Genomic DNA, 144179 nt, shown 5'->3' on the forward strand with positions numbered 1-144179 from the left:
ATGTGGGGACTTTTGACATGTCTGGTTCATTTATGATACCACTGTTGTTTTGTTTTTCATCTTTTAACCACTCAGTTATAAGTGATGGTCTCTTTCCAATCCTTCAGACAATAAAGCAATTATTTATCCTCTTCATCCCCTTATCTTTATGCAAAGTGCTCCAGCAGTCAGCCCGCTGCCTAGAGTGAAGATAGGAATCCCTGCCTGCCTGGACTCTGATTCCCCCAAACACATGTGGGCTCAGTGGGGTGATAACAGAGGAGTGTCAAAATGTGCTCTCTTCATGTTAGATCTCCGCCGATGTCTAATCGCTTTCCCATTTATTTTCTCAACTTGGCTCCATTCCTGATTTCAGCAAAGTTGTGCTTAGTGTACAAGCACAATTTTTCCCATTCCTAGGTCATATTTGGATCTGTCTGTGTCTACCTGCCTAGTAGGGGTTTTCTCACCAGGTCTTTTAGATGCGTAATGAGGATTCTTTGCCAGAACATCTGGTAACACTGAGAAGTGGTCCTTGCAATACAGATTACTGGCAATTCAAACAGGTGACTGCGCAAGGCAGTGTTATTAGGGAGCAACAGGTATTTCAAAGAAATGAGAACTCTTGGACATTGTAATTCTCCTCTTATGCTGCATCTTCAGTTGTATGTAGTTTTATTTTATTTTTTTCCTTTAACTAGGCAAGTCAGTTAAGAACACATTCTTATTTACAATGACAGCCTACCCCGGCCAAACCTGGACGACGCTGGGCTGCCCTATGGGACCTCCAATCACAGCCGGATGTGATACAGCCTGGATTTGAACCAGGGACTGTAGTGACGCCTCTTGCACTGAGGTGCAATGCCTTATACCGGTGCGCCACTCGGGAAATAGACTCCATTTAGTTCAGTCATAGGGGACAAATTAAACATACAGGTTTATGTAAATCCTTTGTGTTCTACGCTCTTAGAAAAATAGGGTTCCTTGGCTGTCTCCATGATGTGGAAACAATGTTGATTGATTCAACCATTGCTATTTTAACAAAATTGTGCGTGTTGACTTTTCTTCTGAGTTTCAACGTGTGTGTGTGTGTGTGTGTGCTGTAGATATCAACAAGAAAATTGCATGCAACGTCCTCCTCCCTTGATAGTGGATGTTACATTGGACATGACACTATTGTGTGCTATTGTGTAGCACCATGGGTTTTATTTTCACATTATTTTCACCACATTACATGGCTCCGTCGTGTACAGGCACTGAACTACAGATATTGATGTCATTAATATTAAGATGACCACTGTGGTTTTCTAAGGGTTGCTGGTGTGCAGTACGTGTTTGGCGTAAACAGTCTTCTGAACATGATCTTCCAGAGGACAGCACACAGACAGCTTTTAGTCCATTTGTGAACACATTTATGGTATACAGTGCCTTCGGAAAGTATTCATACCCCTTGACGTAGTCCTCATTTTGTTGTTACAGCCTGAATTCAAAATATTTTCTCACCCATCTACACACAATACCCCATAATGACAGTGTGAAAACACGTTTTTGCAAATGTATTGAAAATGAAACAAACATCTAATTTACATAAGTATTCACCCGATCCAAAGTGTAATTAATAACCACCATGCTCTAAGGGATACCTAGTGTCTGCTTTTTTTTTATCCCATCTACCAATAGGTGCCCTTCTTTGCGAGGCATTGGAAAACCTGCCTGGTCTTCGTGTTTGAAATTCACTGCTCGACTGAGGGACCTTACAGTTATCTGTATGTGGGGTACAGAGATGAGGTACTTATTTTTTTAATGTTAAACACTTATTGCACATGAACATATGATGGGACTTAAGCAAATGTTTACTCCTGAATCTAGTTGGACTTGCTATAACAAAAGGGTTTGAACGCTTGACTCAAGACATTTCAGCTTTTCATTTGTAAAAATGTCTAAAAACAATTCACTTTAAAATGATGGGGTATTGTGTGAAGTTCAGTGACCAAAAAAAGATCTAAAACGTAATACATTTCAAATTCAGCCTGTAACACAACATGTGGAAAAAGTCTAGGAGTGAATACTTCAAGGCACTGTACAACTCCATGCCTACATTTGACTAGGGAACTCAGGGAGATCCACTACAGTGATCAGACATAGGCCTACACAATGTATTGACCTTTGGTAGCGTTTTAGACCAGATACATTTTTATTAACACTTACATGTTTAACATTACATTTGGAAATAGTTGTTATACATAGTCCCCTGTGAAGAAAATACAAGGAACAATCAGCATTATGTTTTGAAAACCTTACAGAAAACAAGACATGTCTAATAATAACGTTTTAATAGTATGTTTGGACAAATCACCGCAATCTTATCTCAAGAGAAAACATCCTGTTATGCTCTGGGAATGTATCAAATCTGGTTAATGTGTTCCGTTTGATAAACAGCATACCGAGCATGACCAATGCAAATGAGTATGTATACCGCGTCTGTTCAAACTGCGTGTGTAATGCGCTCTTGGAGTTTCATTTGCAAGTCTTCAGGAGAACGTTAGTTCCCACCGTTCAGCAGTGATGATTGGAAATTCTTCACCACCACCTGACCATGGAACAATATATTTAGTTCAGTTTCAGTAATTCATCACCAGCTCTTGGACGCGTTTTTGCTTTTCCACCATGGACGGACGTGTATTCTGGAATCGGACCTCTCAAATTCTTCTCAATGGGTCTTGGGACAATGAGTGCAATGACCATGATCTGATTTATTATCATTTTGTCCATCTAACAGAGACCACTATTTTGCCTTCTCTCATTGGAATCCTCTGTTCAACGGGGCTTGTAGGAAATATTCTGGTCTTGGTGACTATCCTAAGGTATGTATCACCGCATTCCACTGGGCACACAGTTGAATCGAAGTTGTTTCAACATCATTTCTCAACATATTGTGATGCGGAATTAGTGGATTTGAAGAAAGTTAACCATGTAATTTCAACTAACGTAAACATTGCAATTAAGTTAAAACTTCAACTTAAATTGACAACCTGACAGACGGGTTCATACAGCAGTCTAATTTCAAGATGATCGTCAGAACCATGTATATGTTGAAATTGCATTCAATTCCATAGATCTTATATTGAATGGTTGAAAATTATGTTGAATTTTATACTTGATTACACATGTTATGTGACCTTGTTTGAATGTTGATAGTAAAATTGTATGTTTGAATCAATGTAATTGTTTTAACATACCATCAACCTAGAGTAAAGAGGCCTATTGAAATAAAATGTGAAGCCATAGTCCAACGATTCCTGCCTGAACAGTGGCTCCTACTCTTAGGAGGAGTAAATACACTTCAGCGAGATCATCTCCCTTAAAATGTTAATTGGTAGCGTTCACGATTCAATAGGTCTACAAATGAATCATCGATATGCTGGATTCACATATCCATCTAAACCATAAAGCAAAGTCAAAGAAACGCACTAAAACAAATAAAACTTGAAATGCACCTAAAGTAGTTTGATTTAGCCCAATTCTTCAACTTTGCTTGATGACGTGATGTCACGTTCCTCGTATTCTCCCTCATCGGAAGATATGTCGAAATCACTTGATGACCAATACGCAGCAGGTTGACTGTTCCACATCATATTTATTATAGATGGAAACGACAAAACAAAATAAACACGCAAAGGAGAAAGGTGACAGTTTCACAGGAGAAACGAAACCCAGTGCAAAATACAATTACCCACAAATACCAAACACAAACACACCCCACTATATGGGACTCTCAATCAAAGGCAGATAGACAACACCTGCCTTCAACTGAGAGTCCCAACCCCAATTAACCAAACATAGACATACACCTACACATAGAAAACCTAACCTAGAACCTAACCCAACACTCACAACCCCACTGTACCATAACCAAACATAACTCTGCCACGTCCTGACCAAATATAATACAAAAATACCTAAGTATATGGTCAGGACGTGACACGTGAATCCATCATAATTTTGTAGACTACATTTTTTGTTTTAAATCAACCAACTATCCCTTATATAAAAATACAATATCCAAAAGGTGAAAGTGTATTATTCATATAATGAATTTGTCAGGGCAGGACTGAGTTTGGGGAACCCTGGTCCACGCAAATGAGTATGGAAGTGTAACCGTTGTGTGTGGTTGATTGAGACTATAGACATGGACTTTGGAGATTGTCGTGGAAAATTGTCTTAAGAACATAATACTCTTACAAGAACTTGTGAATTCAATATAGACTTTAATACAGAGTAGCAAAGCCGAGCCCTTCCATGGAAGGACCCTACCACACACGCAACAGAGCCGAGCCCCTCCATGAAAAAGACTAAATTCTCATATTACAGAGTTCTTTTTTTTATATGATTCTGTCTTTGCATAACGTATAGAGTCTCCTCCCTCTATATGAAAATAGCTTCCCTTGACCGTTCTTTACCATTCTCTCTCCATATCAGTTGCTGCTTGTTAACGCCCACATCTGACAGCTGTATAGATTATAATGCTAGCAGGGCCTCCTCATGTGGTACAAAAATAATACATGCAGTGTATGCTCATCCTTTCCTCTGTACTTCTTTGTCTGGCTATCTTGAGTATTTGGGGCCCTTTCTGCATAACTCAAGTCTGGTTGTCAGGTCGCTATGCCTCCCACCGTGGCCTGTTGCTCTATCAGAACCGGATGTCTTCTTCTCCTCCTATAGCCAAAATATTCATGTTCTTTCCCTTTCAGCACATCTGCTTATCTCCCACATAAATCCCTCCTCTGGGACTAATTAGTCCCACGCTAAAATAATATCTAAATACAAGCAACAAGGATGGAAGCAGAATGATACACACACAGAATAATGAACATTAGAACGACATGTGAAATAAGATATAGACATAAACTGGACCAAACATCTCCAATCCAATAACATAGACAAGAGTAAAAGACCCAGTCAACCTTAGAAATGAAAATTAAAACACACTTAATAAACCAATATATTATGATGAAGCAATGAGCATGTAGAACATAGCCTTGCCTGAGGTTATCTCAGTTATATAAAACATAAAGAAAATAAGAAAACCCTTATAAAGTCATTCTAAATACGACACTTAAACAAGATCCTTCCTTGCAGACACCTCTGTAACAACAGTGAAATCACAAATGAAAACACCTGCTTAAGGACTAAGGATATGATCCATGGACACTTGTAACCGGAATTTCCCCATTTTTACCCACAAGTTTAAGTATCCAAAATTCAGAAGTTCTAACTTAATTTATCCCTTGTCAAAAGGTAGAAAGGAAATAGACAATACACTCCATAGTAAATGATTACCAGGTTATACATATTGCATCAGTCTAGTTTTCAATCAAGCACATAATAATCAGGAGCTTTACTAAAACAGGAAACCCTTGAACACCATAATCATTCCTTTATCATCCAATTTACTAACTCCTGCAGTTTCTAACACCCAAATAGTTTAACAATTAACTGTAGTGTTTCTCACATCTATCCCATTATCTCCATAGCTGTAGAAACATTCATATCTACTTTTTACCATAGTAAACCTATCATTATGAGGACCATTTCATTCAGTTCAAGTCATATGTTGCACATTCATGTTTTTTCAACATATTTTTGTTTAATTCACTTCTACCTTTAGTGCTACCTAATGCCAAGCTGCATTCTATGTTACACAAAAGTATGTAGTATTTTCTCTGAATACATTGAACATTTTCCACCTAACACATTCTTCAAAAGATGCAAGTTCATGTACTATTAAAAGATCAGACAAAGGTGATTTGCTACACAAATTGCAATTGTCCATCCCACGTTTAGCTGTTGTGTACTAATCTCTAGTGGGAGGTGATTTTACAATTTCTTCTAGGTTTGTCGCTGTTGCTGTCAAGGCCATTCTACCGTTCTTCATCTGTCCTGTTTCACTGTCTGTTAGGAAGACCATGTGAGGACAGAAAGTCTCCTTTCCATTCTCCTGTCGTTGTTTCTCCGTCCCCTTGGCCAGCACCTCTGTCAAGGGTAGATATGTCATCAGGAGCAACAGGCATGTCACTCCTCCCCATCCCTGGACTCTCTGGATATTCAGGAGAGAGTGTCTGTTTGCTGTTGGAAGTTGCTCCTCGGTCCACCTCCTCTTCGGCTCCTGTCTGGCTCCTGCCTGGCTCCTGCCTTTCCTCTGCTCCTTCATGGCCTGGTGGTTGTCCCCTCCTTCCCGACGGGACTTTGGTACAGTGGTTTAGATGGTACCACGTGTTGCTTCCTTTCACCTGGACAGCAGTTAACGTTGTTCGAGCCACCTTGTAGGGACCCTCCCTCCTTGGCTCATTCCTTTCTTCCAGAACACTCGGATCTGGTCTCTTGGATCACCAGACGTGGAACCTCTGGTCCTGGTTCAGGTTTCTGCCTTCTTTCTATGAGGCATTCAAACTTAGAGACTTATGGCCTCTGTTTTATGATTACACCATACATCCACTTATTTCCATCACTCATCATACACCAACTAACATTCCAGCTGAAGCTGGCGACTCCTCTCCTTCTGGTTCCTAAGCACCTGGAAAGTGAAAAACAAAAACACAACAGTATCGACAATGTGATATGTTATGCACAAATATATTCATGAAAACCGAAATCTGAGACCATGACAATTCCCACTCTCTCTTCACCTGACTCTATGCCTCCAGGATACTTTTCTGCTGGAATCCACAAAAATAAAAGCACTAAAAAGCTTCCTCATGCTTTCACCCAGTCTTCCCCTTTCGGCCCCAGGTTCAGAGAGGTGTTCCCAAATCATGTCATTTTCACTTTGTTTCCCATCTGCTCCATTTCACCCGATAGGCATATCCCTAATCAACATTATATCTTATCTTCTTAATTCAACACTGTATATGCTTTCGCATTATTGCCTTCAACATGTTGTTTAGAGCACAATTACCCTAACATCTGTCCTTTTTCATATGATGCATTAACCAATAAAATAAGTAGCTCCCAAACCCAACAACTGTATGTCTACAGTCGAATCTAGTCTCTCTCGCTCTCTCCGCGTTCTCTGTCATGGTGTTTTCAAGCTCACCCATTGTTCAGCTGGACCTTACTTCTTGTGAGAATTATGCGCCCACCGAAGAGAGACATGATGATCTTTACCACTGCAGGTGCTGTAAGAAGTATACCCCCAGCCTGGTGTATCTTGATGTACACTCAATCTCCAGAATTCAGCCCATGCCCTTGGTTATTTCTGGCTTCTTGTGTGCTGCTTTTTCTCCTGATGACATACACACTAACACATGGGTTATTTCCTGACAACAAGATCACTACTTTGTAATATTTAAATAACAGCCCTATATAAACATTCTGTCTCAAATACCTGGCCTCCTGCCACAGATATACTTATACATAATGATAGCCAAATTATGGTCCCTACAGCAACTGCTGTTAGAATAACATGTAATCAGTCAAGTGTCTTCCAGTTGGAATATCCAACCTCTTAACTCCAAGTCATAACTCTTAAACGTTTACCATAGTGTTCAAACATTTCACCACTGTCACTTTTACTCTTACCATAATCTAGGTATGTGTAATGTTCAATTTACTCAGAATTGTCCCTATGTTGTGCATCCCTATATTTTACACAGCCAGCTGTCCTTTCTCTTCTGTGAGTTATCTTCCTCTAATAATATACATAGTCTCTAGAAATAACACCCCTCTACTACCATAACCTTCATTTATGAGCCCCCTCAGATCCCCAATGTAGTCACAGTTCTTCTAACTTCTAACCCATAACACATCATTTCCTACTTCTAATTTCCTTCCACCGTTTGATACATACCAAAACATTCTCAAATCAATTTGAGTCAATTTATATCATTCCCTCCTCAGGAACAATAAACACACTTATGTTCCTTAAAACAAAAAAATAAATTCACCAGACAAGAAAGGAGAAAAATAAATTACAATAACTGCTTATTTGTAATAAGTGACCACTACTCATAATGTAACTAAACCTGGGGAAAGCGTCCATCCGTTACGTTCTATGCCCATGTTATGTTGGTCTCCTCCTTCATCCTTGTGTGTATCGCAAAACAGATGTTTTGACATGATAGCTCAGCTGAAACGAACACAACTAAGCACGGGACATAGAGGTAAGCATCTGGATGATAGACTTGTTCTCACTGAAGTGCATTACCCCTCACAACAGTAGGAGTCACTGTTCAGGCAGGAATCGTTGGATTGTGACTTGACATTTTGTTTCAATTTACCTCCATTTAGATTGATAGCATGACGTTGAAACAATGACGTTGATTCAAACATGTAATTTTACTATCAACATTTAACCAAGGTCAAATAAAATGTTTAGTAAAATATAAAATAACAATTTCAACCACCAAATAAGATTATATATACACTGCTCAAAAAAATAAAGGGAACACTTAAACAACACAATGTAACTCCAAGTCAATCACACTTCTGTGAAATCAAACTGTCCACTTAGGAAGCAACACTGATTGACAATAAATTTCACATGCTGTTGTGCAAATAGAATAGACAACAGGTGGAAATTATAGGCAATTAGCAAGACACCCCCAATAAAGGAGTGGTTCTGCAGGTGGTGACCACAGACCACTTCTCAGTTCCTATGCTTCCTGGCTGATGTTTTGGTCACTTTTGAATGCTGGCGGTGCTTTCACTCTAGTGGTAGCATGAGACGGAGTCTACAACCCACACAAGTGGCTCAGGTAGTGCAGCTCATCCAGGATGGCACATCAATGCGAGCTGGGGCAAGAAGGTTTGCTGTGTCTGTCAGCGTAGTGTCCAGAGCATGGAGGCGCTACCAGGAGACAGGCCAGTACATCAGGAGATATGGAGGAGGCCGTAGGAGGGCAACAACCCAGCAGCAGGACCGCTACCTCTGACTTTGTGCAAGGAGGAGCAGGAGGAGCACTGCCAGAGCCCTGCAAAATGACCTCCAGCAGGCCACAAATGTGCATGTGTCTGCTCAAACGGTCAGAAACAGACTCCATGAGGGTGGTATGAGGGCCCGACGTCCACAGGTGGGGATTGTGCTTACAGCCCAACACCGTGCAGGACGTTTGGCATTTGCCAGAGAACACCAAGATTGGCAAATTCGCCACTGGCGCCCTGTGCTCTTCACAGATGAAAGCAGGTTCACACTGAGCACGTGACAGACGTGACAGAGTCTGGAGACGCCGTGGAGAATGTTCTGCTGCCTGCAACATCCTCCAGCATGACCGGTTTGGCGTTGGGTCAGTCATGGTGTGGGGTGGCATTTCTTTGGGGGGCCGCACAGCCCTCCATGTGCTCGCCAGAGGTAGCCTGACTGCCATTAGGTACCGAGATGAGATCCTCAGACCCCTTGTGAGACCATATGCTGGTGCGGTTGGCCCTGGGTTCCTCCTAATGCAAGACAATGCTAGACCTCATGTGGCTGGAGTGTGTCAGCAGTTCCTGCAAGAGGAAGGCATTGATGCTATGGACTGGCCCGACCGTTCCCCAGACCTGAATCCAATTGAGCACATCTGGGACATCATGTCTCGCTCCATCCACCAACGCCACGTTGCACCACAGACTGTCCAGGAGTTGGCGGATGCTTTAGTCCAGGTCTGGGAGGAGATCCCTCAGGAGACCATCCGCCACCTCATCAGGAGCATGCCCAGGCGTTGTAGGGAGGTCATACAGGCACGTGGAGGCCACACACACTACTGAGCCTCATTTTGACTTGTTTTAAGGACATTACATCAAAGTTGGATCAGCCTGTAGTGTGGTTTTCCACTTTCATTTTGAGTGTGACTCCAATTCCAGACCTCCATGGGTTGATAAATTGGATTTCCATTGATTATTTTTGTGTGATTTTGTTGTCAGCACATTCAACTATGTAAAGAAAAAAGTATTTAATAAGATTATTTCTTTCAATCAGATCTAGGATGTGTTGTTTAAGTGTTCCATTTATTTTTTTGAGCAGTGTATATATATATATATATATATATATATATATATATATATATATATGAAAACCAAATATTAGTTACATTTCTACGTGGAAACGTTAAACTAAATGAAATAGTTCTGAAGATTGTTGGAATTAGATTGACTTAAGCTGAACAGGTTGTTACATCAATGTATTTAAGTTGAAACTTTACCTTAATTTCAATGTTTACAACACTGGTTGAAATTAGATGAACAGTAGTGGTTGATGACGTTTTTCAAATCCAACGTATTTTCCACGTTGATTCCACTACACAATACGTTAACAAATTACATTAATTTCAACCTGTGTGTGCCTAGTGGGATATGTTCAGACAACGCCAACACTTTTTATGCAAAAGTTAAGCAGATGGATTTACAAAATGTTATAAATGGTTTAGATGACTAATGAATTTCCTTTCTAGAAACATTCTAAAATGTGTAGTGTCTGTTCGAAATTAAATATTTAATTCAATAAAAATGAGGGGGTTTGTCAGTCAATCTAATGTGTGTGTAGATTAAATAAATGGATTAACTGTGTGGATTATGTGAAGGCATATTTTCTCAACCGCTGTGGCCGACCACCCTATAGCTCAGGGATGGGCAACTCCAGTCCTCGACGGCCTGATTGGTGGCAAACTTTCCCCCCAGCCCTAAAGCTAACACACCTGTATAAACGAATCAAAAATATAAAAAATGCAATAGTATCAATGATTTTACTGAGTTACAGTTCATTAACCCCTATTCTATGGATTTCACATGAGAGGGAATACAGATATGCATCTGTAGGGCACTTATACCTTTAAAAAGAGGATCAGAAAACCAGTCAGAACCTGGTTGGACCACCATTTGCTTGATGCAGAGCGACATCTCCTTTGCATAGATTTATTTTAATAGATTTTTATAGGGTGTAGATCAGCTTTAATATAGCTGATGGATTGTGGCGTCCATCAATGTAATTGTCTGCATTTCCAATCACCATATTTTTTTGTAAATGTGTACAGTTGAAGTTGGAAGTTTACATACATTTAAACTCAGTTTCACAATTCCTGACATTTAATCCTAGTACAAATTCCCTGTTTTAGGTCAGTTAGGATCACCACTTTATTTTAAGAATGTGAAATGTCAGAATAATAGTAGAGTGATTTCAGCTTTTTTTCTTTCATCACATTCCCAGTGGGTCTGAAATTTACATACATACTAATTGAGTGTTTGGTAGCATTGCCATTCAATTGTTTAACTTGGGTCAAACATTTCGGGTAGTCTTCCAGAAGCTTCCCACAATAAGTTGGGTGAATTTTGGCCCATTCCTCCTGACAGAGCTGGTGTAACTCAGTCAGGTTTGTAGGACTCCTTGCTCGCACACGCATTTTCAGTTCTGCCCACAAATTTTCTATAGGACTGAGGTCAGGGCTTTGTGATGGCAACTCCAATACCTTGACTTTGTTGTCCTTAAGCCATTTTGCCACAACTTTGGAAGTATGCTTGGGGTTTAACCTCCTGACTGATATCTTGAGATGTTGCTTCAATATATCCACATAATTTTCCTGCCTCATGATGCCATCTATTTTGTGAAGTGCATCAGTCCCTCCTGCACCCCACAACATGATGCTGCCACCCCCGTGCTTCACGGTTGGGATGGTGTTCTTCAGCTGGCAAGCATCCCCCTTTTTCCTCCAAACATAACGATGGTCATTATGGCCAAACAGTTCTATTTTTGTTTCATCAGACCAGAGGACATTTCTCCAAAAAGCACGATCTTTGTCCCCATGTGCAGTTGCAAACCGTAGTCTGGCTTTTTTTTAATGGCGGTTTTTGTAGCGGTGGTTTCTTCCTTGCTGAACGGCCTTTCAGGTTATTTCGATATAGGACTCGTTTTACTCTGGATATAGATACTTTTGTACCTGTTTCCTCCAGCATCTTCACAAGGTCCTTTGCTGTTGTTCTGGGATTGATTTGCACTTTTTGCACCAAAGTACGTTCATTTCTAGGACACAGAACATGTCTCCTTCCTGAGTGGTATGACGGCTGCATGGTCCCATGGTGTTTATTCTTGCGTACTATTGTTTGTACAGATGAACGTGGCATTTGGAAATTGCTCCCAAGGATGAACCATTTTTTTCTGAGGTCTTGGCTGATTTCTTTTGATTTTCCCATGATGTCAAGCAAAGAGGCACTGAGTTTGAAGGTAGGCCTTGAAATACAGCCACACCTCCAATTGACTCAAATTATGTCAATTAGCCTATCAGAAGCTTCTAAAGCTTATATCATTTTCTGGAATTTTCCAAGCTGTTTAAAGGCACAGTCAACTTCGTGTACGTAAACTTCTGACCCACTGGAATTGTGATACAGTGAATTAATCTGTCTGTAAACAATTGTTGGAAATATTACTTGTGTCATGCACAAATTAGATGTCCTAACCGACTTGCCAAAACTATACTTAACAAGAAATATGTGTGGAGTGGTTGAAAAATGAGTTTTAATGACTCCAACCTAAGTGTATATAAAATATTTATTTGCCTTTATTATTTTCCCCTAACCCTACCACCCCTCCCCTAATTGGAGTAAACTAATGGACAACTCTTAGGCTTCTTCTTCCAGCTTATTCATACATTTTACAGACACAGTATATTTGACAAGTTATCCTTTGTTTTTAGTCCTGTCCTTCAGCTTCCCTCAACTCTTCCCATCCATCTCTGAAGACCCTCCAGCTTTTATTTCTATTTGCAATATATTTTTCCAACTGTGCGGTTACAGAAGTTCTGAACCTTTCTATTCTCATAGTTTCTACATATTGTAAATTAAAGAAACATTGTCATTGATCGATTGACTACGACTTTTTATATTACCCAGCAGTGCTATTTTGAGAACCTGCGACCAAAAATAAGCTGCATATGGAGAGTACGAAACAAATGATCTGATGATTATGTGTCACGTCCTGACCTTAGAAAGCTGTTATTTTCTATGGTAGAGTAGGTCAGGGCATGACAGGGGGGTTTTCTAGTTTAGTTTTTCTATGTTGTCGGGTTCTAGTTTTGTATTTCTACGTTGGGTTTTGTTTGGGATGATCTCCAATTAGAGGCAGCTGGTCCTCGTAGTCTCTAATTGGAGATCATACTTAAGTAGGGTTTTTTTTACACCTGGGTTTGTGGGAGATTGTTTTTGAGTACGTGTATGTTTACTCTGTGTCACGGTTTGTTGTTTTTGTTATTCAGTTTATTTATATGTATGGCATAGTTTCACAGTGTAAATAAAATGTGGAACAACACACATGCTGCACTTTGGTCTACTTCCTACGACCACCGTGACATTATGACTCTTTGCAGCAAAATCTGCAGAGCTGGGATGGTTGCGTCACCCATTGATTATCTAATTTCTAATGGTTGCAACATTTTTTGTTGAAAAACTGTTTTGAATATCAGTAAATAAACCATGTGCCATGGAAATCTCTTCAACTATTTTCCTATCTATATGGCACAGCTGTCCATTCTTTGGTCCTTAAATGAAACTATCAGTTCTTCAATGCAGGGCCGACAGACAAGTTTTTAACTTTCCCTTCCACTTACATTTTTGCGGTAATTAGTTTAATTTTGAGTAGAGCATACATTTCCATATACGTTTGTTAGCTGCATGTGTGACATAACACCACCAGTCCTATTTATGATATCATTAACAAAAGGTTATACCTTTTAACTTAAAAAAAAATAAAAACATTTTTTTTGATCGATTAGTATATTTGAGTTCTGGTGGATTAAACTGAAATTGTAACCCACTTTCTATAGCTTGTTTTAAAAATAGCTTTATTTTGCAGATTTCATTTAAGAAGTGCGGTTTGGCGGGGCATGTTTCGGAGGACGCATGACTCGATCTTCGCCTCTCCCAAGTCCATTGGGGAGTATTTTTTTATGTTAGGGGGTAGATCAGCTTTAATATTGCAGATTGTAGTTTGTAATCACTAACAATCCCCATATATATTTCTTTGCAAATATAAATGCATATTTGGATTTCTAGCCCCTTGATATTGTTGGATCTGATTTTAATAGCCAACATTTCGATGGCCATAATAAATAGATTTGCTGATAGTGGACAACCTTGTTTTACTCAACAGTTTAATACTTTGAGAAGTTGCCATTATTTACTATTTTACACCTAGGGTTACTATACATAACTTTAACCCATTGTTTAAGAGATTCTCCAAAATTGAAATATTCCAGGCATTTAAATATAAATTCCAGTTGTACTTTAAACTTTTGGTGCCAGCGAAGATGACATAAGAAAGTATTCAAGGCGACTTGCTTGATTGAGCCTCTGCCATGGATATCTCACTCACTAGGTCAGGATATTTAAGCCTCCATAAAGCCACTAGTTCCAATATATCCATGATTTTACCGCTTTTACTTTGCTCTGCGGTCCAACACATCCCAAACCATCTCAATTGGGTTGAGGTCGGGTGATTGTGGAGGTCAGGTCATCTGATGTAACACTCCATCACTCTCCTTCTTGGTCAAATAGCCCTTACACAGCCTGAGGTGTGTTTTGGGTCATTGTCCTGTTGAAAAACAAATGATAGTCCCACTAAGCACAAACCAGATGGGGTGGCATATCGCTGCAGAATCCTGTGGTAGCCATGTTGGTTAAGTGTGCCTTGAATTCTAAATAAATCACAGACTGTCATCAGCAAGCACACCCACACCACCTCCTCCATGCTTTACGGTGGGAACCACAAATGCGGAGATCAGTAGTTCACCTACTCGGCATCGCACAAAGACAGTGGTTGGAAACAGATTTCCACCAGAAATGTCCATTGCTCGTGTTTCTTGGCTCTTCTTATTGGTGTCCTTTGGTATGGTTTCTTTGCAGCAATTCGACCATGAAGGCCAGATTCACGCAGTCTCCTCTGAACAGTTGACGTTGAGATGGGTCTGTTACTTGAACATTTTTGGGCTGCAATTAGAGGTGTAATCTAACCCTGCTATCACTCAACCCTATCCAGGGCCCGCTCGATCAAGAAGCAAGCCCACAGGCTTTGACTATAGACTCAAATACAAAATGTTGCGATGCACAAGGTAAACCACATCACAATAGCCAATTCCACTCAAACGCCAATAAGTCGATCTGTTTTCAGCATGAACACAAATGACACATCACGTTGTTGAACAAACACTACACTGAAAATCGCTACCTGGAAACAGTTCTGGAGGACTGTTTAACCCATAAGCTAAATGAGTCTGGCTTGACAATATCGCTCATATTTCAATCGTTGTTAAATTACCTCAAAGGATTGTGAACCCAGCTAACCGTCAGTCAAAAGCAGAACGATGCAAAACTAAACTTCGAGGTTTCACTCTGACTACCTCGCCTCTCACAATGTGATTCATGCTGAAACGACACTTCCAAAACATATAGCTTGTTCACCCTGTGTATGTTATCAGACTCGAAACTGAACACCTGCTACTCGGAGCAGACTTGATGGATCATTTGATCCCACTGATGGATTGGAAAAACAAATGGTGGTCACAAGTAACCGTGCCATCTCTACTGACTACGCTGTCTTCTCTTAACACTGGCTACAACACAGTCATCCACAAGGATTATCTGTCAAAAGGACACCTTGGGAAAAAGAGGTTGCGACACCTCTTGGTGCAGAATCTGACATAGATATTACGATATCTCATCACATTTTATCAACAAACCTGAGAATATTATTTTCATGATTTCGAGCCAGAACTCTGAGTGAGCAACTTCCCTTCTCAGAGTCATGCAATATTGTAGCTAAGATTAACTTTACTTGTCCTTCAGACACTTCCGCAAGCACCGCGGCCAAAACAAAGCATCAACGTTCAGAGTGGACACTGCTTCCGATGATACATTTTTGGCTTTGAGGGGGACAGAAACCCTGTACAATGAAACTAACGGTATCAGTCCCTCCACTGATCCGGTGACTCCAACTGGTGAAACACTGTGCGATGTCACCGAAAGATATCCTTGTCTCAGTTTGCAGGTACTGAAACGGTTACCACACACAGACGCTGTGGTGAATGGCAGGCCAAGACAGCCACTGAGCTTTTTGAAGCACAAACACCAGGAGATTTGGTTGAAAGGTTACGGCCAATCTACTAACAAAGCTGCTTGCTGACACCTCGTACAAAGGGCACAAACATTTTGTTTGCACCTCGGACACCAACCACTGGTGGGTGGGTCCCGAGACACAAAGGGGGAATGGGGTGCAACACTGTACGAGGCCGCCCGATCAGGAAACAAATCAAGTTGTAAACGTCGCCACGAGAACAGAGGGGAGCGGACAAGCCCCTCAATGGATTGTTTGGTCCCACTGATGGATTGGGGATAACCGTAGAATACATCTGAGATATCACTCTGGTAGATGTCTAGGGTATGATAATTTCTCATTCATACCTATTTTTGTGCCAGCAAGTCTTTTGCCCAGGCTTTTGCCCATTATTTTATCTTTAAGAAAATATATAATTTGGCAACGATTGTGCACTCGTATCGCTGTCCTCTATCTGAAATTGTGTACACATTCGAGTTTGATTTTGTTGACAGTGTCGCCTAGTTTCTGTAGCGGTTAAAGATGGAATTCTTTCACTACACTTTCAGGATCTTCACCCTCATTTTCTATGATACCAGTAAGTACTAGAAGGCTTCTCTCAGAAACATGTTCTCCTTTTTAAGTTCGTTAACATCCGTTTCAATAGTATTGCCTGTACCTTTTAGCTTATTTGTTTCCTTCTCCATTGTCACAGCTTTTTTGTCACTCATTCCTAGCCTCGCCTTCATATCCTTTACTTACAAGTGAAAATAATAAATCATCTGGGTCTGTCGCGGAATCTTGTAGTCTCTCTTGATGTTTGGTTCGCAATTTTTTCCCTGGATCCTCTCCGACATCTTTTCGCCTTGACTGCGTTCGTAATATTTATCAATACATTTCTCTAGCCTTATATATGTTTTTTGGGGCTATTATCCAGCTTGAATGTTATTACCTACAAGTAAATAGATCAGTGTAGTGCTACTATTTAGTCAGTTTTAGAGATTGAATATTGCGCTCTCTTCTGTCCTTTCTAGAATTACCAATCAAGAGATTGAGGTCAGCTGATACCTCAATGGGTGACATGTCTGGTGAGTATGCAGGCCATGGAAGAACTGGGACATTTTCAGCTTCAAGAAATTGTGTACAGATTCTTGCAACATTGGGCCATGCACTATAATGTTGAAACATTAGCTGATGGCGGCGGATGAATGAACGACAATAGGCCTTAGGATCTCATCACGGTATCTCTGTGCATTCAAATTGACGTCGATAAAATGCAATTGTGTTCATTGTCTGTCGCTTATGCCTGCCCATACCGTGACCCCAACGCCACCATGGGGCACTCTGGTCACAACGTTGACATCAGCAAACCACCCACATGACACCATACATGCCGTCTGCCCGGTACAATTGAAACCAGGAGTCATCCGTGAAGAGCACACTTCTGCCATTGGCCATCGAAGGTGAGCATTGTCCACTGAAGTTTGTTACGATGCCGAACTGCAATCAGGTCAAGACTCTAGTGAGGACAACAAGCACACAGATTAGCTTCCCTAAGACGCTTTCTGACAGTTTGTGCAGAAATTCTTAATTGTGCAAACCCACAGTTTCATCAGCTCTCTGGGTGACTGGTTTCAGATAATCCCGCAGGTGAAAAAGCCAGATGTGGAGGTCCTGGGCTGGCGTGATTACATGTCATCTGCGGTTGTGAGGCCGGTTGGATGTACTGCCAAATTCTCTAAAATGATGCTGATGTTATGCAGCCTGGTATCAGACTCGGCATAACATAGTACATTTAAATCCAGGACACTCAAATTAGTATGATATGTTACGTTGGTATGGTTACATAAGATAGAGGGTTATAACACAAACGTCTAGCAACCCAAAGGTTGTGAGTTCAAATCTCAATATGGGCAACTTAAATATTTTAGCAACTTTTCACTACTTTTTAGCTACCTTGCAAATACTTAGCATGTTAGCTAACCCTTCCCCTAACCTTAACCCTTTGTTAACCCTACCCCTAACCTTAACCTTACTCCGAAACTTAACTGTAACCCCTAGCCTAGCTAAAATTAGCCATCTAGCTAACATTAGCAAACTAGCCAGAATTTCTAACATATACGTTTAGCAAATTCTAAAATAATGTACATTTTGCAAATTCGTAACATATAATCAAAATTGTAATTCGTAACATATCATACGAAATGGGTGATGGACATCCACAAATGAATACATACCATGTGAAACGTAACATATCATACTAAATGGAGTGTCTCGGATATCTGTACAGAATAATATGAAATTCTCTGAGACCAGGTTGCATTATGGTAGAGAAATTCACTTTCAATTGTCTGGCAACAGCTCTGGTGGACTGCAGTCAGCATGCCAATTGCACACTCCCTCAAAACTTAAAACATCTGTGGCATTGTGTTGTTTGACAAAACTGCACATTTTAGTGGCCTTTCATTGTCCTCACCTGTATAATGATCATGCTGTTTAATCAGATTATTGATATGCCACACCTGTCAGGTGGATGGATTATCTTTGCAAAAGGAGAAATGCTCATTAAAAGGGAATTAAACAAATTTGTGCCCAAAATATGAGAGAAATATGCTTTTTGTGTGTATGGAAAATTTCTTGGATATTTTATTTCAGCACATGAAGCATTGTACCAACACTTTACCTGTTGTGTTTGTAGTTTTGTTCAGTATAACTGCATTCTAAACTGAAGACCATGATTAGTTGATTATTGGAGTCAGGTGTGTTAGCTGGGGCAAAAGTGTGTCACCAATCAGGCCCACGGGGCCTGGAGTTGCCCTTCCCGGCTTACAGCTACAGAAAGTCAGAGATATGGGACTCAGTGGAAAGTGACAGTAGTAACATGGAACAATCAAACATTAAAGGCATTCTCCGGGGGATTTCACTCCACCGTACTGTACGTGTACCACTGCAGCACAAATTGGATGTGTTCTCACTGTATTTGCTCCTTGTTAAATAAAGGTTAAATAAAATAAAAGTTGGTGTCAGCAGGTCCTTTAGGTCAGTGTTTCCCAACTCCAGTCCTCGAGTACCCATAACAGTACACATTTCTGTTGTAGCCCCGGACCAGCACACCTGATTCAAATGGTCAACTAATCACCAAGCCTTCAATGTGTTGAATCAGGTGAGTTTGTCCAGGTCTCCAACAAAAATGTGTGCTGTTGGGGTTCTCAAGGACTGGAGTTTGGAAACACTGCTTAAGGTGGAACAATTTACTTGAAAAGCAATCCTAAAGATCCCATTACCAGGCTATGTGTACACTGATTGTAGATGTCCTTTCCATTTCCATACAGAGTCAGTAAAATCAGTTAGTAAAATCAAATGCAGTGCATCATGGGATGTTCCCATGTGGGGAACCAAAGGGTAGAGTGAGGACCTCAGGCCACATGATAAAATAAGCTGAAAGGTGATGGTCAGGAGCCACTAGAGGACAGATGGCACAATTATTACTCTTTTGATAACTTTATTTTAAATCTTGCTCCACTGGGGTTTGTTAACTATAAAATAAAGGTTGTGAAGGAATCATCTCAAAACACAGCCCTACAATGTGACCTTATGCATTAACCAGATTGGAGTTCCTTACTTCAACTTCTTAAGGGCAGCGCTGCCTTGAGAACATAAACTAATGCAATTAGCTATGTTTAGGAAAGAAATGTGATTAGTTGAGTTTAGGCAAGTAATTCCAATTGGTTGAGGTTGGGTTAGGGGTTGGGCTAAGATTACATAAGACATTTGATTGGTTAAGTGTACTGTCGGGTTGGGTTGCGAACAAGCATGCTTGTGTATGAAAATGTGAATGTTAATTGCATCCTCCACCACCACCAACCTACCTACCATTCTTTCTGCCCTTTGAGGCAGAACGGCCCTCAAAACAAAATTGAACAAGCACAGATTGTTGCTTTGTTTGTCAGATGTGATAAGTATGCCGTAGTTATGAAGTCCACTATTGTTCGTTCTGAATGTATTTAACACAGAGTACAGACAGTGTTAAGATGTGTGTTACTTTACAGGACCACAAAGAAGACCGTTCCAGACATATACATCTGTAACCTGGCCGTGGCTGATGTGGTCCACGTGACGGTCATGCCCTTCCTGATCCACCAGTGGGCGCGGGAGGGGCACTGGGTGTTTGGCAGCGCCCTCTGCACCATCATCACCTCCCTGGACAACTGCAATCAGGTGGCCTGTGCAGCCGTCATGACCGCTGTCAGCCTGGACAGGTGAGCAATATGATATTGGAGTCAGTTTGCCTTGTGCTCTATTGCCGGTTGGCAATACCCGGTTGGCAATAGAGCACAGCTTGAGACCGCCACATAAAAACACTAAAATTACAATTAAGTAATCAATTTCTGTCCTAAGCCCTGATCTTCACATTTTCATATTTGGAACATGTCCTTGCATGCCATGCACTGAGTATGTAATCAGACACTTCATTAGATTCTGATCATAATTGGGGAGTTGACTTTGCCAAGCTGTTGAAGGTTAAGTGTCTCAGTAGTGGAAACAGGTGTGAAGTCAGTTCAAATTAAAGTTTATTGGTCGCGTACACAGATTTGCAGATGTTATCGCAGGTGCAGTGAAATGCTTATGTTTCAACCATGCAGTAATATCTAGCAATAAAATATCCAAAAATAAAATAAAATTCTAAACAAGAAATTAAGAAATCAGAACGAGCAATGTCAGAGACCAAAATATAAATAAACTCAGCAAAAAAAGAAACGTCCCTTTTTCAGGACCCTGTCTTTCAAAGATAATTTGTAAAAATCTGAATAACTTCACAGATCTTCATTGTAAAGGGTTTAAACACTGTTTCCCCATGCTTGTTCAATGAGCCAAAAACAATAATGAACACGCACCTGTGGAACGGTCGTTAAGACACTAACAGCTTACAGACGGCAATTAAGGTCACAGATATGAAACTTAGGACACTAAAGAGGCCTTTCTACTGACTCTGAAAAACACCAAAGAAAGATGCCCAGGGTCCCTGCTCATCTGCGTGAACGTGCCTTAGGCATGCTGCAAGGAGGCATGAGGACTGCAGATGTGGCCAGGGCAATAAATTGCAATGTCCGGACTGTGAGACCTCTAAGACAGCACTACAGGGAGACAGGATGGACAGCTGATCATTCACGCAGTAGCAGACCACGTGTAACAACACCTGCACAGGATCGGTACATCCGAACATCACACCTGCAGGACAGGTACAGGATGGAAACAACAACTGCCCGAGTTACACCAGGAACGCACAATCCCTCCATCAGTGCTCAGACTGTCCGCAATAGGCTGAGAGAGGCTGGACTGAGGGCTTGTAGTACTGTTGTAAGGCAGGTCCTCACCAGACATCACCGGCAACAACGTCGCCTATGGGCACAAACCCACCGTTGCTGGACCAGACAGGACTGGCAAAAAGTGCTCTTCACTGACGAGTCGTGGTTTGGTCTCAACAGAGGTGATGGTCGGATTCGCGTTTATCGTTGAAGGAATGAGCGTTACACCGAGGCCTGTACTCTGGAGTGGAATCGATTTGGAGGTGGAGGGTCCGTCATGGTCTGGGGCGGTGTGTCACAGCATCATCGGACTGAGCTTTTTGTCATTGCAGGCAATTTCAACGCTGTGCGTTACAGGGAAGACATCCTCCTTCCTCATGTGGTACCCTTCCTGCAGGCTCATCTTGACATGACCCTCCAGCATGACAATGCTTCCAGCCATACTGCTCGTTCTGTGCATGATTTTCTGCAAGACAGGAATGTCAGTCTTCTGCCATGGCCAGCGAAGAGCCCGGATCTCAATCCCATTGAGCACCTCTGGGACCTGTTGGATCGGAGGGTGAGGGGCTAGGGCCATTCCCCCCCCAGAAATGTCCGGGAACTTGCAGGTGCCTTGGTGGAAGAGTGGGGTAATATCTCACAGCAAGAACTGGCAAATCTGGTGCAGTCCATGGGGAGGAAATGCACTGCAGTACTTAATGCAGCTGGTGGTCACACTGACCCCCCCCCCCCTTTGTTCAGGGACACATTATTCCATTTCTGTTAGTCACATGTCTGTGGAACTTGTTCAGTTTGTCTCAGTTGTTGAATCTTGTTATGTTCATTCAAATATTTACACATGTTAAGTTTGCTGAAAATAAACGTAGTTGACAGAGAGGATGTTTCTTTCTTTGCTGAGTTTATATATCAGCCTATTCATTCAGCCTATTGAGTCCACTGGTCCCACTCACATATAACTACCCTACGCCTTGAGGTCTTTCTACTCTCTCCAGATGAAATCTTGCGACTAGTGAGGTCCAAAATGGCCAGAGTCGCTCCCCTCCTCAAGAAACAAACACTTGACCCCTCTGACGAAAAAATTATAGGCTGGTATCCCTTCTTTCTTTTTTTTCCAAAACAGTTGAGCGTGCTTTCTCTGACCAACCCTCTTACTGTCTCTCTCAGAACAATCTTCTTTACCCTATCCAGTCAGGCGTCAAGACATTCAACTGAGACTGCTCTTCTGTGTCACGGAGACTGCCAATCCAATCCAAACACTGCCAATCCTGACTCTCTCTCCTCTGTTCTCATCCTCCTAGATCTATCCGCTGCCTTCGACACTGTGAACCATGGGCCCGTGGGGCTCAGTTGTTAGAGCATGGCACTTGCAACGCCAGGGTTGTGGGTTTGATTCTCACGGAGGATCAGTACAAATGAAAATGTATGCATTCACTACTGTAAGTCGCTCTGGATAAGAGCGTTTGCTTAATGACTAAAATATAAAATGTAAACATATTCCTCTTCTCCACCATCTCAGGCGTTGCACACTCTTGGATTGTATCCTGGCAGGCTGCTCCTACCAGGTGACGTGGAGAAGATCTGTGCCTGCATCACGTACTCTTACTACTGGTGTCCTTCAGGGCACGGTTCTAGGCCCTGTCCTCTTCTCTCTATACACCAAGTCACTTGGGCTCTGTCATATCCTCTGCAATTATAAAAGGCTGTCATTGTACAGAAGAATTTGTTCTTAACTGGCTTGCCTAGTTAAATAACGGTTAAATAAAAATCCTCACAGGGTCTCTCCTATCATTGCTCTGCGGATGACACTCAGGTAGCGACACACATCTCTGCGTGCCAGGAAGATATCTCAGCTAGGTTGTCGGCCACCACCTCAACCTCGACAAGACAGACCTGCTCTTCCTCCCGGGGAGGGCCTGCTCACTCCAAGGCCTCTCCATCATGGTTGACTCCACAGTGTACCCCTTCCCGGAGGGCAAAGAACCTTGGTATGACCCTGGATAGCACTCTGTCATTCTCTGCAAACATCAAAGCAGTGACTCACTCCTTCAGGTTCATGCTCTACAACATCTGTAGAATCCGATCCTTCCTCACATGATTAGTGGCGCAGGTCCTAATACAGGCCCTTTTTATCTCCCATCTGGACTACTGCAATTCGCTGTTGGCTAGGATCTCCGCTCATGCCATCAAACCCCGGCAACTTATTCAGAATGCCGCAGCACGCCTATTGTTCAATCTTCCCAAGTTCTCCCATGTCACCCCACTCCTCCGCACACTCCACTGGCTTCCCGTCAAAGCTCACATCCACTACAAGACCATGGTACTTGCCTACGGAGCAGAAAGAGGAACTGCCCCTCCCTGCCTTCAGACTCTGCTCAAACCCTACACCCCAACCCGAGAACTCACGTTCTGCCACCACTGGTCTTTTGGCACTCCCACCCACACAAGAGGGCAGCTCCCGCTCAGCCCAATCAAAGCTCTTCTTTGTCATGGCACCCCAATAGTGGAACTAGCTTCCCCCTGAAGCTAGGACAGAAGAGTCCGAAAACCTCTTCAAAGGCTGTCTTAAATAATCCCACAGTACCGCACCACACACCCCATCCTCACCCACCCCGCCTTTTGTAAACTAACACCCTACCAGCACTAACTTTGTTGATAGCTACTTCAAATGTGGATGGGGCGTGTTCTCTGTTGTCTCCTGTAGTCCACGATCAGCTCCTTCGTTTTGTTGACATTGATTGAGAGGTTATTTTCCTGGCACTACTCTGCCTGGGCTCTCACCTCCTACCTCTTGGCTGTCTCATTGTTGTTGGTAATCAGGCCTACCACTGTTGTGTTGTCTGCAAACTTGATGATTTGAATTGGAGACGTGCATAGCCATGCAGTCATGGGTCAACAGGGAGTACAGAAGGGGACTGAGCATGCACTCCTGTGGGGCCCACGTGTTGAGGGTCAGCATGGTGTAGGTGCTGTTGCCTACCTTCACCACCTGGGGTCGGCCCGTCAGGAAGTTTAGGACCCAGTTGCACAGGGAGGGGTTCAGACCCAGGGTCCTGTGCTTAGTGATGATCTTGGAAGGCACTATGGTGTTGAAGGCTGAGCATTCTCACATAGATATCCCCCCAAACCCTCTTTTACACTGCAGCTACTCTCTGTTTATCATATATGCATAGTCACTTTAACTATACATTCATGTACATACTACCTCAATTGGCCCGACCAACCAGTGCCCCGCACATTGGCTAACCGGGCTATCTGCATTGTGTCCCGCCACCCACCCCCCGCAATCCCTCTTTTACGCTACTGCTACTCTCTGTTTATCATATATACATAGTCAATTTTACCACATCTATCTACATGTACATACTACCTCAATCAGCCTGACTAACTGGTGCCTCTATATAGCCTCGCTACTGTTATAGCCTCGCTACTGTATATAGCCTCGCTACTGTTATTTTTCACTGTCTTTTTACTGTTGTTTTTATTTCTTTACTTACCTATTGTTCGCCTAATACCTTTTTTGCACTGTTATAGCCTATAGATAAGCATTTCACTGTAAGGTCTACACCTGTTGTATTCGGCGCACGTGACAAATAAAGTTTGAATTGATTTATTCCTCTTGTCCAGGTGGGATTGGGCAGTGCAATGGTGATCGCGTCATTCGTGAATCTGTTTGGGCGTTATGCAAACTGTGGTGGGTTCAGGTGTTGGTGAAGGTGATATGAAGGGTGCCGTCTTCTGTGTCCTGACACTCTTTGTGGTCACCAAAGATCCCATTGCATTATCGCAGTCCTTCTCAAATAGTGGGGCGCGCCCCCCTGGGGGGGCTCGGAGCGATGCCAGGGGGGGCGCGTGTGACCCCGGGGAACATGCTTTTTTTGCCGCATGGAGTAGGTTTTTTTTGCACCGAACAAGAGCACAGAGCAGGAGATATGAAGTGCAAATAACAAACCCTTAAGAGACACCATAGAAAAGTATTTAACAGGGATGAAAAGAAAGGCGGAGAGAGACAGGGATAATGAGACAAACGTAAGTCTCCCGAAAGCTAAGACGAGGAAATATGACGAAGCCTATGTAGCGCTTGGCTTCACTGTGACTACGGTGGGAGACGAGGAAAGACCGGTATGTTTACTGTGTCTAAAAATGTTGGCAGCGGACAGCATGAAGCCAAATAAATTAAGGCGTCACTTAAAGACATTACACCCCAATCACGCTGATAAGCCGCTTGAGTTTTTTCAGCAAAAACGTGCCGAATATTGCCAACAATCATCCCGCTTTGTGAATGCTTCTTCAGTAAACCAGCGAGCACTGTTAGCATCATATAAGGTGGCGTACCAAATTGCTCAGTGCAACAAAAAAAACACTCCATAGCAGAGGAGCTGATACTGCCTGCAGAATTAGACATGGTCTCTGTCATGCTGGATGACGCAAGTGCTGCAAAAATAAAAACTATCCCTCTGTCCAATGACACTGTCGCCAGACGTATAAATGACATAGCTAACGATCTTAAAGAACAGCTGGTAGATAAACTCAAAGACAAACGTTTTGCCTTACAGTTCGATGAAGCAACAAACAAACAAACAGCAACAAAGACTGTTTGTTTATCGCTTATGTACGTTTTGACATGACAAACTCCCTGTGTGAGGATCTACTTTTTTGTAAATATGTCAGAGACAGAGCCACAGCTGAAGAGCTATTCAAATGCTGGACTGCTTCCTGACTGAGAATGGGCTAAAGTGGGAGAACTGCATTGGTGTTTGCAGTGATGGTGCACAGACCATGGCAGGGATGAGAAAAGAACTTCGGGCACATCAAGAAGGCCTCACCTAATGCTGAGTGGAGACACTGTGTTATACACAGAGAAGCACTGGCATCAAGGCACCTTTCCTCTGAATTAAGTGAGGTTATGACTGACATTGTAGGTGTAGTCAATTTTATAAAGACCAGACCACTAAAAACAAGAGTCTTCTCTGCTATCTGTGAGGAGATGGGAGCTGAACATCAAGCTGTGCTGTTTCACAGTGAAGCAAGGTGGCTGTCACGTGGAAAAGTCTTGCCCCGAGTTTTTGAGCTCAGAGAGCAGATAAGAATGTTTTCGGAGCAGGAGCACAAGTATGACCTCGCAGAAGAATGTAGTGATGAGAACTTCCTGGCAAAACTGGCCTACCTGAGTGACATATTTGGAAAGCTAAATGAACTAAATCTACAGCTTCAAGGGAAAGATAAACACCTCCCTCAGGTCACAGACAAGATCAGCTCTTTCACTCGAAAGCTTGCAATGTGTGGCAGGCGACTTGATGAAGGAAATACTGATTCATTCGAGAACCTGCATGAATTTGTTGACACTACTGACTATGATGCCACCTCAGTGATTCCATATATTAAGGAGCATATTTCATCACTGATGGAATTCTTTAAAAAGTACTTCCCTGAAAACAGTTCCCAATATGACTGGGCGAGAGATCCTTTCAATGCACCAGCTCCAACTGGTTTCAGCTCTGCAGAGGAGGATCAGTTCATTGATATGACGTCTGACTCCACATTGAGACTGAGGTTCACATCACAGACACTGAGTGAATTCTGGCTGAGTGTAGAGAGGCAGTAAGGCCATGGGCATTCTTCTTCCTTTTGCAACATCTTATCTTTGTGAGACTGGCTTCTCTGCTGTTGCTGCACTGAAGACCAAGTACAGGTCCCAGCTAAACATTGAGCAGGAGCTGAGAGTTGCAGTATCATGCTTCAAACCCCGCTTCGAAAAGCTGTGCTCTGCAAAATGTGCTCATTGTAGCCATTAATCCTGACTTCCTCATTTTGATAAAAAAAAATCAGCACAAATTGTTTTATTCATTTTTGTTTTATAGTTCAAAGTGTTTCATATATTGTGCTCCTGAGTTAATGTTGCTGATCAATTTGAATTTATTATTATTTATTGATTATATTTAATTGAATTTTTCAGTATCAAATGGTCTAAAAAAAAATTACAGTTTAAAACCTCTTACATCTAGATGTTCCGCTAGCGGAACGCCTCACCAATATCCAATGGTAGAGCGTGGCGCAAATTACAAACACCTCAAAAATCCCAAAACATCAATTTTTCAAACATATTACTATTTTACACCATTTTAAAGACAAGACTCTCCTTTATCTAACCACATTGTCCGATTTCAAAAAGGCTTTACAACGAAAGCAAAACATTAGACTATGTCAGGAGAGTACCCAGCCAGAAATAATCAGACACCCATTTTTCAAGCTAGCATATAATGTCACAAAAACCAAAACCACAGCTAAATGCAGCACTAACCTTTGATGATCTTCATCAGATGACACTCCTAGGGCATTATGTTATACAATACATGCATGTTTTGTTCAATCAAGTTCATATTTATATCAAAAAACAGCTTTTTACATTAGCATGTTTTGTTCAGAACTAGCATACCCACCGAAAACTTCTGGTGAATTTACTAAATTACTCACAATAAACATTCACAAAAAACATAACAATTATTTTAAGAATTATAGATACAGAACTCCTTTATGCAATCGCGGTGTCCGATTTTAAAATAGCTTTTCGGTGAAAGCACATTTTGCAATATTCTGAGTAGATGTCACGTCCTGACCAGCAGAGGGTGTTTTTGTGTTGTTTTTGGTCAGGACGTGGCAGAGTATGTCTGTGTATGTGTGTTCTGGGTGTTGTGTTTCTAGGTGGGTCTGTGTGGCTCCCGTTCAGGGACAGCTGGTTATCGTTGTTCCTGATTGGGAGTCATATAATTAGGAGTATGTTTGTCACTCGGGTTTGTGGGTGGTTGACTTAACACTGCTGTTCGTAAGTATTAGCCTGTTAGCCTGTCACTTTATTTAATTCGTGTTTATTTTGTTTTTTCATGTTCATCACATTTAATAAATATGATGTGGAGCACGCAACCCGCTGCGTATTGGTCGTACAGTGATTTTGAAATATCTTCAGACGAAGGAGAAAACTATGACAGAACCACCCACCAAAACAAGACCAAGCAGCGGAAGAAGGAGAGGAGGAACGCTGAGAAAATGGACTTTGATATGGACAATAGTGAGAAATGGACCTGGGAGGAGATCTTGGAGGGAAAAGGCTCATACACTTGGGAGGAGATCCAGGCTGGGAAGGATCGCCTTCCATGGGTACAGGTGGAAAGAGAGAGGGAAGAACGGCGAAAGGCTGGTGAGGACTGGGAACGCTACAGGGGTACACGACTGGCGAGGAAGCCGGAGAGGCACACCCAAGAAATGTTTTGGGGGGGGCACACGGGTAGTTTGGCTAGGCCTAGGAAGAGCCATAAGCCAGCTACCCGTGAGTACATGGAGGAGCGTATGGAGTGGAGGGCGCCGTGTTTCGCTGAGGTGCGCACTCTCGCCCATACGCACGCACAGTCCGGTGCGCGCCATTCCAGCCCCTCACAGATGCCGTGCTAGAGTGGGCATCCAGCCTGGTAGGAGGATGCCTGCGCAGCGCGTCTGGTCGCCGGTACGCCTCCTAGGACCAGGCTACCCTACTCCCGCTCTATGCACGGCAACCATCAGTTCCCTGCACAGCCCAGTTCGCCCTGCACCAGCAACCCGCTCGTACAGGGCTGTTAGTTCCATCCAGCCAGGACGGGTTGTGCAGGCGGTGCGGTCATGGCCACCTGTGCGCCTCCATGGCCCAGTCTGTCCGGTTCCCGCCTCTCGTGCTATCCCGGAAGTGAGTACCTCCAGTCTGGCACGACCAGTACCAGCAACCCGCTCGTACAGGGCTGTTAGTTCCATCCAGCCAGGACGGGTTGTGCAGGCGGTGCGGTCATGGCCACCTGTGCGCCTCCATGGCCCAGTCTGTCCGGTTCCCGCCTCTCGTGCTATCCCGGAAGTGAGTACCTCCAGTCTGGCACGACCAGTACCAGCAACCCGGACCAAGCTTCCCATTAGTCGGCCTAGTCCTGTTCAGCCTGTTCCCGCTCCTCGCACGAGTCCTGGGGTGCGTGTATCCAGCCTGGTACCTTCTCTACCAGCCCCACGCATCAGGCGTCCAGTGCGTCAGCCCAGCCTCGAGAGCTCGGCACCAGTGTGCAGTCCAGAGTATCCGGCACCAGTGTGCAGTCCAGAGTATCCGGCACCAGTGTGCAGTCCAGAGTATCCGGCACCAGTGTGCAGTCCAGAGTATGCGGCACCAGTGTGCAGTCCAGAGTATCCGGCACCAGTGTGCAGTCTAGAGTATCCGGCAGCAGTGTGCAGTCCAGAGTATCCGGCAGCAGTGTGCAGTCCAGAGTATCCGGCAGCAGTGTGCAGTCCAGAGTATCCGGCAGCAGTGTGCAGTCCAGAGTATCCGGCAGCAGTGTGCAGTCCAGAGTATCCGGCAGCAGTGTGCAGTCCAGAGTATCCGGCAGCAGTGTGCAGTCCAGAGTATCCGGCAGCAGTGTGCAGTCCAGAGTATCCGGCAGCAGTGTGCAGTCCAGAGTATCCGGCAGCAGTGTGCAGTCCAGAGTATCCGGCAGCAGTGTGCAGTCCAGAGTATCCGGCAGCAGTGTGCAGTCCAGAGTATCCGGCAGCAGTGTGCAGTCCAGAGTATCCGGCAGCAGTGTGCAGTCCAGAGTATCCGGCAGCAGTGTGCAGTCCAGAGTATCCGGCAACAGTGTCTAGTCCGGAACCGAGGGAGTCTGCCTGCGACCCGGAACCGAGGGAGTCTGCCTGCGACCCGGAACCGAGGGAGTCTGCCTGCGACCCGGAACCGAAGGGGTCTGCCTGCGACCCGGACCCCAATGAGTCTGCCTGCGACCCGGAACCGAAGGAGTCTGCCTGCGACCCGGAACCGAAGGAGTCTGCCTGCGACCCGGAACCGAGGGAATCTGCCTGCGACCCGGAACCGGGTGAGTCTGCCTGCGACCCGGAACCGGGTGAGTCTGCCTGCGACCCGGAACCGGGTGAGTCTGCCTGCGACCCGGAACCGGGTGAGTCTGCCTGCGACCCGGAAATAAATATAATTAACTGTGAACTAAAAGAATCTGCCTATGACCCAGAACCCAATGAGTCTGCCTATAGCGTTAACCGGAGGGAGTATGTCTACGACCTGGAATGGAAAGAGTCTGCCCATGAGCCACAACGGAGTGAGTCTGTCTACGACCCGGACCCCAATGAGTCTGCTTACAACCTGGAGGGCAGGAGGCCGGAAACAGAGCCACCTCCAGGATAGGTGGGTTGGAGAGGGGGGGTGTAGCACAGTGCCGTCGTTGACGGCAGCCACCCTCCCTTCCCTCCCTTGTTGTTTAGGGGGGTATTTCTATTTGTTGTGGTTTTGGGGGACTTTGTGGTTTCTTTTTTTAGGTGCATTCGGGGTATGCACCCTTTACTGGGGGGGGGTACTGTCACGTCCTGACCAGCAGAGGGTGTTGTTGTGTAGTTTTTGGTCAGGACGTGGCAGAGTATTTCTGTGTATGTGTGTTCTGGGTGTTGTGTTTCTAGGTGGGTCTGTGTGGCTCCCGATCAGGGACAGCTGGTTATCGTTGTTCCTGATTGGGAGTCATATAATTAGGAGTATGTTTGTCACTTGGGTTTGTGGGTGGTTGAGTTAACACTGCTGTTCGTTTGTAAGTATTAGCCTGTTAGCCTGTCACTTTATTTCATTCGTGTTTATTTTGTTTTTTCGTGTTCATCACATTTAATAAATATGATGTGGAGCACGCAACCCGCTGCGTATTGGTCGTACAGTGATTTTGAAATATCTTCAGACGAAGGAGAAAACTATGACAGTAGATAGCCCGGCAATCATGGCTAGCGCGTATCGTGACAAAAAATGTCAAAATATTCCATTACCGTACTTCGAAGCATGTGAAACGCTGTTTAAAATCAATTTTTATGCGATTTTTCTCGTAAAATAGCGATAATATTCCAACCGGGAGACGTTGTATCCGTTCAAACACTGAAAGTTGAAAATGGAGTCGTCACATGCACGCGCACGCCAGTGTCATTGTTCTCAGAACGACCACTTTCCAAAACCCCTACTGTTTTTCGGCCAGGGACTGCAGAGTTATCATTCAATGTTCTGGCGCCTTCTGAGAGCCTATGGGAGCCTTAGAAAATTTCACGTTACAGCAGAGATCCTCTATTTTCGATAAAGAGGCTACAGAAGGCCAAGAAATGGTCAGACAGGGCACTTCCCATATAGAATCTTCTCAGGTTTTGGCCTGCCATATGAGTTCTGTTATACTCACAGACACCATTCAAACAGTTTTAGAAACTTTAGGGTGTTTTCTATCCAAATCAAATAATTATATGCATATTCTAGTTTCTGGGCAGGAGTAATATCCAGATGAAATTGGGTACGTTTTTTATCCGGACGTGAAAATACTGCCCCCTATCCTAAACAGGTTAATAAAGTTATTCTTTGTTGTAAGTTGATCTATATTTCTTTTTTTGTTTTTTTGTTTTCTTTACTGTTAATAAGGATACAATGTTACGCAGAGGTGTACTTATAACAATTTTATAGACAAATTATACTATTTACAGTCGCGGCGGAGAGTTGGGGGGCGCGAAATGTTTACTTCTTCATGGGGGGGGGCGCAACAGAAAATAATTGAGAAGCACTGCATTATCGGAAGAGTACGGGTGTTAACCCCGGTGTCCTGGCTAAATTTCCAATCTGACCCTCATACCATCATGGCCACCTAATCATCTCCAGCTCCTAATTGGCTCATTCCCTCTCCCCCCTATAGGTTTTCCCCAGGTTGTTACCGTAAATGAGAATGTGTTCTCAGTCAATTTACCTGTAAATATATACATACATACATACATACATACATACATACATACATACATACATACATACATACATACATACATACGGTTGAAGTCGGAAGTTTACATACACTTAGGTTGGAGTCATTAACTTGTTTTTCAACCACTCCACAAATTTCTTGTCAACAAACTATAGTTTTGGCAAGTCGGTTAGGACATCTACTTTGTGCATGACACAATACATTTTTCCAACAATTGTTTACAGACAGATTATTTAACTTAAAATTCACTCTATCCGAATTCCAGTGGGTCAGAAGTTTACATACACTAAGTTGACTGTGCCTTTAAAGAGCTTGGAAAATTCAAGAAAATGATGTCATGGCTTTAGAAGCTTTTGATAGGCTAATCGACATCCTTTGAGTTAATTGGAGGTGTACCTGTGGATGTATTTCAAGGCCTACCTTCAAAACTCAAGCAAAAAGGCACTGACATCATGGGGAAATCAGAAAAAATCAGCCCAAAAGAATTGTAGACCTCCACAAGTCTGGTTGATCCTTGGGAGCAATTTCCAAACGCCTGAAGGTACCACGTTCATCTGTACAAACAATAGTACGCAAGAATAAACACCATGGGACCACGCAGCCGACATACCGCTCAGGAAGGAGATGCGTTCTGTCTCCTAGAGATGAACATACTTTGGTGCAAAAAGTGCAAATCAATCCCAGAACAACAGCAAAGGACCTTGTGAAGATGCTGGAGGAAATGGGTAAAAAAGTATATATATCCACAGTAAAACGAGTCCTAAATCGACATAACCTGAAAGGCCGCTCATCAAGAACCAAGCCACTGCTCCAAAACCGCCATAAAAAAGCCAGACTACGGTTTGCAACTGCACATGGGGACAAAGATCGTACTTTTTGGAGAAATGTCCTCTGGTCTGATGTAACAAAAATAGAACTGTTTGGCCATAATGACCATCGTTATGTTTGAAGGAAAAGGGGGAGTCTTGCAAGCAGAGGAACACCATGCCAACCGTGAAGCACGGGGGTGGCTTTGCTGCAGGAGGGACTGGTGCACTTCACAAAATACATGGCATCATGAGGAGGAAAATTACGTGGATATCTTGAAGCAACATCTCAAGACATCAGTCAGGAAGTTAAAGGTAGGTCGCAAATGGGTCTTCCAAATGGACAATGACCCCAAGCATACTTCCAAAGCTGCTGCAAAATGGCTTAAGGACAACAAAGTCAAGGTATTGGAGTGGCCGTCACAAAGCCCTGACCTCAACCCTATAGAAAATATGTGGGCAAAACTGAAAAAGCATGTGCGAGCAAGGAGGCTTACAAACCTGACTCAGTTACACCAGCTCAGTCAGAAGGAATGGGCCAAAATTCCCCCAACTTATTGTGGGAAGCTTGTGGAAGGCTACCCAAAACGTTTGACCCAAGTTGAACAATTTAAAGGCAATGCTACCAAATATCAATTGAGTGTATGTAAACTTCTGACCCACTGGGAATGTGATGAAAGAAATAAAAGCTGAAATAATTCTATCTCTACAATTATTCTGACATTTCACATTCTTAAAATGAAGTAGTGATCCTAACTGACCTAAGACAGGGAATTTTTACTAGGATTAAATGTCAGGAATTGTGAAAAACTGAGTTTAAATGTATTTGGCTAAGGTGTATGTAAACCTCCGACTTCAACTGTATATGCAGTTGTGGCCAAAAGTTGAGAATTACACAAATATACATTTTCACAAAGTCTGCTGCCTCAGTGTCTTTAGATATTTTTGTCAGATGCTACAATGGAATACTAAAGTATAATTACAAGCATTTCATAAGTGTCAAAGGCTTTTATTGACAATTACATGAAGTTGATGCAGAGCGTCAATATTTGCAGTGTTGCCCCTTCTTTTTCAAGACCTCTGCAATCCGCCCTGGCATGCTGTCAATTAACTTCTGGGCCACATCCTGACTGATGGCAGCCCATTCTTGCATAATCAATGCTTGGAGTTTGTCAGAATTTGTGGGTTTTTGTTTGTCCACCCGCCTCTTGAGGATTGACCGCAAGTTCTCAATGGGATTAAGGTCTGGGGAGTTTCCTGGCCATGGACCCAAAATATTGATGTTTTGTTCCCCGAGCCACTTAGTTATCACTTTTGCCCTATGGCAAGGTGCTCCATCATGCTGGAAAAGGCATTGTTCGTCACCAAACTGTTCCTGGATGGTTGGGAGAAGTTGCTCTCAGAGGATGTGTTGGTATCATTCTTTATTCGTGGCTGTGTTCTTAGGCAAAATTGTGAGTGAGTCCACTCCCTTGGCTGAGAAGCAACCCCACACATGAATGGTCTCAGGATGCTTTACTGTTGTCATGACACAGGACTGATGGTAGCGCTCACCTTGTCTTCTCCGGACAAGCTTTTTTCCGGATGCCCCAAACAATCGGAAAGGGGATTCATCAGAGAAAATGACTTTACCCCAGTCCTAAGCAGTCCAATCCATGTACCTTTTGCAGAATATCAGTCTGTCCCTGATGTTTTTCCTGGAGAGAAGTGGCTTCTTTGCTGCCCTTCTTGACACTAGGCCATCCTCCAAAAGGCTTCGCCTCACTGTGCGTGCAGAGGCACTCACACCTGCCTGCTGCCATTCCTGAGCAAGCTCTGTACTGGTGGTTCCCCGATCCCGCAGCTGAATCAACTTTAGGAGACGGTCCTGGCGCTTGCTGGACTTTCTTGGGTGGCCTGAAGCCTTCTTCACAACAATTGAACCGCTCTCCTTGAAGTTCTTGATGATCTGATAAATGGTTGATTTAGGTGCAATCTTACTGGCAGCAATATCCTTGCCTGTGAAGCCCTTTTTGTGCAAAGCAATGATGAGGGCACGTGTTTCCTTGCAGGTAACCATGGTTGACAGAGGAAGAACAATGATTCCAAGCACCACCCTCCTTTTGAAGCTTCCAGTCTGTTATTCGAACTCAATCAGCATGACAGAGTGATCTCCAGCCTTGTCCTCGTCAACACTCACACCTGTGTTAACGAGAGAATCACTGACATGATGTCAGCTGGTCCTTTTGTGGCAGGGCTGAAATGCAGAGGAAATGTTTTTGGGGGATTCAGTTCATTTGCATGGCAAAGAGGGACTTTGCAATTAATTGCAATTCATCTGATCACTCTTCATAACTTTCTGGAGTATATGCAAATTGCCATCATACAAACTGAGGCGGCAGACTATGTGAAAATTAATATTTGTGTCATTCTCAACTTTTGGCCACAACTGTACACACACATATATATATATATATATATATATATATATATATATATATATACTACTATTCAAACGTTTGGGGTCACTTAGAAATGTCCTTGTTTTTGAAAAAGCACATTCTTTTGTTTATTTAAAATAACATCAAATTGATCAGAAATACAGTGTAGACATTGTTAATGTTGTAAATGACTATTGTAGCTGGAAACAGCAGATTTTTTATGGAATATCTAAATAGGAGTACAGAGGCCCATTATCAGCAACCATCACTCCTGTGTTCCAATGGCACGTTGTGTTAGCTAATCCAAGTTTGTCATTTTAAAAGGCTAATTGATCATTAGAAAACCATTTTGCAATTATGTTAGCACAGCTGAAAACTGTTGTCCTGATTAAAGAAGCAATAAAACTGGCCTTCTTTAGACTAGTTGAGTATCTGGAGCATTAGCATTTGTGGGTTCGATTACAGGCTCAAAATGATCAGAAACAAAGACCTTTCTTCTGAAACTCGTCAGTCTATTCTTGTTCTGAGAATTGAACGTTATTCCATGCGAGAAATTACCAAGTAACTGAATATCTCGTACAACGCTGTGTACTCCTGCCTTCACAGAACAGCGCAACCTGAATAGAAAGAGGAGTGGGAGGTCCCGGTGCACAACTGAGCAAGAGGACAAGTACATTAGAGTGTCTAGTTTGAGAAACAGATGCCTCACAAGTCCTCAACTGGCAGCTTCATTAAATAGTCAACATTGAAGAGGCGACTCCGGGATGCTGGCCTTCTAGGCAGAGTTGTCGGTAGTGTGTGTTCTTTTGCCCATCTTAATCTTTTCTTTTTATAGGCCAGTCTGAGATATGGCTTGTTCTTTGCATCTCTGTCTAGAAGGCCAGCATTCCAGAGTCGCATCTTCACTGTTGACGTTGAAACTGGTGTTTTGTGGGTATTATTTAATTAAGCTGCCAGTTGAAGACTTGGATGAAACAATGAATTTGGCATTACTGCTATTTGCCAATAGAAACACATTGAATAACAGATTCACTACATGGGACAACAGATAGTCCCCAAATAAATCTAATGGAAGTTTGTTCTGAAGTGTCTGAGAGATATAAAAAAGATCAGTCTATTATCCCCTTATTTTATGCCCTAAACTATTTCCAGTTTTCTAAAGCAATGTGGGACATAAGACTGGAATAGGGAGAGATCGAATATGTCCATAAACTCTCCATCCAGCTGGTCTGCACATGTTCTGAGGAAGCGGCTTGGGATGCCGTCTGGGCCAGCAACCTTGCAAAGGGTTAACGCGCTTGAATGTCTTACGCCGGCCACTGAGATCGGGAACACACACTCCTTGTGAGCGGCGACGGCCCATGTCGGCGGCTCAGTGATCTTCGCCCGCCGTGCCCACGTGTGGCGGCTCAATGGGCGAAGAAGGGGTTTTGCTTGTCCAAGAGTGAAGGTGCTGGCTTTCCATTTATAATCCATGATTGTCTGGAGTCCCTGCAACGTGCGTCTCGTGTCTGCAATGTGCGTCTTTGTCCCTGTACTGTCGTTTTGCCTCTGATTGCCTTACGGAGATCGTAGCTGGTTTGTTTGTACACGTCCATGTTCCCAGTCACTTTGCTATAGTGAAATGTGGTGGTTTGCGTTTTCAGTTTTGCATGAATGCTACCATCTATCCACAGGTTTTTGGTTTGGATAAGTTCTAATCATCACAGTAGGAACAACAACCTCTACACACTTCCTAATAAATCGAGTCAGTGTATATGTCGATACTATTCCCAGAGGTGACCCAGAACATGTTCCTGTCCATGTGATCAAAACAGTCTTGAAGAATAGATTCCGATTGGTCAGACCAACTTTGAACAGTCCTTACCATGGCTGCTTTCAGTTTCAGTTTCCGTCTACAGCCGGGGAGGAGCAGGATGTAGGCGTGATCTGATTTGCTGAAGGGAGGGTGGGGCAGGGTCTTGTATCCGTCCCGGAAGGGAGAGTAACAATGGTTAGTTTAGTACAGTATTGTTCCTAACATTTCCTTTCACAGGAGTTGAAGTGTGAAAGGTTTTTAAAGGAAAACTCCACCCAAAAAAACGATATTTTGGTATTTGCTTTGTTAGTCCATTGTTGATATAGTCCCAAAATTTAACTTTGAAAATTCAGGAATACCGCCGGTATTTCTGTATTTTGATATAATGGATGGTCAGTCCTTGCATCCATAGTTCTGTCTTTGAATTTGAGAGTGGTTACATTTCTCCAGCCCCAAACCCTCAGCTTTTTACTGAAACAGGGGTGGGGTGAACGCTTTGTTATTGTTTCTACTGTTGATTGCCGCTTTAACGTCGATGATCAAAAAAATCAGATTTGTTTAATATTTGCATATGTTGTAGCTTAGACCCTACCTTATATCATCTGAGGTTTTTGTGTTGTGCCCGCCATCAGTTGAGACAAAACATGCTCTTGAATACAGTGTGGGTGTCATTTCAATCATAGAAATAGAATTCATAGAATGGACCTATCCCTTCAGACCACTGCAATTTAGCTGGTATACCATTGAAATGGTATTAAAATTGTAACTTTTAAATACTACCACAAAGATGCCTGCCATTCATTTGGATTGTAAGCATCTCTCACCACACAACCATTGATTCAAAATATACGTGTATTGTGAAATGTAATGAGAACATTGGTTTAATCACCAAAACACAACATAATGATATCTTTTCAATTTAGTTGTTTTACCTACCAGTTAATCCAATAGCAAACAATGCAAGATACGGGGGGTGTAGGTTGATCTATGGGTGGAAGGGGAGAGAGGGGCAGATGTGTTTGTTTTGGTGGTGTGTGGTGAGTGAATGATTGCATCCCACATCTGTTGACAATAATGTAGAATTTCCACTGCCAGCCCCTTATAGGTAACAATCCCTCGTAGAAGTGATTATATTATTACACATATTATTTTGTGAGAATAAATTAAGATATGCAAGATGTTTTAATATATATCTGACCTGTATCTTCCGCCCGTGGTTTGTCGTGCTTGTGCTTCGTTAGCATTTCACTACGACTCCGTGTGCATTAATATATTGTGGCTCTTGCCACAAACTGTAATTTACCTTACACAACTTGCCGACTGGCTTGTTCTATGTGTGTTGTGAATTGCTTTAATATGCTGTTCTCTGTTAATTATCTTGTAGGGTTTTTTCTTGTTCTTTCCCCTGCAGAGTGTGAGTATCGTGGGAAACTATGTTGAGACATTAACTTTGGGGTTCCTTAACGGGCGTTACTTCATATGGTGCTGTTTTTACTGCTTGGATTTTAACTTACGACACCAATCGCATAGGGGGCAGTATTGTCACTTTCGGATGAAATACGTGCCCATATTAAACTGCCTCCTACTCAAACTCAGAAGCTAGGATATGCATATTATTAGTAGATTTGGATAGAAAACACTCTGAAGTTTCTAAAACTGTTTGAATGATGTCTGTGAGTATAACGTAACTCATATGGCAGGCAAAAACCTGAGAGAAATCCTACCAGAAAGTGGAAATCTGATGCGTGGAATCTTTCCAAGTCATTGCCTATCGAACACACAGTGACTAAGGATTCATTTTGCACTTCCTAAGGCTTCCACTAGATGTCAACAGTCTTTAGAAAGTTGTTTGAGGCTTCTATGATGAACAGAGAGCGAACAAGAAGGTGGGGAATTTGTTGACTCAGGGAAGGACATCAGTTCATTGGTGCGCATTCACGTGAGGAGTTAGCTGTGTTCCAAAACGTTTTTCAAGACAATGGAATCGTCCGGTTGGAATATTATTGAAGTTCTAAGTGAAAAAGGCCCTAAAGATTGATGCTACACAACGTTTGACATGTTTGAACGAACATAAATTTAACTGTTTTTACTTTTCGTTGTGACATTTTCCACGCACTTCCTACATTTGGAGTAGCTAACTGAACGCGCTAACAACAAGGAGCTATTTGGACATAAATTATGGAGTTTATCGAACAAAACAACATTTATTGTGGACCTGGGATGCCTGGAAGTGCCTTCTGATGAAGATCATCAAAGGTAAGTGAATATTTCTAATGCTATTTATGATTTTAGATGACTCCAAAATGGCGGGTATCTGTATTGCCTAGTGTATTTTTCTGAGCGCAGTACTCAGGTTATTGCAAAGTGTGCTTTCCTCTTGAAGCTTTTTTGAAATCTGTCACAGCGGCTGCATAAAGGAGATGTTCATCTATATTTCTTTGAATGACAGTTTAATATTTTATCAACGTTTATGACGAGTATTTTTGTAAATTGTTGTGCTGATTCACCGGCAGTATTCGAGGGAAAATATTTTCTGAACGTCACGCGCCAATGTAAAATGCTGTTTTTGGATATAAATATGAACTTTATCGAACAAAAAATGCATGTATTGTGTAACATGATGTCCTAGGAGTGTCATCTGATGAAGATCGTCAAAGGTTAGTCCTTCATTTAGCTGTGTTTTGGGTATTTGTGATGCATCTAGTTGCTTGGAAAATGGCTGTGTGGTTATTTGTGTCTATGTACTCTCCTAACATAATCTAATGTTTTGCTTTCGCTGTACAGCCTTTTTGAAATCGGACAACGTGGTTTGATTCAGGAGAAGTGTATCTATAAAATGGTGTAAAATAGTCTGTATGTTTGAGAAATTGAAATTATTAGATTTGCGGCTTTGAATTTGGCGCTCTGATTTTTCACTGGCTATTGTCAAACTCAATCCGGTGTCGTATGAAGTTTTAAACTGGAAGGTAATATTGCAGTTGGTGTAAAACAAATAAATCATATCCATTACCTGGTTGCTGTTTTTTTTGTTTGCCTGTTTTTCCCACAGGGGACTTCCCCTGTGTTTGCAGAGGTACTGGGTAGTTTATCCCTCACCGGGTTCCTATTCCTCCAAGCGGGTCACGACATAGCTCTCCCATGGCGTCAGACCCCTGCTCTGTGGCCTTGTTGGCTTGGCTGAGCTTATGGCTTCCCTTTGACAGGTGTGATGGTGGCATCCCACCGATGATCCACATACCTTGTGTATGCACTGCCTGGGTTTGAGCCATGCGGAGAGGGTGGTGGAGTGACCTACTGGATGCCTGTTTTGTGTGGTGTTCTCAGAACGCCTGCACCTGGCGCGATTGGAGGCCATGCGCGAGTGGGTCGGCCAGACTCGGGCTCAGGCTGGGGACTAGCTCCCTCCCTCAGGTGTGGTGCGGCAGCAAACTCTTAGTCATTCTACTGGGCCCAGTACCCCTCCCAGGAAGCGTGGCCGCAGCCACAGCAGGCAGAGCTGGGATCACCTTGAACGGAGGGCGCATGCCCTGCGTCAGGAGGTTAATAGCTTCGATGGCGACAACAGCTGTTCCCTGTTGGCCAGTGATAGGCTGTTCCTGGGGGGTGATGCTGGCACTGTTCGCCACCGTGAGCGGGGCTACCATGCTGACAGGCCATCAGAAGCCGCCAACGGGGCTTCATCGCCCCCAGCGGCTCGAGAGGCTATGAGGAGTCTATTCACTTGGATAGCCACTGCACTGGATATCAACTGGTGGACAGTGATGGCTCTCCATCTGTCCCCATCTCTGCTGAGTTCCGCGAGGCTTTGCAGGAGGGCTGGGCCTCTGCCTGGGCAGAACCCGCGACTGAAGGCGGGACCCCCCCAGAGACTTTGATGCGGACTTGAAAGCCACATACTTGAAAGCCACACCTCTGCTCTCTTGGCCACCGTACAAACGGTGCCATGCTGCTGCAGGCCTACCTGCAGACTCTGTTTTCCTGGCTGCAGGAGGGCACATAAGAGATCCTCCGGGAAGTAATGGAGGTGTCTCGCCTGCTTTCCCTGCTCCAGAGGGATGTGGCCCGCGCCAACGGACGGGCCATGGTGCAGGTGGTTACCTCCCGGCGCCATCTCTGGCTGGCCCAATCTCGTCTGCCACCTTCACTCCAGAGCACATTTGCCACTCACCCAATCACCCCAGATCTGACGTTTGGCCGAGAGGTTGATAACATTCTAGAGCAGACCGATAAGGTTTGTTGGGACTGGGAGACCCTGAGACGGTTCATGTCGCCTCCTCAGGTCCCGGGTCCAAGGCAGACGGACCGTCGCCACCCACCTGCACCCGAACGACAGTGGGGTCCCTCTCCTGCCCCATCGCCTCGTCCCTGAAGAAAACCCTGCGGCTGGAGATCTCCTCACTCCTGGACAAGGATGCCATACGCAGGATCGAGACATCAGAACGACTAGGTAGGTTCTACTCCACTTATTTTGTTGTTCCAGAAAGAGACGGAGGGTTTCGACCGATTCTGGACCTACGCAACCTCAATGGGTACTTGAAGGTACTGAGGTTCCACATGCTGTTCCCAGCTGTGTGTTGCAGGCCGTGTCCAGGGACCAGTGGTTTGTGGCGCTGGACCTGAGGGATGCATACTTCCATGTTCCTGTTCACCCAGCTCATTGGCAGTACCTCCGATTCACTTTCGAAGGGACGGCTTACGAATTCATGGTTCTTCTCGTCGGCCTCTCCATGGCACCCCGCACTTTCACAAAGTGCATGGATGCTGTCCTGGCACCTCTCACATCCCGAGGATTGTTGATCCTCAATTACCTGGACGATTGGCTGATTTGTGCCCTGACCAGGACCCAGGTCCTGTCAGACAGAGACATGCTCCTGACCCACATTGGCGGGCTGGGCGTTACTGTAAACGAAAAGAAGAGTCATCTGTCGCCCACCCGGGGGTGGCCTTCATTGGCATGGAACTGGACTCAGTCCTCATGAAAGCATGCCTGCCCACCAGAAGGGTTCAGGCAATCTTATCTTGCCTTGACAACTTTTAGCAGGGGCGGGTGGTATCCGCCCTGACCTGCCAACGGCTGTTGAGCTTGCTGATGGCGGCCTCATTGCTGATTCCCCTGGGCCTGCTCCATCTCTGGCTTCTTCAACGGTGGTTCAACTCCCACCGGCTGCAGTCGAAGCGCCACCATCACCGCCAGCTGCGGGTGACAGCACAGGGCCTCAGGGAATTGTTGTGGCACTGTCGCTCCCTTCTCTCAGGTGGGGTGGAGATGCTGAGGATGTGCCGCCGGGAGCTGGTCAGCACAGACGCCTCCCAGATTGCCTGGGGGGCTGTGACCAAGGGCAGGTCGACCAGCGGCTGTTGGTTACCCCCTTGGAGCGGCAGGCACATCAATACTCTAGAGCTCTGAGCTGTACTGCTGGCCCTGAAAGGAAGACATGTCCTGGTGAGAATGGGCAACACCACAGTGGTGGCTTACATCAACCATCAGGGTAGACTGAGGTCCCACCGCCTCAATCTTATAGCACAGGAGCTCCTTCTCTGGGCTCAAAGCTGTCTAGTGTCTCTACGCGCAGCGCACGTACCTGACATCCTGAGTGTGGCAGTGATATGCTCTCCAGGGAGGGTCCACCACCTTGGGACTGGAGCCTACATCCCCAGGTTGTGCAGCACCTGTGGGACAAGTTCGGGAGTGCGCAGCTGGGCCTGGTTGCCTCCCTGGACAATTCACAATGCCCCCAGTGGTACTCCATGTCGGAGCCACCAGGGCTTCTGGGCTTGGATGCTCTGGCACACGATTGGCTAGGGCTGGAGCTTTACACATTCCTCTTTTTTCCCCTGATACAGGCTGTGCTGGACAGGACCAGGATGGCAGAGCATTGTCTGCCTCTGGTGGCCCCATACTGGTTCAGCCTTCTCCTGTCCCTGTTGTCTGAGACATCGTGGCAACTTCCCCTGAGACCGGACTTGCTGTCTCAGGCCAAGGGAACTCTGTGGCCACTGAATGGCACCAATGATCCATGTTAGGACTACAGGAGGGTGTAATGAACACCATGCAGAGCGCAAGGGCATCGTCTACAACTGCACCATACCAGTTGTGCTGGCGGTTGTTCTGCTCTTGGTGCACTGGTATTGAGGTTGTACCAGAGTCATGCGTGGTGCAGCATGTCCTCCAATACCTGCAGTCTCGCTTTGATGAGGGCTTCTACACTGAGAGGGTATTTGGCCGCTATATCTGCCTGCCATGTGGGGTGGATGGACAGGCCAGTGGGACGCCATCCCTTGGTCTCCAGGTTTATGAAGGGGGTTCGTCGCCTGCGTCCAGCTAGGACCTGCTCAATGGCGAGCTGGGATCTGGATGTGGTCTTGACAGCTTTGGAAAAGCCACCTTTCGAACCGTTGGAGTCTGCCTCCCTGAAACACCTCTCTGTGAAGGTGGCTTTCTTGAAGAGGGTGGGGGAGCTCCATGCTGTTTTGGTAAGTCCTGAGTGCTACCAGGTGGACCCCGGGGGGATGAGTATCTCTCTCTGCCCCAACCCTTCATTCCTCCCGAAGGTTTTGTCAGACAGGCATGTGAACATCCCTTTTATCCTGTATGCTTACGACCCCCCGGCAGTGGCGGGGTAGTCTGGGCCTCCCTCTGGCATACTGTGCCCTGTGAGGGCACTGGCTGCCTATGTGGAGCGGACACGGTCAGTGAGAACAACAGACCAGCTCTTTGTCTGCTAAGGTGATAGAGTCCTGGGGGCTGGGCTATCAAAGCAGAGGCTCTCTCACTGGATCGTGGACACGATTATGACAGCATACCACCTGGCTGGCATGCCAGTGCTGGGATCTGTGGTGGCATATTCAACACGAGGTGTGGCTGCATCCTGGGCTCTACTGAGATGAGTGCCCCTCGCTGAGATCTGTGCTGCTGGGCCAGCTGGGCTTCCTCTTGCACTTTTGCTAGGTACTATCGGGTAAATGTGGCACCTTCCTCTGCAGTTGTTTCAGTGGTCCTGGCCATCGCCTCCCTTTCCGGGGACTGTGCCGGGAATCCTTTCCACATTGACGGCCCCTGCGTCTCGGTCCAGCGCTGGGACTTCGCCGCTGGCTAGCCAGGTCCCTCTAGCACCGACTAATCTGGTACGTGTGTACCAATATATTTGAGTGATCCAATATAGTGATCCAATATAGTTACGTATGTTACCACGGTTATGTGAGCAATATGGATCACTCCAATCCTCTACGGTGCTAGAGGCGCCTCAAAAATGATATAGACGATGTGTCGCGGCCATTGGGTCTGTATATAGGGGCGGATCCCAGCCGTTACACATGTGTACACGGGAGTGAATCTGTAAATACTCACCTCGGTGGTATCCCTCTGCCGCAGAGTGATACCAACATATTGGAGCGATCTATATAGCTCACATAACCGTGGTTACATACGTACACTTTGGTTTACTTAGTCGCAGCTACAGTATGCTTAACAGTGCAAATATCATGGTACAGCTATATGGACACTCAATTATCATGGTACTTCTTAATTGTAAGTTTACAAACATATTATGGTAAGTATATTCAAAACTAGTATCTCATTATGGTAAGTGGTGAAATAAGTATAGCTAAACTCAGCAAAAACAGAAACGTCCCTTTTTCAGGACCCTATCCAAATAACTTCACAGATCTTCATTGTAAAGGGTTTAAACACTGTTTCCCATGCTTGTTCAATGAAACATTAATACCCACCACTGCAAATGTTTTTGTTGTTGACATTTCTACTTTCAAATGGTACCACAAAGATGGTGGAAGTCCACTCATCAGAGAATGTTTGAAATGGTACTGGAACTTTGGAGGCAGCTCCTGTTTTCTTTGAGACTTGCTGTAGGTCATGTAACTCTCTGTGGTTCAAAATCAATAGTTATTTAGGAGTACGAAAATATCGGAAACATTAACTTGCTTGAACATGCTGTAGGTCATGTAACTGTTTGCTACATGCAATATGGTTTGTGGATTTCACCGGACAGAGGTTGCTCTCTGGTTTTGTGATGAAACAAAGATGTGCCACTGTGTCTTCTTATTGTCTCGGTCTTAGGCCTATACAGTGGGGAGAACAAGTATTTGATACACTGCCGATTTTGCCGATTTTCCTACTTACAAAGCATGTAGAGGGCTGTAAATTTTTATCATAGGTACACTTCAACTGTGAGAGACGAAAACTAAAACAAAAATCCAGAAAATGATTTTTAAGTAATTAATTTGCATTTTATTGCATGACATAAGTATTTGATCACCTACCAACCAGTAAGAATTCCGGCTCTCACAGACCTGTTAGTTTTTCTTTAAGAAGCCCTCCTGTTCTCCACTCATTACCTGTATTAACTGCACCTGTTTGAACTCGTTACCTGTATAAAAGACACCTGTCCACACACTCAATCAAACAGACTCCAACCTCTCCACAATGGCCAAGACCAGAGAGCTGTGTAAGGACATCAGGGATACAATTATAGACCTGCACAAGGCTGGGATGGGCTACAGGACAATAGGCAAGCAGCTTGGTGAGAAGGCAACAACTGTTGGCGCAATTATTAGAAAATGGAAGAAGTTCAAGATGACGGTCAATCACCCTCGGTCTGGGGCTCCATGCAAGATCTCACCTCGTGGGGCATCAATGATCATGAGGAAGGTGAGGGATCGGCCCAGAACTACACGGCAGGACCTGGTCAATGACCTGAAGAGAGCTGGGACCCCAGTCTCAAAGAAAACCATTAGTAACACACTACGCCGTCATGGATTAAAATCCTGCAGCACACGCAAGGTCCCCCTGCTCAAGCTAGCGCATGTCCAGGCCCGTCTGTAGTTTGCCAATGACCATCTGGATGATCCAGAGGAGGAATGGGAGAAGGTCGTGGTCTGATGAGACAAAAATAGAGCTTTTTGATCTAAACTCCACTCGCCGTGTTTGGAGGAAGAAGAAGGATGAGTACAACCCCAAGAACACCATCCCAACCGTGAAGCATGGAGGTGGAAACATCATTCTTTGGGGATGCTTTTCTGCAAAGGGGACAGGACGACTGCACCGTATTGAGGGGAAGATGGATGGGGCCATGTCTCGCGAGATCTTGGCCAACAACCTCCTTCCCTCAGTAAGAGCATTGAAGATGGGTCGTGGCTGGGTCTTCCAGCATGACAACGACCCGAAACACACAGCCAGGGCAACTAAGGAGTGGCTCCGTAAGAAGCATCTCAAGGTCCTGGAGTGGCCTAGCCAGTCTCCAGACCTGAACCCAATAGAAAATCTTTGGAGGGAGCTGAAAGTCCGTATTGCCCAGCGACAGCCCCGAAACCTGAAGGATCTGGAAAAGGTCTGTATGGAGGAGTGGACCAAAATCCCTGCTGCAGTGTGTGCAAACCTGGTCAAGAACTACAGGAAACGTATGATCTCTGTAATTGCAAACAAAGGTTTCTGTACCAAATATTACGTTCTGCTTTTCTGATGTATCAAATACTTATGTCATGCAATAAAATGCAAATTAATTACTTAAAAATCATACAATGTGATTTTCTGGATTTTTGTTTTAGATTCCGTCTCTCACAGTTGAAGTGTACCTATGATAAAAAATTACAGACCTCTACATGCTTTGTAAGTAGGAAAACCTGCAAAATCGGCAGTGTATCAAATACTTGTTCTCCCCACTGTATATCACAGTCGCAAAGGCACATGAACTAACAGCTTATAGTGAAAACAACACAATTAGCACAACACTGTGATTTTTTTAATTAGAAAATTGTTTGACAAACCTCTTTCTAAGCTTTTAAATGATATCAATCTCAACCGTTTATCTTTTCCAGAGATGAAGACATGGATATCTCGTGGTGGGGTATGCTAAATAGGGTATCTTTCAGCACCTTTATCTCTTGAAAGTTTTTGCATTCAGGTTGAAAAAGGCACTTTCTGAGCACTTCAACAACGGGCAAATATGTATGGAAGGTTTGGTTCAAATCAAAAGGGGTGCTGTCAAAAAGTGATTGAATTCAAATAGATTTACCCATTAGCCAGGCTAACACTCCACTGTAGTGCATTAAGTACAGTATTGTTCCTGTGGTACGAACGTTGTGTAGGTTAACATTGTGCATTCACCATACACTCTACATTCCATGATGTCTGTGATTGCATTCCTATTTACACTTCCATAGAAAACTAAAGTACGTAATCAATAATGTCCTTTAGTGTTCCAAATTGCTGTTACACTTTCTAAACTTTATTTACCATACAATCCAAGGCCATTTCTAGACGTTTTACTCTGGTTTTGTTAAATTCACTCTTATCCAAATTGCCTACAAAATGCCAGATGAGCTACAGTAGCATAACTTGCTGGGAAAATCCATTTCCCTCAACTTCTTAAAAGTGATATCTGGCTCAGATTAAGAACAACTAACAGATTTGTGGAAGTTGAATTATTTATGGGTTTTCTTTAACCCTGAATGCCCTGTTTCTAGTGATATGCAGATGGTGTCATGGCTTCAGTTGTATAATTGATTGCGTAGCGGCCTCCATGTCAGTGTCGCCTGGGTATTAAAGATATGCCAGTTTGATGCCGAACCCACTGACAATCGTTTCTAGCTAACTGTTCTGCTCATGATCAAAGTTACCTTTCCATTCGTTCCAAGCCAGCACAAGATGAAAACTCAATCATCTCACCCGCAATCTCTACACACTCTCACTCTACAGTCTCATCTGCACTGTATTACAGATAGTAACATACCTGACTTTGTATAGATTGTTTTTGTAACGTTGTCAGCTAACCAATGTGCACGCTTCAGTGGGGCAGAAGTCCGTAGGTCGTTGTGATTCTGGATGGCCAAATGGCTAGCAACAATGACAAGTAACTGCCATGTGGGGAATCATAAGTGTCTCGTTTCAGCTGCGGTGGTTTCATCTTGTTCTTAACACTGTCTTGTTTTGAGGTGTTTGATTGATTTCATGTCAATGCTAATATTGCTAAAATTCACTAGCTAGCTAACCAACAACTTTAACAATGTATTTGCGAGACAACAAGTGTTTATTGTGCAAATGTATTATGTTTTCAATAAACAATGGAGACAAAATATAATTTACATGTTGTCAACATTCCAAAGCCAACCTTGTCTGTTTTGCCCACAGTTGTGCACGCGCCGGTTTCGTTGCTAAACAACCAACCCTACTATAGATTGTTGTGTTGTCAGTCTATGTCTGCAAGGATAGAAATTAGATTATTTAATGGGGATGTATGTTTTGTGGCATATAGTGTCACTGACATTTAGGCTCTTTTGATAACACAATTAGAAGAGGAAATCATACATTCAGAGGACAGCTGCTGCATCCTATAGATAATTAAATCAGCATGTTTCTATGAATGATGTACCACTGACATACGTGAAGACCATGGTATTGTGCTGCTACTGCTGCTGTTCTTGTTATCTGAATATTGTGTAATACAGCTTGCTTATTAAGGCAATTAAGAGATTACTTTGGAGGTTGGTCCGATTGACAAGAGCATTGACGACAGCATTGATAAACTTACTGGTTTTCCTGGTTTCAAGTACTGATGCAGATTTATCGCGGGACCAGATCTAAATTCACTATTCCTACTCACTTAATATACATGTAAATGAATGAGGACTAATTTAAACTAAACTTGCAGGCAATTAAATCCCATTCTGCTACCCTTGAAGGTCTGAATCCTGGGTCCAGTCATTAGATCCTGTATCCTGTTATCTCTAACTATATGGGTAACACAGAGAGCCATTTGTCTGTGTGTGAGTGAGAAGAATGTTTAAAAGATACAGGATAATGTGGTATAATGCATAGTAATCTACTCCCACTTACAGATAATACATCCCTGTTGTCATGTCACTTCCCTAACAACCCATGTCACATCCTGTTGGTGCTCTTTTTGCATTTAACATGTAGCGTTTTAGCTTTTTAATTCGTTTTCATTGTTATGTTTCGCATTAACAGACAACCATAGTTTTGTTAAAACGGTTTAATTGGTCAGTTCCTCACATTGATCTATCAACTGTCTCATAGGTACCTGGCGGTGGTGCACCCGTTCCGTCTGATGACCCTCCGAACCCGCTCTAAGACAATCTGGATCAACCTGTTTGTGTGGGTGGTGTCATTTGTCATGGTCCTTCCCGCCTGGGTCCACTCCAAAGTGATTCGCTTCCCTGACGGACTGGAGAGCTGCTCCATGAACCTGGTCACTCCCAAAGAGGTGCTCTGGTAAGGTCACAACCCTGACATAACATCAAATCAACATTGAATTTGGGTGGATATTTAATTGAGTTGACTAACATGATTTCAACATGGGGTAAACCAGTCCATGAAATCATGTTGTTGGTTTGCGCTTGAAATAAATGTTCAATGTTAAAAGAAATACGAAATATGATGTTAATAGAACTTGGTGTCAATGTATATTTGTCTGGTGGGGTCAGAGGTCAGATGAGTCATGCTGGTCTCTATATCATGATGCTCTACTCCAGTGGGTCCCAAACCTTTTATAGTCCCATACCCCTTCAAACATCCAACCTCCAGCTGTATACCCCCTCTAGCACCAGGGTCAGCGCACTCTCAAATGTTGTTTTTTGCCGTCATTGTAAGCCTGCCACACACAGAACCCGGCTCGTGGGAAGTGACAAAGCTCTCTTATAGGACCAGGGCACAAATAATAATATAATAATAATCAATAATTTCTCTCTTTATTTAGCCATCTTACATATAAAACTTTATTTGTCCATCAAAAATGGTGAATAACTCACCACAGGTTAATGAGAAGGGTGTGCTTGAAACTCTGAGCGCTGCCCTGTTCAGAAATCTGGCAGTGGCTTCTGATAAAATGTAATTTTCACAGAACTGCTTGTTGCAATTTTGATGAGGCTCTCTTGTTCAGATATCGGTAAGTGGACTGGAGGCAGGGCATGAAAGGGATAACAAATCCAGTTCTTTGTGTCGTCCGTTTCAGGAAAGTACCTGCGTAATTGTGCACCCAGCTCACTCAGCTGCTTCGCTACATCACATTTGACATTGTCCGTTAGCTTGAGTTCATTTGCAGCCTCTCGGTGGATGCTGCAGTGTACCCAAGTGGCATCGGGAGCAACTGCTTGCACGCACCTTACCACTCCACTGTGTCCCTGTCATTGCTTTTGCGTCATCAGTACAGATAACAACACATCTTGACCACCAAAGTCCATCTGATGTCACAAAGCTGTCCAGTACTTTAAAAATATCCTCTCATGTTGTCCTTGTTTCCAGTGGTTTGCAGAATGTCTTCCTTAATTGACCCCCCCATAAACGTAACGGACATGTACCAGGAGCTGTGCCAGGCCCTAATAATTCACTGGCTTGTATGCGAAGCAGTAATTGTTTCAAAACATCTCCTGCCATGTCACTGATGCGTTGTGAAACAGTGTTGTTTGATGAAGACATTGTCTGTATAGTTTTTTGGCCTTTTCTCCCAGAATTGTCCTAGCCATATCCACAGCAGCAGGAAGAATTAAGTCCTCCACAATAGTATGGGGCTTGCCTGTCCTAGCCCCTCGGTAGCTCACCATATAAGACGCTTCTTGCCCCTTCTTATTAATGGTATCTGTTGCTTTTATACATGTCTTACTACTCGAAAGTCATCGTTATTCTCGTTCAAAAAACTCCAGTGGCTTATTTTTCAAATTGTTATGTTTCATTTCTAAATGACTGCGCAAGAGTGAAGGTTTCCCGCAAGAGAATAATGGTTAATGTGATCGGACGTGAATTATTTGACTAGGCTACCTGTATTTGACATTGTGTTGTTATTTCGCTGAACACTACCGTAATTTCCGGACTATTAAGCGCACCTGAATATAAGCCGCACCCACTGAATTTTTTTTAAAGTATTATTTTGAACATAAATAAGCCGCACATGTCTATAAGCCGCAGGTACCTACATTGAAACAAATTAACTTTACACAGGCTTTAACGAAACACGGCTTGTAACAAAAATTAATAGGCTTTAACGAAACACGGCTTGTAACAAAAAATAAAAAATTAGCAGTAAGATTTAGTTGAGTCAAATCCTCACGCTGCTGTTTCCTAACGTCTTATCATCGACTTATTAAGACCAAGCTCCCGTGCAGCAGCTCTATTTCCTTTTCCAACAGCCAGATCAATCGCCTTCAACTTGAAAGCTGCATCATATGCATTTCTCCGTGTCTTTGCCATGATGAGGGTGACAAAATGACTACCGTAATCAGAATGATGGGAAGTTTGAGAGCGCTCGATTTAATCTAAACTGTAAACAAAAAAGTTGTTTGACCTTAACCCGTTCGGCAATTTCATTGGTCTAATGAAAGCTTCATGCCGCCAAAAAACTGAGCACGTCACAGAATGTGTTTTTTGGAAGAAAAAAAAATTGAAAGTGGGAAAAATCCATATATTAGCCGCGTCATTGTTTAAGCCGCGAGGTTCAAAGCCTGGGAAAAAGGTTGCGGCTTATAGTCCGGAATTTACGGTAAATGGTTTCATTTGTATTTTTGGCAGTGAAACGAGGCTACTCTGGAGAGAAAACAACCTCACCCAAAGCTATAGCCCCATTGGAAAATATTAATGTACTGTTTGAAAATGTGAAGAATTGTTTATTTTATTTTTTTAAATGCCAAATACATTTAAACTCAGTTTTTCACAATTCCTGACATTTATTTCCTAGTAAGAATGCCCTGTTTTAGGTCAGTTAGGATCACCACTTTATTTTAAGAATGTGAAATGTCAGAATAATAGTAGAGAGAATTATTTATTTCAGGCACAGTCAACTTAATGTATGTAAACTTCTGACCCACAGGAATTGTGATACAGCGAATTATAAGTGAAATAATCTGTCTGTAAACAATTGTTGGACAAATTACTTGTGTCATGCAGAAAGTAGATGTCCAATCCGACTTGCCAAAACTATAGTTTGTTGACAAGAAATTTGTGGAGTGGTTGAAAAACGAGTTTTAATGATTCCAACCTAAATGCATGTAAACTTCCGACTTCAACTGTACATGTAGGTAGAGTTATTAAAGTGACTAGGCATAGATAGTAACTACATTCTATTGAATGATCAAATGTATTCATTACAGTGGGACATCCCACTGGGCACAGACATCAGTTCTATGTCTAGTTTTGATTGACATTTGGTTGAGTTGTTTGGTTAACGTGAATTCAACGAAAACTGTAACCATTTAGGTTAAAAGATGGGTGAAAAAAAGATGAAATGCCGTTACTTTCTGAAAATACAATTAGTTTTCCAGGTTGATTCAACCTTCATCACATTTTTGGATTGAAATGATATGGAAACAACGTTGATACAACTAGTTTTTTCCCAGTGGGATGGTACTAGCTACTGCAAGCTGACACACATGTTCTCTCTCTCTCTCATATCTCTCCCCAGGTACACCCTATATCAGACCATCATGTCTTTCTTTCTGCCCCTGCCCCTTATCATCACCTGTTACATGCTGATCCTGTGCTATACCTGGAGGATGTACCTGAAGAACAAAAGGGAACGGCGGTGAGTCAAGCCCGCTGGCAGCTGCCCAGTGGGCACACATGGGCGTGCATAGAGCTTGGCTGAATAACGTCATACCCTGGGCAGGGCGAGAGCCTATGGTATCTCTAGTGGCAGAGAGCGTGGCCATTATCTCTAGTGGCAGAAACGTAGTCGTGGTTATCAACCATGGCAGAGGCTGATAGTTACATATAGACACAGAGGTACCAGATACAGTAAATGTGAGGCATTAGAAATAGAGATGCCCACAGGTATGAAATTACAGGTTTTGGTCGGTGTTCTAAAAAATAAATTACATTAAAACAGTTCTATGCGGTAGAAAACTAAAAGTGCCATGACCTCCCCTCAGTAATCTAGTCATTAGCCGTCTCTCTCTCTGTGGGTAGAAATTGAGCCTGAGGACAAGGTTATCCACTCAGTAAACCAAAATTATAGAAAAAAATATGGGGATGACTTATCTGATGCAGGAGGGACTTCTTGATTTATGCTTCTATGCTGGACATTATTGTCACTAAGCCCTGGTTCCTCTCCCCTCCTCAGCTTCAGTGCTAACAACCAGTCCCGGGAGCGAGCCATCCGCCTCACCAAGATGGTTCTGGTCCTTGTGGCGGTTTTCCTGGTGAGCGTAGGGCCCTACCACATGCTCCAGCTGGTCAACTTAACACTGCGGCGGCCCACGCTGGCCTACTACACCTGCTACTACCTGTCAGTGTGCCTCAGCTACGCCGCCAGCAGCATTAACCCTTTCATCTACATCCTGCTCAGCGGACACTTCCGTCGCCGGCTCACTTACCGCAAGCCGCCCAGCAGGCCTGTTGTTGAGAGGGAGCCTAATGGGCCCCAGGTGCGTACACCACACTCCAGCATCTGACAGTCTTGTCCTCAAAGCAGGCACACACACATACACACACGCACACATGGGTGCATGCACACACATAAGCGCATCCCCACACACGCGCGCACCTCCACACACACACACACACACACACACACACACACACACACCACCACCACCACTACAGCCTGTCCCCAGCACACTGCGTGGGGCATTACCTATGGCAGGAGCATTACCTTTTGATCAAGGATTGCTTTATTTGACCTTGTGGATTGACTTACACCTCAACAGGATCAGAGAGTGTTATTATTTATTTTCTATTATGGTTTTCAAACGGACTGTACGATAGCATTGGGATATTGCAAGGATTGATCCACTATCATTTTGGATTTACCTGAATTCGGCTGAAATTACTTTCACTGTGTATTTTATTGTATAGCTAAAACACAAATAACACATATTAAGTGTTTGCCATTAACACATAGTTTGGTATTTGTTTTCAACCTATAGTTAGTGTTGCTATATCATTAATTGGTGCATTGATTGGATTGTGTGGGACTTTGAACAAACAGAAACATCTGTTCTACTGTACTGTATGTGCGGCTAACAGTGCTGAGACTGCTGAGTGAATAAACATTTTCTACCGTTAGACCGAATGCTAAGCATTAGACTGGAATCACTGGGATCGGTCCAGGGTGTTTTGGCACTGTCTGGTGTTAACTGGGCTGGACTGGGAACTGGACTGGAACTGGCCCCAGGATGTAACGGTATTACTAGTCAACAGACTGACCGACCACGGGCCACAGACACACAGATAGACAGCACCACCAGGGGCATCTAATCAAACAACTCCTCCTTACCCTCACCCAGCTTGTGATCAATAAAAAGCCTATAGCAAACCAGATCAGACAGATAGCCTTGCCGGGGGTGTGACGCTGCGCCTAAGGGAAGACTACAGTGCAACCCCTCCCCACTCTCTCCCTCTTTCTCTATCGTTCTCTCTATGGTAATCCCTCTCTGTTTTTACTCCAAAATTGCCTCAGGCATAGAGTACTTTGACATATTGATCAATATGTCTCAATGTCAACACACTCCTGTTGTCTCCAGGATTTCCAATTAGTCTCTTATTGGATTGGTTGTGCTCAACATACTAAATTCCATTGTGTTATTGGTCGACCATGGATTTATTTGTATGTTATCAGTTCCAGTGTACCTCATTTATTAACATTAACTCTCTGCTCACACCTCCTCCAATAACATCAGATTATTAAATTGACTAATTTACCAATGTAATATAATTATATTTTCTTCCTACTCTCTCTCTATACTCTCTTCAACTGTTACTTCAAAATATTCCCTTCCCATACTACTGCCTGTATAAATCTTCCATCTCTTTGTTCACCTCAATCCTCTTCTTTCCCCTCTGTGCCTCAACACCACCCCTTTCTCCATCTCTCCCTCCCTATACACATTGCTCTCTGCACTTAGGCAGTGGTGTAAAGTACTTAAGTAAAAATACTTGAAAGTACTACTTAAGTAGTTTTTTTTTGTATTGTCACGCCTGATCCCACTCCCCTCTCTGGCGCTCGAGGGCGCCAGGCTGCCCTTCGTTACGCACACCTGTCACCATCATTACGCGCAGCTGTGCAATATTGGACTCACTCTACCTGTCTGCTCCTCACTCTGTTCCCTGTGTCAGCATATTGTCGTATTGTTTCCCTTGTCCAGACGCTGTCCTTGTTTAGTTTCATGTCCGTTATTCTTTAAATGTTCACTTCCTGTACTTGCTTCTTGTCTCCCAGCGTCTGTCCTCACAGGTATCTGTACTTTACTATTTATATTTTTGACAACTTTTACTTCACTACATTCCTAAAGAAAATGATGTACTTTTTACTCCATACATCTTCCCTGACACCCAAAAGTACTCGTTACATTTTGAATGCTTAGCGGGACAGGAAAATGGTCTAATTCACACAATTATCAAGAGAACATCCCTGGTCATCCCTACAGCCTCTGATCTGGCGGACTGTCACGCCCTGACCGTAGAGATCCTTATTATTCTCTATGTTTGGTTAGGTCAGGGTGTGACATGGGTGGGGAAGTCTATGTTGTCTGTTTCTTTGTTTTTGGGCGAGTGTGGATCCCAATCAGAGGCAGCAGTCTATCGTTGTCTCTGATTGGGAATCATACTTAGGCAGCCTGTTTTCCACCTGTGTTTGTGGGAGGTTGTTTTCTGTTTAGTGTCTGTGCCTGACGGAACTGTTCGCTTTCGTTTTGTTTTTTGGTTATTCTTGTTTGAGTGTTTCTTGTAATAAATTATCATGAACACTTACCACGCTGCGCTTTGGTCCGTTTCTACACACATGCGTGACAGAACCTCCCACCAAAAACGGACCAAGCGGAGTGGCCAGGATAGTTGGACATGGGAGGACATCCTGGACGGCAAAGGATCCTGGACGTGGGAGGAGATCCAGGCCGGATGGGATCGCCTCCCATGGGAACAGGTGGAAGCAGCGAGGGAGGAACGGCGACGAGATCGGGAGTCACGGCAACGACGGAAGCCTGAGAGGCAGCTCCCAAAAATTATTTGGGGGGGCACACGGGGAGATTGGCGGAGTCAGGGTTGAGACCTGAGCCAACTCCCCGTGCTTACCGTGGGGAGCGTGTGACCAGTCAGGCACCGTGTTATGCGGTGATGCACACTGTATCTCCAGTGTGCATTCATAGCCCGGTGCGCTCTGTGCCTACGCCCCGCATTTGCCGTGCTAGAGTGGGCATTCAGCCAGGACGGATTGTGCCGGCTCAGCGCTCCTGGTCTCCAGTACGCCTCCTCGGTCCAGGATATCCTGCGCCAGCTCTACGCACTGTGTCGCCAGTGCACCTTCACAGCCCAGTTCGTCCTGTGCCAGCGCCCCGCACTTGCCGGGCTAAAGTGAGCATCCAGCCAGGACGGGTTGTGCCAGCCCTACGCTCCAGACCTCCAGTGTGCCTCTACGGCCCAGTATATCCTGTGCCAGCTCCGCGCACCCGGTCTCCAGAGCGTCTCTCCAGCCTGGTACGCCCTGTGCCTGCTCCACGCACCCGGCCTCCAGTGCGTCTCCCCAGTCCGGTGAGACCTGTTCCGGCTCCACATACGAAGCCTCCAGTGATGATCCATGGCACGAAGCCTTCAGTGATGATCCATGGCCCGGAGCCTGTAGAGATGATCCATGGCGCGACGCCTCCGGCGGCGATCCATGGCGCGGAGCCTGCGGCGACGATCCATGGCGCGGAGCCTGCGGCGACGGTCCCCGGTCAGGAGCCTGCGGCGACGGTCCCCGGTCAGAAGCCTGCGGCGACGGTCCCCGGGCAGGAGCCTGCGGCGACGGTCCCCGGTCAGGAGCCTGCGGCGACGGTCCCCGGTCAGGAGCCTCCGGCGACGGTCCCCGGTCAGGAGCCTCCGGCGACGGTCCCCGGTCCGGAGCCTCCGGCGAAGGTCCCCGGTCAGGAGCCTCCGGCGACGGTCCCCGGTCCGGAGCCTCCGGCGACAATCTACGGTCCGGTTCCACGAAAGTGGGGGGAGCCCCAAGCGGTGGGGGATCTGCATCCCACACCGGAGCCTCCACCAAGAGGAGATGCCCACCTGGACCCTCCCCTATAGGTTCAGGTTTGCGGCCGGAGTCCGCACCTTTGGGGGGGGGGGGGGTACTGTCACGCCCTGACCGTAGAGATCCTTATTATTCTCTATGTTTGGTTAGGTCAGGGTGTGACACGGGTGGGGAAGTCTATGTTGTCTGTTTCTTTGTTTTTGGGCCGAGTGTGGTTCCCAATCAGAGGCAGCTGTCTATTGTTGTCTCTGATTGGGAATCATACTTAGGCAGCCTGTTTTCCACCTGTGTTTGTGGGAGGTTATTTTCTGTTCAGTGTCTGTGTCTGACGGAACTGTTCGCTTTCGTTTTGTTGTTTTTTGGTTATTCATGTTTGAGTGTTTCTTGTAATAAATTATCATGAACACTTACCACGCTGCGCTTTGGTCCACTTCTCCTTCTAACGACGAGCGTTACACGGACTCACTAAACACATGCTTCATTAGTAAATTATGTCTGAGTGTTTGAGCGTGCCCCTGGCTATCCGTACATTTTTCAAAAAACAAGCAAATGGTGCCGTCTGGTTTGCTTAATATAAGGAATTTGAAAGGATTTATACTTTTACTTTTCAATCTTAAGTATATTTTAGCAATTACGCTTACTTTGATACTTAACTATATTTAAAACCAAATACTTTTAGACTTTTACTCAAGTAAGATTTTACTGGGTGACTTTCACTTTTACTTGAGTCATTTTCTATTAAGGTATCTTTTCTTTTACTCAAGTATGACAATTGGGTACTTTTTCCACCACTGCACAGGCACCTTCCTTATTTTATTTTCTACTTTCTTTTGGAAATGACACAAGTCACCTTCCTGGTTCCAGTCAGTCTGCCAGTCTGGGGGAGACAGAGAGACAGACAGACAGACAGACACCTGTAACCTGACTTTGTTTGACCTTGTTTACCCCATCCTGGCATCATGTGACACCAGGACCTTGTCAGTAACACTGTCACCCCTCAGGCCCTGCAGCCTAGGGTCTGTCTGTCCCAAGACTGTCTTCCGTAGTGAACCCAGACACCCTCTCCTCTCCTCTAACCCATCCCACCCTGCTCACCCTGTCCCTGTCTAGTGTCTGTCTACCCCATCATCAAAAGGTAGAACAGATAACCATGCGTTCATGTAACTACTCATGTATCTGAATAGAATAGAACACACATTGAGAGGCACAGGGTCAGCCACAGAGCAGCACAACTGAATATAGAGTTGGAGCTCTTTCACTCGGTTTAGGAAAAAATAGTGTTGCATTTGTCTAGATCGTAAAATGTGTCCAGAATGTGTACAAATAAAAAATAATCAAGACAGTCCATAACATTGTAGGAGTCTGATGCCATTGTTTAAAGTCGTTATTGTTGTTTTCTTAGTAAGGCTTTTGAGAAAGTGTTATTACAGTTTGTAAATAGAAATTATGCTGTCTAATTTTTTGTCTTATTCAATAACATGTGACCTTGATGTTGGTATTTTAGTGAGAGAGAAACAGAAAAAGAGAGACAGAATCCCTATTAAAACTATTTTATTTTAGCATTATTATAGACAGCAGAGGGCATCCTTTTCCAATGTTCCTCAAACTGCAGTGTTTCCCAAATGTTGGGAGGTCACAACTGGTTTGACTTGTTCTGTCTACTTGCCTCACACGGCATCCAAATGTCAGTAAATTACATCATATTTTTTGTGTACACATTTTTTGTACAGTAAACCATACATTTAATCATAATTAGATGATTTATTTAATTCTTCCCCACACATCTTAAACAAAGACAACGGGATTAGGCCTATTTATTTAACCTTTATTTAGCTAGGCAAGTCAGTTAAGAACAAATTCTAATTTACAATGACGGCCTACCCAGACCAAACCCAGACAACGCTGGGCCAATTGTGCGCCGCCCTATCCCAATCACGGCCGGATGTGATGCAATTAAATGAAGACACTGACTTGAATCAGTCAAATGAGAATGATACAATGACAAAATGAAATAGAGCAAATTGAGTTGAAGGGAATTATAGGTTCTCTATAGATACAACACAGTGGTGTCAGTTGCCACTTGTTTTACCGTCATTGACCACCTACAGCATGGATAGGCAACCCTGTTCCTGGAGTATTGCAGGTACTGCAGGATTTTGTTCCAACTAGGCACCACACCTGACCAACGTGTACATAGCCAAGTTATCATTACTCATTGTGTATTTATTCCTTGTGTTATTATTTCTCTTTTTCTCTGCATTATTGGGAAGAGGCCCGTAAACATGTCACTGTTAGTCTACACCTGTTGTTTACGAAGCATGTGACAAATGTTATTTTATTTTGATTTGATCAGTTCATCGATTGCCTAAATTTAACACACCTGGTCTTCCAGGTCGGTTAAATCATAAACATGAAGTGCCTTCCCCCTGACCTACGGCTGAGTGGTACCGTGACCAGTGCTTCATTGTCAAGCCCTGACCACTGCCCTAGCCTATGGTCCTGAATGGTGTGATGCCTATGTCAAAACCCCTGCCTTACATTGCTACTGTAACCTGAAAGTGCTCCCGATGAAGCCATGGAGATACAGTATAATGCTACATGGAGATACAGTCCAAATGAATGTTCCATTCAATTATGTGGGTGAAGTCATGGCCACCAGAGTAGACCATTTGCTTTACAGGGCTGATTTGACCCACCTCCTCCTGACCTTACCACTGATCTTCAGTGCTGGGGTCTCAACTTACTATTGAGAGTAAGAATAGTAGAATACACTAGATGCAATTTTGATATTTGGTTATGTATCATTTGGCAGTTTTTTTTCTTATGTTAGTCACTGACAGTCACTCAATTAGCTGTGTCAGCTAATAATTTTTAGATTGGTAGTTAGTTTAGCCAGTTATCTAAACTTGTAGTAATTATGGCCGAATACTTACCGAGCATGTTGGGCACTTGCCCAGGGCCCTGACCTCCAGGGGGCCCCCATTGATTGTGTTAGTCATTCTCACTCAGACATCATATTAACATGGCATAAGTCATGGCAAAATGTGTAGAATTGCAGGAAATTAGCTTTAAAACATTTTTAAAGAGTGACTGCCCCTAGAAATCAACCTCTTATTTTGACAATATGAGTCAGAAACATTTATTAGTCAGAAACATTTATTGACTACAAAGTGTAAAACAGGATAATTCTGGTCATAAAGTCAATCTCATCCAAAACTGAGATCTGGAGATGCTAGAAAAAATGGTATGTCACAGAATGAAGGGTACCATAACAATTTTCTATGGGTTGGGGTAATTTTAATCCTGCCCACATGCCCACAGCTGGCTGCACCATCAATTATAATGCCCATGGTCAATTTGGTTTGACATTCGATATCACTATGGGGCTAATTAGGGACCATCAGTAAATTACACAATGGTCACTGGACAATATTTAAAAAGGTCAAAAGCTCCACATTTCAATGAGCTTAAAAACCTCAAAGCAACTATAAATTGTAGAAATTGATATACAAATATTGCGCGCATTTAATGAGACAACAAAAATGTGTGCAACATGAAAATATTGTCCCATTAATATTGTGTAATTTATTGACGGTCCCTAACTATCCCCAGAGATAGGCTATCCAACGTTAAACCAATTTTTACATGGTCACATGGTTCCATGGTTAGCTGAAGCTAAAAAAAAAGATTGGCTAACTCTTCCTACCTGCAAACACACATAAAACCACATCAGGTTTGAATTCAGTCATGGCCACTAGAATTTCGTAATGAACCAAATCAGAGAGGAAGAGGCGAAGAAAGAGAATTTACTCCACCCTAAAATCTGTCCTGTGAGCTAAGCCCTTTTTTGTATGGAGATCTATGAGTGTCGAATTACGTGAGGTTTATTTAATCGAAGTTTCGTAATGTTTAAGCTGTTACACATGTACTGATAGGCCTATGAGTGGATGAACTTTGAGAAAAACGATTTAGTTGTTCCTTTTGTTCAAACACGTATGCCCGCAATCACTGGAGACATGTATTTCCATTGCTAAATGCAGTAAACCCGGCTATCTTGTCAATATAACAGATCATCTTTGTCCAAATCAAGAAGTTCAGTCTACTTTTATTTTTCATCACATTAGGCTAACTGGTGGACCACCTCATTTCCCAGACACAAACATGAAAATCTACAAGTCCTTAAGAGAGAAAATGGCACGCATAAAACCCCTGACTGTTTTGCGATTCACTTGACTGATTCTGTGAATAATGTATCAAGACATCTCGGTTCTCCAGACAGCTCGTGCGTCCCGCCCTACGCACAGGTTTTCGCCTGTGAGGCAATGGTGGGCACAGGTTTCCGACAGCCTGTTGTTTCTCAGACGGGTACCACGCTCAGATAGCAAGCAAATCCGAAAGACTGGACAACTTTTACATAATTAGACGAGGCTTTTCACCCCGGTGTGACTCAACTCCGAATTGAACATGACAAGTGTGATCACGAACCAAAGTCGCGTTTAATTAATTCTTTGTTTCAATTTAGATGAGACAGTCTTACCCGAATCCCCCACTGAAAACCTCTGTCCTTTCTGTGGCCAAAATAAATGGTTGTTGATGGTTTTGACCTTCTCCGACATGGTAGGACAAGCCTACTTTGTGTTTTGTTTAACTCAGCAAGCGCTCGACCTAGGCTACTGTAGTCTGCTACATCATACTACTGGTAGGGTGTCAACCCGACCTGCTGAGGGTCGCAAAACGCAAAATTAGCATGACAGGAGCTGAATTAAATGTACAAGGCTTTTCAAATAAGACGCTTGGTTAAGCTCAGTGCTTGGTTGACATTTAATTTCACTTGATTTTGTGAGAAATTTTCAACAACAAAAAATAACAGGAATATCGCATTAATTTGAAAAGCATATAAGCTACTAAAAGATAAATACTACATATGAGATTTCTTATTTCTGTTGTTTTATAATAATAGGCCTAATTTAAATTTGTATAGCACTTTTCATGATAAAAATCTCAAAGCCCTTCATAACAAAAAACGAACAAATAAGCAATATATCAAGGCCAATTGAGCACCAGCGGTTCTGGGGGGGGGGGGGCAGGGGAACTGCGACAACAATTTTGGACCCCCTTGTGGCCTCCCTAAATGTGGAGTATGAAATAATTTTTACATAACTAATTTTTGCTATTGTTCTTTTTTTACATCAGTTATTAGACAGTGGCAACGATGATGATTAGGAACATTGTCTTTTGCCTGCTAATGCAGTGAAGGGAACGATATGACAACAATAACGTCTAATGTGACTGGCCCCTCTAACAGTACAACTGGCCCCAGCTTGCCCCCCCCCCCCCCCAGTTGAAATGGTCTAGAACCGCCACTGCAATAGAGACGACTTCTTTGAACGCTGCATCCTCGGCAGATAGATGAAAGATGACGAATTCAACAGGAAAGTGAGCCTCTTGGGTATCCTTCATTCTCCTACAGCATTCTGCCTAGCTGAGGCGATGCAGTGCAAGTTTCCTTCTTTTTGATCACTTTTTAAAAAATCTGGCCTCCATTGATTTAGTCACCCTAATTGTGGCCATCCTACATGGGTAAAAACTCCAATACATTTTTAACGGATTGTGATAGACATGAAGTTTGGACCATTGGTTTTCTTAGAGGATTCCCAGCTAGCAGCTAACGTTTTGAGAACCATATGTTTCTTAGAGCTTGGTTGTCTTATAGATATTTTGCATACAACCTTCCCACAATGTTCTGAGAATGGTGCAGGATACCCAGCTAGCCATAACGTTCTGAGAACCATATGTTTCTTAGATAGGACTTTCAGTACTTCAGCATAACATTTCCTACAGCTTTCCTTGTGGTTCTATTTAATTACTTTTTAATCAAATTGATCAGAGAACGTTAAGAATCAACATTCTTCTGTGGGAATTTCAGTACTAAAGCATATAATGTTTTCTTCCGGGTTCCTCATGGTTCTATTTAAAGTCATGTTCTCAGAACATTAATAAAACTTTCCATAAAAACCACAAGAAAAAGTTCTAAGAATGTTATTGAAACACATACACATTACATTCTCAGCGTCAACAAAACTCTCTCTATCCTCTACCTTGTTAAGTGTGTTGGCTGCGCCCGCTAATTCACCACACCTGATCTTAATGAGTGCTTGTTTCCTTTGAAATGGGGTCTGTATGAATAGACTAAAATGAACAGCTTTGTATGAGTAAAAAAACATGGCATGCTAGCTCCATCCAGGTGAGGCAGTGGACTAATTCCATCGGTAGAGAACAGAAGAGCATAGGTTCAAATCTCACTGATGCCGTGCCATAATAAAATATAGATGTGTTTGCATGATTAATGCCTAAGTAAATGAATTCCCATGTGTGCTTGGAGTTCAAAACAGTTAAGCTAGCAGAGTTATTCAAAGTCTTATTGAAATATGTTCTCAGAATGTTATTAAATAACCTATCATTTCTGTTCTCAGAATGTTAATAAAACCTCCAAGGAAAATTTTCAGGGAACCATAGTAAAATGTTCTCAGCAACCCCAAGCAACCTAAAAGTTAAAGTTCCCAGAAAAGGCCCTTTTTTTAACTTCAGTTCTCAGAATGTTTAAAAAACATTCCGTTTTACTGGTCAGAAAACGTATGGCTTTTTTCCCAGAAGCAATGTGAATTCAAAAACTTACATTCCCACATCTTCCAAGGAACTGAATGTGCTAGCTGGATTGTCTACACAATTATCATATTATTTTACCCATTGGTCAAAATATGTGTTTTTGATTGGACACCCTACTATAAGGGAAACCTATGATTAGCCTGATAGCCCTTGAGTAGCCTAGGCCAGGCCCATGTTAACATGATAGGCTAATAGCTTCAGTTTTTTACATTGGCCGATTAGTGTTTATTGTATACAAATATTTAAATAATTTTTCTGGCAACGAACACTAAGGAAAAAGTGGCCTATTTTGAATACTTTTGTGTCCGTAAACTATGAATGCATGGCGAGGCTTGCTATTTTTCCCGCCCTTGCCATTTCGGAACATGCTCGCGCGGCTTGTGCTGATTATTCACTTCTTGCTACAGCTCCAGATGGACCAACACATGCTGGAAATATGACATGTAAGATACAGATTTACATTTGACCTCAATCCTTCACTTCTGCTCCACTGTACAGACAAGGCATTTTACATATTTAGCGACCTTGGTCCTTGAATTAACTTATTTGCTGCAGCATACAGAAGCATAGGCCTACCTTCACCTATACTATGCCAACCTGACATTTCCTCAAATGTGAGCAGAAATGTTAATATAGGCCAAATGTGCTACATTGACTCTATTCATTTTTAAATCATAAAGAGTAGCCAGATGAAGTGCTTCAGCTATCCAGGGCTAGAATAGTATACTGGAAAAATATGTAAACGCAAAAGGCAACAATTTCAAAGATTTTACTGAGTTCAGTTCATATAAGGAAATCAGTCAATGGAAATAAATGCATTAGGCTCTATATAGATTTAACATGACAAGGAATACAGATATGCATCTGTTGGGGTGTGGATCATAAAACCAGTCAGTATCTGTGTTCGTTGTCCGTATCTTATACCTGCCCATAACATAACCCCACCGCCACCATGGGGCACTCTGTTCGCAATGTTGACATCAGGATACCACTCGCCACACAACACCATACACGCTCCCTGCCGTCTGCCCAGTACAGTTGAAACTGGGATTCATCCGTGAAGAGCAAACTTCTCCAGTGTGCCAGTGGCCATTGAAGGTGATAATTTGCCCACTGAAGTCAGTTACGATGTCGAACTGCAGTCACGTCAAGACCCTGGTGTGGACGACGAACATGCAGATGGTCTGGGGTTGAGAGGCCAGTTGGACGTACTACCAAATTCTCTCAAATGACGTTGGAGGTGGCTTATGGTAGAGAAATTAACATTCAATTCTCTGTTAACAGCTCTGGTGGATATTCCTGCAGTCAGCATGCCAATTTCATGCTCCCTCAAAACTTGAGATATCTGTGGCATTGTGTTGTAACAAAACTGCACATTTTAGAGTCGCCTTTTATTGTCCCCAGCACAAGGTGCACCTGTGTAATGATCATACTGTTTAATCAGCTTCTTGATATGCCACACCTGTCAGGTGAATGGATTATCTTGGCAAAGGGGAAATGCTCAATAGCAGGGATGTAAACAATTGTGTGCACAAAATTTGAGAGTATGTGCGTATGTACAATTTCTGGGATTTTTTATTTCTGCTCGTGAAACATGGACCAACACTTTACATGTTGCGTTTATATTTTTGTTCAGTGTAAAATGGGGCATGTGAGTAGGCCAAGAGTAGGGCTAGTCCAGGGATGGCCAACTTTTATGGGGCTGGGGGCCATAATATATCGGAACTCATCAATTTCCTGCAATTCTACACATTTTGCCATACGGTGGAGAAAATGTTTGCAGTTTTTAATCTGATATCTGAGTTAGAGGGACTAACAAAATCAATGGGGGCTCCCGGTCAGTAATTTGATCATGATTACTAAGTTTAGAGAGCTCGCTAGACTAATTTACCAATCAAAATCAGTGACACAAGAACAAGAAAAAAACTGCTGATGCACAACCACATTTCTAAATTACACTTTGTGTATTCTTCTATTCTAAATCTCAACAGTAAATTGAGACCCGGACTGAGTTCCCACATTTTTTAAAATCATAATAATATTTTGATCCGCGGGCCTACGAGTTGCCCATCCCTAGCCTAGTCTGTCAACCGTTAGTGAGATATTTCTTGAGTTTTAAATCTTACTGCTGACACTGTCCTTTACAGACTTGCCCGGGGTTCCACCCAAGTCTGTCTGGTTCCTGTAACTGAGAGGTGCTGATGAAGGTAACATGATTTAAAACTGCTCTTATTTCATTACCTATTAAATCATAAAGGTTATTCCGTTCAGGAGGATTAAATACGTGCTATATATCAAGGACAAGAATAGAGACACTGGTCAATTAAAAGGTATTGATTCAAATCACATTTACATGCATGTATTTGAGGCATATTAACATGCATGCGATTTGAAACAATAGCCCCAGCCATTGTTTTTGCTGTCTTCATTAAGTCTGCAATTGTTTGCCACTGATGATTGGCTGCCAAGATTGGTGAACATCAAAGCATTTCAAATTTTCCCCCAAACCTGAGAATTAACATGCATATTGAATCTTGAGCTCAATAAGTTGCCTAATTGTGAGATGCACCGACAATAGAGTAGTTCCGTTATCATGTCGATAATACAGAAAGATATAGAACGTAGTTGGTATGTTTACTCATGTGTGTTTATGTGGTTGTGTGGCTGTTGATTCTAAATGAGCGTGGGAGAGCGTGTGATGGTAACACAGCCTCCAGTGCTCTCCATCCCCCATTAATAACCTGGTCTCCTTTGATGTGGTTGCAATGGATGAGGTGTCTCTTTCTCTGCATCACTTGTGGCATGTAAATCCAGCTGGCATTTTATCTAATTACCTGCTCAAGGGTCTACGTGATATAGTAGACCCCCCCACCCCCCACTGCTGAACAATACAGTGACTCAACAGACTTGCCCACCTAACAGACCACTTAGAACTTCTCCAAAGCTGATTGTCTTCTACGGTTGTGGGTTTTTGAGTCACTGTCTGAACATGGGAACATTTATTATTTGGTGCTTCAGATTTAATTGTGCAGGCAGCAACAATGTCCATATCTGACCAACTGAATCTCAAATAGCGGAAATTAGAGAGGTTGCTGTTTGTTAGACATCAAAGTGGACAGTTGGTTGGTTGAGAAGCATCTGAGACGTAAGTAGTCGGTGGTCAGTCAGGGCGGTTCTGGGGGGGGGGGGGGGCAGTGCCCCTGTGACAACAATTTTGGCCCCCCTAAATGTGGAGTATCAAATAATTTTTACATTACACATTTTTGCTATCGTTCTTTTTTTTTACATCCGTTATTAGACAGTGGCAACGCGGAACACTAATGATTATGAACATGGTCTTTTGCCTGCTAATGCATGCAATGCAGTGAAGAAAACGATATGACAACAATAACGTCTAATGTAACTGGCCCCTCTAATAGTACAACTGGCCCCAGCTTGGCCCCCCCCAGTTGAAATGGTCTAGAACCGCCACTGGGGTCAGTACACTCTTAGAAAAGAAGGTGCTACCTAGAACCATAAAGGGTTCTTCAATTGTCCCCACAGGAGAACCCTCTGAAATAACTATTTTTGGTTCCAATTGGAACCCTTTCAATAATACAAGGTTCTACATGGAACCCTTTCACCACTAAAAGGTTCTAAGTAGAACCTTTTTCACCACCAAAAGGTTCTACCTGGAACCAAAAAGGTTCTCCTATTGGGACAAACAAATACATTTATTTTATTTATATTGTCTGTCCTGTTTTTACGTGTGTGTGTGTGTGTGTGTGTGTGTGTGTGTGTGTGTGTGTGTGTGTGTGTGTGTGTGTGTGTGTGTGTGTGTGTGTGTGTGTGTGTGTGTGTGTTTGGGTGGGGGGTGACGGGTGACGGGCACGTTGTCTGTCTGCCGCTCTGCCCTGCAAGCCACACATGGGCAGAAAGTTCATTATCCATTGTCGGCAGGCACAAAGGCCTCAAGGGCAGCCTACATGGGTCCAACATCCTCAGCACAATACTTGTAAATAACCAGCGACCTAATTGAAAACAGAGCAGGATCACCGGGCTGTTTCACAATAATGAAAGGGATGAATATGAAAATGAGTTTTGAAGATCTTTTTTTGATGAAAGGTGGGAGTGTAGTCTAGCCGCATGCTTCCCAGCCTAAACAGTTTGGTAGAGTTTGTGCATATATTATGACAACATTTTTGTTCTTTTGGACTTTGGCTGTTCGGGCACACTACATTTTTTCTGGAGGCAAGCTGAAGTTCAGAGCCGAGGTCTACGCCCCTTCTTCTGTGATTGGTCAACAGTTAGGATTCTTCAGTAGTCATTGATGTCATTCAACGAGAGACGACTCGTATTCATGCACATTTCATACAAAAACCTTAGTTAGATGTTAAATTGTGCAACTAAGATCTCCTAGGCAAAAACGTCAAAATGAATGACAGATTTCTTGAGTTATTTTCGATTAATTTTGAATATTTTGAGGAAGTGTATCCTGGCTATGGCGTCTCAAAATGGACAAACAGTACTATTGCCTCTTTTTTCTTGTTTCTCAAACGAAGATCTTTTAAGGATTATACGAGCACACTCATTCAGTTCGGCATGAACTGAAGCATGCCATTAAGCCATTCCTCTTGGGGATCGAGGGTAACCTAATCCCACTGACGGGATTGCTAGCAAGGCGGGAAATTCAAAACATCAAAAATCTAATAATTTCAATTTCTCAAACAATCAACTATTTTACACCATTTAAAAGATAAACATCTCCTTAATCGAACCACATTGTCCGATTTTCAAAGAGGCTTTACTGCGAAAGCATAAAGTTAGATTAAAGTACAAAGTACAAAGTACACACATCCATTTTCAATTCAAGGACAGGCGACACCAAAAGCAGAAAACCAGCTAAAATTATGCACTAACCTTTGACAATCTTCATCAGATGACACTCCTAGGACATTATGTTAGACAATACATGCATTTTTGTTCTATCAAGTTCATATTTATATCCAAAAACAGCATTTTACATCGGCGCGTGTCGATGAGAAAATGTGTCTCCCCAAAACTGCCAGTGAATTTACAAAAAATACTCATTATAAAACGTGGTTAAAGTATTAAACTGTTATTCAAAGAATAACGGTTGCATTCTCCTGAATGCAAGCGCATTGACAGATTTCAAAATAACTTTACTGGGAAAGCATACTTTGCAATAATCTGAGTACTCTGGTCAGAAAAATACACTAGGCTATACAGATAGCTGCCATGTTGGAATCATCTAAAACCATAAATAACATTAGCAAAATTCCCTTACCTTTAATAATCTTCATCAGAAGGCACTTCCAGGAATCTCAGGTCCACAACAAATGTTGTTTTTTTCGATGAAGTTCATCATTTATGTCCAAATAACTCCATGCTGTTCCGTGTTGCTAGCGCGTTCGGTAGGCTACTCAAAATGTAGGGAGCGGGAGGGAAAAAGTCACGTCGAAAAGTTTAAAAAAAAATCTATTTACGTTCGTTCAAACATGTCAAACGTTGTTTAGCATCAATCTTTTGGTCCATTTTTAACGTGAAACATCAGTAATATTTCAACCCGACCTCTCCTGTGTCTTGAAACACGTTTTGAAAAAGGTCTCGCTGCACATGAACGCGCAATAATGAAGTGACGACATCCCAGGGACGTCAACTTCCCTTCCTTCTCATTCGGTCTCTGTTCATCATAGACGCTTCAAACAACTTTATAAAGATCGTTGACATCTAGTGGAAGCCATAGGAAGTGCAAAATGAATCCTTTGTCACCGTGTGTTTTATTGGCAATGACATGAAAATAGTACAGCCACAGAATTTTCATTTCCTGCTTGTATTTTTTCTCAGGTTTTTGCCTGCCATATGAGTTCTGTTATACTTAGAGACACCATTCAAACAGTTTTAGAAACTTCAGAGTGTTTTCTATCCAAATCTACTAATAATATGCATATTCTATTTTCTGGGCCGGAGTAGTAACCTGTTTAAATTGGGTACGTTTTTCATCTGGCCGTGAAAATACTGCCCCCTAGCCCCAACAGGTTTTAAGACCAAGAACTTTGGTTTTGTGTAGAGGTTGACAAACATGTTTACCTGTTGTGTAATATTTACCTAGTTACATTTTTGTAGATTTGTTTGTAGACAGTGAGAATGGCAGAATGGTGAACTTACTAAATGAAATGAGAGGTTGACTGTGTGATATTAGGTTGCTTCTTGTGTAAATATTTTCTGTCTGGATTTTAATGATTTGTATGTAATTAAACAAAAGCTTTGATTTGGGAATTCTAAATTCCAACAGAACAAAGTGTATAAATCAATATCAAATATTTCAATGCCCTTGGACACGGGAAACCTGTTTTGGTGGCCTATTATGCATGTTGTATAAACAAATAGAATATTCTATAATTGTGGTACAACAAAGGTACGGTTGCTTCTGCTGATGACAATTACAATTTTTAAAGGAACTGTTTGACTTTGTCTTAGCTAGCTAGGTCTTTTTATTTTGTCTAAATTTGCACTAAGAATAGCATAATCAAGTTATTTGTTATAGATGTCCATTATAGATGTCCATCGCTTGGTTACGGCCCAGGCCACTCCCCTGCTCTTTTACAGTCGTGTAAAAGAGCAGGGGAGTGGCCCTTTAGCCATGTCATTTGTTCTGTGTTGTCTGTCTTCTGGGTTGGTTCTTCTGGGTATTGTTCAACAGGTGAATTTTGCAGGTTGTTGTTTTCTTTTCGTGATAAAGTTTGCTTTTCAAGGTGGATTCTATTCTGTGGTAATAAACCATTTATTAACTAAAATGCAAGACAACCTATGTCCCCACATTAGTACTAATTAATGAAAGATCAACCCATATATTTTCACTCAAAAACTCAAATGGTCTTTTGGCCGATGATATGGGTTTGCTCTGCTAGTGTATTGTGCTTATAGGAATCATGCTATTTAATGCATAGTATACATACACAGTTGAAGTCGGAAGTTTACATACACTAAGGTTGGAGTCATTAAAACTCGTTTTTCAACCACTCCACAAATTTCTTGTTAACAAACTATAGTTTTGGCAAGTCGGTTAGGAGATCTACTTTGTGCATGACACAAGTAATTTTTCCAACAATTGTTTACAGACAGATTATTTCACTTATAATTCACTGTATCACAATTCCAGTTGGTCAGAAGTTTACATACACTAAGTTGACTGTGCCTTTAAACAGCTTGGAAAATTTCAGAAAATTATGTCATGGCTTTAGAAGCTTCTGATAGGCTAATTGACACTCTCTTGAGACAATTGGAGGTGTACCTGTGGATGTATTTCAAGATTTACCTTCAAACTCAGCGCCTCTTTGCTTGACATCATGGGAAAATCAAAAGAAATCAGCCAAGACCTCAAAAAAACATTGTAGACCTCCACAAGTCTGGTTCATCCTTGGGAGCAATTTCCAAATGCCTGAAGGTACCACGTTCATCTGTACAAACAATAGTATGCAAGTATAAGCACCATGGGATCACACAGCCGTCATACCGCTCAGGAAGGAAGTCTCCTAGAGATCAACGTACTTTGGTGCAAAAAAATTATAAATGGGGGGAAAAAGATTGTACTCTGGTCTAATGAAACAAAAATAGAACTGATTGGCCATAATGACCATTGTGTGTGTGTGTGTGTGTGTGTGTGTGTGTGTGTGTGTGTGTGTGTGTGTGTGTGTGTGTGTGTGTGTGTGTGTGTGTGTGTGTGTGTGTGTGTGTGTGTGTGTGTGTGTGTGTGTGTGTGTGTGTGTGTGTGTGAGAGAGAGAGAGATTGGAGTAATTAATGCTTGACTGTGTATGGTCTAAGGAACAGTAATCCAATCAGATGAAAAAGTGTGTGCGAGCAGAGATAGAGAGAGAGAGGTTGGAGTTATTAATGCTTGACTGTGTATGGTCTAAGTAACAGTAATCCAATCAGATAAAAGACTAGTTTAGCCAGATTTTTCAGCCGCTGAGCGTGCACCACAAATTCACTAGTACCCTGTCAACTTGTTGGCTTCCATTACGCTGAACTGTAATGTTGTGTGCCTAATTCACTTGACTCCTGTTCCATAAGTGGGCTTAGCGATTAGACTAACAGACACACCTCTGTTTCCCCTCACGAAGGATAAAGACACAGGCTACAAGCCCCGGCTCTCTGTTTGGGATGGGAGAGAGTGTAGGATCCTCCATCAGGAGGTTTTGTGATCCTGCAATACTTTTCAGTTGGCCAAACTGTATGTAGCCAATCAACATAGTCAGAGTACCTTTGAGATGGGGTGTTGAGTGTGGTGAAAGTCTTAAACCTTGTAGGTTCTGTGTAAGGCCCATGTTTTTCACCAAGTGTTTTCTTGTTATCTCTGTGCCTCCCAGTGACCCTAGTGCTTTTTGAATCAGTTGGCAGTGAATATGGTGGTTGGCTTGTTGGGCCCCAAACATGCGTTTTCTAAACGAATGGCTTTCACGCCGTCAAATCTCTCTCATAGTGGCCTCTCTCTCTCCCTCCGCTGAGCTGAGCAGCTCCACTACCAGAGAGTCCACCCCTCTCTGTCCAGGGCGATGCCCAGCAGCTGTTCTGTATGGGCGGGCTCCATCGGGCGTGATGATGTCATCATCATCAGACTTTCCGGCCACTCAGGCCCTTTCTGGGTCGGCCTCCCTATCTGATGATGGTGACCCGGGGCGACGAGGCTGGCCAGTGATGTCACGGACACATGACCCGGGGCCATGGTAAACTCAGGCAGGTCTCTGGCCCAGCGGTGCCGCCTCACATTTGCGGTCAGTCCGTCTGGAGGGCCCTGAGTGGTACTAATGCGATGGGCTGGTTGAGGCGGGTTGGGACTCTGGTGCCCCATTAAGTTTGGGCTAGAGGATCATAAGGTTACAAGTTCAGCCACTCAAATCTGGACTGGGCTGAGGTAATGTGATCTGAAGGTCCGCACCGAGTCTTCCTATCACTACCACCAGAGATGCTATTAAAGACAGGCGATTAGTAGAGAGAGAGGAGGGTACGAAGAGGCAGAGGGAGAAATAGAGAAAGATACATGAAGAGTAGATACTCTTCAGTCTGCATCTCCCAAGAGAGAATACAGCACAGGTTATTGGCGTGTCCTGTGACAGGTCTTTGGTGTGGTAGGTCATGAGAGACCCTAACCACAGGCCCTAACCACCTAATCGAGAGTTGACACCAATCCTTCATCTCATCTCTGGAATCACTTCATGATCTTCGATCTTGCCTTGAGTCTATCTTCCTTACCCCAACAGTACCCACCCACCAAGGCCTCTCCACATTCTCTCCTGTCACTCAGTGATACTCCCTGTGTATTTGAAGAGCTGGGGTGGTATAGTTCCTCTTGTCACATCTCGATGCCCACAAGTTTGACATTTTTTAATTACAGTCTTTGAGAAGCAGTGTTTTCCCTCGTTGTCTGAGAGAATTACTTATGGAATAAATCTTGACGTTCTTTAGACACTCAATGGCTCTAGAAGCAAGGCTTCTCTTTACCTGTATGTCAATTTCACTTTGATCTCTGACTAAGACTGATACACAACTGTACCACAGACGTACACTACCGTTCAAAAGTTTGGGGTCACTTAGAAATGTCCTTGTTTTTGAAAGAAAAGCACATTTCTTGTCCATTAAAATAACATCAAATTGATCAGAAATACAGTGTAGACATTGTTAATGTTGTAAATGACTATTGTAGCTGGAAACTGCACATTCTTTAAGAAAATCTATATAGGCGTACTGATGCCCATTATCAGCAACCATCACTCCTGCGTTCCAGTGGCACGTTGTGTTAGCTAATCCAAGTGTATCATTTTAAAAGGCTAATTGATCATTAGAAAACCCTTTTGCATTTATGTTAGCACAGCTGAAAACTGTTGTGCTGATTAAAGAAGCAATAAAACTGGCCTTCTTTAGACTAGTTGAGTATCTGGAGCGTCAGCATTTGTGGGTTCGATTACAGGCTCAAAATGGCCAGAATCAAAGACCTTTCTCCTGAGACTTGTCAGTCTATTCTTGTTCTGAGAAATGAAGGCTATTCCATACAAGAAATTGCCAAGAAACTGAAGATCTCGTACAATGCTGTGTACTACTCCCTTCACAGAACAGCGCAAACTGGCTCTAACCAGAATAGAAAGAGGAGTGGGAGGCCTCGGTGCACAACTGAGCAAGAGGACAAGTACATTAGTGTCTAATTTGAGAAACAGACACCTCACAAGTTCTCAACTGGCAGCTTCATTAAATATTACCCGCCAAACACCAGTCTCAGCGTCAACAGTGAAGAGGCGACTCCGGGATGCTGGTCTTTTAAGAAGAGTTGCAAAGAAAAAGCCATATCTCAGACTGGCTAATAAAAATCAAAGATTAAGATGGGCAAAATAACATAGACACTGGACAGAGGAACTAGAAGGCCAGCATCCCGGAGTCACCTCTTCACTTTTGACGTTGAGACTGGTGTTTTGCGGGTACTATTTAATGAAGCTGCCAGTTGAGAACTTGTGAGGTGTCTGTTTGTCAAATTAGATTAGCTAACACAATGTGCCATTGGAAAACCGGAGTGAGGGTTGCTGATAATGGGCCTCTGTACGCATATGCAGATATTCCATAAAAAAATCAACCGTTTCCAGCTACATTAGCAATTTACAACATTAACAATGTCTACACTGTATTTCTAATCAATTTTATGTTATTTTAATGGACAAAAAATGAGCTTTTCTTTCGAAAACAAGGACATTTCTAAGTGACCCCAAACTTTTGAACGGTACGTATCAGACAAAAAACACATACATTTGTAATCACACAATGGTAAGGATGAAATAGACCATTACATTATATATGCATTCTGACATTGTATTGATTGTCCTACCAGAAGAAATAGGATATAATACAATTTCAAAATGTGTATAAATGACATACTTAAAACATCAGAATGTTGTGGCGAGCACATAAAAAAATAAACCCTATCGTTAATGTTCTTTACGGGAACAACAGTAAAGTAATTAGATGATAATTATTACTCTCATTAATCTTTCTTCTCATTGGACAAACAGTGAAATCTGAGCTCCCATAGTTTACATGACCTTTAAGACAAACTTATTTCATAGCCCAGCCCGTAGGCAGTAGAGATTCAAATTAAAGCTGGTGTCTCGTTCAATTATGTCCCCAGGATATGTCGCCGTTAGGTTGCCTTTTTTGAGGGTTCAGCTCACAATGCTAATTGGGTCCCGTCCTGAGCTGCGTTATTGAACGTGACACTCAAGACAGGGCTGGCCCTCTTCTCAACTCTATGGAGGGAAGGAGGAGGGGGAGTAGAAAAACAAATTAAAAGTAGATTACTGACCAGTAAATTTGGCAATTACAGTCAATTAGCCAACGCGTGGGGAAGTGTGAAGTGATCCCAGCCCAAGCCACGTGTCCTAAATGAGTCTCCTGACCTACTTCAGCTTACAAGAGGGCTCTGTGATTGTGTACTTATGCCCCTTGGGCTATGCAATGCTCCCTGTTTTTTGTTTGAAGAGAAAGTTCTGTTATTTTTAATTTTTTTACTCTATATAGCTAATGAAGTTTTCAGAGGGACTTGATATAAAGACCTGCTGTGAGCGTGGATAGTGGTCCCATAGTGCCATGCTCTGTTTCTGACATAACGGCTTGTGTATGGATTAGAGGTTATCAAAGCGATTAATGAATATTGTATGCTTCAGTTCCTCAGAGTAAAAAGCACTGTGAGATACTCAACAGACAAGCTGATCATTCAAATGATATTCGGTGTCAGAATTGGCGGCAAATGATTTCACAGCTGGTGATTTCATTTTCAGTCCCCACCTGAACAGATTTGTTCTGCAACTTTGTCTGAACTAAACGGAACAACTGTGTAGACTTTGAAAGTGCTGTGTATTTTATCTTTCGTTTAAAGTTCATTTTTGTAATGGTTCACTTTTTTCACGTCTGTACATCCGCCCTTGTGATAAGACTTGAAAGGAATTAACTCAAGCGAAACTCCACTTCTTGTCAGGACAGATCTAGAGATGCACACCGCTGAGATCGGAAGGTCCAGGGACACTCAGTGTGACACCATCTTCTTCACAGGATAAGACTAATCCATTATTCCCCCTACCCTGCTGTAGTTCTTTTGTTCCACTTCTTACACCAGTTCCTTCCCAAAACTCAAAGGGGGGCGTGGTGGGGGTTACAGAGAGGATGTTGGGGACGCACAGTATATCAATTAAAGAGCTTGTTTTGTCCCCTAGGGGGGAGGTAGTACTGGTCCAAATATTTACATTAGGGCCTATCAGGGTGACGGCTGGCTGGCGGAGCGGAGAGGTGGGCCATTTGCCGTGGCAGAGTGGCCATTAGCCAAGCTAAATGGCCAGAAAGAATCTGGACCAGACAGGTCTACTCACAGGGCCAGTAGACCATAGCACATAGAGCCAGGCTGGCCAAACACATACACATGCACGCACACACACACTCATGCAAGCATGCACATGCACACACACACTCATGCAAGCACGCACACACACACTCATGCAAGCATGCACTTGCACACACACACTCATGCAAGCACGCACATGCATGCACACTCCAACGCACGTACACACACACATGCATGCATGTGCATAAATGCATGCATGCATGCGAGCACACACACACATCACATACCCACAGTTGTGTAAAGTAAGGAAATAGAAATACTTTGTTAATGTACTTAAGTCGTTTTTTAGGCTATCTTTACTTTACTATTTATATTTCAGTCGACTTTTACTTAACATTTTTTTTTAACGTATAATTTTACTCCGATACATTTCCCCTGACAGCTTCGTTACTCGCTTCACAATCAAATCAATCTGAAGCTGGAAGAAGAAAATGAATCATGTTGGAAAAAAGAAGCAAGCAATGGCGCACCCATGGGTGAACTTGTTTTGCAAGGCAGCACTCGACGACATGCACCCACCGGGAGCATGTCACTTGCAAAACAGTCATCCACTCAGCAGTACTTTGCCCAAGCAAGTCCGAAATAGCACAATCAGGTCTGACATCGTTCTACCACCACCACTTCCTCCTGATGAGGACGAACACCCTTGGCCATATCTAAAATAAATGTTTTATTTTCTCAGAATGAAGGATTCATCCTACAGGATGAAATGTCTGTTATGTTTACTAAAAGTTCAGGAAATACTAGCGTTCGAGAACTCGCCGTCGAATCGAAAATTGAATCTAAAAACACATTGAGGTAAGCCTACTGTTAGCTTGCCAGCTAGCTAGAATAATGTTAGGATGCTAGCTAACATTAGCTAACCTAGCTAGCTAGCCCACGTTTACTAATTCAACAAGCCGTGTTAGTTGATGCTAGTTAATCCTATACCTAAATAGTTCACTAGCTAGTAGCTACCTACTTTAACTGAAGCTTTGTTAGCTAATGCAATCTAAATATACTAACGTTCGCTAACTAGCTAGCGTAGTAGTTTCCGAATCTGGGCACATTTTAGTCAGCTAACGTTAGTCTAGCCAAATACCTTTTCGCTAAACACACCTGGTCAAGCTAGCTAGTTAACATTAACATTCAAATGTTAGCTAACACCCACTCGCTTAGCTAGTTAGCTAGCCATTTTATTCATTGTGTTAATTGATCAATTTGTTCTTCTTACCTAGCTAATTACTGTAGACTGAAGGTATTGACATAACCTACCAACTAGATCAATGAAATTTTTTTACATTTTACATGTTTACAATTAACATTGTAAAATTAAATGGTCACAAATTCTCACTTAACTAATGTTGTTTATATGTTTAAAATTAGGATCCTATACATTAAGTATTGTGGTGAAGTATGTAGTCCAAGGGCTCCAAACATTCACTGTTGTAGAACAAGAACCGTTCAGAGAGTTTGTCCGGGGTCTGCAGCCTAACTCAAAGATCATATCAAGACCCTCTCTGCGCTCCAGGGTTGTTGATAACCTCCAAGAAAATGAAGAAAGTGACTGAGGCCATGACAAGTTGACCACATCGCCGCCACCACCGACTGCTGATCTGCAAGAAGACGGAAATTCATTGGTGTTACAGCCCATTGGATAGACCCTGACAGTCTCAACAGATGCTCTGCAGCCCTGGCCTGTAAACGGTTGAGAGGCTCGCACACCTTTGTTGGCAGGCGCCATAAATTACATAGATTCTCAGTTCGAAATTCAGGATAAGATTGTGAGAACAACAGACAACGGCTTTGACTTCCGTTGTCTGCTTTCCAAGTTTTTGAAGAAGATGAAAACAACGAGGCAGTCGATGTGGTGGTGGTGAAGCAGCTCAGCCAGGACAGGAAGATGATGAAGAGGAGGAACAAGAGGAGAGTGAAGAAGTGGAGTTTGTTTATGTGGCAACAATCCTGAATGAAGATGATAGTTTTGAGGACCAGCTGCCGAAGCACCAGCGTTGTGTTAGACACCTACTCAACTTAGTATCTACATTCGATGCCCTGAAGCATCCAAAAATGTGTCCCGTTCAATATTTGGCAAGTGCCAAGCACTTTGGAATAAATGAGGAAGATCCACACTTGCAGCCGAAACGGTTGAAGATGCTTGGGACCTCCAGATGCTGCGCCCGAATGCTACAAGGTGAAACTCCTGGTTCATGGCTGTAGAAAGGCTCTTGTGGATCATCAAAGACAAAGAGAGGCTGCCGTCAGAGTTCTCTGCACAGACATCGAGGTTTGAATGTAAGTAAGGATTATGTATTCTTTTATCATAATTTAAGGTCTTGAATGTTGTCTAAATCTGTTGCAGTATTTCCTGATCCTTTGCTTTGGGACTAATAGCTGTTTCACATATTGTAACCATACACTACACAGTAAAAATCACCAGTGTTAAATTCACTGATAACTGGTGTTAATTGCTAAGGTATACAATTTTACTCTATTAGTGTAGACTTTTTCTCAGTAAGTGTAAACATCATCACAACCCCACCCATAAATTCAGTTTCTGCGTTCAAATTTCCTCTTTTCTCGACACCATTGTTGGATTAACAAAATCCTAATTTGTTCCACGCAAAGGTGAGTTTTAAATAATTATTTCACTAATATTATTAATATATTTTAATTTAAATACTTGATACTTGGTTGTCAGACTGCAGTGTAACATAAAAAGTAACTGTTTTGATTGTGTGTGTGCAGCTAATGTTAGAGACACTTGCTCTTTCACTTTTTGCACATCTTTGCTAGATAGCTAGCATGCTAACTAACTAGCCCGCCCCTGTCCTGTGCAGTTAGTCTGCTCCACGTGGTGGTTCCATGGGCGCGCGTGCCATTTCAGGACCAAGCTTTTTTAGCCTCATGCTAGTTTGTTATCTATATTTCAGCTGCTTACTATATATTTAGGACTAATCTGATTCAAGGTGAGTTGTTTATTTAGCCAAATTATAACTGCATTTTCGACTTGTGGGTGATGCTTATAGATAAATATTGTGACCATTGCATCGACAGCTAGCTAGTCTTAACTAACTGCGTTTCCCACTCGCTTTATGACCAGTTAATTTTGGCGGTCTTGTAAGACTTCTCCTAGAACATGACAACATAATATAGTGACTAGCTGGAATTATGAGTGCATTTTACTGGACTAATTAGGCCATCCATATTTTGGGACAGTGAATGTGAGTTGAGTAGTCTGTTTGCTGTAGTTTTGGACCTGCTTTAAGTAATATCAGACAAGTTGTGGTCATGATCCAATATTTTCATAATATACTTTAAAATTAGCATTGCTAAGTAAAGGAGTATTGGTGAAAATGTTTGTAGTCATCCTGATATAATGTGTCATGATTGAAATGCAATGCCTTTTCATCCATTTTGACCTTATCTCGTACCATTAACTGCTTTCAGACCTAGTCATCATGCTGATCACGGTGAAATTCAATGGTGAACAAAAATATGTCAAGATAATTGACCTGACACTTGAAAATCTTTTGATTGGAGGTAAACTTTTAATTTGTGATTGAAAATAAATGTATTGTGTTCATAGATTTACAACTCAGTCTGATTACTCTTACCATTACAATTCTAATTGTAGATTGTTGTTTTATTCAGCTTTCCTGAAATTTGAGACCCCACTTACTAGTTTATCAGAGGCACAGCTGTATGATGGGTCTGGAACTGAAGTTGATGGGTATGTGTTTGAGGAGTTGGTGAAATGGCCAGATCTTGGTGTTTTCAATCTCACACTGAACAATGATGCTAAAGGTATGTGCTGGTTTTCAAGTCTTGGTTACTTGTGGCATCACTTTCAATATAACCATACATTTGACATGTATTGTATTGTCATTGTGTATTTAAGAATCTTCCCTGATGAGTCCTGCCTCTGCCAGTTTTGTGATGGGTGGTTCAGACCGTGAGTCGGATGATACAATAATTTTGAGCGAGGATGGAAGCCCCTCACGAAAGCCTCAAAGATCTGATGACGAAGCAAAAAATGTAAGTTTGTAATTCATTCTTCAATTCACTTGCCATCAAATGGATTTGTCACTGCTGTTTTTTTAGTTTTTTTTTACAGCTAGTAGAGGGCATACTGAAGAAAAAGCCTGGTGGAGAGGTTGTCATCAAGGAATACTCCAAAACTAACAGCCTGACTGACTGCACCAGACGAAAGATGATCAACATTCTTGTTTTGGAGATGACAGATTCACGGTAAGTTTAAAGGAAAGATTCATAATGAAAATTGTTGAGCATTACTTGCTCCCATATCTGCTGAATGTTAAAAAATATTTTCTGTATCAGTATCACAGTCACATAATTGGTTAGGCTACTGCTAATAGCTACATTGCTATTGGTAGAAGATTTCACTTGTATCAGACTCGATGGGCATGATACTGATTAAAAAAATCACACCTGATATTTTGCTGGCTGGGGACCAAAGCTGCTCGTGGAGATTCTGATTGCCACCTAAACATAACATTATGTTATTGTCAGGACATCACCATCGCGCAGTGTGAGAGAAACGTTTGCACAAGGCATCGTCTCCTTGTTCCCATACCTGAAGGATCCCTACACCACAAATTGATATGTAAGTATACATTACAACTGATAAAGGGCATCTGCGTTTAATTTGTCTGGTATGGTATCTAAGCAAATGGGACTTGGTTATTTGTTTTTTCTTTCAAGATTAGTAACCATGTTCATTTTCTTAAGGAACATTATTACGACCCTAATAGTGGAGGAGGGTACCTCGTATAGAATCAAAACCGTTCAGAGGAATTTGGCTTCATCTGAGAAACGGCCCACTCAACTATACTATGGATTGCCAACTGCTGAGAGGGAGTCCAGTCCATCCAATTTGGCTACTCTGAGGGAAGACCGGTGCAGAGAGACCGTTTCTCTTATGAAGCATTCTTCTGATGAAGAAACAGTCAAACAGAAGATGAAATTGACCTTTGAGTACAGGAAGAAGATGACCCACGACCTGAGTAAATGCTCCACCATTCTAACCAAATTTCCACGCTTTCTGGATGTGAAGGGCATGGTAAGACTTAAAAAAACACTTTTAAGTTGTATACATTTTGTTGAATTTTCAGATGCCAATTGAGGTTGGCCAGTAAATTTAAACAAAAACAACACTTCCGTAATAGCTCAATTAATGTGTAGGCTGGGGATTTACTCAAACTCTGTTTTGGAGGTTCAAATGGAATGTTTTATGAGAAAGAAATGTACTTGCACAAAACTAATGTTTTGTTCTTTGTCTTATTTGTTTCAGATTGAACAGATTTTTGTGCTGATGTTTTTTGAGGGAACATCAGCCAAGTTTTTGGAGAGGTGGCCAACTATAATCAAGCATGAATGCTGATGGTTAGATGATCATAATTTGTCATTTACACTACCGTTCAAAGGTTTGGGGTCACTTAGAAATGTCCTTGTGTTTGAAAGAAAAGCTATTTTTTTTGTCCATTAAAATAACATCAAATTGATCAGAAATACATTGTAGACATTGCTAATGTTGTAAATTACTATTGTAGCTGGAAACAGCTGATTTTTATTGGAATATCTACATACAGAGGCACATTATCACCAACCATCACTCCTGTGTTCGATTACAGGCTCAAAATGGCCAGAAACAAAGACCTTCCTTCTGAAACTCATCGGTCTATTCTTGTTCTGAGAAATGAAGGCTACTCCATGCGAGAAATTGCCAAGAAACTGAAGATCTCGTACAAAGCTGTGTACTACTCCCTTCAGAGAACAGCGCAAACTGGCTCTAACCAGAATAGAAAGAGGAGTGGGAGGCCCTGGTGCACAACTGAGCAAGAGGACAAGTACATTACAGTGTCTAGTTTGAGAAACAGACACTTAACAAGTCCTCAACTGGCAGCTTTATTAAATAGTACCCGCAAAACACCAGTCGCAATGTCAACAGTGAAGAGGCGACCCCGGAATGCTGGCCTTCTAGGCAGAGTTCTTCTGTCCAGTGTCTGTGTTCTTTTGCCCATCTTAATCTTTTCTTTTTGTTGGCCAGTCTGGGATATGGCTTTTTCTTTGCAACTCTTCCTAGAAGGCCAGCATCCTTCATTAAAGCATAATTATATTTTGTCTGTAAGCAGTTTTATTGCTTCTTTAATCAGAACAACAGTTTTCAGCTGTGCAAACATAATTGCAAAATGGTTTTCTAATGATCAATTAGCCTGCTAAACTTGGATTAGCTAACACAACGTGCCATTGGAACACAAGAGTGATGGTTGCTGATAATGGGCCTCTGTACGCCTATGTAGATATTCCATTAAAATATCTGCCGTTTTCATCTACAATAGTCATTTACAACAGTAACAATTTCAAAACAAGGAGATTTCTAAGTTACCCCAAATTTCAAATCAAATGTATTTGTCACATACTCATGGTTAGCAGGTGAAATTGCAGAGCGCAAAATTCAAAATACAAAAAATCGTAATATTAAATATTCATGAAAATACAAGTGTCATACATAATTTAAAATCTTAACTTCTTGTTAATCCAGCCGCTTTGTCAGATTTCAAAAAGGCTTTATGGCGAAAGCATACCATGCGATTATCTGACGACAGCGCCCCGTGTACAAAAGCATTAAAAACGTTTTCCAAACCAGCAGAGGCATCACGAAAGTCAGAAATAGCGATAAAATAAATCACTTACCTTTCAAGATCTACCTCTGTTTTCAATCCCAAGGGTCCCAGCTACATAACAAATGGTCATTTTGTTCGATAAAGTCCTTCTTTATATCTCAGTTTATTTGTCGCACTTGATGCAGTAATCCAACTGTTCCCCTCGTTCAAAATGCATACAAAGGAATCCCAAAAGTTACCAATAAACTTCATCCAAACAAGTCAAACAAAATTTCTAATCAATCCTCAGGTACCCTAATATGTAAATAAATGATACAATTTAAGACGGAGAATAGTATGTTCATTACCGGAGATAAATAATGAAGTGCGCGCCCTCATCCACACGCGCCACAAGACGACAGTCAAAATGAGAGCCACCTAGAAAAACTACAAATTCTAGCTCATTTTTCAAAAAACAAGCCTGAAACCCTTTCTAAAGACTGTTGACATCTAGTGGAAGCCATAGGAACTGCAATCTGGGAGGATTTTCTTTGATTTTCCCATAGACAGCCATTTCAATGGGTGGTGACCTCAAAAAGATTATCCTCGGGTTTTTGCCTGCCTTATCAGTTCTGTTATACTCACAGACATTATGTTAACAGTTTTAGAAACGTCAGAGTGTTTTCTATCCAATACTACCAATTATATGCATATCCTAGCATCTGGGCCTGAGTAACAGGCAGTTTACTTTGGGCACCTCAGTCATCCGAACTTCCGAATACTGCCCCCTATAGTAAAGTCATGACTGTGGTGATGTTCTCATAATCCTTCGGTGAGGTTGTGTGCAGATCTGTACATCTACTTTTGATGAGCTCATCATCTACATAATATTTTTCAATATATAGGGTTCTATTATAGGAGGTGTTTTCTAAAGCAAAGGGACTGATTGTAAGTGCTTATGTTTACTGGCTATATTCCTTCATTAATCCATAATTATATTTTGTCTGTAAGATATTTATTTTGAAGTGTTGCCTAATTGAGAATCCACCTTTTTTTCTATCTGAGCACTTCTTTCATCTGTAAGACTAACTGTTACCTTTTAGAAAAAATAACTATTACCTTTCAGAAAAACTCAAGCTCAAACAAAATAAAAGGTTTTGCTTTTAGGATTTATGACTCTTACGTTTCATAATTTTACTTTTGATACTTAAGTACATTTAATATCAGGTGCTTTAAGACTTACTCAAGTAGTATTCTAATCGGTGACATTCACTTTTACTTTTGGGTACTTTTTCCACCACTGCATACACATACTGTATACATGCACACTCGCACATACTCACAGTCAATGTGATCAAGAGACAGTATATAGTCAAGTCATCTTCTGACAACTCGAGAATATGGTAGGGAATGTCCTACAGACCCTTGTTCCATTATTAAGCTAATTGAAATAGTGACATGTTTAACTCTTTGAGGTGCTGAGTAATACAGTATGTGCAGACCTATAGACCTTGAAGGCGTTCAGTGCTATTAGACTTCAATGAAACATTTTCTTGTAGCTAAATGAACACTTCCAGGAGCAGACCCCGCTGCCCCATTTTTCAGGCACCTCCTAAATTGATTTCATTGAAATGAAGAATTAGAAAAGCCATCATCGTTCACCGGCTGGATCACTGGTTCAAAAAGGAAATTCTTTCTGCCAAAAAAAGCATAAAAATGTCTCAGTCCAAAAGTGCATACATGTAATAAAGAAGTTTTTTGCGTTTCTTGTATTGTGGTGTAGAGTACCTCCCCGCCTGCCTTGACCCTCCTTTCAAGGGTTGTGCTTGCTACAGTAGTGATGCATTTCCTGCCTATAATGGTTGGTCATGAGAAGTCCATCTCCCGCTTGGCCCTTCTCACTGGTGGGAGTTTGGTCAAAACCAGGCATTCAAAATATATTTTATTTTCTCTTGACACCAGTGGCGATTTTAGCATGTAAATCTTGATGGGGCAAAAAAAAAAGTTGGATGCATGCCAGCAAAGCCACTACACAACACAACACTAAACAATACATGAATTGCACTATAACGGTGACAAACGGTGCCCACAAACTGTTAGGGCTTACATGCCTTGTCTGGCAGCGAAACAGTTCATTCAGCCTCATTTATTGCCTTTAAAAAACCATAGCTGATATGGCTGACTTGCTTAAAAAATGTGGTTTCTAATGACAATTGAAATGTACAAACTATGGCATAAGGGGACGACAAGCGGATAAGAGGCGATCCGTAATTTCAATTAAGACATTAATGAGCGAGCTAGGACGGGTGTAGTCAATATAAATATATGTTTAACGAATTCAGAACATGGGCCGTTCTTAGTGTTCTCCCTGTACACCAAGTCAGAACCGTAGGATAAATAAAAGGGCATATAAGCAGACAATGAAATCTCTTAGAATATTCAATGATTGCATTTCTCTAAAACAGGTTATAGGCTACATGTGCACCACCAAGTCAGAACAGTAGGCAAAATTAAGAGGGGTAAATACACCAAATTATTAGGGTGAGGCACATGGGCTACTAACACACTTACTTTCTTAGCTACAGTATACATACCTCCCTGACATATCTGGCATAATATGTAAGCATTATTATACAATAGATGCAAAATGGCATTACTAGCAATACAAACCGATTGTCATAGCTTTAACTTGCAATGAAAACAACTTTCTGACAAAATTAGAAACGTATAATATCTAAAACTGTAGCTAGATTCTTACCCGTATACATGGATAAAAGCTTCACGGCAGACTGCAACCCCTTGTATTACATTTTCAGAGTCAGACAGTGCCAGCATGGCACGATCGTCCTCCAGAAAGTAGTCCATCATAACTTTTTCCCACTGACCTTTGTCGATAGCGCCTGATAAATTCAGGGCAGCAATGTTATTGAGAGCAGTAGCAAGATATTTGCAGTTCTCCATGTCTAACGTTATATCTTTAGAAAAACTGCAGTAGAAAGGATTATCTAAGCATAACGAGCACTCATTTAACAGACACAGGATGCTACACCCAGACCAATCCAAACTCATCTCTCAGCATGTCCAGCCCATACATTATCACAGACAATCATGGCTAGCGGGAAGGTTGCTGACTTTTTCTGTGGCTAAACCAACTTAGGTTTGCAATTGAACTATTTTATTCATAATTACAGATGGCATACAGGTTTGTTATTAAGGCACATGAAAGTTCACATATTCGAGAAGGCATTTCTGGCAAAAAGCGCATTTTGATTTTAAAAAATGTTTACGTTCAAACGGCTCTCCTGTGATGTCGTGACTTGCGACATATGCCTAGTTTCCTGAATCGGGTCACATATTACATAATTTATGCAGCAGCATACAATACATTTTTGGACTCGCCTTGTTGTGCTGTGCTCACTTTAACAGGAAGGTGGTGCAGCGGTCCTTCGTGGGCAAATGTTGTCATCAAAGTCTGGCATTCTCTGGATTTATGGTGCTTTCAAAACAACTGAAAAAAGCAAGGTGGAATCATGATGACGTCATTGATCTTCAGGTCGTAGTTCTAAAAAAAGCCTTCCAAGTTGTCTTGAACTCACTGAAGTCAAGTTTTCGCAGTTCCGAGTCAACAGTTTCCTAGTTCTTCCCGGTTTTGACCCTTATGCCTGCCCTGAGACTGCCTGCCGTTCTGGACCCTTTGCAACCTCTCTGGATTACTGACCCCTGTCTGCCTTTGACCTGTCTTTTGCCTGCCCCTGTATTACAAATAAACTTTTCGCAAATCATGCTTCATTAACAGCATGGCCAGTGTTGAATGTTTATCATTTTAAACTTGGAAAAGAGCCCCTTAAACCCAGATTTGGGACCAAACAACCACTGTCACTGATTCCTTCCAAACCACTCATTGTTGAATTTGCAATTTCCAACTTGTTATGGCCGATGAGCACCAATACGTTTTATCTATCATTTCTCTTCATTAATTATCTTCATATGACAAGGATTAAAAAGGATTTTCCAGTAGATTTTCAACTTGATTCATGATGATGACTGCTAGCTAAGATTTTGAAAGTATGATGTTGATGTCATCAGTCCAATTAAAGCTACTGTACGTATAACGTGATTTGACATAAATGTATCTGTGGCCAATGACCTTGAGCCTTCTTGGATGGGCATTTCTAATGTAACTCCATGGCAGCACCCAAAGGGCTTGTCACACCCTAATCTGTTTCACCTGTCTTTGTGCTTTTCTCCACCCCCCTCCAGCTGTCGCCCATCTTCCCCATTATCCCCTGTGTATTTATACCTGTGTTCTCTGTTTGTCTGTTGCCAGTTAATTTTTCTTGTGAAACCTACCAGCGTTTGTTCCTCTGCTCCTGTCTGTTTCTTGCGCCTGTTTCCTAGTTCTTCCCGGTTTTGACCCTTATGCCTGCCCTAAGCCTGCCTGCCGTTCTATACCTTGCCCCACCTCACTGGATTATTGACCCTTCTGCCTGCTGTTCTGGACCCTTTGCACCCTCTCTGGATTACTGACCCCTGCCTGCCTTTTACCTGTCTTTTGCCTGCCCCTGTATTAGAAATACACTTTTGTTTCTTCGACACTGTCTGCATCTGGGTCATACCTGACACGTGATAGGGCTCAAATTATCAAGGTCTACCCTTAGACTTGGCGGTGATGAAGTGTCCCCATGAGTGACAGAACACTGAGCCAATCACAACGCTACGCTCAATATTTTCTGCTGGCTTACCCCACCACCACAGTAAGCACTGGGCTAGGCTGAAACACTTGCATTTTGTTGCTGCCTTACTCAAGAAAACAAAAAAGAGACCATGTTTGCATGTGGCTTTATTAACTCAATGATACATTTTTTCTTTACATTGTTTGCAAACTGATATGTGACACGTATTAATGCCAAAATAACATGCAAAACAGGCAAGCTCCCATTTTTGCTAAAAATCTGGGGCTCAAAACAGATGGGGCACTGCTTGAGACATCGTTTGACATTTTTTAATGTCAGCTTCCAGAACCAAATGTTTTGTGTGCGATTGTCATCGATAGCTATAGGTTTTGTACGATTATGAACTTTGACTGGCCAGGTTTCTCCATATGTTAGGTGTGAATGAGATGTGTAGGATACTGTGTAGTAGACACAGTGCACTCCTATCCCTCATTAGTGACCTCATCACTGCCCTAGTTTTGTCGCATCTGGACTACTCTTCAGTCGTGTGGTCAGGTGCCATAAAAAGGGACTTAGGAAAATTGCAATTGGCTCAGAACAGAGCAGCATGGCTGGTGCTTGGATATACACAGAGAGCTAACGTTAATAATATGCATGTCAATCTCTCCTGACTCAAAGTGGACGAGAGATTGACTTCATAACTACTTGTATTTATGAGAGGTATTGACATGTTGAATGCACCGAGCTGTCTGTCTAAACTACAGGCACACAGCTCGGACACCCATGCATAACCCACAAGACATGCCAATGTTTTTAAAATTGTATAACTGCCTTAATTTTGCTGGATCCAAGGAGGTGTAACTGCTTCCTTGGCAGCATGACCCCAAAAGCCCAGCCCCAGGACATTGCTTAAGCATGTGTATAGGATACTGTATGGGGTTAGATTATCCAAGTAAGATGAGGATGATTTTGTTCATAAAAATGATCATGTAACAATAATAAAAGTAAGAGGAATATATATGATAATAATAATGATAAAGGTAATAGAATATTATTAAATTATTTGCAGTTATTTGTCCACTGAACAAATACAATTATTTTGAAATTCATCAGAAAATATTTGCACTCGACCAGAGGAGGATCACATGGTGTGGAAGGCATTTATAAATCCCTTTGCAAATCAGTAGTATTGCGATATGATACTTGCATTGTTATCTATTATATACAGATGTCAGTCATAGACTACTAATACAAGACAATAAATAGGAATATAATGTAATCATGTTCATCTCAATTAAAGTATTTACTATGGAAGTTAACTATTTATATAGATTTTATTGAAAATGTCAGAATATCATCAAGGCAGATGTTAAATTCATGTCATTGCTTTTTATTTTATTATATATCATAATTATGGATATTTAATATCAATGGAATAGTGAAGAATATCCATCTTGGGTCTAATACCATTATTCTTCCAATTTGGTTTACCATCACTGTTATGTACAGAATCTGCCATGATTTCTCTTTTGGTCATCACTTTCATGCTGTCAACTCAACTAAAGAACCAATTACAGTGATGAGACACAGGTTGTAAAGCTGGTTAAAGTTTGTTTGAATTGAAGAGCTTGCTCATATTTTAAGATTACTCAGGAAAACAAGACTGGGCAACCAATTATAATAAGGATACTACTGTCGGAAGACTTGGAAAATAATGAAAGAAGTGCTTTCTATCCCCTTATTCTGCTTGATTGGGTAGGTTTGTTGAGGCCAAGATATTCAAAAACTGCACTTGTAGCCTCGAGCTGCATTATTAATTCATCATAAAAAAGAGACGCAATAAAAAAAAGGGTTTTCTTGAACATGGACTAGATTGCGGTTCGTTGCGCTTTTTCCAGTGGAGTATGCATGTCTGAACTCACAAGCCAATCTCCCTCCAGGTATGAGAAGTGCGTGGCCTTTCACAGACCCCAGGGCGAAGCATTTTTATAAAAGGGAATTGCATATTAGAGGCATATGGTGCCGAAACAAATTTTGGAAATAAGCTGTCATCAAATAATCAAATCAGTCATGTTTCAGAGAGCAATAACGGAGGTATGCAAGCAGATATGGCCAGGACCCTTCCTTGTGTGGTTCCTTTGTGCTTGGTTTGCGTGTGGACAAACGCAAGGCTACTTACTGATGTAATTTGTAAATCGTGGTCAACAAATGGGATTCACATAGGAGAATTTTGAACGATAACAAAAAATTACATTTTGATCAGAAATTCAACAATTCATCTGAAACAGTTTGGTGGGTTTATTTCCTATTTTAATTTGAAACAAGGCATATAATTCCTTACAGGTCAGTGGTGAGTGAGATGAATTCATCAATTCTAGAAGGACTGAACATTCCAGGTTAACCATGCTATCAAAAACCATGTTGTTCATATAGTCAGATTTTTGGTCAGTATTTGTCTTCACCTAGTCAACACCAGTCTATTTCCAGATTTACTTTCATCTGTTTGTTTCCTGTCAAACTATTTCTGTATTTGTCAAAATGCCAATATTGTCTGTAGTAAAAACACCACATTACAAACAGAAGACAAGGAAAATGTAGGGTTATACAACACACATGCAACTTTAAATATGAGATTACTACGTCGCCTTTCTCCAGTCAGAAGTGTGAACAGTATTGTCACAGATACGGCGACTGGTTGCTGATCAATTCCCAGTGGTCCAGATCTGCACTTATATGAATTAATTGGAGCCTTAGCTAAAACACTGGCTATGTGATGCACACAATGCAAGCACTAGGGAAAGACAAGCCAGGCTCCCTGTACCCTGTCTGCGCTCATCCCATCAACGTCAACAGATCGCGGTGTCCTCGCCATCAAGAAGAGCCCAGCAGATAGAGGGAAGGAAAAAAACATGCACCACTCTGCCCACCAAACCCCAGGCTCTGCTTTTTTTAACCCGCGTCTCCGTCTCCGCCTCCACCTCAGCCCCCCCCCCCCAACCCTCCAATCCCAACCCAAGGCCATGCATCCAGGCTGTGCATGACAGCTCGCAACATCCCCTGCCACAACTGTTTTCCCATTGCATCCACTTCCGTGACCCTATCAGCAGCTCAAAAACCTCCCCGCCTGCATCCCCCTGACGGAGTGCGCCTCTCACTTTTTTGAACGTGTCAACAATTTCTGTGTGTGTGTGTGTGTGTGTGTGTGTTTGCCTCTTCCTCTGCGTAAAAGAGGGGGAAAAGGGCCATGTCATTCTTCCACAACTTAATCAGGAGCTACACACAGGAGCGGGCTGCTGCAGCGTGGACCTCCCTGATCCCGATAATGAGGTCCCCTGGCTATGCAGTCATTGAAGTATAATTGACTTGTTCGTCTCTTATTTTCCTAATAGACACTCTGACCCAGAACACGTTTATTTCACTATGAGAAATGTCAAGAAGGATTGGAAGTTTCCTCAGCGTGCCCATTAAAACTGAAGGCATGCCACCCTGTCTCCGGCCAGCCAGGGCTGCCATTGGCTCCCCAGTTCATTATGCAGATGCAAAATGTAAATAAATGATTTCCAGATTTCCTAGGATTTGGAAGGAAGATGTAAGGAGAAAAACGACAAAAAAAAGGGTATGACAGTTCGGAGCACACAACGAGTTGTTTCTCAGAGAAATAAATAATATATAGGTAATAATTAGAATAAGACATGTCCCTGACTTGAAAACCTGGCGAAGCGCATTGATGTTGTTATAGCTACGTATGTCCCCTTCCTTTCAGGGCGTATCAGAATCAAACAACGCCGTGGATAACATTAGGGACCAAAAGCAAACAGCAGAGCAGTAAGGCGGGCAAGAGTAAAACCCAGAGACCATGGTCACATGCTTGTGGATATGAAGGGGAACAGCTGTACAAATCAGTAGTCTACCATGCCTGTTCATCCACCATGTCTTTTTGGACCAGTCCCCCAAAATATTTTGTACCATACACCATATTGAATTTTTATTATTTTACGGTATATACAGTATATTTCTTTCCTGAAGAACTATGTCTTCTGTTTTTGTTTTCTTTACATACTGTCCAATTTCCTTGATTTGTCTGCATTCATTTTGTTTTATTTGTCCAATTTCTTTGGGTAATATGCAGATTTCAAGTATTTTCTGGCTAGATCCTTGTTACAATATATTAATTTGCATGCTGCTTTATTTGTACTGTATGATATTCATATGCAATGCATTTCAAGAGATTCAGACATCCAATAATGTTGATATGACAGTGTAGTAGTTGCTTGTGGTTAAGCTTATAGAAAGGATTTCATCATGGTGTAAAACCTAAAGTTTTGTGTCTTCCATTACTGTAAAGGTCAACACCCTTGGTTTTTCCAATGTAAAATCAGAGGGATCATCATGTGTATAATATTTGCTTCAAGTGTCGTTTCATGTCCTATTAGAGAATCAGGCAGCAGTCTGGGCTCTGTTCTCTTTCTCCCTGCTATATTAGCATCTATTAATGAGATGATTGTGCCTGCCCCGTGTGTCCCCTGAAATGGTATTTTCTGATCAGCCTTTGACTGATTGTGGCACTGAGTCGGTGACTGCGCGGGGACATCATTAAAGTAATTACCACAAGCTCTAGTAGTTGCAGGCAAATAATTCCGCCGGGGTAATTTTTCTGCTGCACAGAGGGGGGAAAAATCTAATTTTTCACCAAACATGTCTGCTGTCTGTATTGTGACAGCGGTCAAAGCCAGTCAGATTTCCTTCCCACTAGTAGTATTGTACAATCTGAATAATGGCAACAAAAAAACAGAGAAGGAAACAATTGCCTGTTTACTACACATACACATATGAGCATGAGAAGAATATGATGGTAATTGCAGGATTATAATTCCAGTAATTGATTGTTCAGAACTATCTGAACGGGTTCCTAACTCTGTGAGAGGAAGGCTGCTAATTCCAGAAGGTGCACTTCATCTTATTTGTATTGTGTGTCCGTAGTTAATAGAATGATCACATTTTATGACAAACATGAGGGCTTGGTGACTATGATAAAACTCCCCGCGTGAATATTGATCGAAGTGTTCTGGGAATGGCTGGATGGAATGTAGGCCATTTCAGATAAGGTTTAATTTGACCAATCCCATTTCAAAATGGCTGCGGACATTATGAAAGGTGCCAAAACCTCTCTCTCGCTGCAGCTTTTCTTCCCTTAACATTGGTTATATAATTTTATTCCGCTAATGTTGCTCAGCGTTAGGTAAACATAATGACAATGATGACCATATTCCATATTTTTCAAACTGAGTTTTGATTAAACTCTCCCGACGCCACTCAACAGCAGCTTGAATAACAGTACTTGAGCGAGCCGGACACCTATTGGTTATATCACTGAAGTGCCCTTGTGATGGCTTTCCTCATTCGACGGTGTTCTTGCTCAACCTCTATTAAAAAAAATAAACAATCCATCCTAGATGCAATTCATGCAAAACAGACCGACGAGGGAGAACTGGTGAAAGGAAGAGAGATCGAGAAACAAAGAAAAACAATAGTCGTGTGACTGTGAAACACGTATCATCAACATGGACGTGAGTGTCAGCGGCCACTTCAGCCCAGAGACTGGGAGAACAGAGTGTATCCAGACCCAGAGGATCAACCCTGAATGCACACAGGCTAATAGTCTAGCCATTCACATGCCCTACATGAGAGCACACTCTCTGTGTATGAGGCCAGCTTGTAGTTTGGGAGGACACCTAGCAATTTTCCCCTCACAGCTAATAATCAGGTATTCACACAGACGTTAGCCTTTAATTCAACCCTGTCACTATCAAAGAGTTTATTTCCAAAATGCTATAACTGCCAATTTTTCACATTTTGTATTTTTTTAATCAGAAATTCATGCTTATAGGTACCTTTGTGGGAGTGTAAAATATTACTGTCCTCAGATTTTATATACATAGGTTTGAGATGTGTATTACAATTGGTTTTGTTGCAAAATATATCCATTGTTTCTCTGGAATGGAATGTTTGTATCCTGTATATTTCACATACAAATTCAACACATCATAAATCTAGCCTCATGCTATAGCGTTTGGTTAGAGTAAGGCCTCGTCCCAAATGGCACCCTATTCCCTGTATAGTGCACTACTTTTGACCAGAGCTCAGATCTCATATTACTGTATTGATCATTTTTTATATATATGTTTTAAAATACTGATGTCACAAATGTATAATTTGTACCACAGGTGGCTGCTGAGGGGAGGACGGCTTATAATAATGGCTGGAATGGAGTGAATGGAATGGTACGGAGCTGCTCTTCTTCCGGTGGAAGGACTACCCATTCCATGATCTTGCCATCACGGTTGACAACTCCCTTGTGTCCTCCTCCCAGAGTGCTAAGAACCTTGGCGTGATCCTGGACAACACCCTGTCGTTCTCCACTAACATCAAGGCGGTGACCCGATCCTGTAGGTTCATGCTCTACAACATTCGCAGAGTACGACCCTGCCTCACACAGGAAGCGGCGCAGGTCCTAATCCAGGCACTTGTCATCTCCCGTCTGGACTACTGCAACTCGCTGTTGGCTGGGCTCCCTGCCTGTGCCATTAAAACCCTACAACTCATCCAGAACGCCGCAGCCCGTCTGGTGTTCAACCTTCCCAAGTTCTCTCACGTCACCCCGCTCCTCCGCTCTCTCCACTGGCTTCCAGTTGAAGCTCGAATCCGCTACAAGACCATGGTGCTTGCCTACGGAGCTGTGAGGGGAACGGCACCTCCGTACCTTCAGGCTCTGATCAGGCCCTACACCCAAACAAGGGCACTGCGTTCATCCACCTCTGGCCTGCTCGCCTCCCTACCTCTGAGGAAGCACAGTTCCCGCTCAGCCCAGTCAAAACTGTTCGCTGCTCTGGCACCCCAATGGTGGAACAAGCTCCTTCACGACGCCAGGACAGCGGAGTCAATCACCACCTTCCGGAGACACCTGAAACCCCACCTCTTTAAGGAATACCTGGGATAGGATAAAGTAATCCTTCTAACCCCCCCCCCCCCCTTGAAGATTTAGATGCACTATTGTAAGGTGGTTGTTCCACTGGATATCATAAGGTGAATGCACCAATTTGTAAGTCCCTCTGGATAAGAGCGTCTGCTAAATGACTTAAATGTAAATGTAAAATGTAAAATGTAAATGGTATTAAACACATGAAAACCATGTGTCTGATTACCATTCCATATGTTCCGTTCCAGCCATTACTATGAACCCGTCCTCCCCAATTAAGGTGCCACCAACCAAATGTAATTATTTGTCACATTTGACTGCGTCAAACCTTGCAGTGCTACTTTTTTCATTGAAAGTAGCTAGGTTTCCATCCAATTTGGCAACAGATTTTCATGCAAATATTAAAAAATCTGCACAAAGAAAATATGTGCCTTTTCCCACCGGTGGTGTTTCCACCAAACTGACTTGTTGCAGATACAAATCAGTGCGTGATGACGTTTTTATGTAGCGAATAAAAATCAAACGTTCAATGTGTTTTCATGGCATTTTCAACTCTACTGATTGTTCTGTCACAAAAACTGTTGTGTTAAAAACTGTTGTGCCCACTCTGATCCTGTCACGCTCATCAAAAGGAGTAGACCAAGGTGCAGCGTGTAGAGTTCCACATGTTTTAATAAATGAAACTCACCAAAACAAATACAGAAGCAAACGAAATGTGAAGTAATGGTGTGCTCACAGGCACAACACAAAAACAAGATCCCACAACTCAAGGAAGGAAAAAGGGCTGCCTAAGTATGGTTCCCAATCAGAGAACGATGGACAGCTGCCTCTGATTGGAAACCACACTCAGCCAAAACAAAGAAATAGAAAAACTAGATTGCCCACCCCACATCACACCCTGACCTAACCAAACTAGAGGAAAATAAACATCTCTAAGGTCAGGGCGTGACAGATCCCACCATGTTGAATGAATGAATAAATGATCTGTCTGCATTTATAAAACTGCATCACAACTGTCATGACTTTTTTTATACTATACAACTTCACTCGCATAAAAACTGTGGATGGAAACGTGGTTAGTGAGGTGGATATATCTTGTTTTGCAACTAAATGTGATTGTTTGTCTCTGAAATGAAACCATCTAGTTTCAAGCAAATACATGTCTGTCATTTAATAACCCATGACTAGACGGGGGGAAAAAACATACCAATCTCTTTCAAAAAGTCTTTAAACAAAAAAGCTAATTTGCCAACATTTCTGAAAATGGACATAAAGCATTTTGGACTGAAACACTTCAATTGTATCGTTACTTTTCCTTCGCGCGTGTGGGCGCGTGTGTGTGTGTGTGTGTGTGTTGGGGGATTGTGGAGGGGGGTCACAGATGCTGTGGAGTGGTTATACTGAACAGATGTTAGTTTGCGCCCTAGGACCTGATCTGTGTCCTGGACGCAGACATCAGGAGGTCCAAGAACACATGCCACCCAGACCACTGACTTAACCACATTCATATCAGTCTGTTCTAATATGTACACTATATATCCATTGTTTAGCTGGAATGGAATGTTTGTATCCTGTATACTTAACATATAAATGCAACACATAAATCTAGCCTCATACAGTCATGCTATAGTGTTTGGTTAGAGTAAGGCCTCGTCCCAAATTGCACCCTATTCCCTATATAGTGCACTACTTTAAACCAGAGACTAGATCTCATATTACTGTAATGATAATTTTATATATATATATTTTTTTTTATTGATGTCATAAAAGTATCATTTGTACAGTACTTTAAAAATATATATATTTGTCACATTTGACTGTGTAAAATCTTGCAGTGCTTCTTTGTGTATGGGGATTGGGAGGGATGTCACATATGCTTTGGAGTGTTTCTGCTAAACATATGTTAGATTGTGCCCTAGGACCTGATCTGTGTCCTGGAGGTAAAAATTAGGAGGTCCAAGAACACATGCCACCTGGATCCCTGTCTTAACCACATTCATATCAATCTGTACACAAACACACGCACACATGCACACACACACACCGTAAACTGACACAACACAATTACATGCATAACATCCATTCTGTGGATTGCAGGAAAGAGTTACCCGCTAGCACACAGCTACTTCAAATATTTTACAAACTTACAACAACTATTCAATCTGTGACGTTTCCTTGATATCGCACAAAAGAGACTACTCAGGGAGTCTACTCAGGAAGCCTACTCCTAGCACAATGCTACTACTACAAATAATTCAAAAACTTTCACCAACTTTTCCCTTTCTGGCACGTAAGGTCATCAGACGATGTCGGACAAAAACATCAGTATTTTATCATCATAAAGTGAGGTCCAAGTAAGAAAATATGTTTGAGGAATGTACTCTAATTTAACTGTGGAACTTGGATGAATTCCTTGTCTTGTGCAAGCAGATTAATTGTTTTATTCAGCTTGTTTGTTCGGTACAATCATTTGCTTTTAAAATGGAAAAAAAATCTTATTTTGTCTTTACTTAGACTCAATGGCTTAACTGAGGCCATGTTTTACAGACTTAATACAATAGAACCCTGGAGAAGATGCATTTGAATGACAAGCAAGGTCTGCAGGACAAAGTATGCCACTGTACTTCTATTTGAATGTGAGGATTCATGTACATTTGTTCAGGTACCTCAGCTTGTGTTGGTACATTCCCTAGCGAACGGCTATTGCTCCTCAAAACATTTCCAAAAAGCAACATTATCAGGACTTCAGGGGAAAGTCCTTGAACATTAAACCATAACATTTCCTTTGTCAGATGATTTCTCATGCTAATTATGTTAGGACAGGTGAACCACATAGAACTCAGGTGAAATATTCCCCTTGTGTTCTCATAACGTTTCTAGTTGTATTTGTGGTTGGTAAGAATTAACTCAGATAGATGGATGAGGTTGGGCAAATGGCGTTGTCAAAGAACTACTGTGGACATTTGTGTGTGTGTGAGTGTGTGTGTGTTCATACGTGCATAGGTGTGTGTGTGTGTGTGTGTGTGTGTGTGTGTGTGTGTGTGTGTGTGTGTGTGTGTGCGTGTGCGTGTGTGCGTGGGCACGCTTATAAGTGTTCCGTGTCTGTCTGTCTGTCTGTCTCTGCCTGTGTGCCTGTCTGCTTGTGTGTGAGTGGGAGCGCGTGTTGAACATGTGCTGGCGTTCTCAGAGAAACAGCAGGGCTCTAATAAGGACTAGCCTTGGATGGCAGCTGGTAAACTCTGTCCTCAGAATAGGTGTCCTTTATCCACACACAAAGGAATGCAAATTAGCCCCAGTGCAGAGTGGAGGCTGAGAACGGGTCCACATGGCACACACTATTCCACGGCTCGAGAGCCGCTCCACAATGCAACTTCCCTCAATAAAAAGAAACAAACAGGACAAACAACAAGGCCCACCCATACAGCTGTGTGTGTGTGTGTGTGTGTGAGAGAGAGAGAGAGAGAGAGAGAGAGAGAGAGAGAGAGAGAGAGAGAGAGAGAGAGAGAGAGAGAGAGAGAGAGAGAGAGAGAGAGAGAGAGAGAGAGAGAGAGAGAGAGAGAGAGAGAGAGAGAGTGTGTGTGTGTGTCTGGGCTCACTGGGTCATTTTCAATTCCTGCTGCTCTCCATACACTTAAACACACACACACACACTTAAATCACTTTCTTCCAAACCCCACCTGAGAGCTGACTATTGAGTACCTCCTCGTGCCCTCACAGGCTGCCAGTGCTTTGGTTCATTTAAAAATTACACTCCAGCTCTAACATGGTAGTAGTCTCAATGTGTATTATTGAACTATGTTAATGTAAGGCCACTTTAACCAAAAAATCTGGTGCTTTTCTGGTTCTTAGAAATCTCAAGTGCACCTCTTCACCCATATATGCTCTACTACAGGCTAGACTGCTTCAGATTTGTTCAGCCTTTTTTAGAATGATTCCTGTTTAGATTTATTCCATGCTAATTTAATGCTGGTATTCATCCAGAAAAAAATCCAAGGCCACCTAAACAACACAATGAAGGCAGTGTGGGTGACGAAGGTTACGTCTGTGTCCATGCTTGTGTGTGCACGCTATGAGTGTGTGTTTCACGTGTGTGTGTGTGTGTTTGTGCACGTGTGTCAGATATTAGATATAGTTCAGCATCTGATTCCAAACACTCCAATATTTCCCTCGGGAGGAAGTTTGTTTTTTGCTTTTTACAAGCTTTTTTACTTGTCAAAGTCATAAAAAGATACATTCATACACACAACAAAAAAAAAACATACATTCACTCGCCAAGATGGCCCGTTACGGCAGTCAGTCAAAGACATCAAAAGAGGGTTGGAGCTGTTTTCTGGGTGGTGGAGGATAAGGACAAGATGGGACACTGTGTTGAATCTCTAGGAGTGTCACTTTATGTAATGGGGAAGTGGTGGATGGTATTCATCCTGCTGAGAGAGCAGATAGAGGGACTTCAATGAGACCTGGGTAATTACAGCACATACGGATCAGAACTGTGAGTGGGGACTGGAGGTGTGCGTCGGTGCTGCTCTTCCTCATTCAGACCAAGGGAAGTACTTTCCTTGATTCAAACCTCCAGGATGACTTCAAGAACATCTCTATAATGCTACAAGACAAAAATCTCATTACATGTAATTATAGACGGCCAGCATTAAAGCATGGGGGAGAAGAAAACCCTCCCTCCCTCTCTTTGTCCAGCCTTCAGTACTTTCATCCTCTCACTCTGCACAAGAGGTTTAGAGAAGGGTTGGGAGGGGGGCTATTACCTCAGAGCAGACACTGATCATGGACACTGATGCTTTACTGCACTTCCATTCATATGGAGTGGCTCACTTGCTGGCAGCAATTACTGAAAACTGGGCCCTCTGACTGACTGGCTGACTGAGTGACTGACTCTCTGTGGTACTCCTTGTTTTCCTTTCTTGATTTTCTCCCTGTGTTCCTTATTGTATTATATACTGTGTAACAGGTTCAGTTCTACCCGGTACAATGGTAATGCCATATTGTAGATGTTGTAGAATACTGATCAGTTTGTGGGTCTATATCTGTAGTCTTATTACTCTATACTCTATACATTGCATTTAACACTATAATTTGGTTTCCCAGACACAGATTAAGCCTAGTCCTGGACTAAAAAGCATTTTCAATAGAGATTCTCCATTGAGCTTGCTTTGTAGTCCAGGACTAGGCTTAGGAAATCGTCCAGGATACCGTCCCTATAAATTACACTGCACTATTGTATCTACTATTATATCTCAGTGTAGAATACTGTTGAGAGTGTGGGTGTTGTGTGTGTGTGTATGGCGTGTGTGTATGGCCTGCTCCCTCTCACCAGGCATTGGCCCGGCCTAGGCTGGTGCAACAGGCAGGCCTGTCAACAGCAGAGCAGAGCACAATGGACTCTTCCTCCGGCTGCCTTTGTACATGTCACTCTAGGAACAGCATAATCAACCCCCAGTGTCACCACCAGCTGTTCCCGCAGGCCAAATTAAAATAAACAACTAGGAAGGGATAAGGCCAAGGTAGAAAAAGTGAGAGTAAGAAAAGGACAGCGCTTGTGCTCAGTGATACAAAAATGAAATTGTTCAGTGTCCTGTGACCTGTCAAAGCAGCAGTATGTGAGGGCTGCATGGTGAATGGAGGAGCGGGATAAAGCACAAATTGAGCTGGCGATTGAAGTAGAAAGATGCAGACTTCTCTCCTCGATGTCTCTGTGCATAGCCACAGGAAGATGGGTGACCACATTTAAAACACCCCAGATGCGGGACACAGGATGATTTTATGGCACATTAGTGGGACAGTGTAGTATACATGAATAAAAACATTTGGTTGATCTCAGGGAATGTAAAACAGTTAGGAAGGGAAACTGTTCAAACGGGATTGAGTGAAGTAGCAGCAAATATGTTGAATGAGCAACTAATGAGCATGGAGAGCCTCACAAGTTTGACAAAATGACCTTATGTCTTTCAGTCTAATACTGCCATTTACTTACATTTGTAGCTCTTTATCAGAACAGCACATTTCCCTGCACCTATCTCGTAACAATAAAACATACATATTTTTTAAACATGCTTTTTGTATGTACGTAGTTAGGCCTACTGTCCTCTTCAAGTTTAGTTGGAGCAAAGATTATGTATATACTGACAAGATACATGTCTCTCCGCCCTAACGATGTTGCCCGTGTGACAGAAGGCTGTAATGGTCCGCTAATACAGGACTAACAAAGTCCCAGTGCACTACTTCTGTGAAGAAAATAAATCTATCTAAAAAACATATATAATTTATTCTTATTTTTTAATTCAGATTTTTCAGAGGCCGCACGCTCAGAGCCCCTACTTCCCGCGGCTATGGTGGTGGAACTGGTGGTCTACACAAGAAGGCCAGAGAATTGTTATGGCATGACCAAAACATAACCTTCATCAGTCCATGCCAGAGTTAACAGAAAAGCTCAAAGCCCAAAGGCAAGGACATAGAGGGAGACATAAACATTCACAGGTAGCTTACAATATGAGTACATGCCAAAGAAGAAGAATTTTAGCAGTTATTGCAGCTATGTTATTTGCAATGGGAAAAGAGGCTGAACAGAAGGAAAAGATGATAATGAAAGAATTATAAAGAAACCTATTACATCTCAAGTGTTTCTGTCATAACAAGTACAGCAATAAAAGGTTGTCCTTGGGAAACTCACAAAGGACAGGATTGGGAATTTGAGACAATCCTAGACAAAAGACCACTTTCACATGAATGGAAGCAACATGTTTCCAGTTTTTTAGGTCACAAGCAGGTTAGTTTCAAAGTAAATGTAACATGTTTCTTATACATTTTTCAAACTTCCCAAGTCAAAGGCAGTAGATGTGAATGTATGTACCTAATATGTATGTACATAATCCAGTATACAGTATAATATACTGTAACACGTTTCAGTATACTACACGATTCATCATGTATTGGTCTTGTGGCATGGTGACTCTCCACCCTCTTGTTGAATGCCCTCTCACTATCCTCACTAGCACAGATTTCCTGTGATCTCCTGTATTTCTGAATAATACTGACAAAACCACCAAAATGATGATATATGCATGTGCCATTGATTTTATCACTCTTTTGTACTCCGGTATTCCTATTATAATGTGTCTTTTAGTACAATAGCTAGATATGGCAGGAATAAAGGACAGCCTTTCTTCTCCTTGTCAAAGGTAGGCTGCCTTCCAAATTACTTCTTCTACAGCTAAAAGGCCATGTGGCTAATCAGTCTATTATATGGGACTAATAGATGACCAGTAATTGCAACTAATAACGTATTACTCATCTATACAAATATTCTAATAGCATGTATTTAGAAGGCAATTTCTTCAATGGGAAAAGAAAAAAACCTTTTCAGGAGCCAGACATAGAGCAACACATAAAAACTGCCACAAAAAAAACCTTAAAACCTGTAACATGTTTTTTTTCTTAGCAGGATTAATATATAACCTCATTCAAGTCATCTGAAACCCCTGTCTCTTCTTCATCTCTACCACAGCAGCCTCCCAGGGCTTTGTTTGGTTGTCCCACTCGAATGAGGCGGTGCGGGGAATTAAATCAAATGTCTTCTCTTCTCTATCCCGCCAGGCCTTTAGATAGACAGACTAGTGAGGACCCGAGGAGTGGACAGAGACACTGCATGGCCGTGAGACCAGCCAGATCAGGGTAACACAGCAGTACACTCTCACACCTGTGTGTATCCTAATTATGATATCAGGACGGTGGATTCTTGATGCCTAGTAAATGTTATATTACTTAGGGGTATCATGGTTGTATTTGATTTATTCGATTGTATTTGATTTATTGTAGAACATCTCGTCAGTTTTCTTCTGGGCCAGACAAAAACACAAAATAATAGGTTTTTACACTCTTTTATAGAGGGAACTGTTGAATTTAAGTTCTGATTTTATTTCTTTAACATCCAAGGAATACTTTAGGCACTGGGTTAATTGATCTATCGGAAAGTGTTGAGGTTGTTATCAGGGAATAGGTCAAATTAAGAGCTGTGGCGCACATTTGAATGTATGTTTTTCAGCTCTAATTTTATCTCTTAAAGGGACAATCTGCACTTAAAACAATAACACCACTGTTTTGGTAAAAAGCTGAGCGATGGGGCGGGAGAAATGTAACCACTCTCAATTCATGGCAGAGCTATGGATACAAAGACTGACCATACGGTACATGATATCAACATTATAGTTTTAAGTGTTTTGATGCAATACAGTATTTGTTTACATTCACTTTGTTTACAAACATTGGAGTAAAATAAGCTTATATTTCGGGTTCTGATGGGTATGACAGTTGAACTAAGCTGATGAGGAATTTACAGTGCATTTGGAAAGTATTCAGACCTCTTGAAATTTTATTATGTTACAGCCTTATTCTAAAATTGATTAAATCGTTTTTTTCCCTCATCAATCTACACACAATAACACATAAAAACAGGTTTTTCAAAAATTCGGAAAATGTATTAAAAATAAAAAACTGAAGTATCACATTTACATAAGTATTCAGAACCTTCTTTACTCAGTACTTTGTTGAAGCGCCTTTGGCAGCGATTACAGTCTCGAGTCTTCTTGAGTATGACGCCACAAGCTTGGCACACCTGTATTTGGGGAGTTTCTCCCATTCTTCTCTGCAGATCCTCTCAAGCTCTGTTAGGTTGGATGGGGAGTGTCACTGCACAGATATTTTCAGGTCTCTCCAGAAACTCCTGCATTGTCTTGGCTGTGTGCTTAGGGTTGTTGTCTTGTTGGAAGGTGAACCTTCACCCCAGTCTGAGGTCTTGAGTGCTCTGGAGCAGGTTTTCATCGAGGATCTCTCTGTACTTTGCTCCGTTTATTTTTCCCTCGATCCTGAGTAGTCCCCAGTCCCTGCTGCTGAAAAACATCCCCACAGCATGATGCTGCTATCACCATGCTTCACCGTAAGGATGGTGCCATGTTGCCTCCAGACATGACGCTTGGCATTCAGGCTAAAGAGTTCAGTCTTGGTTTCATCAGACCAGAGAATCTTGTTTCTTATGGACAGAGTCCTTTAGGTGCCTTTTGGCAAACTCCAAGTGGGCTGTCATGTGCCTTTTACTGAGGAGTGGCTTCCGTCTGCCCACTCTACCACAAAGGCTTGATTGGTGAAGTGTACAGAGATGGTTGTCCTTCTGAAAGGTTCTCCCATCTCCACAGAGGAACTCTGGAGCTCTGTCAGAGTGACCATCGGGTTCTTGGTCACCTCCCTGACCAAGGCCCTTCTCCCCCGATTGCTCAGTTTGGCCGGGCACCCAGCTCTAGGAAGAGTCTTGGTGGTTCCAAACTTCTTTCATTTAAGAATGATGGAGGCCACTGTGTTCTTGGGGACCTTCAATGCTGCATACATGTTTTGGTACCCTTCCCCAGATCTGTGCCTCTACACAATCCTGTCTCGTAGCTTTGCGGACAATTCCTTTGACCTCATGGCTTGGTTTTTGCTCTGATACAGTGAGGGAAAAAAGTATTTGATCCCCTGCTGATTTTGTACGTTTTCCCACTGACAAAGAAATGATCAGTCTATAATTTTAATGGTAGGTTTATTTGAACAGTGAGGGACAGAATAACAACAAATAAATCCAGAAAAACGCATGTCAAAAATGTTTTAAATTGATTTGCATTTTAATGAGGAAAATAAGTATTTGACCCCTCTCAATCAGAAAGATTTCTGTCTCCCAGGTGTCTTTTATACAGGTAACGAGCTGAGATTAGGAGCACACTCTTAAAGGGAGTGCTCCTAATCTCAGCATGTTACCTGTATAAAAGACACCTGTCCACAGAAGCAATCAATCAATCAGATTCCAAACTCTCCACCATGGCCAAGACCAAAGAGCTCTCCAAGGATGTCAGGGACAAGATTGTAGACCTCCACAAGGCTGGAATGGGCTACAAGACCATCGCCAAGCAGCTTGGTGAGAAGGTGACAACAGTTGGTGCGATTATTCGCAAATGGAAGAAACACAAAAGAACTGTCAATCTCCCTCGGCCTGGGGCTTCGTGCAAGATCTCACCTCGTGGAGTGGCAATGATCATGAGAACGGTGAGGAATCAGCCCAGAACTACACAGGAGGATCTTGTCAATGATCTCAAGGCAGCTGGGACCATAGTCACCAAGACAACAATTGGTAACACACTACGCCGTGAAGGACTGAAATCCTGCAGCGCCCACAAGGTCCCCCTGCTCAAGAAAACACATATACATGCCCGTCTGAAGGTTGCCAATGAACATCTGAATGATTCAGAGGACAACTGGGTGAAAGTGTTGTGGTCAGATGAGACCAAAATGGAGCTCTTTAGCATCAACTCAACTCGCCGTGTTTGGAGGAGGAATGCTGTCTATGACCCCAAGAACACCATCCCCTCCGTCAAACATGGAGGTGGAAACATTATGCTTTGGGGGGTTTTTCTGCTAAGGGGACAGGACAACTTCACCGCATCAAAGGGACGATGGACGGGGCTATGTACCTCCTTCCCTAAGTCGGGGCATTGAAAATGGGTCGTGGATGGGTATTCCAGCATGACAATGACCCAAAACACACGGCCAAGGCAACAAAGGAGTGGCTCAAGAAGAAGCACATTAAGGTCCTGGAGTGGCCTAGCCAGTCTCCAGACCTTAATCCCATAGAAAATCTGTGGAGGGAGCTGAAGGTTCGAGTTGCCAAACGTCAGCCTCGAAACCTTAATGACTTGGAGAAGATCTGCAAAGAGGAGTGGGACAAAATCCCTCCTGAGATCTGTGCAAACCTGGTGGCCAACTACAAGAAACGTCTGACCTCTGTGATTGCCAACAAGGGTTTTGCCACCAAGTACTAAGTCATGTTTTGCAGAGGGGTCAAATACTTATTTTCCTCATTAAAATGCAAATCAATTTATAACATTTTTGACATGTGTTTTTTTCTGGATTTTTTTGTTGTTATTCTGTCTCTCACTGTTCAAATAAACCTACCATTAAAATTATAGACTGATCATTTTTTTGTCAGTGGGCAAATGTACAAAATCAGCAGGGGATCAAATACTTTTTTCCCTCACTGTATGCACTGTCAACTGTAGGATCTTATATAGACAGGTGTGTGCCTTTCCAAATCATGTCCAATCAATTGAATTTACCACAGGAGGATTCCAATCAAGTTGTTGAAACATCTCAAGGATGCTCAATGGAAACAAGATGCATCTGAGCTTAATTTTGAGTCTCATAGCAAAGGGTCTGAACAATTATGTAAATAAGGTATTTCTGATTTTAATTTGTTATCAATTTGCAAAAATTTCTAAAAACCTGTTTTGGCTTTGTCATTATGGGGTATTGTGTGTGGATTGATGAGGGAAATAAATAATTGTATCCATTTTGGAATAAGGCTGTAACTTAACAAAATGTGGAAGAAGTCAAGAGGTCTGAATTATTTTCGAATGAAAGTAGTTATATTCTATTCTATACTGTAGTTATATTCTTCAAGAATCAATGGGTACATATCATTAATTTATATGTCCTAAAATGGATGTAGCAACTGCAAATTGACCCTAGTTAGTTGTATTACTTGTCTCATTGCAGACAGATGCCACCAAGTTTGGGACTCGACACAGATGTAAAGATGTAACATACAAGATTGGCAGGGTTCACAATCCAGTCATTAATTGGCACCCAATGTAGTTTCTGTGAGACTTCTGATTTGACGTACCTGAGGTGCTTATATGCTCTCTCGCTCGCTTTTATAATCTTACCTTGAAAAGCTGTGTAGGAGTATTACATCTTGGGTCATTCTACAAAAGTCACATAACAGTGTGTGTACAATGTGGATAATTCATTCTTCATCTCACCCTACATTTCATCGCTTCGAGGCAAGCAACACTGAACCAAGCACCAGCTGTTCCGGACGACTTAGTGATCACAATCTCCATAGCCGATGTGAGTAAGTTCTTTAAACAGGTTAATATCACAAGGCCGCAGGGCCAGACAGATTACCAGGACGTGTGTTCAGAGCATGCGCTGACCAGCAGGCAAGTGTCTTCACTGACATTTTCAACCTCTCCCTGACCCAGTCTGTAATACCTACATGTTTCAAGCACACCACCATAGTCCCTGTGCCCAAGAACGCCAAGGCAACCTGTCTACATTACCTGTAGCACTCACATCTGTAGTCATGAAATGCTTTGAAAGACTGGTCATGGCTCACATCAACACCCTCATCCCAGACACCGTGGACCGACTCTAATTCACATTTATATCCTGCCTGTTTGGCCCTGTCCGGGGGTATCATCGGATGGGGCCACAGTGTCTTCTGATCCCTCCTGTCTCAGACTCCAATATTTATGCTGCAGTAGTTTATGTGCCGGGGGGCTAAGGTCAGTCTGTTACATCTGGAGTATTCTCTTGTCTTATCCGGTGTCCTGTGTGAATTTAAATATGCTCTCTCTAATTCTCTCTTTCTCTCTTTCTTTCTTTCTCTCGGAGGACCTGAGCCCTAGGACCATGCCTCGGGACTACCTGGCATGATGACTCCTTGCTGTCCCCAGTCCACCTGGCCATGCTGCTGCTACAGTTTCAACTGTTCTGCCTGCGGCTACGGAACCCTGACCTGTTCACCGGACGTGCTTGTTGCACCCTCGACAACTACAATGATTATTATTATTTGACCATGTTGGTCATTTATGAACATTTTAACATCTTGACCATGTTCTGTTATAATATCCACCCGGCACAGCCAGAAGAGGACTGGCCACCCCTCATAGCCTGGTTCCTCTCTAGGTTTCTTCCTAGGTTTTTGGCCTTTCTAGGGAGTTTTTCCTAGGGAGTTTTTCCTAGCCACCGTGCTTCTTTCACATGCATTGCTTGCTGTTTGGGGTTTTAGGCTGGGTTTCTGTACAGCACTTTGAGATTTCAGCTGATATACGAAGGGCTATATAAATAAATTTGATTTTGATTTGATTTTTAACATACCACCCCAACAGATCCACAGACGACGCAATCTCTATTGCACTCTACTCTGCCCTCTCCCACTTGGACAAAACGAACATCTATGTGAGAATGATTTTCATTGACTACAGCTCACTTTTCAACACCATAGTGCCCTCAAAACTCATCACTAAGCTAAGGACCCTGGAACTAAACAACTCCCTCTACAACTGGATCCTAGACTTCCTGACGGGCCGCCCCCAGGTGGTAAGGGTAGGTAACAACACATTTGCCACGCTAATCCTCAACACGGGGGGCCCTCAGGAGTGCATGCTCAGTCCCCTCCTGTACTCCCTGTTCACTCATGACTGCATTGCCAGGCACGACTCCAACACCATCATTAAGTTTGCCGATGACACAGCGGTGGTAGGCCTGATCACCAACAACGATGAGACCTCAGTGTGGAGTGCAGGTCAGAGACCTCAGTGTAGAGTGCAGTGTGCAGAGTGCAATAGAGATTGAATCATTTGTGGATCTGTTGGGGTGATTTGCAAATTGGAGTGGGTCTGGGGTTTAGAGGATAATGGTGTTGATGTGAGCTATGACCAGCCTTTCAAAGCACTTCACGGCTACAGATGTGAGTGCTACAGGTTGATAGTCATTTAGGCAGGTTACCTTACTGTTCTTGGGCACAGGGACTATGGTGGTCTAATTAGAACATGTTGGTATTACAGACTCAGTCAGGGACAGGTTGAAAATGTCAGTAAAGACACTTGCCAGTATGTCAGCGCATGCTCGGAGTACACGTCCTGGTAATCCATCTGGCCATGCGGCCTTGTGAATGTTGACCTGTTTAAAGGTCTTACTCACATTGGCTACGGAGAGCATGATCACACAGTCGTCCGGAACAGCTGATGCTCTCATGCATGTTTCAGTGTTACTTGCCTCGAAGCAAGCATAGAAATAATTTATCTCATCTAGTGGGCTCGTGTCACTGGGCAGCTCGCGGCTATGTTTTCCTTTGTAATCTGTAATAGTTTGCAAGCCCTGCCACATCCAACGAGCGCCGGAGCCGGTGTAGTACGATTCACTCTCAGTCCTGTATTGACGCTTTGCCTGTTTGACTTGGAAGAGTTATAGTATTGGATAACCTTAACCAGCTAACTAACATAAATAGCATTCCTCTCTGTTTGAGTCAGGTTGTTGAGTAGGCTAAATTAGCTTCATTAGCTAGCTAAGTAAGTGAAAATGAAAATAAATACAATGAAATATAACCATCTCTCTCTCTGCTGCTTCTCCTTAATTTGTTAAAAACTGTTCAACTATTGTCTTTCTCTCTTTTTGAGTCAACTACTCACTACGTTTGATGCCCTGCAGTGCTAGTTAGCTGTAGCTTATGCTTGCAGTACTAGATTCATCCTCTGATGGGAAACATGTCATTTCATGCTGCAAGAGCTCTGATAGGTAGGAGGACGTCCTACAGAAGTCATCATAATTACTGTGTAAGTCTATGGAAGGGGATGAGAACAATGAGCCTCCTAGGTTTTGTATTGAAAATAGCTGTCCTCTGGCTACACCACGGTGCTACCCTACACAGGGCTGTTGTGGCAACTGTAGACATTTCAAAACAGTGTGTTTTAATCAGTTATTTGGTGATGTGAATATATTTAGCATAGTTTTATCTAAAATTGATCACTTTTAATGTTTTACTATGTGATTTTTTTATGTGTAGGATGGTCCAACCTTCCTCCTCTGAGGAGCGTCCACTGCAGTAAACATGTATACAAAATTAAATTGATGGGGTCTTTTTGATGGGGGGAGTGGGGGTCACACCGCTTTACTAAAATTGCATTGGCAAATACAATACTGTAATATATGCCATTTACATGCAGGCGTTTTATCCACAACAGTGAGTCCACATAATTATTTATGTGACTCCAGTGAGAATCGAATCCGCAACTGGTGTTGCTAGTGCCATGCTCTTACTAACACAGGACCACTACAATACATGAGTACAATACAATACTGTGAAATACAGTACGTGATTACAATAGAGGTGGAATGTGTAGGATCACCATCCCCATGAGCATGCCACCCCCCTCCAGGCCATGGGTGAAGCATGCAATGACATCAATCCAGATCTATAGTATGCCAGGTTTCCATTCTCCATTAATTCAACATTCATTTTACTGCGATGCCTATGAGAACCTAGGCCAAAGACAGGCTTGATGCAAACTAGTGCCCGCTAAACGTTATGTTCCTTTCATTCATTTCATTTGTTTCATTTGATTACAGTTCACCTATGTTGTAATTATATCTGAACAATACATACTTTTTTGCATCAAGGATTGGGAAAGATGTCTTTAATGATCACACACGGGATAGAAATGATAGAAATGTGATTTTCAGTCAATTTTGATGGGTAGTGCAAGTGTATTGCCTGATGTGAAAACAGTATAATGCACTGTAATGTGTAGTGCTGTAGCATAATACATTCAAAGGGGAATTGTAAAACATGTATCTTGCATTTTTTGCTATTGGATTAACTGGTTGTTTAAACAACTACATTGAGAAGACAGAATTATTATGCTGTGTTTTGATGATTAAATCAATGTCCTCATGGTATTTCACAGTAAACTTATATTTTGGATCAATGATTATGTGGTAAAAGATGTCTCCAAACAAAATGAACGCACAATAAACGGTTTTGAAGATAAGACTTGCTGCGTTTCAAGTGTTACCAGTTTGGAGTTTTGTTCTAAGAATTTCGAAAATTCACAACATACTTTTGAAAATAGCACCAAACAATTGAAGTCAACATGGTTTGGACAGAATCTAACATGGCTGCGGTTGGATAAGACATTAAACAGTATGTTTGAGGGCTGAAAGGCAGAATACAATAGGAATGTTTAAATGGGAAGGGCCCCCAAAAAAACATTGGAAGAATATAGCTCCTGCTGATCAATGACCTCATTCAGAGTCAATGGGACTTTGAAAGGCGGTGAGACCAAAGAGGGCTGCCTCCTTTTCAGAGGGCCGATAACAAACCCAACACCAGACACCCAATAAAGAGACTTCCACTTCATTTAAAAGCAATTAATATTCTTGGCTGGCCGGCGTAGTCTCTTTGGTGTGGCAGGTCTGTACACGCCCCCTGCACTGTAATGGAGTTGACTGGTTAACTTTGTGTCTGTAGACAGTGTTGCTGCTGCCCGGGTGAGAGCGCTGATGCACAGTCTGACACCGTGCTTAGATTTGGCTCAATGGGCCTGTCTCACACCCCACTGCACCCCAAAAGACCCTTCTCTATCTCTCCCTCTCTGTCTCACTCTTCCCTCTTTCTTACTCTTCTACTGCATTTTACTCTCTGTGTCTGTCTTGCCCTTTGTTTCCCTTACACTTTTCCCCACTTTCTTGATCTTCTATCTTCTTCAATGCAGAAGCATAGCCCTACAGGGATAGGGTTTACATTTGAACAGTTTTTTTATCCCATATTATCTGTTTGGCTCAACAGCAGGCCTATGCCTCATACCAGAAATGAATGAAAGACAGACTGAGGGATATTATCATGGACCAACTGTATGTGTTTTGAAATGAAAGTTAACATACACATCTCTGCACTGTTTTCAGAAAAGTCCAAAGTTTAGTTCATCACGGACAAAATGGATAGCTTATCTTCTATATTTGTCACGCCTGCTCCCGCTCTCCCTCTCTGGCACTCAAGGGTGCCAGATTGCCCTTCAAACTGCTCCTCAGTTTGTTCCCTGTGTCAGCATTGATGTCGTTATTTTTCCCCTGTCCTGACACTGTTCCTGTTCTGTTTCATGTCTGTTGTTTTTTAAATGTTCACTCCCTGTACCTGCTTCTCATCTCCAGCGTCAACCCTCCACAGAATGCTGACACCACTAAAGGAAGCATCGGGGAGTTTTTTGGTTTTGTTTTGGTTGGTGACGTCCTGATGCCATCGCCGATGGAACCGGGGGTGCCTCAGATAGCTCGTCGGGCTTCCACGCCTTAGCTGGCTCATGAGGTCGTCTTGCCTCGGTGGGCTCGGCAGGCGCCCACACCACGTCATGCTTCAACTGGCCCATCAGGCTCCCACGCCTGAGCCGGTTCGTCAGGTTCCCACGCCTCAGCGGGATCGTCAGGCTTTCATGCCTCAGTCGGGTCGTCAGGCTCTCACACCTCAGCCGGCTCGCAATATTGGACTCACCTGGACTCCATTACTTTGTTGATTATCCCCTCTATATTTGTCTGCTCCTCAGTTTGTTCCCTGTGTCAGCATTGATGTCGTTATTTCTCCCTTGTCCAGACACTGTTTCTGTTCTGTTTCATGGCTGTTGTTTATTAAATGTTCACTCCCTGTACCTGCTTCTCATCTCCAGCGTCGGCCTACCAGTATTCTGCATCTACTTGAAGGTCTTACATTAAGACATTTCAGAGACTTAAAGAGAAAAGTGAAGGTTGCGCTGTCTTCCAAACAGTGGAAGTTACTAAGAAACCATTATCTAAGACTATGATTTCAATGGAAATCTACAAAGGATGATATTCTGAGATCATTGCACTTAGTAAATACAATCTGTATAATCAACAGGTTTTGCATGGGTAGAGTTTTTGCTCCTCATGTGATGTCATGTGAGGGAATAATTTAATAGACCAATAAAATATAATTTAATTTCAAACTATCTGCCAATATTGTTACCCAGAAATCATTTGTTAAGGAAAGAACATCAAAATGACTTTACTGCGCCTTTAAGTCTCCCATTAGTATGAATTAATGATTTACATGAATGCCTGAGTGGCACACGCTTATCTCAAATCTGAATCTCAAGGCAAAGGCAAATGGAGACATTTTTCGTTACTCCAGGCGACAGAGGTTACGATGTGTTTTGCCCTTTTAATTACATTTTGGTGCCATCTTTAGATTATGAAGTGTGTTACCGTTTTAATTACAGAGTGTGTTGCCATCTGTTAGCTATCAGTCAAACTGCACAAAAGTGAAACCAAAACTAACCTCAATTTTAACATTAGGCATTATTCAGAGTTTTTTTAAGTTTAGGCATTAGGTTTACATTTAGGCATTAATTCCGACTGATTAAGGTTAGGGTTAAGGGTTGGGTTAGGCTTAAGACAAACACACACAAAATTCTAAATGAGTGCCTTGCACAGGGATTGAACCCGCGATGTTCAGAGCCGTAGTGCATGATTTTGGCCTACCCTCACCCCTTTCCTCAATGCCCTAGCTTGTTGTGAGCCTACTAGATGATAACTGGTAGGACTGTGCCAAGTACTCGGACAAAATTAGTATTGTAACAGATATGGGAAATTTTCCAGATACGATTATGATCAGAGTATTTTTTGTAATTAGCCACGTCTCTCTTATGTCACTGACACATGCGTGAGGTACTCTAAATGCTCAAAATAATTGCTCTTAATAACTCAACTGGATAGTTCTGCTGTCTGTAAAGAAATGGGCGGTCTGTAGGTTGATCCTAGTATTACAATTGGATAGAGCGCAGCTTTAACACCGCTCAGTCGCAAACTCCATTTATCAACATTCAATTTACGATTACGAATACGAGTATAGCTGATCGGCACACCCCTAGTAACAGGTAGAGCTCTGCTACCCGACCCAAGCCCGACGGGTTCCCGATACTGTACATTGGGTTAGGGCCGGGTGGGGCCTGTTTTTTTCATCCATAACTAGGGTACGGGCTGACACCGGTATTATTTTCAAGAATTATTAAGTTAATTTTGAAGCTTCAACCTTGTCAAATATATGACCAGAACATTGTCCGAGTTGACAGGAGAGATTATTTGACAGGAAATAATAATGTTCTGTGAGTTTTGTTTGAGTTAAGAGGGACAAAATGTAGCTAGCTAACAGCTAAGAGGTCTCTCACATTTTGTCATTGAGCAGCCCAAAGCGGAGCCGTTGCTATGGATACTCACACATGCAGAGAGCACATGAAGGGGGGTTAGTGCAGAGAGCAGGGGACAGATAAAGACGAGCAGCTAATGGAATGGATATAATAACAGAGTTTAGTAACTGCTGGCCTTAAATTTGGCAGAAGCAAAGGGGTCCGGGTAGGGTAGGGCCTGAATGTCGTGGGCATGGTTAGGTGCCCATGTGGCGTGCAGGGCTCTCGTAAAAGGCATTGCCACTAGTGGACTGTTGGAAATTGGCATGGAAATATAATGCCAAGTGGTGCCCATAACGGCTAGACAGTGCGTAACCACTGGAGTTTGGGCTTCTTAATCTGTAGTGGAGTTGGCTGGGCCCTATGTGTGTATTATTTAAACATCTGACTGATAATTACGATTTAAGGATGGCTACCTTTGAAAATAACTGCTGTCCTAGTAAAAGCATGTTGAACTAAATATAATAGCATACCTTGCCTTTTAAAATAAATTATCCATGAGCCTTGACTTCGTCAAAACCCACAGATAATGATAGTGTTCTTTCACTTCAGGGAGGGAGTCCACTGAGTGTGTGTTGATTCACAGTGCATTAGCAGAGTAGCCTGGCTGTTTAATAGGCTGAGGCTAATGAGGAAATCAATGGGCCACATTTACGCATCTTTAGCCATGCCCACACACATGCACACGCAAACACACCCAAACACACACAGTAGTCCCTCAAACATATGGGCCTCATATTGAAATCTTCCTCTAAGTTAGTACCATAGTAGTGGCCGTAATGGCCCTAGAACATACCCTAGCCATAACTGTATTGCTCATAGATTAAGCACAGTGATGAGATGTTACACTAGTCTCCAGTCATGTGATCAACTGCAACCAGACAGTCAATAACAGCCTGTAGCTGCCAGTAGGCTCCAATTGAGTCCAACCTTTGACCCACCTGTTAGTCGATCCGAACCTAACCTGGTACTTTGAGTGCCTTTCACTTGTTTGTTTTTTCAATTCTCGCCCAGTAAACAGGTTGGTCAGTACATGTTGGTAACCAGCTTTGTTTGGAGTGATCCAACCAAGGTACTCAGTCCGACTTTCAACTTAATCTTTAAAGTTGTAATAGTAGAACGCACAAGGTGCAATTTAGAAATTGGGTAGTACATCATCAGTTTTCCTCTTGTCCTGTCAGTCTTTATGTACCTTAGAGAGCTATTTGTAACTTTCTCAGAAATGTCCAGATCAACTAGCCCATGTCAGCTAAAGTTTTTTAGCTAGGTTTTTTAACCCATAGATTTTGTTGTAATGTTTGAGTCACTCAAATATCAAATCAATATACGTGAGACATAGCAAAATGTTTAGAATTGCAAGAAAATTAGCTTTAAAACTGCAAAATGTTCTCTGCACCCCATGACAAAATGTGTAGAATTGCAGAAAATAAGCTTTAAACCTGCAACATTTTCTCTCCACCAACAAGAGGGGTGTGAACAGTTTGTTTCATTAACTAAATAGAATGGAGCCAGAGGGGGTGGCCACTGTTTTACGGGCTCCTGACAAATGATGCTATTTTGTGTATTTTATTGCGCTGTTTCTTTACTCTTTTTTTTACATAATGTTTCTGCCATCATTTCCTATGACCAAAAATAGCTTCTGGACATCAGAACAGTGACTACTCACCTCTATCTGAACAAGGGTTTTTTGTTTAATGCGTCAGACTCTAAAGATATACTGCTATTCCCAGACCAGGTCTAAATTGTAAGATGGCGTCGGAGAAGAAGGCAGACATTTTACGTGCCCCCAACCGATTGTGTTTTTTTGTTTGTTTATTTGCGTTGTTTATAACTTATTTTTTTACTTATTTTGTACATAATGTTGCCGCTACCGTCTCTTATGACCAAAAATAACTTCTGGACATCAGGACTGCGATTACTCACCACGGACTAGCAGAATCCTTTTTTTCCTTTAATGAGTCTGACAAGCCCGACGCGAACGATATACTGCTTTCTCGGGAACAGGCCCAGATCCCCGTGATTTGTATGAAGAGGAGGCGAAGAAAAAGTGTCCGGAGGGCAGACTACCCTCTGAGAATTCGTAGGCGATCGAATGAACCCCCACTTCCTTCCATTCTGCTAGCAAACGTGCAATCTCTGGAGAATAAAATAGATGACCTAAATGGAAGATGAAACTACCAACGAGACATTCAAAACTGTTATATCTCATGCTTTACGGAGTCGTGGCTGAACGAAGGCACTATCAACATACAGCTGGTTATACCCTGCAGGCAGGATAGAACAGCGGTGTCTGGTAAGACATGGGGCTGCGGACTATGTATTTTTGTAAATAACAGCTGGTGCACGATATCTAAGGAAGTCTCGAGCTATTGCTCGCCTGAGGTAGAGCATCACATGATAAGCTGTAGACCACACTATCTACCTAGAGAGTTTTCATCTGTATTTTTCGTATCTGTTTACATACCACCACAGTCAGTGGCTGGCACTAAGAGCTGTATTCTGTCATAAGCAAACAAGAAAACGCTCACCCAGAGGCGGCGCTCATAGTAGCCGAGGACTTTAATGCAGGGAAACTGAAATCCATTTTACCAAATTTCTATTAGCATGTTAAATGTGCAACCAGAGGGAAAACAAAGTCTGGCCCACCTTTATTCCACACACAGAGATGCGTACAAAGCTTTCCCTCGCCCTCCATTTCTCCATCCACTTCTTTGGACACTGTGTTAACAACCCTCCAGACGAACTTCAATGCCATACAACTCTCCTTCCGTGGCCTCCAACTGCTCTTAAATACAAGTAAAACTAAATGCATGCTCTTCAACCGATCGCTGCCCGCACCTGCCCACCCGTCCAGCATCACTACTCTGCACGGTTCTTACTTAGAATATGTGGACAACTACAAATACCTAGGTGTCTGGTTAGACTGTAAGCTCTCCTTCCAGACTCACATCAAACATCTCCAATCCAAAGTTAAATCTAGAATTGTCTTCCTATTTCGCAACAAAGCATCCTTCACTCATGCTGCCAAACATACCCTCGTAAAACTGACCATCCTACCGATCCTCGACTTCGGCGATGTAATTTACAAAATAGCCTCCAATACCCTACTCAATAAACTGGATGCAGTCTATCACAGTGCCAACCGTTTTGTCACCAAAGCCCCATATACTACCCACCACTGCGACCTGTACGCTCTCGTTGGTGGGCCCTCGCATCATACTCGTCGCCAAACCCACTGGCTCCAGGTCATCTACAAGACCCTGCTAGGTAAAGTCCCCCCTTATCTCAGCTCACTGGTCACCATAGCAGCACCCACCTGTAGCACGCGCTCCAGCAGGTATATCTCTCTGGTCACCCCCAAAGCCAATTCCTCCTTTGGCGGTCTCTCCTTCCAGTTCTCTGCTGCCAATGACTGGAACGAACTAGAAAAATCTCTGAAACTGGAAACACTTATCTCCCTCACTAGCTTTAAGCACCAGCTGTCAGAGCAGGTCACAGATCACTGCACCTGTACATAGCCCATCTATAATTTAGCCCAAACAACTACCTCTTCCCCTATTGTATTTATTTATTTATTTTGCTCCTTTGCACCCCATTATTTCTATTTCTACTTTGCACTTTCTTCCACTACAAATCTACCATTCCAGTGTTTTACTTGCTATATTGTATTTACTTTGCCACCATGGCCTTTTTTGCCTTTACCTCCCTTATCTCCCCTCATTTGCTCACTTTGCATATAGACTTATTTTTCTACTGTATTATTGACTATATGTTTGTTTTACTCCATGTGTAACTCTGTGTTGTTGTATGTGTCAAACTGCTTTGCTTTATCTTGGCCAGGTCGCAATTGTAAATGAGAACTTATTCTCAACTTGCCTACCTGGTTAAATAAAGGTGAAATAAAATAAATAAATAAAAATGTGGCAAATCTGACCATAATTCCAACCTCCTGATTCCTGCTTACAAGCAAAAATTAAATCAGGAAGCACCAGTGACTAGATCAATAAAAAAGTGGTCAGGTGAAGCAGATGCGAAGCTACAGGACTGTTTTGCAAGCACAGACTGGAATATGTTCCGGGAATCCTCTGAGGGCATTGAGGAGTACACCACATCAGTCATGGGCTTCATCAATAAGTGTATCGATGATGTTGTCCCCACAGTGACTGTGCATACCCCAACCAGAGGCCATGGATTACAGACAACATCCGCACTGAGCTAAAGGCTAGAGCTGCCGCTTTCAAGGAGCGGCACTCTAACCCAAAAGCTAGAAGAAATCCCTCTATGCCCTCCAACGAACCAACAAATACGCAAAGCATCAATACAGGACTAAAATCACACCGGGTCTGATGCTCGTCGGACGTGGCAGGGCTTGCAAACCATTACAGACTACAAAGGGAGACATAACCAAGAGCTGCCCAATGACACGAGCCTATCAGATGAGATAAACTCCTTCTATGCTCGCTTCAAGGCAAATAACACTGAAACATGCATGAGAAGACCAGCTGTTCCAGAAGACTGTGTGATCATACTCTCTGCAGCCGATGTGAGTAAGATGTGAGTAAGATCAACATTTACAAGGCCACAGGGCCAGACAGATTACCAGGACGTGTACTCCGAGCATGCGATGACCAACCGGCAAGTGTCTTCACTGACATTTTCAACCTCTCCCTGTCCGAGTCTGTAATACCAACATGTTTTAAGCAGACCACCATAGTGCCTGTGCCCAAGAACACCAAGGTAACCTGCCTAAATGACTACCGACCCGTAGCATTCACGTCTGTAGCCATGAAGTGCTTTGAAATGCTGGCCATGGCTCACATCAACACCATTATCCCATTATCCCAGAAACCCTAGACCCACTCCAATTTGCATACGGCACCAACAGATCCACAGATGATGCAATCTCTCACTCCGCACTGCCCTTTCCCACCTGGACAAAAGGAACACCTACGTGAGATTGCTATTCATTGCCTACAGCTCAGCGTTCAACACCATAGTGCCCTCAAAGCGCATCAATAAGCTAAGGACCCTGGGACTTAACACGTCCCTCTGCAACTGGATCCCGGACTTCCTGACGGGCCGCCCCCAGGTGGTGATGGTAGGTAACAACACATCCGTCACGCTGATCCTCAACACAGGGGCCCCTCAGGGGTGCATGCTCCGTCCCCCCCTGTACTCCCTGTTCACTCATGACTGCACGGCCAGGCACAACTCCAACACCATCATTAAGTTTGCCGATGACACAGCGGTGGTAGGCCTGATCATCTACAACGACGAGACAGCCTATAGGGAGGAGGTCAGAGACCTGACCATGTGGTGCCAGGACAACAACCTCTCCCTCAACATGATCAAGACAATGGAGATGATCGTGGACTACAGGAAAAAGAGGACCAAGCATACCCCCATTCTCATCGACGAGGCTGCAGTGGAGCAGGTTGAGAGCTTTGAGTTCCTTGGTGTCCACATCACCAACAGACTAACATGGTCCAAGCACACCAAGACAGTTGTGAAGAAGGCACGACAAAACCTATTCTCCCTCAGGATCCTCAAAAGATTCTACAGCCTCACCATCGATGGCATCCTGACAGGTTGCATCACTGCATCACTGCTCGGCCTCCAACCTTAAGGCACTACAGAGGGAAGTGCGAACGGCCCAGTACATCACTGGGGCCAAACTTCATGCCATCCAGGACCTCTATACCAGGCGGTGTCAGAGGAAGGCCCTAAGAATTGTCAAAAACTCCAGCCACCCTAGTCATAGGCTGTTTTCTCTGCTACCGCACGGCAAGCGGTACCGGAGTGCCAAGTCTAAGTCCAAGTTGCTTCTAAACAGTTTCTACCCCAAGCCGTCAGACTCCTGAACATCTAATCAAATGGCTACCCAGACTATTTGCATTGCCCCCCTCTTTTACACCGCTGCTACTCTCTGTTGTTATCATCTATGCATAGTCACTTTATTAACTCTACCTACATGTACATATTACCTGAACTAACCGGTGCCCCCACTCATCGACTCTGTACCGGTACCCCCCTGTATTTAGTCTCGCTATTGTTGTTTTACTGCTGCTCTTCAATTAATTGTTACTTTTATTTCTTATTAGGATCTGTATTTTTTTAAACTGCATTGTTGGTTAGGGGCTCTTAAGTAAGCCTTTCACTGTAAGGTCTACACCTATTGTATTCAGCGCATGTGATTAACAAAATTTGGCTTGATTTGATTTTGATTTGAAATCCCCATCATTCATAAGAAGAGGAGACTTCACTACAGGGCGAGACTGCGTCGGCGAGTGGATATTCCGCCTCTACCCTCCGTTCCACTGGAAAACATGCAATCACTGAAGAATAAACTGGATGAGCTCCTTTCAAGACTATCCTATCAATGGGACATTAAAAACTGTAATATCCTGTAATATCCTATCACCGAGTTGTGGCTGAACAAGGACATGGATAACACATAGTTAGCTGCGTTTTCTGTGCATCGGCAAGACAGAACAGCAGCCTCTGGTAAGATCTGTGTATCTATATTACCAACAGCTGGTGGGCGATCTCTAGGTTTTGCTCGCCGAGTTAGAGTACCTCATAATAAGCTGTAGACCACACTATTTACCAAGAGAGTTTTAATCTATTTCTTCGTAGCTGTCTATGTACCACCACAAACCAATGCTGGCACTAAGACCACACTCAACGAGCTGTATAAGGCCATAAGCATACAAGAAAATGCTCATCCAGACACGGCGCTCCTCAGTGGCCTGGGACACTAATGCAGAAAATGTTTAGTTCGTTTTACCTATTTTCTACCTGCACGTCACATGTGCAACTAGGGAGAAAAAAACTCTAGATCACCGTTACTCCACACACAGCGACGCATACAAAGCTCTCCTTTGCCCTCCATTTGGCAAATCTGACCATAACTTTATCCTTCTGATTCCTGCTTACAAGCAAAAACTCATACAGGAAGTACCAGTGATGTGCTGAATACGGAAGTGGTCTGATGAAGCGGATGCTGAGCTACAGGACTTTTTCGCTAGCACAGACTGGAACATGTTCCAGTATTCATTCGATGGCATTGAGGAGTATACCACATCAGTCACATGCTTCATTAATAAGTGCATTGACAACATTGTCCCCACAGTGACTGTATGTACATATCCCAACCAGAAGCCATGGATTACAGGGAACATCTACATTGAGCTAAAGTCTAGAGCTGTAGCTTTCAAGGAGTGGGACACTAATCTGTATGCTTATAAGAAATCCTGCTACACTCTACGAGAAACCATCAACCGTCAATACAGGACTAAATCTACTACTACTACACCTTCTCTGACACTTGTCGGATGTGGCAGGGCTCGCCAACTATCACGGATTACAAAGGGAAACTCAGCTGGGCGAGCTGCCCAGTGAGGCGAGCCTACAAGCTAAATCCATTCTGTGCTTGCTTCGAAGCAAGCAACACTGAACCATGCATGAGAGCACCAGTTGTTCCGGACAACAGTGTGATCACGCTCTCCGCAGCTGAAGTGAGTAAGATCTTTAAACAGGTCAACATTCCCAAGGCCGCAGGGCCAGACAGATTACCAGGGTGCGTACTCAGAACATGTGCGGACCAGCTGGAAAGTGTCTTCACTAACATTTTCTACCTCTTCCTGACCCAGTCTGTAATACCTACATGTTTCAAACAGACCACCATAGTCCCTGTGCCCAAGTACGCCAAGGTAACATGACTATCGCCCTGTAGCACACATCTGTAGTCATGAAATGCTTTGAAAGGCTGTTCATGGCTCATATCAACACCATCATCCCAAAACCCTGGACCCACTCTAATTCGCATACCGCCCCAACAGATCCACAGATAACGCAATCTCTATTGCACTCCACACTGCCCTTTCCCACCTGGACAAAAGGAACACCTACATGAGAATGCTGTTCATTGACTACAGCTCAGCGTTCAACACCATAGTGCCCTCCAAGCTCTTCCCTAAGCTAAGGACCCTGGGACTGAAAATCTCCCTCTGCAACTGGATCCTAGACTTCCTTACATGCTGCCCCCAGGTGGTGATGGTAGGAAACAACACATGCGCCACGCTGACCCTCAACACGGGGGCCCCTCAGGGGGTGCATGCTTAGTTCCCTCCTGTTCACCCACGACTGTGTGGCCACGCATGACTCCAATACCATCATTAAGTTTGCTGATGACACAAAGGTGGTAGGCCTGATCACTGACGACGATAAGACAGCGTATAAGGAGGAGGTCGGAGACCTAACAGTGTGGTGCCAGGGCAACAATATCTCCCTCAACTTGAGCAAGACAAAGGAGCTGCTCGTGGACTACAGGAAAGGGAGGACCGAGCACTCCCCCATTCACATTGAGGGGCTGTAGTGGAGAAGGTTGAGAGCTGCAAGTTCCTTGGTGTCCACATCTCTAAGGACCTATCACGGTCCAAACACACCAACACAGTCATGAGGAGGGCACGACAATGCTTATTCCCCCTCAGGAGGCTGAAAAGATTTGTCATGGATCCTCAGATCCTCCAAAAGTTCTACAGCTGCACCTCCGAGAGCATGCTGACTGGTTACATCAACCAACTTGGTATGGCAACTGCTCGGCATCTAGGACCTCTATACCAGGCGGTGTCAGAGGAAGGCCCTAGACTGTTTTCTTTGCTACCAGATTCAAGCGGTACCGGGGCTCCAAGTCTGGGACCAAAAGGCTCCTTAACCTTTTCACATGTTAGTTACAAATATCTCTTACGGTCGCCCCACCGTGAGTTGTTTTATGCACGTGATGTCAGAATGCACTCACTGTTCCAAAATGTGAATGTTACGCAATAGGACACACACTGCCTGATAATTATCTATAGGCTATGTTTCAACCTGTCAATTTCAACATTATTTTCTAAAAAGTAGAATTTTCTAACAACAGTATGAATTGAGGTGTGTTCCACCTCATTAATTCATATAGAAGTAGCCCATTTCAGTGTTGCGGACAATTTATGTTTGACGCTTTACTGAGCCGGACCAAACTTCCCTCTTCGAGGAGAACCCTTCCAAATTTTTTTCGCACATGAAGTATGCAGACATTGGCGCAGTATTCCATGAATTGGCACATTTTCTGGCACTCACATTATTGCATTGTTGATTTCCTTACAAATAATAACTTTGGACATACACTACCGTTCAAAGTTTGGGGTCAACAGGATGCTGGCCTTCTAGGTTTGGCGCCTAGAAGGCCAGCATCCCGGAGTCGCCTCCTCACTGTTGATGTTGAGACTGGTGTTTTGTGGGTACTATTTAATGAAGCTGCCAGTTGAGGACTTGTGAGGCGTCTGTTTCTCAAACTAGACACTCTAACGTACTTGTCCTTTTGCTCAGTTGTGCACCGGGGCCTCACACTCCTCTTTCTATTCTGGTTAGAGCCAGTTTGTGCTGTTCTGTGAAGGGAGTAGTACACAGCGTTGTACGAGATATTTAGTTTCTTGCCAATTTCTCGCATGACATGGCCTTCATTTCTCAGAACAAGAATAGACTGACAAGTTTCAGAAGGAAGTTATTTGTTTCTGGCCATTTTGAGCCTGTAATCGAACCCACAAATGCTGATGCTCCAGATACTCAACTAGTCTAAAGAAGGACAGTTTTATTGCTTCTTTGATCAGAACAACAGTTTTCAGCTGTGCTAACATAATTGCGAAAGGGTTTTCTAATGATCAATTAGCCTTTTAAAATGATAAACTTGGATTAGCTAACACAACGTGCCATTGAAACACAGGAGTGACGGTTGCTGATATGCCTATGTAGATATTTCATTACAAATCAGCCATTTCCAGCTACAACAGTCATTTACAACATTAACAATGGCTACACTGTATTTCTGATGAATTTGATGTTATTTTAATGGACAGAAAATGTGCTTTTCTTTCAAAAACAAGGACATTTCTAAGTGACCCCAAACTTTTGAACGGTAGTGTATGTGCGTTCCTATCAAAGTAAGTGCCTTATTTTCTGTATATTGTGTTGTCGTTTCTACTGGAGCTTAATGTATTTATAGTTTTATTCACATGTTTTCAAGTACTGGTGACAAATAATGCATTCCGATTATTGCATAGATTGTAATGGACACCTTTGATGTGTGTAAAATAGTTTTGGGTATTTTGTTGTACTGATTCTAATGGGCTTATGCTAAGCTATTTGCTAGCTATGTTTGGAGCCATGTTTGTTGACATACAATGCATTCTGGGTTTCACGTAAATGTCTGTCAGACCAAATTAATTTATAATGAGGTGAGGGAGGGTTCCTCATTTTTCAAGTAAACTTCTGGAAGTGAATGATGGGATGTGAACGATGGTAGATGACACACCTCTTCAACATGCATACTATAAACAGACCAAACTCATCTTGTCTCCTCTCATTATCTTTGGTTGATTCAACAACAACAAAAAACATGACGGCGTGCACAAACTACCCATTGTTGGATTACTTTCAATTTCTAGAAAGTGTTTTACTCAATTATTTAGTCAATAGTGAGCTCACCAGTGATGTGATTAATTATAAATAATAATTGTTATTAGCTAACTCATATTGTAGTTTCAAAAATAAACTGGTCACCTTTTGGACTTAACTTTGTATGGGCTTTAACTTTGTGCAAAATGTTTCAATGTGGCTAGCAGTGTGGCCAGCTCAAATGCTGACTGTTGCGTCAATCGAAACTGGATGTTCTAAATAAGTGTTCTAATCACACTGGTTTGAGCGTATGCTGCAGGGACCACTGTAGATTGATCACACCCATTTGTTGGTACGTGTGAAAAGGTTAACTTCATCGGGGTAGGGGAGGGTATTTTGACATCCGGATGAAGAAGGTGCCCAGAGTAAACTGGCTGCTACTCAGTCCCAGAAGCTAAGATATGCATATTATTAGTGGATTTGGATAGAAAACACTCTGAAGTTTCTAAAAAAGTTTGAATGATGTCTGTGAGATAACAGAACTCATATGGCAGGCAAAAACTTGAGAAAAAAATCCAAACAGGAAGTATGGAAATCTGAGGTTTGTAGTTTTTCAAGTCATTCCCTATCAAGTATACAGTGTCTGTGGGGTCATTTTGCACTTCCTAAGGCTTCCACTAGATGTCAACAGTCTTTAGAACATTGTTTCATGCTTCTACTGTGAATGGGGAGAGAATAAGAGCCATTGGAATCAGATGACTGAGAAAATGACATGAGCTCAGTGGCGCCCACTCCCGTGAGAGTTAGCTGTGTTCCTTTTCTTTTTTGAAGACAAAGGAATCGTCCAGTTGGAATATTATGGAAGATTTATGATAAAAACATCCTAAAGACTGATTCTATACATCGTTTGACATGTTTCTACGAACTGTAATATAACTTTTTTGACTATTCGTCTAAACTAACTGCGCGAGCACAGTGGATTTGGATTACTCGACTGAACACGCAAACAAAAAGGAGGTATTTGGACATACAGGATGGACTTTATCAAAACAAATGAACATTTATTGTGGAACTGGGATACCTGGGAGTGCATTCCGATGAAGATCATCAAAGGTAAGTGAATATTTATAATGCTATTTCTGAGTTTTGTTGACTCCACAAAATGGCGGGTTTGGTTTTGTGACTGAGCGCCGTACTCAGATTATTTAAAAGTGTGCTTTCGCTGTAAAGCTTTTTTGAAATCTGACACAGAGGTTGCATTAAGGAGAAGTGTATCTATAATTCTTTGAATAACAGTTTAATATTTTATCAACGTTTATGATGAGTATTTCTGTAAATTGATGTGCTCATTCACCGGAAGTTTTGGGAGGCAAAACATTTCTGAACATTACACGCCAATGTAAAATGGGGTTTTGGATATAAATATGAACTTTATCGAGCAAAACATACATGTATTGTGTACCATGAAGTCCTATGAGTGCCATCTGATGAAGATCATCAAAGGTTAGTGATTAATTTTAGCTGTATTTCTGGTTTTTGTGACGCCTCTCCTTGCTTGGAAAATGGCTGTGTGGTTTTTCTTGTCTCGGCGCTGTCCTAAAAAAATCTAATGTTATGCTTTCGCCGTAAAGCCTTTTTGAAATCGGACAATGTGGTTGGATTAACGAGAAGTGTATCTAGTGTCCCACATACCCCAGAGAGGTTTTAACAGCTTCTATCCCTAAGCCATAAGACTGCTGAACAGTTAATCACACACACACACACACACACACACACACACACACACACACACACACACACACACACACACACACACACACACACACACATATGGACCAGTGGCAGCCAGTGCCATTTAAGATGAGTGAACACGATTTTCTTTGATTGTGAGCATGGTCTTATTTTGATTACAGCATATTGGATGACTGTCATTCATGTTCCATTCACCCAGTTCAATGTAACAGCGATAGGTTTAGACTACTACATGATACTCTAATTTTCCCTATATCCATCATGAGGTTGCTACAACTTAGCCTATGAAGGAAAGTTTACAACAAAAATTTAAGGTGACAAACAATGACACATTCAATACCGCCTGCATCTAGCTGATATAGGGTGTAATCATTAGTCCAACAGTTGCAAACATGAGTTTCTATTGGACGAATTCAGGTATGTCTATCCCCGTTTTGTTCCATTTGCTTCCTTTTAAGAAATGCTTTTCAACAGTATCGGCGGAATGAATACACCCCTGATCACGCATAAACACAGTTCATTTTCATAGCAGCCACTTTGTATTCCTTCTCGCATCTATGTGCTCTTCTCCTCTGACCTTTTCCCTTCGCTTATGGACTTCAGTGCACAAAACATCAGCTGTACGTGACCAAGCAAAAAATAATTTCCAAGCCAAACCGTATCATAGCCGCTACACACAGCCTACATTGTTGTCATCATATTAGCTAAAGTAATGTCATAGTCAACATAGCTAATAGATCTAGACCTCTAGAACCAACATGTTAGTAAACCCGCTACGCTCATCCAGTAACGTTACAGTGTACAGTCAGTAAGCAGTTTAACACTTACACTGGCGGACCCCGGTGGCAATAAATTAGTAAAACCAAAAGCTTACCTTGACTTGGAAGAGTTCCAGTGTTGTGTTGGATAGTCATAGCCAGCTAGCTAACATAGCATCCCTCTGTTTGAGCAGGGTGTTTTTATTTATTTATTTATTTATTTCACCTTTATTTAACCAGGTAGGCAAGTTGAGAACAAGTTCTCATTTACAATTGCGACCTGGCCAAGATAAAGCAAAGCAGTTCGACAACATACAAAAACACAGAGTTACACATGGAGTAAAACAACATACAATCAATGATGCAGTAGAAAAAATAAGACTATATACAATGTGAGCAAATGATGTGAGATAAGGGAGGTAAAGGCAAAAAAATGCCATGGTGGCAAAGTAAATAAAGTATGGCAAGAAAAACACTGGAATGGTAGATTTGTAGTTTGAAGAAAGTTAAAATATAAATAATATGGTGCAAAGGAGCAAAATAAATAAAATAAATAAATACAGTAGGGGAAGAGGTAGTAGTTTGGGCTAAATTAAAGATGGGCTATGTACAGGTGCAGAGATCTGTGACCTGCTCTGACAGCTGGTGCTTAAAGCTAGTGAGGGAGATAAGTGTTTCCCGTTTTAGAGATTTTTGTAGTTCGTTCCAGTCATTGGCAGCTGAGAACTGGAAGGAGAGACGACCAAAGGAGGAGTTGGCTTTAGGGGTGACCAGAGAGATATACCTGCTGGAGCGCGTGCTACAGGTGGGTGCTGCTATGGTGACCAGTGAGCGGAGATAAGGGGGGACTTTACCTAGCAGGGTCTTGTAGATGACCTGGAGCCAATGTGTTTGGCGACGATTATGAAGTGAAGGCCAGCCAACGAGAGCATACAGGTCGCAGTGGTGGGTTGTATATGGGGCTTTGGTGACAAAACGGATGGCACTGTGATAGACTGCATCCAGCTTGTTGAGTAGGGTATTGGAGGCTATTTTGTAAATGACATCGCCGAAGTCGAGGATTGGTAGGATGGTCAGTTTTACGAGGGTATGTTTGGCAGCATGAGTGAAGGATGCTTTGTTGCGAAATAGGAAGCCAATTCTAGATTTCACTTTGGATTGGAGATGATTGATGTGAGTCTGGAAGGAGAGTTTACAGTCTAACCAGACACCTAGGTATTTGTAGTTGTCCACAAATTCTAAGTTAGAACCGTCCAGAGAAGTTATGCTGGATGGGCGGGCGGGTGCAGGCAGCGATCGGTATGGTGGGATGTGAGTACAGAGGAGGTAAACCTAGGCATTTAGTGATTATGAGAGAGATATTGTCTCTAGAAACATCATTGAAACCAGAAGATGTATTAGCATGTGTGGGTGGAGGAACTGAGAGGTTGGATAAGGTATAATGAGCAGGGCTAGAGGCTCTACAGTGAAATAAGCCAATAAACACTAACCAGAACAGCAACGGACAAGGCATATTGACATTAAGGAGAGGCATGCTTAGGCGAGTGATCAGAGGGTCCAGTGAGATTCAGACAGCTAGCCGGGCCATAGGTAGCAAGCTGGTGGAAGATGGGAGGGAGGTCTGTTTTTAGCCACCTCGTGCGTTTCCGTCTGTGGGTTAGTGGGGTTCCGTGTGGAAGGTTGGCAAAATAGTTGAAGTTGTTGAAATAGTTTTTTGCCAACTTCAAAAACCTGTTGAAGTTGGCAAAATAGTTAGTTATAGTGGTCCAAGAAAAGTGTCCGATAGACCTATTCAGCCGAAAAGACAGCTAACGATTAGCTGGCCGCAGATGGGCGATCAGGTTACGTCGCGACGGAGGGGCCAGTTGGACAACTCCCTCGGGCAGATAACGTCGGTGGTCCAGTCGTGAAGACCCGATGGGGCTCCGCATCGGCAGTAAAACGGGTCAGGATAGGTGAGTTGTAGCCCAGGAGACACTTCAGCTGGCTAGCTCAGGAATAGCCCACGAGTGGCTAATAATGTGTGTTAATTCCGTGACCGACGTTGCCAATAGTCACTCAGGTAGCAGCTAGTTAGCTGCAAGATCCAGGTGTAAATGTCCAGAGCCTGCGGTAGAAATCGGGGAAAGGAGAGAGAATAGGTCCGATATGCTCTGGTCTGAGTCGCGCTGTACAAAAACTGGCGATAGCTTTTCGAGCTAATGGACAGCTGAGGACGGCTAACCGTGGCTAGCTGAACTTCAACGTTAGCCAGTGAAAATGGCTAACCTCTGGCTAGCTTCTGTTGTGGAATTCAGATGAGGTAAATAATTCTTTATTTTTATTTTTTAATTGGTGAGGCGGGTTGCAGGAGAATGCTTTGAGGTTGAGTATTTGAATAAAAAAAAAATGTAAAAAGATAAGTGAAGAAAAAAATATGTAAATATATATATACACGAGACACGACAGGAAGTCTGAACTGCTACGCCATCTTGGAAAGAATTTGAGTAGGTTAAACTAGCTAGCTGCATTTGCTAGCTAAGTAGGTGAAACTGAAAGTGAAAAAAATTACAAAATCTCTCTCTATATCTCTCTCTTGCTTCTCCTTCATTTTGTAAGAAATGAATTTGTTCAAAACTGTTCAACTATTGTCTTTCTCTCTCTTTGAGTCAACTACTCACCACATGTGTGCACTGCAGTGCTAGTTAACTGTAGCTTATGCTTGCAGTACTAGATTCATTCTCTGATCCTTTTATTGAATCGACAACATGTCAGTTCATGCTGCAAGAGCTCTGACAGGTTGGAGGACGTCCTCCGGAAGTTGTCATAATTAATGTGTCTATGGAAGGTGTGAGAACTACGAGCCTCCTAGGGTTTGTATTGAAGTCAATGTACCCAGAGGAGGATGGAAGCTAGCTGTCCTCCAGCTACACCACGGTGCTACCCTACAGAGTGTTGTTGAGGCTACTGTAGAGCTTCATTGCAAAATAGTGTGTTTTAGCATAGTTTTATCTAAAAATGATAACTTTTTAAATGTTTTACAACATGTATTTTTACGAAATTCACTGAGTAGGATTGTCCTCCCCTTCCTCCTCTGAGGAGCCCCTACTGATATGGACACACACACAAAGCACAAACACACATGCATATTGACGCCACACACAAACACACACACACACACACACACACACACACACACACACACACACACACACACACACACACACACACACACACACACACACACACACACACACACACACACACACATACATTCACATTCCTTCACACTCTTCATACACGTTGCTGCTACTTTCTCTTTATTACCTATGCATAGTCACTAAACCCTACCTACCTACATGTACATATTACCTCAATTGCCTCGACCCCTGCATATTGACTCGCTACCGGTACCCCTTATATAGTTTACATACACCTTAGCCAAATACATTAAAACTCAGTTTTTCACAATTCCTGACATTTAATCCTAGTAAAAATTCCCTGTCTTAGGTCAGTTAGGATCACCACTTTATTTTAAGAATGTGAAATGTCAGAATAATAGTAGAGAGAATGATTTATTTCAGCTTTTATTTCTTTCATCACATTCCCAGTGGGTCAGAAGTTAACATACACTCAATTAGTATTTGGTAGCATTGCCTTTAAATTGTTTAACTTTGGTCAAACATTTCGGGTACTCTTCCACAAGCTTCCCACAATAAATTGGGTGAATATTGGCCCATTCCTCCTGACAGAGGTGGTGTAACTGAATCAGGTTTGTAGGTCTCCTTGCTCGCACACGCTTTTTCAGTTCTGCTCACAAATTTTCTATAGGATTGAGGTCAGGGCTTTGTGATGGCCATTCCAATATCTTGACTTTGTTGTCCTTAAGCCATTTTGCCACAACTTTGGAAGTATGCTTGTGGTCATTGTCCATTTGGAAGATCCCTTTGCGACCAAGCTTTAACTTCCTGACTGATGTCTTGAGATGTTGCTTCACTATATCCACCTAATTTTCCCTTCCTCATGATGCCATCTATTTTGTGAAGTGCACCAGTCCCTCCTGCAGCAAAGCACCCCCACAACATGATGCTGCCACCCCATGCTTCACAGTTGGGATGGTGTTCTTTGGCTTGCAAGCCTCCCCCTTTTTTCCTCCAAACATAACGATGGTCATTATGGCCAAACAGTTCAATTTTTGTTTCATCAGACCAGAGGACATTTCTCAAAAAAGTACGATCTTTGTCCCCATGTGCAGCTGCAAACCATAGTCTGGCATTTTTATGCCGGTTTTGGAGCAGTGGCTTCTTTTTTGCTGAGCGGCCTTTCAGGTTATGTTGATATAGGACTTGTTTTACTCTGGATATAGATACTTTTGTACCTGTTTCCTCCAGAATCTTCATAAGGTCCTTTGCTGTTGTTCTGGGATTGATTTGCACTTTTCGCACCAAAGTACGTTCATCTCTAGGAGACAGAACGCGTCTACTTCCTGAGCGGTATGACAGCTGTGTGGTCCCATGGTGTTTATACTTGCGTACTATTGTTTGTACAGATGAACGTGGTACCTTCAGGCATTTGGAAATTGCTCCCAAGGATGAACCAGACTTGTGGAGGCCTAAAAAGAAATTCTGAGGTCTTGGTTGATTTATTTTGAATTTCCCATGATGTCAAGCAAAGAAGCACTGAGTTTGAAGGTAGGCCTTGAAATACATTCACAGGTACACCTCCAATTGACTCAAATTATGTCAATTAGCCTATCAGAAGCTTCTAAAGCCATGACATCATTTTCTGAAATTTTCCAAGCTGTTTAAAGGCACAGTCAACTTAGTGTATGTAAAATTCTGACCCACTGGAATTGTGATACAGTGAATTATAAGTGAAATAATCTGTCTGTAAACAATTGTTGGAAATATTACTTGTGTCATGCACAAAGTAGATGTCCTAACCGACTTGCCAAAACTATAGTTTGTTAACAAGAAATGTGTGGAGTGGTTGAAAAACTAGTTTTAATGACTCTAACCTAAGTGTATGTAAACTTCCGACTTCCACTGTATATGTATAGCCTCATTATTGTTATTGTTATTTTTTCTGTTACTGTTATTCGCTTAGTTTCTTTAGCAATTTTTTTCGTACTTTTAAAAAAGTCTGCATTTTTGGTTAAGGGCTTCACGCTAAGGTCTATTACCTGTTGTAATCCGCGGCTGGTGGTTGGGGGGGGGGGGGGGGCACGCCCAAATGCTGGTAGGGGGGCCTGAGTGAAAAAGTTTGAATCCAGCCCACTGCTATTTCAGCACACTCTCTCCTCAATCTTTCCTGTCCTATCCAGTACTATATACAAAATTAAAAAAGGAAACGATTCGGGGGGAAAGCAATATGCAGTGTACCAAGTTAATGTAACCATCAAATTAGATGGAACGGTATGTCCATGGCTGGTTCTGAACACTGCAACTGTGAATTCTTTGCACAATTGAGTGTTGTTTTGTGTTGAGGAAGACATATCCCTTACTTTTGAGTCTATGTGAGTGTGTATGCAGTGTATCTAGTGGGTGACCAGTTGTGTATGTTTACTCTACCTGCGCTCTCCTGGTTTACCTGCTCCAGGAGAGCCAGCCTGTCAGCATCAGCAACAGCAGGAGAGCAGTCACATCACATCCCATCTCTGACCTCAGATAGACACAACACTGACATAAGGTACAAACATGTCTCTATGAGATGGATTCTCCAAATACTCGGGGGGGGGGGGGGGGGGGAACATACTTGTGTGTATGTGTGTGTCTTTCTGTCTGTCTGCTTGCTTATTCTATATGTGTGTGGACTAGATCACGCTTTGTGTGAGGGACACACAATGCACATTAGCGTTTTCAGGCCTGGACAAATGCGAATGCATTCTCATTATTCCCCACATCAAACAGGGGTAGTGAGGCCCATACGCCGGCTCATTTGCAGCTGAATGTGGGAGGCAGTGGGGATGGAGCTCTGTTTAGCATGTGTTTGTTTGTGGATGCGGCCATGGGATAGACGAGGAGAGGGTACCAGTGAGCCACAGCTGGTGTGTGCCGCTCCCCTACCTGCTGGTGCATCAGGTCTGACTTGGGATGACCTTAACACAGACTAGCTGTCACCTCCACACCTTTTATTTAACTAGCCCAAGTCAGTAAAGAACAAATTCTTATTTACAATGACGGCCTACCCCGGCCAAACCCTCCCCTAACCCGGACAACGCTGGGCCAATTATGCGCCGCCCTATGGGTCTCCCAATCACAGCCGGTTATGATACAGCCCGTGATTGAACCAGGGTCTCTAGTGACACCTCTAGCACTGAGATGCAGTGCCTTAGACCACTGCGTCACTCGGGAGGCCAAGGTGGATCACTATCAGTCTGGGTGGCAGGTTCAGGGTTACACTGAGGTACAATGAGTGACATTAGTTATGTGAGTGAGGATGGGGCAGGTGTGCTTGGCATGCGTGCTATGAGAAGCACAAACAGTATGGTAATAGAAGAATTTTAGACTGAGTCAGAAGAGGAAAACAACACGTAAATGTGTGTTCACTGTTGACTACTGTATATTGTGTGTGTGTGTGTGTGTGTGTGTGTGTGTGTGTGTGTGTGTGTGTGTGTGTGTGTGTGTGTGTGTGCCCATAGACCCTCACTAATAGTATACACATGCAGTGTATCCAGTGTGTGTGTTTGACCAGCATTGTGTGTTTACTCTACCTGCGCTCCTCTTCTGTTTAACCTGCTCCAGGAAAGCCAGTCTGACAGCAGCAGCAGGAGAGCAGTCACATCACATCCTATCTCTCTGACCTCAGATAGACACAACACTGGGCTGAGAGCTCACTGCTCCACTGAGAGGGACAGGTTCACCCCATAGAGATAGAGGAGTCTAGGTGGATATAACCCTTTTTAACATGGACATTGCCATCGAGGGCTTCCACCATTTTAATGTAGTGAAATGGGTGGGGATTCCTATAGGGTTAGAGTGATCAGCCCATGATCAGAGCATTGTCTTCTCTTTTAAATTTGGTTGCCTCTGGTTTGTAAATGGCTTTAAACTATATCACCACCATCTAGTGGCCACAATAAATTAATGGCACACAAGATTTGGTTTTGGACTCCAGCACTGCAGGTGCAGTAAATCACCAATATTAGCTTTATACTTTATTCAAACACAAAAGAAGAAGAAAATGCATTACTTTAAAATGGAGATAGCATGGGCAGTGCCATTGAGGCTATCAAATCAAATGTTATTGGTCACATACACATGGTTAGCAGATGTTATTGCGAGTGTAGCGAAAAACTTATGCTTCTAGTTCCGAAGGTGCAGTAATATCTAACAAGTAATCTAACAATTCCACAACAACTACCTAATACACACATCTAAGTAAAGTGATGGAATAAGAATATATACATATAAATATGTGGATAAGCGATGACTGAGCGGCATAGGCAAGATGCAATAGATGGTATAAAATACAGTATATACATACGAGATGAGTAATGCAAGATATGTAGACATTATTTGTGGCATTATTAAAGTGACTAGTGATCCACTTATTAAAGTGGCCAATGATTTCAAGTCTGTATGTAGGCCGCAGCCTCTCTGTGTTAGTGATATGGCTGTTTAACAGTCTGATGGCCTTGAGATAGAAGCTGTTTTTCGGTCTCTCGGTCCCAGCTTTGATGCACCTGTACTGACGTCGCCTTCTGGATGGTAGCTGGGTGAACAGGCAGTGGCTCGGGTGGTTGTTGTCCTTGATGATCTTTTTGGTCTGCTATCACGGATGCCATAATAGCACAGATGCAAATATGAGTTCTCTATCTATCTCTGTGGTTCACCCTGAGTCATCAGCTGGGAAAAGACAGTTAAACCACAAATATATATATATATTTTTTTGTTATCAAATAAATGCAGATCTACCCACACATGCAGAACGGGGCACTTCCTTCCACCATTTTAGTAGAGTTCTTTCCTGAGAGATAAACTGTGTCTTTCCTTTTTTTAGAGTAAACATTCTGTTGATACAGTAGCAGGTAAGGTTCAAGGTTGGCCTTCCTGGTTTGACTGAGAGGGGACCAATACTGGTGCTACTGAATGCCTCTGAAGGAGATTGTCTCTGACTCTGTGCCAGTGCAGGGTGCTTGTTATCTTTGTGCTCTCTTGTCCTTGCTCTGCTGTCTTTCCAGCAACATGTCCCTTTCTCCCTGCCAATTGTGTTTGTCTCCACCACGGCCTCTGTTTGTGTGCGTGTGCTTGCGTGCGCATGTGTGTCTGTGCGTGCATGCACGTGTGCATTAATGCGTGTGTGTTATGTGTTGTGTTTTCATTCACTATGTGTCTGTCTGCCAGTCTGCCCATGATCTCCCTATGAGGAAGGCCAAGGTTGTCATGCAATTCTGACTAACCTCGGACATCCTCCAAGCAAGTCTATTCCAATATGTCAGTATACAACCTTTTCATTTTTTTGGTGCACTTGAACTGCAAGTCCCACACACAACTCCAACACAAATCCTCTTTCTGGTGGTGAGGTAGGTGCAGAATCACACCTCGCCTTCGTCTTTCAAGCGTCTTGAACCTGTTGACAGCCACTGTATAAACATGAATGTGTACAATAATTAAACAGAATTCTGCTCTGTGTTCATAGAACGTTTTTAGGGTCATGCTCATGAGTTAAATTGTTTCAAAACACTGTGCAACAGAAAACAAAAAAAGCAGTTTCTTATTGGACAAGTTCTGATAGCACTTCCATGTTTTCCTCAATTTCAGACCATTTTCTTGTGTTCCGTGCCTAGTGAACATGACCCAGGAATCAGGATGTTGTTGATGAGAGACGCTGAGGATACGCTGAGGTTATAGTTCAACGTTGATCATCATGGATGATGGTGGTTTGAGGATGTACATAGCACTTCCTTTCTGGTCTTGTGCTCATCCCCAATGTGTAATGACACCGTCCTACAGATACACTATCTTAATTTGACCCTGCTTCTCACAGCAGGAAAATAATCCTGCAGCAACAGGAAATGTGAATTATTATATGGATTATAATTCATGGACATTTTGTAGGGGTTGATGCATTTTTCATTAGTGCAAATCAAGTCAGAATTTTTTTATTGGAAATTACTAACTTTCTAAGCATTTTTAAACCTTGAATACACTACGATTTGCATTTCCTGCTGCACAGGAGAATTCCCTGCGACAACAGTGATCAAATTAAAAGAGCAAATCTGTACCTGGGTGCTACATAGTGCATCATAATACCTGGGTGATGCATTTTGCACATCATTTTTAATTTTTTTATTTTATTTAACGAGGCAAGTCAGTTAAGAACAAACTCTTATTTTCAATGACGGCCTAGGAACAGTGGGTTAACTGCCTTGTTCAGGTGCAGAACGACAGATTTTTACCTTGTCAGCTTGGGGATTTAATCTTGCAACCTTTCGGTTACTAGTCCAACACTCTAACCACTAGGCTACCAGCCGCCCCAAAGCCCACCACACATCAACAATTGCAGTGAAGAGAGATACTTTGTCAAATACGACCTCGAGATAAATTCATCCATGAGGTGAATATCGATTGGCCCCTTCACCAGTCACATTATGGTGTACTAGGGACGTGCATCTCTCCTTTCAAGCATGATTCGATGCACATCTAGCTACATCGCTGTCTGCCCATATGTAGCCTATCTCTGTGGCTTAGAGATTGAGATCCATTAAGCTGTTAATGGAGCTTGTTGATAAACTCTTCATAAGGGCTGATGTGCTGTGACCCCTCTAGAAGCAGGTAATACACTACCGTAGCTGTATCCTACTTAAATGAAATAGTAAGATTCATCCCCCTGAAGCAATAAGACGTGTAATTCACATCCCTCCTGACGAGTTTGGTGTATGTACTCTGAAAGGTGCTGACTTCCCAGTTGCCCTAGAAACGAGACATGTCTTCAACCAAAATACAGGCAGTTGTGTTAGCTGGCATCGCAGAGCATCACTATCAAATTGTATCATCCACGGACAGATTTAAAGCACTATGCACACACACAGGCAGGCATGCATACATACACACACATTCTTGTGCACAAAAGCGCACATTCACACACACACACACACACACACACACACACACACACACACACACACACACACACACACACACACACACACACACACACACACACACACACACACACACACAGATGCCTGGGGTCCTGTGCTGTTGCAGAGTATTTGTAATGCTCTCTGACTGTTACTTACTCTTTCTCCATCAGATTCCCTCAATGGGAGCAGTTCAACAAAGCCAATGTGATTATACCTTACAGAGAAATCAAATGAAAGAGAAGAGCATGCCAAGACAAAAAAACAACATTTTAATTCACCTGAGCTTTGTCTCACTCTAAGCTTAAGGTTGCTTCACAAATTAAAATTGCAATTATTAATTTAGGTCTGTGTGGTCTGTTAGTTTCCTTTGTAGTTATTCTTATCTGATTTAATTAGCAAAAAAATATGTTTGACGTCTTCAGGACTGTATTGTGCATGGCCTTTTTGTGTGCTGGGTTTGTGTGACTCCAGGAGTGGGCAAATTGAGAGAATGTAATCAACTTATTTTTGAAAGAGCAGACATTATGTGTCTGTATTATATAGACTTAGTGTGTGAACGAGAGATTTTTAACGTAACCAAGATGTTTTAAACTGTTGATAGTAGATATAGGCAGTGATGCTTGCAAGTGCATCGGTGGTGGATGTACAGTGGCTTCAATGAGAGAGATCAGATAAGTCTCTTATAAGGGAGCAGAGTTGCTGCTTATTATATACTGCCTGTCACACACACATACAGACATACACACACAAATAATTTGTGAAGCATGTATGCAATGCTTATGAAGAGTTTATTAACGTCCTATAAAGCATATGTAGACAGATTTTTTTATGCATTGGAAAACACTTGGTCTCTAGTAAAATTGTGAAGCGGCAACCCAACTGGAAGAAACTTAAATACCTTAAAATACCTTTAAATAACTGATATTAAAGGGTCTTGAATTTGATCAAGCACTTTAGCCTTCCACTAAAAATTCTGAAGATAGAAGAGCACTTGTAAGACTATCAGCAGCCAGTTTTTTTTATGGCTGCACAAAACCTGTGGGACCATGAAGAGCTATCTATATTCTGTATCTCCCTGTGTGGATAACACCTATGACCCGTACTATTTCATCCTAAACACAGCAACAACAAAAAAGAAATGGCCCTTTTTCAGGACCCTGTCTTTCAAAGATAATTCGTAAAAATCCAAATAACTTCACAGATCTTCATTGTAAAGGGTTTAAACACTGTTTCCATGCTTGTTCAATGAACCATAAACAAGTAATGAACATGCACATGTGGAACGGTCGTTAAGACACTAACAGCTGACAGACCGGTAGGCAGTTAAGGTCGGTCACAGTTTTGAAAACTTAGGACACTAAAGAGGCCTTTCTACTGACTCTGAAAAACACCAAAAGAAAGATGCCCAGGGTCCCTGCTCATCTGCGTGAATGTGCCTTAGGCATGCTGCAAGGAGGCATAAGGACTGCAGATGTGGCCAGGGCAATAAATTGCAATGTCCGTGCTACAGGGAGACAGGACGGACAGCTGATCGTCCTCGCAGTGGCATACCACGTGTAACAACACCTGCACAGGATCGGTACATCCGAACATCACACCTGCGGGACAGGTACAGGATGGCAACAACAACTGTCTGAGTTACACCAGGAACGCACAATCCCTCCATCAGTGCTCAGACTGTCCGCAATAGGCTGAGAGAGGCTGGACTGAGGGCTTGTAGGCCTGTTGTAAGGCAGGTCCTCACCAGACATCACCGGCAACAACCTCGCTTATGGGCGTCACTGGACCAGACAGGACTGGCAAAAACTGTTCTTCACTGACGAGTCGCGGTTTTGTCTCACCAGGGGTGATGGTCGGATTCGTGTTTATCACTCGAAGGAATGAGCGTTACACTGAGGCCTGTACTCTGGAGCGGGATCGATTTGGAGGTGGAGGGTCCGTCATGGTCTGGGGCAGTGTGTCAGAGCATCATCGGACTGAGCTTGTTGTCATTGCAGGCAATCTCAACACTGTGCGTTACAGGGAAGACAACCTCCTCCCTCATGTGGTACACTTCCTGCAGGCTCATCCTGACATGACCCTCCAGCATGACAATGCCACCAGCCATACTGCCCGTTCTGTGCGTGATTTCCTGCAAGACAGGAATGTCTATGTTCTGCCATGGCCAGCGAAGAGCCCGGATCTCAATCCCATTGTGCGAGTCTGGGACCTGTTGGATCGGAGGGTTAGGGCTAGGGCCATTCCCCCCAGAAATGTCTGGGAACTTGCAGGTGCCTTGGTGGAAAAGTGGGGTAACATCTTACAGCAAGAATTGGCAAATCTGGTGCAGTCCATGAGGAGGAGATGCACTGCAGTACTTAATGCAGCTGGTGGACACACCAGATACTGACTTTTACTTTTGATTTTGACCTCGCCTTTGTTCAGGGACACATTATTCCATTTCTATTAGTCACATGTCTGTGGAACTTGTTCAGTGTATGTCTCAGTTGTTGAATCTTCTATGTTCATACAAATATTTGCACATGTTAAGTTTGCTGAAAATAAACGCAGTTGACAGTGAGAGGACGTTTCTTTTTTTGCTGAGTTTATATACACGGTTCTCCTATTCACAGTCTGAACTATTGGCCCTCTGTGTTTTCCCATGGTTCCACCTGAGTGGGCATTTTTTTCTGTACCTGTACTTTCTCCTCTCTCTCCATTCTCCTCCTTCTTTCTCCTTCATAACAATATGTCTTCCTCGGATTAACTCAAGACAGGATATTGATCGAATGCACATCTTTCTCCGAGAGTTTTTCAATTGTACCTACCAATGTCATTATATTTCTATGTACTGTACGAGCCTTTAAAAAAGTCTGAAACAGAATTTTCTCTGAGTGGTTTTACAGGGCCTTGTTTTTCAGATTCGATGGTGGTCTGGTTCGTTGGTCGGTCGGAATGGACAGCCACATGGATTTGGATTTTGGTTCCAGGGCCGAGTGTCAAACTCTCTCAATGAAACTCGTTCTAGTGTCCCTACTAATGAACGACACTAATTGATTAGAACGCTGGTGGGAGGGGGTGGGTGTTAGCAGGGTGTTGGACTGGGGAGGGTGAATATGGTCTCTGGCCTCATTCCAGACCGATGGGCCCACACCACAGAGAAAGATGGGAAAACGTACATTATTGTGAACTCAGTGAAACATAATAACCAAATTTATAGCACATCTATAGAACAAAAGGAGAGCTTACCAGTGTACAGAGAGCTTGTTTGCATGCAAATTAACAGGAATGGAAATAGATACAGAGGCACTCTCCAACATGCATCACCTCATAGGCACACAAAGAGATTAGGTATACACAGGCAAACACTAATAAACAAAGAAATGTACACCTATGCCATATATAATACTGGAATACAACACATGCATATGCACACGCAGACAGAAAAATAAGCACTCCAACTTCAAAAGCAAATACGGTCGATCACAGTCATTTGAAACCACCACCAGAAAGATATTGAAGATGTTGCCCATAGAAATAGAATGGCCATGGCTATGGTTTAGTGTTTCGCATGTCACTACCATGACAATCTGCTAAATGTGACTGGTAACCACAGAGGACTGAAAGAGACTGAAGACACTGTGTTTGTGTGCCAGGCCAGCCAGAGACAGACAGAACCAGGGTGTTCAGATTGAGAATCAGTGAGTGAAGATAAGAAATGACTTGGGGAAAAGCACTAAAATAATTGAAAGCCTTAGATTTCCAGGCTAAATATTTCTAAAACTTTAGATTTCCAGTAAAATAGTCAAATAAGCCTATAGTCAAATTTCTATGACATATGTGTTTTGTGGGTAGGCTATTTCTTTGTAAAGACTACAATGTAACTGCAGTATACGCAAGAGGAGGGCTTGTAAAAAACAGAGCACACAATATCATGACTAGGACCATACAAGTCAAAAGGGTCAATAATGGTACATACTGTAAATTGCCTCTAGTCTGAATGGCTATCATGCTCTTATTTTATCTCCAGTTTTGTGATTGCAGGCAATATGTGGATGAGTTGAAATGTGTAGGCCAGATTCAGGAGACAATCGTCAAACACCGCAGTGGGCCTCGTTTCCGAGAGCCTTCGTAGGGTTAAGATCATTGTTAGAACCATTTTACGATGTCTCCTTCCAGTTCTCTGCTGCCAATGACTGGAATGAACTACAAGTCTCTAAAACTGGAAACACTTATCTCCCTCACTAGCTTTAAGCACCAGCTGTCAGAGCAGCTAACAGATCGCTGCACCTGTACATAGCCCATCTATAATTTATCCCAAACAACTACCACTTCCCTACTGTATTTATTTATTGATTTTGAACCTTTGCACCCCATTATTTCTATTTCTACTTTGCACTTTCTTCCACTACAAATCTACCCTTCCAGTGTTTTACTTGCTATATTGTATTTACTTTGCCACCATGGCCTTTTTTGCCTTTACCTCCCTTATCTCACCTCATTTGCTCACTTTGTATATAGACTTATTTTTCTACTATATTATTGACTGTATGTTTGTTTTACTCCATGTGTAACTCTGTGTTGTTGTATGTGTCAAACTGCTTTGCTTTATCTTGGCCAGGTCGCAATTATAAATGAGAACTTGTTCTCAACTTGCCTACCTGGTTAAATAAAGGTGAAATAAATAAATAAAATAAAATAAAGTATCTTTAGTAGCCAATCTTTTTCCCCCAGAGCCTTCGTTAGTAACATTACTCAACCTCTTAAGGATCTGACCCTTTTCTTAAATTTTTGCCTAAAATTACATACCCAAATCTAACTGCCTGTAGCTCAGGACCTGAAGCAAGGATATGCATATTATTAATACCATTTTAAAGGAAACATTTTGAAGTTTGTGGAAATGTGAAATTAATGTAGGAGAATATAACACATTAGATCTGGTAAAAGATAATACCATCATCTTTGAAATGCAAGAGAAAGGTCATAGTGTATTATTCCAACCCAGGCACAATTTAGATTTTGGCCACTAGATGGCAGCAGTGAATGTGCAAAGTTCTAGACTGATCCAATGAACCATTTCATATCTGTTCAAAATGTAATATCAAGACTGCCAAATGTGCCTAATTGGTTGATTAATACATTTTTAAGTTCATAATTGTGCACTCCCCTCAAACAATAGCATGGTATTATTTCATTGTAATAGCTACTGTAAATTGGACAGTGCAGTTAGATTAAGAAGAATGTAAGCTTGTCCTGGGAAATGTTAATTACAACCTCATGCTAATCACATTAGCCTACGCTAGCTCAACCATCCCACGGGGGGGACAATGATCCCGTAGAGGTTAAAAACCTTAGCACATCTATGAGTGATCCAACCTGGGTGATCCCGACCTCTCGTAAAGCAGCCAAAGTGAAATGTTAGATGATTTTTGCCATTCCGCCTAACTTTATTCACAGAAAATTTCTGCTAAACAGAATCAAGATGTTTAGGCTGGGTATCCAGGTCTAGATCACTTGTAGATGTGTTTTCGTAAGATTGAGGAGGTTTTTAAAGATCCGCTGTACACGCAGATTGGCACATGTATTTTTCTGTTGCTCATTAGAAAAACAAGATTTCAGTCTCGGAGGTGTGTTTCCTGACCAATTCTGTGTTTGGTTAATGATGTTTGTCCACCATGAGAAGCCGATTTCACTTTCTCAAAATCCACGGAATTAATCTAAATCAAGAAAGCTGTAATTAATTTTGCTACTTTTGCCAAGGATGTTTTATTTGCGCAATTTTACATATAAGGTGTTTGGCGCAGTTTCTCAAGTAAAACAATGTGTGACGTGTTGTCTTATGTAAACAAAGTCGGAGCTGCTGGGCAGGTCTGTCTCACTGTCTATGCTATTGGATAAAGAGCAATCACCACAGTTGTTTACCCCATGTTAGTGGGCAAATGAACATTGTCAAATCAAAACCCAACCTTCATTAACCAATTGTGATACACAGACGTTACACATTCAGTTTTTAGATGAAACTGACTTTATCCTATTTACACTTTGTAGTACATTTTCACAATATAATAACTGTTTCTGACTCATATACACTGAACAAAAATAGAAACGCAACATTCAACAATTTCAAAGATTTTACTGAGTTACAGTTCATATAAGGAAATCAGGCAATTTAAATAAATTAAATAGTCCCTAATCTATGGATTTCACATGACTGGGAATACAGAACCTTTAAAAAAAACTTCAGAAAACCAGTCAGTATCTGGTGTGACCACTGTTTGCCTCATGCAGTACGACACATCTCCTTCATATAGAGTTGATCAGGCTGTTGATTGTGGCCTGTGGAATGTTGTCCCACTCCTCTTCAATGGCTGTGCGAAGTTTCTGGATATTGGCGGGAACTGGAACACGCTATCATACACCTCGATCCAGAGCAATCCAAACATGCTCAATTGGTGACATACCTGGTAAGAATGCAGGCCATGGAAGAACTGGGACATTTTCAGCTTCCAGGAATAAAGTACAGATACTTGCGACATGGGGCTGTGCATTATCATGCTGAAACATGAGGTGATGGCAGTGGATGAACGGCACGACAATGGGCCTCAGGATGTCGTCATGGTATCACGACATCAGCAAACCGCTCGCCACACGACACCATACACACTGTCTGCCATCTGACCGGTAAAGATTAAACCTAATTCATCCGTGAAGAGCACACTTCTTCGGTGTGCCGGTGGCCATCGAAGGTGAGCATTTGTCCACTGAAGTCGGTTACGATGCCAAAACACAGTCAGGTCAAGATCCTGGTGAGGACGCAGATGAGCTTCCCTGAGACGGTTTCTGACAGCTTGTGCAGAAATTATTCGGTTGTGCAAACCTAGCTTCATCAGCTGTCCGGGTGGCTGGTCTCAAACGATCCCGCAGGTGAAGAAGCCTAATTTGGAGGTCCTGGGCTGGCATGGTTACATGTGGTCTGCGGTTATGAGGGCCATTGGACTTAGTGCCAAATCCTCAAAAATTACGTCAGATGCGGCTTATGGTAGAGAAATTAACATTTATTTATCTGGAAACAGCTCTGGTGGACATTCCTGTAGTCAGCATACCAAATGCACACTCCCTCATAACTTGAGACATCTGTGGCATTGTGTTGTGTGACAAAACTGCACATTTTACAGTGGCCGTTTATTGTCCCCAGCACAAGGTCCACCTGTGTAATGATCATGCGGTTTAATCAGCTTCTTGATATGCCACACCTGTCAGGTGGATGGATTATCTTTTCAAAGGATACATGCTAAATAACAGGGATGTAAACAAATTTGTGCAGAACATTTTAGAGAAATTTGCTTTTTGTGTGTATGGAAAAGTTCTGGGATCTTTAATTTCAGCTCATGAAACATGTTGGATTTATTAGTTTTTTTTCAGTATAGATGCCACATAGGCCGTTGTAGATTTTTAAAAGCAGTCGCTCTTTAAGAGCCACGTTTCTAACAAAGGACACCTCAGCTACTAAAGATACATCGTAAGAAGGTTCTAATAATAATCTTAACGCTAAGAATAGCGCTTAGACGCTAAGAATAGTGATGGTGATTGACAATATGGAAGCACAAATCACATGGGGAGACGCCATCAATGACATCAACATTTGCATGCGAGAGTAGATAGCAATTCACATACACTGACTTTAATTATTGTTGTGTGTTCTTATTTTACTATCCTTATATGTCCTCCGGGAGCCACCATACCTGCCTGCTCTAAACAGTTGTTACGTTAGCTCATGAACGTGAGAACAGTGGTAGCTAATACACCCGAGCACTTTATAAAGAATTTAGCTAGTCTAGTTTTTTATACATACCAGTATTCTCTCTTAAAATCGGAGTTCCTCGAGTTTCCCA

The 144179-nt window shown here is 42.6% G+C and overlaps 1 protein-coding gene and 1 long non-coding RNA gene across 2 annotated transcripts; both read left to right on the top strand.

Annotated features, from left to right (window-relative positions):
• The first annotated feature begins 2424 nt into the window (after positions 1 to 2424).
• On the top strand, positions 2425 to 65948 carry LOC115176988 (melanin-concentrating hormone receptor 2-like). Its single transcript, XM_029737415.1, has 6 exons — positions 2425 to 2843; positions 20074 to 20283; positions 49179 to 49373; positions 52552 to 52671; positions 53209 to 53512; positions 65904 to 65948. The coding sequence occupies exons 1-6, from the start codon at positions 2647 to 2649 to the stop codon at positions 65946 to 65948; spliced, it is 1071 nt and encodes a 356-aa protein (XP_029593275.1). The 5' UTR covers positions 2425 to 2646.
• Positions 65949 to 79828: 13880 nt separating this feature from the next.
• On the top strand, positions 79829 to 81620 carry LOC115176956 (uncharacterized). The gene is made up of 5 exons (XR_003872312.1): positions 79829 to 79979; positions 80074 to 80423; positions 80706 to 80799; positions 80925 to 81255; positions 81487 to 81620. It is a non-coding gene; the product is annotated as an uncharacterized LOC115176956 (long non-coding RNA).
• The last annotated feature ends 62559 nt before the right edge of the window (positions 81621 to 144179 follow it).

The sequence above is a fragment of the Salmo trutta genome, chromosome 37 (genome assembly GCF_901001165.1).
Source record: "Salmo trutta chromosome 37, fSalTru1.1, whole genome shotgun sequence".
In the NCBI taxonomy this organism is placed as follows: Eukaryota; Metazoa; Chordata; class Actinopteri; order Salmoniformes; family Salmonidae; genus Salmo; species Salmo trutta.

Bases quoted from the DNA above. Each gene is read 5' to 3' on its own strand.
- LOC115176988 (XM_029737415.1), top strand. From the start codon at position 2,647: ATGGACGGACGTGTATTCTGGAATCGGACCTCTCAAATTCTTCTCAAT. The intron at 2,844-20,073 runs GTATGTATCACC...GTTACTTTACAG, and splicing joins GTCTTGGTGACTATCCTAAG to GACCACAAAGAAGACCGTTC. The intron at 49,374-52,551 runs GTAAGGTCACAA...ATCTCTCCCCAG, and splicing joins ACTCCCAAAGAGGTGCTCTG to GTACACCCTATATCAGACCA.